This window comes from Cinclus cinclus, chromosome 10 (genome assembly GCF_963662255.1).
Source record: "Cinclus cinclus chromosome 10, bCinCin1.1, whole genome shotgun sequence".
Lineage (NCBI taxonomy): Eukaryota > Metazoa > Chordata > Aves > Passeriformes > Cinclidae > Cinclus > Cinclus cinclus.
Window position 1 is genome coordinate 1265051 of NC_085055.1, and position 118898 is coordinate 1383948.

The 118898-nt window shown below is 49.0% G+C and overlaps 4 protein-coding genes across 6 annotated transcripts; 2 read left to right on the forward strand and 2 right to left on the reverse strand.

Moving 5' to 3' along the window:
- Positions 1 to 2591: 2591 nt before the first annotated feature.
- SSR3 (signal sequence receptor subunit 3) lies at positions 2592 to 5600 on the reverse strand. Its single transcript, XM_062499098.1, has 5 exons — positions 5451 to 5600; positions 4545 to 4671; positions 4013 to 4111; positions 3647 to 3778; positions 2592 to 2993 (listed from the first exon to the last, which is right to left on the reverse strand). Exons 1-5 carry the CDS (start codon positions 5587 to 5589, stop codon positions 2927 to 2929), a joined length of 564 nt encoding a protein of 187 aa, XP_062355082.1. The 5' UTR covers positions 5590 to 5600; the 3' UTR covers positions 2592 to 2926.
- A 12703-nt stretch (positions 5601 to 18303) lies between these two features.
- Positions 18304 to 31570, forward strand: TIPARP (TCDD inducible poly(ADP-ribose) polymerase). Its single transcript, XM_062499350.1, has 5 exons — positions 18304 to 19276; positions 27303 to 27471; positions 28248 to 28429; positions 30666 to 30941; positions 31123 to 31570. The coding sequence occupies exons 1-5, from the start codon at positions 18354 to 18356 to the stop codon at positions 31568 to 31570; spliced, it is 1998 nt and encodes a 665-aa protein (XP_062355334.1). The 5' UTR covers positions 18304 to 18353.
- Positions 31571 to 50255: 18685 nt separating this feature from the next.
- Positions 50256 to 82377, forward strand: LEKR1 (leucine, glutamate and lysine rich 1). The gene is made up of 12 exons (XM_062499384.1): positions 50256 to 50303; positions 58504 to 58718; positions 62646 to 62765; positions 63227 to 63339; positions 64799 to 64984; positions 73282 to 73363; positions 74839 to 74916; positions 75147 to 75350; positions 76427 to 76520; positions 79224 to 79376; positions 80330 to 80629; positions 82048 to 82377. The coding sequence occupies exons 1-12, from the start codon at positions 50256 to 50258 to the stop codon at positions 82375 to 82377; spliced, it is 1923 nt and encodes a 640-aa protein (XP_062355368.1).
- An 8081-nt stretch (positions 82378 to 90458) lies between these two features.
- Positions 90459 to 102436, reverse strand: CCNL1 (cyclin L1). Of its 3 annotated transcripts, none has more exons than XM_062499040.1 (11): positions 102158 to 102436; positions 101879 to 101953; positions 101608 to 101717; positions 95566 to 95686; positions 95102 to 95166; positions 93730 to 93829; positions 93498 to 93602; positions 93109 to 93250; positions 91953 to 92064; positions 91729 to 91821; positions 90459 to 90911 (listed from the first exon to the last, which is right to left on the reverse strand). In XM_062499040.1, the coding sequence occupies exons 1-11, from the start codon at positions 102413 to 102415 to the stop codon at positions 90578 to 90580; spliced, it is 1515 nt and encodes a 504-aa protein (XP_062355024.1). In that variant the 5' UTR covers positions 102416 to 102436; the 3' UTR covers positions 90459 to 90577. The 3 variants fall into 3 exon arrangements, with proteins under 3 accessions (XP_062355024.1, XP_062355023.1, XP_062355025.1); XM_062499039.1 differs by having other exon boundaries at positions 90459 to 90929; positions 91729 to 91827; XM_062499041.1 differs by having other exon boundaries at positions 91729 to 91814; positions 91949 to 92064.
- Positions 102437 to 118898: the final 16462 nt, after the last annotated feature.

Genomic DNA, 118898 nt, shown 5'->3' on the forward strand with positions numbered 1-118898 from the left:
AGATTTTAAACAGATTTTTGTGAGCATTTACAGGAGTTGACAGGAATGATTTACATCTGAATTTGCCCAGCTCAAGCCCCACCTTGTATCTTCCCATGGATTTGCTCTGTACCGTGCTGCTCTGATTTCAGTCTGTATTTCTCCCATCCCTGCTGGGATACAGCTCTGTACAGTCTTTGTAAGATCCCTGTACTCTCCCCCTGCCCCTGCAGTGCTCACCTGGGCCAGGTGAGCAGCTCCCCACACCTGAGTGCTCTCCTCCTGTGTTTGAAGCTGTGGTGTGTGTCAATGACTCCTGCTGTACATGAGAAATGCAGTCTGACTGGAATTCTGCTTGGACACAATAAAAGCATTTTGTGCATCTACCCTGACAGCTGCAGGTCTGTTCCTGACACTGCTCTGGGCCAGCAGGGCTTTCTGCTGAGGAGGGGGGTGTTGTTCCACAGGGACCATTCCAGCTGTGCCATGGGAACCTCTCCAGCTGTACCCAGGAGGGACAGGAGGGAGCTGGGCTGGCCCCCAAGGTGCTACTGGCTGTCAGTCCCCAAGCAGCCCCAGGTAAGGTCTGGCCTGGCCTGAAGCTGAAGAGGGAAGGGATGGATGGGATATTGGGAGGGAATTCCTCCCTGGGAGGGGCTGGGGTGGAATTCCCAGAGCAGCTGGGGCTGCCCCTGGATCCCTGGCAGTGCCCAAGGCCAGGTTGGACACTGGGGCTGGGAGCAGCCTGGGACAGTGGGAGGTGTCCCTGCCATGGCACTGGGTGGGATTTAACCAACCCAAACTGTTCTGTGATTTGGCCTGAAGTGAACCCGGTGCAGCTGTCCCCAGGCTCTCCAAGGTGACCCTGGCCAGCCCCAGCCAGCTGAGGTGGAGATCACCTTCCCCTGCCCTGCCCCAGTGCTGCATCACCACCAACTATTGTTAATTTTTACAAAGGCTTCAACCATCACACAGTTAACTGCTTTATTAATTTAATGTAATTATCCTCCCAGTAGCAGACTGGATAATTCCTTTTCCTCCCTCTGGAGGTGCAATTTAATGTTCTCTCTTCCCCTTCTCATGTACTTGGGAATCCAAGAATGTATTCAAACTAGATCAATTCCCAACTTTAATGGAGGAGAGGGCATTGTCCCTTCCAGGCTCCGAGGGCAATGTGGGGCCAAGCAGGAGCTCGGCTTTAGGGTAACCCTCAGTATTGGAGTAGAGAAATACAATTTCAATGTTATATTGAGTTTTTTATTTATTATTGCAGCTTGTAGTGGGATTTGCCAGGGGAAAACCAAACCAAAGGGAAAAAAACCTGAAAAAGTGAACAAAAATCCAAATGCCAACCAAAAAAAAAAGCCCCAAACTTTTCTGTGAAGGCTCAAGATGAGGTTTTTATTGCAGAACACAACCCATCCCACCCACCCACCTGCTTTTGTTTCAGGCTGTCAGGGCTCAATGCTCTCCAGGAAAATTCTGACACTCGCTAAGCTCCAGGCCTCAGCAACTGTCAATACCAAAAAAGCCCCAGAAGAAGATGAAAACATTATAATTAAAGAGTCAGTGAGCTGACAGTAATGACAGAAGCGCTGCTTCCAAACACTCTCCAGACAGATTTTCTGGAAAATACACCTGCTAAAGGTGTAACTACACCTGAGCCTCCCAGGCCTGCCAGGAGAGTGAGTTTAACATTGTTCAAGGGCTTGAATTCAGAATTGGGGGCTCTGAGAGCAAAAGAGGTAAAACAGCAACACCAAAGAGCTCCCAGAGGAGCCAGCCTGGCTTTGTGCTGGGCTCTGGCTGTGTAGAGAGGTTTGTTAAAAATCTGCTTTTTGTGAGCTAAATACTCAGCCTAAAACCCATCAGTTACATTCCTTAGAAGAAGTGAGGCCAAGGAAAGGGAAATTGTCCAAGGCAGGCAGCACATTCCATTTATGCAATGTGTCCTTCCAGTGCTGAAGAGTCAGGCAGAAGGGATAAAGAAAAATCCATGTATTTTGAGAAAGACCATTAATTAAAGAGTATTAAATAACCAAGAGTACTTGAATTTGTCAGAAATAGAGCCATTAGTGTCTCCTGCTCATCACAGTCTCCATTTTGCTCTCTTTTCCATTTAATCTTATTGAAGCCAAGATCAGCAGAGTAATTGTTACATTAAATCTGATTATAAACTTCCTCCTCTCTTTAGGGTCCTAAGTGTGTAATGGCAGGATCTGTAACTGGAATTCCATTAGTATCAGTAGAGTTTGGTATTTAAGAACAGCTGCTCCAGTGCTAGCCAGAAAAGAAGGCACAGGATTGTCTGATAAACCCATTATTAAAAGCCAGCTAAAGCATTTTCCTTAAGCTGTGCAGGGAGACTGGCAGGTTTATTTATTTATTTACAACTTTGAAGATTAATGAAAAAAAAAAGTACATTCAAACCACTTCAAAAGTGTTTTCCTAGGAGATTTAGGTTTTGTCTTGACTCCAAGCTACTCAAAAATGAAGAGTGCTTCTAAGGAATATGTTAGCTTGTAGAAGTCTCTCTTTTGGAAGCAGAAAGAGTTGACAAACCTAGATACGAAAATCCCCACTTAAAAAAATAAGAATGAAAATACAAGGAATCAAATGGCAAAAAAACTTGTTTTTATTACAACTTTTCAAGTTACAGTGATAAATGGATTGTCCCCAGGATGGAGCTGCAGAAAGGTGATGTCTGCTCACAGCTCACACTCCATTCCCTCTCCTTGCTAAGAAAAAAAAAACAAACCCAAAACTGAGTAACTCCAATATCAAATACCATGTAAAGATACCAAAAGTAAATATAATTCAATCAGTTTATATTCAAACCCTCCCCACATTTTCCTCATGCTAAAAAAAAAAAAAATATTCCTATTCCATCTTTAGGCATTTCCGTGGCAGTTGAAGGCTCTCCCAGAAACTGCTGAGGGTTTTCTGTCTACTTGGATCCTGTGGACAGCAGAGCAATCAGCCCTGAGGAAGCACTGATAGAAAGGATGTAGTTTCTGTAGGGAACAGTTTAAGGAATTGTCAAGATCCTTTTTTAGTACACAACATTTGGTAGGAGTTTTATGAAAAGGATGGAATTGAAATGGTCTTTTTCTCTGTAGTTCTAAAACTGGAACATTGCAACCTGAAACACAGTTCAGAACTCACCTTCAGAATTAAGACAGCTGTAAAGTTAAGTCTGTTCCCTTACAAGTTTTATAAATACAGATCTTGAATTAACTCCCCTGCTGGCAGTACTAATTTATTTATGAATTATTTATTATTATTTGTTATTACTAATATCCTTCAGGAAAGAAACCTTTTACTTGTGAGTTACTGGAGCTATCCTGTCAGGGAATTGCTCCTGGCAACCAACACTGACAAAGTGTTTGTGCAGGAAACTGAGCTGTGCTCTCACTCCAAAATTACAAAGCAGCAAAGCCAGGAGAACTCCTGTACACTGTCCAAGTAATATCCTTAAAACATCTCATGTCACATTTATGTGAGTGGGAGACTTTTTTGGGTAAACTCTGTATTTTTGTTTCAGCATTCTAAGCTGCTGTACTACGACGAGCTGCACTTACTAACAGAGGAATGGCAACAACTACAGCTAGTGGTGACAACTAACAGGAGTGGGGCTGTGGGGTTTTTAGGGTGGGATAAAGGATACACAGTGGGGTTGAAGTTCTTCAGCACAAAAAAGGAAGCAATGATGACCAGGACCAGAAAGAGGGTGTTGTTGTAGAAGATGGAGAAAGTTGTTGCTTCATAGTCTGCAACTTCATTTTTCTTCCACAGAATCCTAGGAGCAAGTGGAGATTAAATTTCAGATATATTTAAATCAGTGGATATCACAGAATCCTGGAATGGTTTGGGCTGGGAGAGGCCTTGAAGCTCATCCCACTCTACCCCCTGCCATGGGCAGAATACAGAAAAAACAGAGCCAAGCACAGTCCCTGCTAGCCCAGGCAGAGCCTTAAAGACATTTGGGGCACTTCCTCAACAAGGGGGAGAAGGAAGAGGGCAGGGGGATCACCTTTCATCCTTCTCCTTGCGGGACATCTTCCTGTTGTCTGCCTCGGACAGCTTGCGAGTCACCTCTTTGGAAACAGCATCTTCTCTTTTCTGGGCTACTCTGTAAGCACCACCACTCATGTCACGACTCAAAAATGAGAAAAACCCCACACCCCACCCTGGGATTGCAGGAAGTTTTATGTACAGTGAAGAATATAACTTAGCCAAGATATCGGATGAGTTTTGTTAAGGTGAAGGGACAAGAAGAAATAAAACCAGCAATTACTAGAAGTAATGTAATTCACACAATAAGTAATATAATTTAAACATAATTTGTGGTGATACCCAGCAAGCATGACGGTGGATTTACTATTTCACCATACTCTTAGCTGACAAGATTTGACTATAATTACAAGAGAACAACAGAACCCAATCAGGAGATACTTCTGTGCAAAATACTTTTGGAGTAACGCTTCAGGCATTCTCATGAATTAAAAACTACAGTAGTAAATGGTGGTTTTGTTAAATTATTAAATGGTAAACTCAAAACTTACTTGTGTTTGAGGACAAACTTGACATTTTTATATGCAAAAGCCACAAGATAGGTACTGATGAGGGTCATGACACTGTACAGGACTGCAGACTGAACAAGATCCATATGCCATATTCTCCAATAAAGCCCTTAAAAAAAAAAAAAAAAAAGGAAGAATGGTATTTGAAGCAGTTTCCCTCCAAGAAAAATGCCCCTTACTGGAGCCCCATACAAGATCTGAGCTCTGTAACTCCACAGCCTCTGCCTGAGCAAAGTCAACTCCTCCAAAATCACTTGGGGGTTTTCCAGCTGCATTAAAAATACTTTGGAAGGGGAAAATGAACTTTGCACGTGGCTGAAAGGGGCTTTGTGAGAGCACGGCAGAGCCGGCGAGTGACACGTCAGTAACGCTGCCCTGCCCATAGGGACAGAACCGGGATCCCATAGGGATAGAACCGGAATCCCATAGGGATAGAACCGGGACCCCATAGGGATAGAATCGGGACCCCATAGGGCTGAAACCGGGATCCCATAGGGATAGAGCCGGTATCCCATAGGGCTGGAGCCGGGATCCCATAGGGCTGGAACGGGGATCCCATAGGGATAGAACCGGGATCCCATAGGGATAGAGCCGGGATCCCATAGGGCTGGAGCCGGGATCCCATAGGGCTGGCTGGAGCCGGGATCCCACAGGCTCAGGACCAGGCCCGCACACGGGATCCGGCGGGCTCGGAGCCGCAGCCCCGGGATCCGCAGCGGGCCAGGGCCGGCGGTGGGGAGCCCTGATCCCTCTCCCCAAGCTCCCGATCCCCTCGGCGCTGCTGATCCCCCTGCTCCAGGACACACTGCTCCCCTCAGGCTCGCTGATCCCCTGTCCCAGGGTCTCCTCTCCCCTCAGACCCCGCCGCTCCCCTCACGGCCCGCTCACAGATGGGGATGGCGGACACGATGAAGGCGTTGCCGAAGAAGAGCGCGGAGGACTTGGCCGAGAGGTTGCGGCTGAAATCCTGCAGCAGCAGATCCTCCTCGGACTGCTGCCGGCCGCCGGGGCCGCCCTTGGGAGCCATGGCGGGACCGGGACAAGGCAGCGTCAGCGCGGCCCGAGCGGCTCCGGGTCAGGAGCCACGGGCGGGCGGGGCGGGCCGGGAGCGCTTCCGGAGCCACGGCGGCCCCGGCCCGGCCCGATCCGATCGCGGCCCGGTTACAGCCCGAAACCGGCCCGGTTACAGCCCGAAACCGGCCCGATCCCTGCCCGATCTCGGTCTCATCACATCCCGATCCCAGCCCGATCTAGGCTTGATCCCATCCCGATCCCACACCTCAGCCCGGCCGATGCCATCCCTCCCCGGGCCCTGTTCCATCCCGATTTTGGTCCCAGTCCTATCCCTCAGCCCAGCCCGATCTATCAGGACCGATTCCATCCCAATCCCACACCGTCCTGGTCCCGATCCCATTCCTCAGTCGGGTCCCATCCCATCCCATTATCCCATCCCATTATCCCATCCCATTATCCCATCCCATTATCCCATCCCATTATCCCTTCCCATCCCATTATCCCATCCCATTATCCCATCCCGATGTAGCCCTGTTCCCTGTGCCTGAGGCAGGTGAGTCCCGGGCAGGCCGGGGTCACTCCAGGTGTCACAGTTCGGCTGGCAAGGAAGGGGCTCTGGCCACTGGCCCTGTTTGCTCTGGTGTTTTCCCCTGCTGTGAAAACCCGCACACTGCAGCTCCCACCACAGAGTGTTTCTGTCTTGTTTTAGGCTTTTAGAAGCATTCCTGCTGTCCCCAGCTCCACCCCAGCTTGGAGAGCAGTGCAGAGTGCCCTCCCTGCCTCTCCCTGTTTTTCACGCTCCCTCTGCACTTGGTGACAGCCCACAGAGATTTTGGGGATGAACATCAGTGTCCTGCACCAGTGGTACATCCTGCTTGCCAGGTGTTGTCCTGATGGCCTGGGCTGGCTGCAGCACTCCTTGTCCCCTGGACTGCCAAGTCTCTTCACATCTTTAACCTTTTGGTGTAAACTTCATTTAGCAAAGGATGCATTTTTCTAAAATTTAATTCAAATAATTACCCCCATTTATTTCCCACCGGCTACTAGCATTTTCTGCTTCCAAGAAAACACTTCAGGTGCATGCCACACGGAAATGCTACATGGAAATGAGATTAAATTTAAATGAGGTTAAATATGATCAAAATGAATTCATTATGATAGAGCTTTATACAACACTTGAGTGCAGTAGGACTCTGCTTTTTGAGCTCATAATAAATTTCCAAGACCAAACATCTGAAAAGATTCAAGGTGTGTTGATGCAGTGTGCTAACGGGATCTGTTGATGTCCTGTTCCCTGCAGGCAGCTATGGGAGTTACACCTCTGCTGGCCAGACCTTCCTGCAGGCTTGGAAATCCCTCTCCTGCAGGGATTCCCAGGCTGGGTTTACAGACCCATCAGCCCATCAGATGGAGCACAGGAGCTCTGGGGAGCAGCAGGAACACCTGTGAGCACCATTGTGGCCATACCTGTGCACAGAGGCCAGGTGTGCAGCTCCCCAGCTGCCACAGCAGGCACCCAGCCCTCCCCTCATCATGGAATCGTGGAATGGGTTGGGCTGGGAGGGGCTTTGAAGCTCAGCTCATTCCAGCCCTGTCCAGCCTGGCCCTGGACATTGCCTGGGATGAACCTCTCCTGAAGTGCTTTCAGCAGTTCCTGGCTGAAATGGAGTTTGCTTCTTAGGTGGTATTCCCAAAAGTGTGCTGAGGATGGTTCTTCAGGAAGAGTGCAGATCAGGGTTGGCTTCTTTGTAAAACAGCTTAAAGCTACCATGTCCCTGCCCGTGGCTGTGGGGTGGAACTGGATGGGCTTTAAGGTCCCTCCCAACCCAAAACACTCTGTGATTCTAGTAGAAAGCATTAGTAATTAATCAATGCTGCCAAGCGTGGGGTTTTTTATTAATGAGCATGCTTAGAGTTGTATAAAGTAGTTGGAAACTGGGGGGAAAATTAAGATGGTTTCAAGATTTAGATTAGTCATTATCTCTGCCCTTGCCCAGATTTCTTCCTCTCATCTGGGTAAACTTGTTTTGTGTTGTGGTGGGATATAATTAAGTCTTTTTGTTCTTGCTTTGGCTTACATGGGAAGGATGCTGTCATTTTAGAATGAAATCTGCCCAGTGACCATCTGTCTCCCCATCAGGATGAAAGAGGACATTGATTTGGGCAGTGGAATGATGAAAGATTTTCTTGAAAAAACAAATGAGCACTTTGCTTTTTTTAAAGCCCCTGCCATTGGTAAACTGTGGCTTCAGGCAGAACTCTGTGCAGTGAGAGCTTCATACCCTGAGTGTGTCATAGATGCTTCCCCAGAAATAAACAGTGCCACCACATCTATTTGACAATAAATAAAACAATTCTAGATTTTGTTTTTACGTGCCTAAATTTGCACCTTGGTTAAATCCTCATTCAGAAGCTGTTGGAAATGTGAGGCATCAAGGTCAGAGCAGCAATGGCTCTGTGACCCAAAAGCAAAGGTTCTCTTGTGATAGGAAAATTAATGCTGTTGTCTTTGTGACTTGGCAGTTAGGTTTCTTACCAAATCTCTTCTGAAGCACAGCAGCAGTGATAAGTATTCTGAAAATACATGGCTTGTCTTTACTGCTCTCACTTTTTTTTCTAAATCTAATAGGTGGACTAAGCTGAAAATTTTAAATGAGGGCAGTGACATTTCCTGGCAGGATTTGCTTTGTTTATTTTATTGTTGCCACTTATGTGTGTACAGACTCAAAACACCTTTGAGTCAGATTACTGCAATTTATCGTGCCAGGAAGGGATTAATGTGCTGAGTTGGGGATCAGATGATGGGGAATTGTTTAAATACAAAGGAAAAGCTCCTTTGGATGAGCATGACACTTGTGAGCTGAGCAGCTTCTTCCTGTGTGAGAGAACTGGGTGAGTGAGAGGCTTTCCAGTTCTCCTGTGTGCTGTGCTTTTCCTGAAACATTCTGTGGTGTCTGAGGTTTAAAACTGGAGCCATAATCTCTGTTATTTTCCAGACAAATGAATCTCTCCATGTGGGTTAGAATCTCAGAAGGATTTGTGTTGGAGGGAACCTTAAAGATCATCTCTTTCCAAACCCTGCCGTGGACAGGGACACTTTCCACTGGAATGTAGTCCCCAAAAGAGATGCCAATCATTTCTAAAAGCTGGGAATTGCTGGATTTCTGTGCCACTTGCTGTCGGTGAAGGCAGCTCAGTGTGTAGCATATGTGACCCATTTCTGATGTCTTGAAATGGTCTCATCTGCTCCAGTTTCCTTCTTTAGCATTTTTAAGGTTCTTGTGCCTGTGGACCACATGAATGAAATCATGTCTAGGAATAGATTCAGCCTTGCTCAGCATTTATTCTGGGAACAGTTTGGAACTGACCATTTTTGAAAAGCAGTATCAGAAGCACTGCTTGGAAAATAACCATAGCATAAAGGCAATGAAGCAGTCGTTTCCATGTGGGACAGCAAGTTTGTGTCTCTGGAGCAGCAGCCCCGAAGTGGCTCTCCCATGGTCCCCACGCAGGGGATGTGTGAGGTGATGTGCAGTGGGATTATCCCAGAGCAGTTCAGCAGGCTGGATCCCAGGAGTGGGAGGGAGCAGGGGATGTGTGAGGTGATGTGCAGTGGGATTATCCCAGAGCAGTTCAGCAGGCTGGATCCCTGGAGTGGGAGGGAGCAGGGGATGTGGGAGGTGATGTGCAGTGGGATTATCCCAGAGCAGTTCAGCAGGCTGGATCCCTGGAGTGGGAGGGAGCAGGGGATGTGGGAGGTGATGTGCAGTGGGATTATCCCAGAGCAGTTCAGCAGGCTGGATCCCTGGAGTGGGAGGGAGCAGGGGATGTGTGAGGTGATGTGCAGTGGGATTATCCCAGAACAGTTCAGCAGGCTGGATCCCAGGAGTGGGAGGGAGCAGGGGATGTGGGAGGTGATGTGCAGTGGGATTATCCCAGAGCAGTTCAGCAGGCTGGATCCCTGGAGTGGGAGGGAGCAGGGGATGTGTGAGGTGATGTGCAGTGGGATTATCCCAGAGCAGTTCAGCAGGCTGGATCCCAGGAGTGGGAAGGAGCAGGGGATGTGGGAGGGAGCAGGGGATGTGGGAGGTGATGTGCAGTGGGATTATCCCAGAGCAGTTCAGCAAACTGGATCCCTGGAGTGGGAGGGAGCAGGGGATGTGTGAGGTGATGTGCAGTGGGATTATCCCAGAACAGTTCAGCAAAATGGATCCCTGGAGTGGGAGGGAGCAGGGGATGTGGGAGGTGATGTGCAGTGGGATTATCCCAGAGCAGTTCAGCAGGCTGGATCCCTGGAGTGGGAGGGAGCAGGGGATGTGGGAGGTGATGTGCAGTGGGATTATCCCAGAGCAGTTCAGCAGGCTGGATCCCAGGAGTGGGAGGGAGCAGGCAGATGGGATTTCTGAGCCTGGCATGTGTCATCCTGGCACCCACCCACTGCTGCTCCTCCATCCCTCAGCAGTGTGGGAGAGGCTCAGTGCCACTTCCCACGTCTGGCTTTGGGGTTCCCCATTCCTGCAGCCTCCAGCTTGGCAAGCACCTGGACCTGAACCACAGGAACATTTTTAGCCTGTAGTGTGCTGTCAGAAGAGTTGACCATCCCTGTGCTCACTGTTCTGGAAATGCTAATACCAAAAGTGAGAAGGATGAACTAAAACTCAAGTGCCACGTGAGGAATGTTTGGCTGAGGGAATAGAAGGGGGTGTTACTGACTGCTTCATCTCCTGGGACATTTGGGGATTGATGGATCCACATAAAACTTTGTGTTATCCAACTGGCTAATCATGGCTCAACCTGAGCCTGGTTAGAAAAAAATTCTACCAAGTTTTTGGGTTTTTTTTCCCTAATTTAAAAAACCTTAGGAAATGTGACAGACAAAGTCATGAACAGAATGAACATAGCAAAGCAGTATCCTGTACCCTTCAGGAATGCTGGATCTAGCAACACACAGATGGATGAATCCCAGGAATAAAGCATTTCTAGTGTGCTCCCACACAGAATTCTTGTAGAAAGAAATGTCCAAATGCAGATTCTCATCTTCAGAGCATAGCATCTCCTACTCACAGCACTTCAGGCTGTTTCCAAGAACAGCTGCTGAGCAGAGCAGACATTTGGCTCTTTCTGCATCATCCTAGGGCTGGTTTTATTTAGGTGTTCTGCAGCCTGAGCCCACCCAGCTGCTCCCTGCGCTTGAAATTTTGGTTCTTCAAAGTTCCTGCATCTTACAAGAAAAATGCGTTGGCATTGACTTTGTCTGTTCAGTAACGTTATTCTCAGTTTAAGATGTTTGCACTCCTGTTTGCTGTTTGAGTTGTGCAGAGCCTGTGAGGAATTAAAATTCACCAGGCCTCTCCCTTTTCTCTTGTAAGGATTGACCTTTTCCAGGGGTATCTACAGAAATCTTCATTCATACCTTCAACTTTTCCAGGAGCAGCTCTTAGCTGTTTTTCAGATGTTAAACAGGCCAGTGCTGTTACCTCCCAGGCATCCTTTTGTTAATTTGGTGGAATTTCTGGTGGCAGAGTGGACTTTATTTGCATGTAGACAGTAAATTACCTGTAGGTAAAACAGAACTAGGTATTAATTGCATTATTCCAATGTAGATAGTGAACTGTCTGTGTGCTAGGTAGACCTAGCAGATGATTTTACAAAATGTTTAGCTTTCAGTTTGCCAGCACTGGATTGTAAAGAAACATTCCCATTTTGTTTAGTTTAAAAAGGAGTTGGTCTAAAGGAGAAAGGACCAAAGCATTGCCATCCACACATTACTGCGCACCTAGTGGCAGGATCCACCCGGGAAGCGTTCCAGAATTATCATCATTAGCCTAAAAAAGCCTCAAAAGTTCAGTGGTGTTTTACAATCAGTTTGTGTTCGTTAAGGATTGCTAAGTGTTGCTTTGGCCTTGAATAAATTTCCGGGGTTTACAAGGATTTAAAAGACTTCCACGAGAGGGTGCAGCGGTTCAACAAAATCCCATCTGAACCAGATGAGCCTGTCCCACTGTGGGCATATTCATATATTTACAAATTCACTCATTTCATGTATTAATTTGTGTATTTCCATCAATTTCCAAACCGGATGAGTGCTTCAGCAAATCCCAGAGTGTCCCTTCAGTCTGGTATTTTTTTGCTGCCAGTGTTACCTGGTCTCAGTCTATACCCGATTCCCTGCAAATGCACGCATTTTAAAAATAAAGTGTAGGGATTTTTAGAAATATTATTGTTTTAGTTTGGCAGCAACATTAATTTCCCCCTCAGACTGGTCCAGCTGCAGAAGGAAATTCCACCTAGAAGGCTGAGTTGTGGAGATACTGCTGACCTCAGAGTGACTGATTGAACAGAAAGAGAAAAAAGTTCTGTGCCAAGTGATTTCTTGTTGCATGGGATTGTCAGGAGTGACCCAGCTCCAGCTGGATGGTGCTGCTGTGCTGACATCCTGAAAGCACAGAGGTGGTGGCTGCTCACACAGGCCAAGGGTCGAGGTCCATTCTTCTGCCTGGGGCACTAAAATACCTCTGCAGAAATGATTAACTCCTGACAAATTTCCAGGAAAAGGGCCCACCTTGGAACCCTGTGTTCCCTGTCCAAATTCATCAATCCTAAATCACTTCCTGAGATAAGATTATTTGATAGTGAAATAACCAGAGGTGTGGTGATACTCATGTATAATGCATGATTTATTTTTTTCCTGATAAATGCTGTTTTCACCAGGCTTGATATTCAGTAGGATAAATAGCAGGCTGTGCTTCCAAAACTTTTAATTATTAGTGCAAGATATTAAAAGAGGGAGAATTTGAGACTAAGGAAATTACTTTAGTTACTGCCAGCTGCCAATGTAAAATTTGGGTCTGGATTAAAAAGGTTTTATTGATTAATTGCAACCACTCTAGTTTTGGGACTTTTGAGGAGTGTAAAATAGAAAAAGATAAGGTTTGCTAAAAAGTCCTCAAGACACAGTGAATATTTAACCAGCAAGAAAATTTTTATTTTAAAGACTAGCACCACCTTCTTCCATTGACGTGCTCTAGATTGTCATGTATTAAGACATAAGGAGATTAATAGAATGAAAGAACAGAATGACATTAATGAATAGAAATTCATTAAGAAATTAATTTAATAAATAGAAAAATTCATCTTGTCATGTTTAGACTGTGACATTTCTGCCTTCCTTGTCTTGAGGACTGAGCACAGCAAGTGGAGCCCAGTAGGTGTCAGTCCAGCCAAGGCTTCCTGAGGGCAGCTGTGAATAAATAAACAAACCTCTGCTGCCCTCCTGCCTCTTCCTTCCCGTCAGTGAAACCTGCCTGGCATCATTTCCCCATCACAGGCACGGCCAGCACATCAGAGATTCCCTTTTCCCTGCTGTTAACTTTTAATAGATGTCTGCACCGTTGACCTTTCCTTTCCTTGGGCGCTCACCTACCCTGGCTGGCTGGCAGAGGGTAGAGCTTGGGGTGGCATTTGCAGGGGATTAGCACTGGGATGGAAAAGCACAAATCCAGGCATTGGGGGCTGCCCTGAGGAGAATTTGGGAGCTCAGCATGACCCAGCCTGGCCCCCAGAACCTCCAGTGCCCAGAGCGGGCAGCAGGGGAGGGGAAATTCTGCCCTGGTCTGGTGAGACCTCAGCTGCAGAGCTGCCTCCAGATCTGGGGCACAGCACAGGAGGGACCTGGAGCTGCTGGAGAGAGCCCAGAGGAGGCCAAGGAGATGGTCCAGGGCTGGAGCCAGGCTGGGAGAGCTGGGGGTGCTCACCTGGAGAGGAGAAGGCTCCAGGGAGAGCTCCGAGCCCCTGGCAGAGCCTGAAGGGGTTCCAGGAGAGCTGGAGAGGGACTGGGGACAAGGCATGGAGGGACAGGACACGGGGAATGGCTTCACATGGACAGAGGGCAGGGCTGGATGGGATATTGGGAATTAGGAATTCCTGGCTGGGCTGGCATTCCCAGAGCAGCTGTGGCTGCCCCTGGATCCCTGGCAGTGCCCAAGGCCAGGCTGGACACTGGGGCTTGGAGCAGCCTGGGACAGTGGGAGGTGTCCCTGGAAATGAGAGATTTAAGGTCTTTGCCACCCAAACCATTCTGTGATCCCTTTGTTAGTTGTGCTGTTTGTTGCCTTGTGTGAAAGACTTAGAAAGAACAATGAACTTTCCTGTGCTGGGATGTGTTTTAGGAAGTGAAGAATGTTCATTGTGCAAGAGTTGAGGTGGAAGAGGAGTTCTGTCATTAGAAAAAAATGTGTTGGAGCCTGAGAGCTTTGTTGTTTTATCACAAACATTTAAGTCAGATGTTTCCCCTCTTTTCATCAGCGAATCCAAGTGTGCATACTGATTATCCAGTATTTGCAAGTCAGAGTTGTAAATTGCTGTATTCAGCTGGGGCCGTTTACCATCTGAAAGAAATAATTAAAGCTTTCTTTCTCTTGCTTAAGATTTAAACATGTATTTAAAGATGAGATCATGCTTTCATGGTGGTCAGAGTTTCTTTCTATATTCGTGTGGGATGGCCTCAGAAATGGGTGTCCGAGGGTCTGGTGTGCTGTGCTTCCTTTAATTATGTATTTGTTTGGGGAAAGATGGTTATTGCAGTCTCTGCCTTTGCCTGGTTCCATCCTCCCAGCCCCAGTGCAGCGGGAGCTGTGCCTACCCCAGTGTGCAGATCAGCCATATGTGCCTCTTATTTATAGCTCATGCGTGAAGGAAGCTATTCCAAACTGGTAATTTCTGTTCTGCTGGTGGCACAAAAATACAGTGTGTGTGAGCAGCTCCTTCTCCCTGAACGAGGATGTGACACATCCCAGTCACCCTGCTCGGGCACACTCCAGTCCAGACAGACTGGGAGGCTCTGTCTGATGCTTCAGACACTCAAGAGCTCAATTAATTTATAGATGATTGTTGGTTTTCAGTTCCTGCAGATACAGAAGCCACCTTTACTCAGCCTCTCTTGAGTCATTCTCTCTCCAACTGCATTGGAAAATGACAGCACAAGGGGGAAGGCTTCAAACTGACAAAGAGTAGGTTTGGATTGGATAAAACTCTCTCCTGTAAGGCTGGGGAGGCCCTGGCACAGAGAAGCTGTGGCTGCCCCTGGATCTCTTAAGTCCAAGGCCAGGCTGGACAGGACTTGGAGCAGCCTGGGCTGATGGAAGGTGGGACTGGATGAGTTTAAGGTCCTTGCTAACCCCAAAAAGTCTGTGATTCTGTGGAGCTCCATTTCTGTAATTTGTTGAGAAAATGGCGTATCCTACGTGCACTATAAATGCAGCTGTGCAAGGTTTTCCAACTGTGCTGTACGGCTTGTGCCACCTCAAAACAAGCTTCCTTCCTTCCAGCTGCCCGTGTTTTCTGTACGTGCAATTTCATGAAGTCACTGAGCACAAGGAATGAAAGGCTGGCTTTAGAAAGAAAACAAGAACACGAGTTGTGGAAGCCCAGAGTGGTTTGGGATGGAAGGACCTTAAAGCTCATCTTGATCCAGCCCCTGCCATGGGCGGGGACACCTTCCAAAGGTCAGGTTGCTCCAAGCCCTGTCCAGCCTGGCCTGGGACATTTCCAGGGATGGGAACCACAGCTTCTCTGAGCAGATAACACAATAGGTGTTCCATCAACACGAATGTTACATTCTGAAGCTACTGACTCCTTTATCAGTTGTCTGGCCATTCTTAGTGCTGTGGGTTGTGCTGGGTGACCCTGTGAGCTGCTGGCTGTGTCCTGCTGGGATTTTCTCCGGGAGCAGGCAGTGATTCAGCAGGGAAGCACGCCAGGCCGGCACGGACACCGCACCGCCCGTGCTCCCTCACACGTACAGCCAGACGGTGACAGCACGGGCACGGCTTGGGGACAAAGGAGGTTAACTGTGCTCTTAGCCAATGCCGCCTATAAAACACTCTGTCAATAAACAATAGCTGCCTGGAGTTACCACAGGCTGCGAAGGGACCTTAAAACGCGTCCCAGCCCACCAGCCCTGCCATGGGCAGGGCCACCTTCCATAGACCAGGTTGCTCTGAGCCCTGTCCAACCCGGCCTTGAGCAGCCCCAGCCTCTCCCGGGTGCCTGTTCCAGCGCACGGTGGTTTTCCCGGAGCGCGTCAGCGGCAGGAGCACAGCCCGGACCGGGCAGAGCCGTGCCAGGGACTGCGTGTGGCTGCACCCAGTGTGACTCAGGGTGACTTTGTTCCGGCATGGGCTCTCCGTTTGTCTCTTACTCATTAATTAACGAGAGCTCGGCGGCGCGGGGAGGGCTCGCAGTGCCGTCCTTGTCTTCTGTGAGGACGGTGTGTTCCTCCCTGCTGCGTGACTGCAGCGGACACGGCTCATTCCCGGCTCATTCCCGGCGTGTTCCCGGCTCGCGTGCGAGCCCCACGCACGCATCACCGTGCTCGGGGACATCCCTCCCTCCTTCCCTCCCTCCCTGAAACCAAACGCTCGGTGCGTGATAAATCAAACGCGAAGGGTCCCCTCGCACTATCGCTCTCGGGAACGGCCTCGGGCGGCGCTTTCGGTTCTGCGCGCTCGGTGCCGACACCGGGGCGGGCACGGGGCGTGCTGCAGCCCGGCCGGCGCCGCGGGGGGACCGGCCCTGGGGCGGGGGGACCGGCCCGACCCGCCCCGCTCCGCCCCGGCCGGCGCTGCCCTCGCGGCTCCCTCGGCAGCGCTATTTAACCGGAGCGAGCGAGGAGGAGCGCGGCCGGGTGCGGGCACGGCGGTGCTGACCCCGCACCGCGTCCCGGCACCGCCCCAGCGCTGCGTTTATTACACATCCCCCTCCCCAGCAGGAAAGCGATTCCTCTCTGCAGTTACCGCGCGTTTGGCTCAGAACGCGGGAGCGGCGCCGAGGGAACCGCACGCCGGTAAGGTCCCAGCTGCGCTGCCCGGCAGCTCCGCCGTGTTCAGCTTCTGTCTCTGGGTCGCTGCTTTTATTGTTCGCTGTTGAAACGTGTCCTAAAGGCCAGCGGAGCGGCTTTGTGGAGCGGAGGAGGTGCGGCTCGCGTGCGATGGCGAGCGCTCGGGGAGGGGAGCGAGCCCCCCGGGCTGACATCGGTGTGCGGGAGCATCGCTGCGGGATCGCTGGGACGGCACGGCCTCACTCGTCCTGAGTGCTGCTTTATTTTTAGAGTCGTTGGGGGATCCGGCTCTGCTCTGCTCTGCTCTCTAAGGCGGTTCTATAAAAATAGCAGTAAAACTTAAATGCTGGCGGAGTGAGGAATATGAATGTTGAAGTAGCAGCAAAGGTATGGCTGGAGGAGATCAGAAGTCACTTGCTCAGCACCTTGGCGCTGCAGGGTCCTGGAGCCCTGGCAGATCTCTCGCTTCTCGCCAGGGCAGTGAGACCTGGGCTGCATGAACGGGAACATCTCATTCTCTTCGGAGTCGAGGATTTTTAAACCTTTGGAGTTACCTGAAGGTGCCTTTGGTGGTTTGGAGGAATTCCCTGGTGTCTGTGGAGGAATGGCAGATACACCGACGACTTTGGGGTTAACAGATGCACCAGTTGCTTTAAATCTAATCTAAAAATGGGAAAGCTGGAGAGGCACAACTTTTTTCTTTTTTTTTTTTTTTTTTTTTTTTCCTGGCAATTCTGACGTGCTGTTTCCCAGGGAAATGGAAAAGCCTTACAAATGCATTTTCCAAAATACGGAAGGCTCAATGAGAAATTTTCCGGAGCAAATCATCAGTGCTAAGAAATCATTGCCAAATTTTCTCGGTTTCTTGGGATTTTGTTTTGAAGTGAGGAGTAACTTTGGTCGGAATGCATTTATCCAGGAAGTAATCCTTAATGTGCTCCACTCTGAGCCTTGAGCCTGCATGTAAGATTGAAGAAGGTTTAATTAAATGTAATCAAATACTACAGGATTCCTGATTAAAAGGCATAGCTTTTGGTGACGTACGAGACACACTGCTTATTTGTGCTTTAAAACAATACAATTCTGCAGCTTGCAAGCAATGTCTCTCTCGGTTCCTGAGTAACCATCACCCTTCTGTTTGCTTCCCTGCCCAGTTTTAATTCCTGTTGCCCGGCGTGGCGAGAGCAGCGCTGTGTGTGTCACCAGCCGGTGCCACAGCGAGGGCGGGGACAGGGACAGGGACGGGCTGTGAGCTCTGGAATTCCTCACAATTCCAGGATGGCGTCGTGGGAAGCCCGTGGGAAGTTTTGCCGTGGGTCTCGGCGCAGGCAGCGGTGCTGCCGGGGGATGTGGGAGGTGACACGAGGGAGGACGCATGAGGATGGAATGGGAATGGGAATGTGTGGGTTTGCTCCTCCGGTGGGAGAGGAAACGGTGCAGGAACGTCTGAAATGTGGGGGGTGGATGCGTCTCATGCTCCTCAGGTCTGCGTGTGAGGGAGGCGCAGAAATGAGCGCTGTCATGTTCGCTTTTGTGGGACAGGATGAACCCGAGCGCTCTTTCTTGTTTGTTGAACATCCTGACAGGGAGGAGGCGTGGGACCATCCCCCTTTCCTGCCCACCCTCGGGGGACCGTGTGTGCGTGCCTGAGTGTCTCCGAGCCCGCGTGTGCGGGGGGATGAGGAGTGTGGGTTTGGGATTAATTAGCCGGAGTTTAGCTGTTCTCATGCTTTACGTGCCTAAGGGCTACCCGCAGTCACAGCGAGGGGAGGAGTTCGCTGCTGCTGGCTCGAAATCCTCTCCAGGGGTGATCTTGTTCGTGTCAGCCATGAGCAATTAGAGAGATTAACTGTCTTGTTTTCCTTTCTGCCCTAGGTTGATTGCTGGGAGGCTCCGGGACATTGGAAAGTGATTTGGAGAGAGCGAAGTCTGTGTGTCCGATGGACACCGACCCCCAGGCAGCGTGCGTGGTGCCCCAGGCTCCCTGCCCAGCAATGAAGTGCTCTCCTTCAGAGGACTTTTCTCCGCAGGTGAGGCTGTCTGAAAAGATCCCGGCGGTGAAGCCTTGCTTCAAGAAGAAGCAGCAAGTGCAGAAGAGACTGGACCCACAAACTCTGCGGGCTCTGCGGCCGATCTTTACCAGCCTGCTGGGAGCTGGGGCCTTGGATAGGGTCTTTGTGCCCCGAGGCCAGCGTGATTTGTGTGAACCTGCTGTGAAAAAGACTCTGGACCTCGGTACCTCTTGTCCCCAGACAGAAAATAATGTGACTGTGCTGATGCCAACAGCTCCAGACGTGCAGGGTCAGCTGGCAGGAGCTCGTCCTTCCCCCGGGCATCCTGAGCAGGATGTTCGGGCAGGAGAGCAGGGTTTCTCCCCAGAAACTCCTGGAACTGCTGCTGATAATGGTAATGAATCATTCCGGGATCATCCTTTGCACCCAAGCGCTGGTGATGGTGCAGCTTGTCCTTTGTTCCCTGACAAGGTTCTGGAAAGCTACACATCTGGCTTACTCCAGGAGAACAGCTGTCCAGTGCAATACAACTTGACCCCAAGCAATAAATTCAGTGCTGGGATATTCCAGGATAAAAGTGAAGAAGCTTCCCTTGACCTGGTGTTTGAGCTCTTGAACCAGCTGCAGTATCACACCCACCAGGAGGACGGGATTGAAATCTGTGTGGATTTTCTCCAGGGCACTTGTATTTATGGCAGTGATTGTCCCAAACATCACACAGTGTTACCCTATCACTGGCAGGTGAGGAGGACAGAAACCCAGAGGTGGCAAAGTGTGGCCAACGATTCCCAGGAGCACCTGGAAAGGCTTTACTGCAACCCTGACAACGACAAGATCAAAGTCAAGTATCGGTAGGTAACTGCCAATTTACTCCCTTGCTGGGAAGGGTGCAGAAACATAATAGGATGTGCCTTTTTTTTTCCTGATACTTGTATCCAAGTGTGTTATAAACCCTGGGATGATGTTTCCTGATTTATATCCAACAGGTTTGACTCGGCAAAAAATTCTTGTACACCTGTAAAACTGTAAAACAGCACTCAATGTGCACTTTGAAACTGGAGGACTTGGAGTGTGTGAAATAAGGAAACTTCAGCTCTGTAGGAATTCAGAGACTGTTGTGGAATGCTGTGCTTGTTCTTGGCGTTCCTAATTAAGTCTTTTCTCTGTGTTGGACAAAGTGGCAGCATGAAAGAGCCTTGGCAGTGCTGGGGACAGGAATGACAGAGCAGTTGCTCTGTGACACTGTGAGCCCAGCCTGGCTGTGCACTCCCAGCACAGTCTGCATCATTCCATCCCAAACAGCTAAACCAGAGCTGGGGAGACCTTGGGAAATGTCACTGTCAGTAAATGGGGGTGTTTCAGCTAATTCCTTGTGAGCATCCTGAGCTACCCTGGCAGAAATGCTGATCATCTCCACTACTAAAGCAGTTACTGGAAGTTATTGTTTTCTCTATAAAGAGCTGTGTTTATTGACACATTTTCCAATATTAGCAACAGCTGTTGGGTTGATGTGGTTGTGTGACCCGTGTGGGCTCCTGCACCCCAAGAGCTAAAACTGCTTCAGCTCTTCCCCTGCAGGTTCCAGTTTGAGGAGCAGTGGGGAAGGGTGCTGTTTGTAGGGTCCAGTTAGTGCAGGGTGCAGCCTGGTTTTTTTTTTGTTGTTGTTGTTTGTTTTTTCTGGAGGAAGTGTGTGGTGTACATTGTGGCAGGGCAGATAAGAGAGGAGAAGTTTGCCAGGCTGGCACAACTCCAGTTCACAGTGACATTTCTGGAGTGAAAACTTCACACTGCCTTTGCCACCCAAATCCGTTGGAGTTCTGCTTGCTGCCTCTTCTTCCTTTCAGTTCCTGAAGGAAGTATACCCCTGCTTTCTCAATACTTTATTTTCATGTATTGAGCTGAGATTTCTCATTTGGCACCAGAGACCACATCTAGCACTTAAAGTCAGCGTTAGTCTCTACTTTCACTTAATTTCACGTTGGATTAGACACCAAATTCAACCTTTTTCATAGACTCAAACTGGTTTGGGCTGGATGGGACATTAGAGATCACCCAGTGCCACCCTGCCATGGCAGGGACAACTCCCACTACGCCAGGTGCTCCAAGTCCTGCTTCAGCCTGGCCTGGGACACTTCCAGGGATCCAGGGGCAGCCAAAGCTGCTCTTGGCACCCTGTGCCAGGGCCTCTTTAGTGATGGCAATATCAGAATATGGGTACTCCACACTGAAAATCAAAATAAAGTAGGATATGTAGTAGGAACAACTATATTTCATAGAGTTGTCTTGAAGAAATATGACAGTCTTTAAAAAAATTGAAAAATCTATGCACATAGCAGATAAAATTTGCTGTATTTTACAACAGAGGGACTTCTATTTCCCAAGTGTTAGAAATGATTTCTGTAAACAAAACAGCACAGCCAGAGACAAGCCCACTCGATGATTTAACCTTGAGCTCTGTGCAAATGAGCAAATGGTTTCCTTTTAGAAGTTGTGTCACTGAATCCATCACTGCACATGAGCTCTGTGTCCTAAAGGATGGACTTGGGAGTGATTAATTAATGGTAAAGGACACAGAGCTTGGTCATGGCTTAGTCACCCCCAGGCTGGGAAGCTGCTGTGCAGTGACATCTCCCTTGCACTGGGTGTGCAGGTCCCAGCCTGCTGGGGTGGTGGCTCTCATTTGGATTCTGATTTGGTGGTGGTTCTGATTTGGTCATGGATTTCTGTCTGCTCCAGCCGGGGTCAGGGCTGGCAGTGTGTGCCAGAGACAGGACATTGCCCGAGTGTGAGGGGAGGGAGAGGAGCAGCCTGGGGTGGGTGGCTTCTGCCAAACTGCAGATTTACATTGGATACTGGGGAGAAATTCGTCCCTGTGAGGATGGGGAGACCCTGGCACAGGGTGCCCAGAGCAGCTGTGGCTGCCCCTGGATCCCCCTGGCAGTGCCCAAGGCCAGGCTGGATGGGGCTTGGAGCAGCCTGGGACAGTGGAGGTTGTCCCAGGGGTGGAATGAGCTGATCTTTAAGATCCCTTCCAGTCTTGGGAAGAGCTTCACTTCTGGATGAGTGTCAGTGAGACCTTTGGAGTGAAGCTCTAAGAACAGAGCTTCTGATTTCAAGCTTTGAGTCTGATCCTCCTTAGAACTTTGACTTGCCAAGGCTTTAAGGCGGGTTTTAAGGTGGGAGGTCAAAGTTCTACTGTGCATCACCACCAGCTTCTTCTTATGCAACATCACCTTGTCTGAGGAGAACCTGCCCAGGTGTGTGTGGGGGGGGGGGGTCCCCAGTTCCCCGCGGTCCCTCCCTCAGGCTGGTGCCCAGTGTCCCTGTGCTGTGTCCCCTGGCAGCTCGGGGAGCTGTGAACGTGCCCAGCCAGCTCTGTGTCCCATGGTTCCAGCATTATTGTTAAAGCCATTAATCTCCCGTGGTCAGACGAGCTTTGCAGGCCTGTCTGCTCCCTGGCAGGCAGAGGAAACGCCTGCTCAGCACTCTGCATGGCCAGCAAGGCTGCTGCTCTCTGTCCCCCACGCTCTGGGGTGTGCTCAGTGGGACTGCTGTAATCTGGGCCCTTCCACAAAGTGTTGGCCATCAGCTCAATTAGGGAATGAGCTCTAAATTAGGGCGTTCTTCAAGGAGCTATTTATATAAACCTTCTTTCCTCTTAATTATTGGGACGAGTAATGATGGCGATAAGTTATTGAGATGAGTCATGTAAAACACTCATTAAGTTGTTGCCTCTCACCTAAGGGAATGTGATCTCAGGAGTGGTAAACCTTGTTTAGTTAGTTTGCAACGCAACTCCTTCAGCTACCTCTTGCAGTTTGGCCTCAAACTGAGTATTTATCATAAATTACTCAGGTTTTTTTGTATTCTTCAGTCTGCCAAGTATGTAAAGCCACATACCAAGCTATCTAAGCAAATGGGGGAACATCAACTTAAACAGGTTAAAGTACTAAGAAATACTCAAAAGTTTCCTTCATAGATGTGAGGAGAGGCCCTGGAGAAGTTCCAGCTTGCAGCAAAGAGAGAGCAGTGCCAAGTGCTGCTTTCCAGCAGGAGATGCCCACGTTGGGATATTTTAAGCTGTTCTTTGCTAAGGGGAAATACTTGGCTGAGGAGCTGAGCAGGTTTCCCCACACACACACACCTGTCCCATCATGCACACATTGCTTTTCAAAACAAGCAGCAGCACTGGAGATTACAGGAGGATTTGCTTAAAACAACTCTGCAGTTCCTGACCCATCAGTCTCCCCTGCTGTGGCTGAAAATTCCACTTTCTCCTGGCAAAAAGGGGCTCCCAACTCTCCTGACACAGCAGCTTCTTGCTGTTGCTTTGATTTCTTTCGTTTGTCTTTCTTTTTCCTGTAATTTCTGTAAGTTTTGTGAAATGGCTCCTAGCTAGAAGAGAGGCCAGAATGGAATGAGTGAGGGACAAGGAGCTGCAGAGGGAGCTGCTCTCTGTGCACACTGCTTGTTCTGGGGTGAAGTCAGTAAAGGGCAACAGCACAAGAGGAAAATCAAGCTGTCCTGAGGAGGCTCAGCTCGGATATCAGCAGGAATTTCTCCATGGAAAGGGTGGTCAGGCACAGGGAGGGTCTGTCCAGGGAGGTTTGGAGCCCCCATCCCTGGAGGTGTCCAAGGAATTATTGTACATGGCACTCAGTGTTGTGGGCAGGGTTGGACTCGGTGTTCTTGGAGATCTTTTCCAACCTAAGTGGTTCCATTACAAATAAATACAGAGTGTTCCACTGGAGTTATCAGGGGGCATGTCAAGGGACGGGGAAGGAAAGGCACGGACACAACAAAATGTACAGGTAACTGGTTTTCCTTCATTCCTCTGTGTGTGGGATGCCTGCTCCTCTGGTGCTGACAGAATGTGCTTGACGTGTTCAAAATCATACACAGCACGGTGGAGGCATTTCAGGCATAGAATCATGGAATCACAGAGTGCTTTGTTTTGGAAAAGCCCATCCAGCCCCACCCCTGCCATGGCAGGGACACCTTCCACTGTCCCAGGCTGCTCCAACCCCAGTGTCCAACCTAGCCTGGGACAATTCCAGGGATCCAGGGGCAGCCACACCCTCTTGGGGGAGCAGCTTTTTGGGGGAGTTCTGCAGGTCCTTGGCCCATCAGATAGTTAAATTTCAGAAGTTTTCTTTGTGATCCACACAGTGCCACAGTGTGTGAGATAAGGCATGTGTTAGTGATAACAGGGAGATGGGAAACCAGCTGAAAGTCCCTCTGCCTGGACTTGGGGGAGGTTCTTGGCTATACCCTCTGAGTGGTTGGGAGCTGCTTTTCATTCCTTTCCAGGAGGAATGCAAGGCAGAGCCTCGAATAAAACTGTGAAGTGATTTTAGAAGTGTTTGCTTTGTGCTGTGTGGGTTCCTTTTTTGCAGCACCATTTCCAGATGAGGTGGAGCTAATTGGTTTCTAGCTGTACAGACCCAGGGAGACCCAGGGTGCTGTGTGGAGCTGTGGGGATCCAGCAATCACTGCCATCCCTGCTCTTGCTTCCTGTCAATAAACAGATTGCAGTTTGGGGAACAGCTGTCACCTGGCTGCAGGTTGAGGTCAGGCTGTTCCTGGCAATAAAGCAGCTCTTCCTGAGACACAGATCAGGGCTTGCTCTGAGGAGCTGCTCCCAGGTAAGGCAGCAGGCACAGTGCTGTGACAGGACTGCCCATCCCAGGGGGACACAAAGGGGCTGGGACAGTGATTTGCTCAGCAGGAGCAGTGATTGTGAAGTTCCTTCCTGCCGGGTACTCGGATTTGTTGAAATCAGGAAGGATTTGACCTGAGTAATAACTGAGAATCTGATTCTTGTAGTCAGGTGTACAAAGGAGTGGTTTGGGGTGGGGTTTTTCTGGGAAGTTGGTTTGGGATGGTGTGACATGGAGCATTCGTTTTTTAGGAAGAGCCTGGAATGACAGGGCAAGAAGGAATGAATTTCCACTGCCAGAAGGCAGAGATTGGTGGGATATTGGGTAGGAATCATTCTCTGTGAGGGTGGCAGGCCCTGGCACAGGGTGCCCAGAGCAGCTGAGGCTGTTCCTGGATCCCTGGAAGTGCCCAAGGAGCAGCCTGGGGCAGTGGAAAGTGTCCCTGCCTGTAGCAGCTCTGCAGCCATTCAGAGCTGTGCTTATGCTGCTCTAAAACATAAATAGTTTAGGTTGGAAAGGACCCTTAAACGTCATGGAGTCCCACGGCCCTGCAGGAGCATCTTCTACAGATTTAACAATTAAACAAAGCTCTCCCAAACACATCCCTGGACAGGGACACCATGTTTGTGCTGCCCTGCAAACACAAAGTGTGCTGGGTTTGAGTTAATGGGGAATAAGGAGTCCATGGGAGAGGGGCATGTGTTCAACATCCTCATTGCTGTGGAGTTTCAGAACTTACCTGTGCCTCACAGCCCAGACCCCCCAACCCATGACCTCGTGTTCAGGAGTGGGTTCTTGGGAAGAACAAACAACTTGTGGTACAGTCTCTTCTCGTCCAGCAGCCCTGCCTCAAGGACTTCCTGATCCAAACCTGGGAGGTTGTTGTTGTTGTTGTTATTATTGTTTTTATTTTCCCTGCCAGGCACTCATCTAAGCTGTGTATATATATATATGTATATATATACACACACGCACACATATATAGGCCAGTGTGTCTGCAGTTGTTTCAGGTTTAAAAGCTGGCCCCCTCGCTGTGAAAATTCCAGAAGATTGCTTTTGCAAGCACCCCAGTCACCAATTGTAAAGGCAGGGAAAAACAGACTTTCCAACCTTTAAAAAACAAACACAGGAAAAGCAGCAAAGTCGCTGCTTTTGGATTCTTTTGTCCCCTGAGGATGGAGCCTTGAAGCTGAGAGGGAAATGTGTCTGAAGCATCTCTCCCCAGTCTGAGGTGTCACCTCCCACGTGGCCCACGGTCACCACAGAGAGAAGCAGCGTGACTTGAGGGGGCAAATTCAGTAAAACCTGAAACTCATGTGCTGCCCTGGCGCTGGTAGCCCTCTCTTGGGTTTGAGTTGAGCAAACACTGATAAGGTGGAGGCTCAGATGGGTTCTTTGTGCTCTCGCCCTGCTGCGGAGGTTCCTGTGTGCCTGGCCCAGCCTTGCAGCCCAGTCCTGCCTGCTGCTGTACTCGTGCTGTTGATGAACATCCCTTGGGAGTGTTCCCCGGGTCTTTTCCTCACGCTTTCCTTTTCATGGGAGCACCTTTGGCTCCGTTGTCTGAGCTCTGCTGTTGCTATCTCAGTACCTGTGCTTCAAAGTTAAACTCTTGGTTGGGTGCCCAGCTCTGGCAGAGGCTGCCTGGTGGAGTCCCCATCCCCGGGGGGGTTTAACAGCCCTGGGCATGTGGCACCTGGGGACATGGGTCAGTGTGGCCTTGGCAGTGCTGAGAGAATGGTTGGACTCCATGGTTTTCCAATTTAACCAAATCTGTGATTTCTGTGACCTTTTGAAGCCCAAATCCCCTAAGTGCCGTTTTGTTTCACACAGAATGAGTTTAAACATTCAGTCTCCCACCCAAAAGTCAGTCTCCCACCCAAAGCTGGGCTCGGCTCTGGGAGAGTCCTTCCCCTGCAGCTTCCACCAAGTGCATAAACAAGATGAAATCTCACTGCTTTGGTGTCTCCAGGAAGTGTCAGTGCTGCAGTCACTGAGCTCAGTGTGGCTCTCCCAACCCCAAAACCTTCTCATGCCTTTGGGGCTCTTTGAAGCCCCTGAGCTCCCCGGGGGGAGCAGAGAGGAACTGGTTTAGTCAGAGAGAGAAGATCACCAGTTTCAGCATGGCAGGGCTTGAGTGTGAGCCGTGCTGTGTGTCACAGCTGTTCTGATGGGAGCTGCTTTCATTTCCTGCTGCTCGCAGCGTTTCTGGTTTTATCTGAACCTGTTTGCGGTAACTCGCGACACGTCCGTGAACTCGGAGAGGAGCTGCAAACCACACGTGTTTTTAGAGTGCTTAAAAACACATTTCCCCGCTCATCTGTTTGTACATAACCTCTAGAGAGGGGTGTCTTGCTGAAGGGAAAGAGTCTGGGGGATTCGTGGGTTAGAGTTCAGAAGGGTGGAAGGATAATACCCTTAATATCCTTATTTTGGCTGCACTCATCTGAAAAAATCTATTGGTGTTAATAACACTATAACACTTGCCAGTCGAGGGACCTGCTCAGTCCAGTGTCCTGGAAAGTTTATACCTTTCTGTTATTTCTTTTAGCACATTTAGGGAACAGAGAAAATGAAACTTACTCGTGGGGTCACGTCCTGCTGTTGAGAACTCGTGGAGTTTTATTTTGAATTGTGCTGTTCTGCAGCACCAAATTTGGGTTGTGTGCCCTGTTCTTCTGAGAGTTCAACGGGCTAATTCTCTCTGTGCAAATAGTTCCAATGAACTGCTTTATTTTATAAATAGAGACCTTTGTTTGGTGAGTCGGTGAGCAGAAATTCTTCAGAAATCTCTGTTCTCACCACCTCATGAAGAGTCTCTGTGGGACCTTTGACAAGGGCACTTAGTGCCAGGAGAGGGGAATGGCTTTAAACTGCCAGAGGGCAGGGATGGATGGGATACTGGGAAGGAATTATTCCCTGGGAGGGTGGGGAGGCCATGGAATAAAATTCCCAGAGAATCTGTGGTGCTGCCCCTGGATCCCTGGAAGTATCCCAGGCCAGGTTGGACATTGGGATTGGAGCAGCCTGGGACAGTGGGAGGTGTCACCATGGCAGGGGTGGCACTGGATGAACTTTAAGGTCCTTCCAACCCAAACCATTCTGGGATTTTACCCCTCAGACAGCTGCTGGGTTTGAAGCTTTGTCCCTCTGTGCTGAAAGCCATGGGTTTAATGGGGTACAAGAGTTGAGAACTGTCTGTTTCTCCCATTCTTCCCAGGGGCCAGGAGTTCTGGGTGGATCTGAACCACATGAAATTATATGAAAGTGCAGAGTTCGACCAAATGCGGCGCCTGTCCACAGCCTCGTGCCCCAGCTCCAGCTCCAGCTGCTACACGGTGTGGAAATACTTCTGCAGGGACCACTTTGGCTGGAGAGAGTACTCTGAGGTATGGCCCCTTCCTTCCCAGCCCTGCGATCCCAAAGTCTCTGTGAGCACTCACCAAACACCTCCACGTTCAGCCTGGTTCCTCTGCACACTTGGGGAAGTGATTTGGAGTTCCTGTGAGGATGAGAGCTAGTGTTGAACAGAGACTAAAAGGACAGCTCAGGGTTGATGCTCTGTGATCCTGTGACTTGAATTACCCTGAAAACATCAGAGCCACGAGGGCTGTGCCAGCTGGTGGCAATGCCAGGGAAAGCCTTCTGGAGCCTGACTTGTTTTCATGACAACGGGACAGTTTCTGCAGCCTTCAGAACAGCACCTCCATTTACCTGGGCAGTTTTTCATTGATTTCCCTGTCCCCAGAGCTCTGCTGAGGCAGGACAGGCACTGCCAGAGCTGTGAGGTGCAGCCCTTGGGCTGGGCACAGCTGATGTTTGGAATGAAACCTCACTGGAAGTCCCAGAAATAATTCCTGAGTGTGAGAACTGGAGGGAGTTGGGCAGAAATAGCACAAATAACACACTGAGGGTGCTTGAGCTGTGAGGAGAACTGCAGAGCCCGGGTTTGTGCAGTGTAGAACAGGAATTTTGGAGTGTGTGGTTTCTCACGTGTGCATTTCCCTTCCCTGTTTCTCCCCCATTTCCCTCCCCCATTTCTCCCCTCATTTCCCCCCCCATTTTCTCCCCTGCTTTCCCCCCATTTCTCCTTCATTTTCTCCCCCCATTCTCCCCCATTTCTCCCTCGTTTTTTCCCCCATTGTCCCCCATTTCCCCTGTCCAGCCCGTGGTGAGGCTCATCGAGGAGGCGAGCTGCCGTGGGCTGCGTGAGGTTCGTTTTGTCACCTGGCACAACCAATACATCCTCAACATCAGGGATGGCTTCCAGCAGAACTCCTGCTTCCGTAGGGAGATCAAGAGGAGGCCCCTGCTGCGCTCCTGCGTGCTGCTCATGCCCTTCCTGCAGTAGGTATCCCAAAACTGGCCAATTCCCACTGCCCTGCATGCACGGGGCACTTGTGTTCCTGTGCTCTTGGGTGGGAAGTGGGAATGAGAATCCAAAATCTGGGTGGTGCTGACAGCTCCCAAAGTCACACTGATCTGAGGAACTCCTTGTTGGAATTTGTAATGTAGCCCGTGGGTGTTGGAACATGAGGTTTGCTAAATTCCTGTCTGTTTTTCAGCATCCTGGCTTTGTGGAAGGTGTCCCTGCCTTGGCAGGAGGAGGCACTGGGTGGGGTTTGAGGTTCTGCCAGCCCAAACCATCCTGTGCTGGTTTATTGGGAGCACTGGGTGTGCTCACAGAGCCCTCACCCCTCTGGGGTTTGGTCACAGCTCAGCACACGTGGGCTGGGAGGTGTTTTTAGATAAGGTTGGACAGGAAGGAAACTCCAGGTTATTAGAGAGAAACTGGAAGATGCCAGTAAAAATACAAGAGTGGACTTGCTGATTGGAGCAGTCCTGGTTCCCATCCTAATGAAAAATGAGGATCTCAGGGCTCCTCCCCGTGTTTTGCTGCCTGGGACTATTTTACCACAATGATCTGTTGAAATGATGCAATTCCCAGTTAATTCCCACTCGTGAGTGATTGACCAGAACTGTGTGTGCCAGCTAGCAAACCTACAAACTAAACTCTGAGGTTCTGTCCTGCACCAAACTTCATTCTGGTTTTAGTCATCCAAACCCCTTGCAAAGCTCACTTAAAAATATGGATTCTTGGCAAGAACAAGAGAATTTTCAGTATTTATGGGATTTATCCTTCAGGAGTCAGTGTTGCCTCCACTTCCCACATGATGCTACCTGAGATTTGTTCTTTCCCTCACCTTCCACCTGCTTAAATCTGTTATAAAATTGGAAAAAGAGTCCTTGAATAGGAATGAAAAATGTTGGCTTTTTAATGGTTTCCCCTGTAGAATAAATAATATACTTTACACTGGTCAGAGGAACTGAACAAAGTACACCAAAGAATTGCAGGATTTTTATTGGATTTGGTGTCTTCCTCATTAATCCGTGATTTACTGGCAATCTCTGCTTGGTCTTCCAGTCCAGTGTGAGTGATGAATGTTTTTTACAGGAATGGTTTTTTTACTCATTTGCTCATCAAAGAGGAAAACTAAGTTAAAAACAAATTTGGTATTTGATTGCTATTTTAATAGTAATTTGTAGAACAAATTTCTGGGTTTCTGCTCAGCTGTCAATAAGCAGTGGGAAGAACTTTGAGTTAAGTCAAATCCATGCAAATGAAGGGAATCCTGGCCTTGGCCTGGAGCAGGAGGGAGCAGCCAGTGAACACTCAGGGAGTGTTTCTGCCCTGGGAAGTGGGAGGGCTGTCACAGCTTTCCATGTGTTGATTTAAAAATAGACCTTTTTTCACTAAACTCCCTCCTCCCAGTGCTTTTCCTTGGGTTTGATTTGATTTCTGGCCATCTGTGGGGTTTGGAGAGCAGCTCCACCCTGGCTCTGGCAGCTGCCAGTGACTCTGCTCCGGGGCACTGCGGGGCTTGGCAGCTTTTCCTGGAGAAATACTTTGGGAAAATCCTCCTTGGTGGACTTTGAAGCTCCCTCCATGAGTTCCTGCAGCTGCAGGAGCTGTGCTGGTGTGACCAGGTGCCACACGGTCCCAGTGTTCCCCTTAGGAGGAGGGAGACTCCAGGGAGCAAGGATTTACTCAGCTGAGTAAGGGCTGCTCACCCAGGTGGGATCAGGGGAGCCGAAACCCCAAAGGTCACTTGTGTCAGCTCAGCAGCTTCCAGAGTGGGAGGATTCCCTGGAGCTGCAGGAGGGTCAGAGCAGGGTCCTGCTGGTCTCCGTGGATGGGTTTTCCAAGGGTTTTTTTTCTGGCATCCATGGGGCTTCTTGACCACAGCTCCCTCCCTCAGCCCTGCCGGTTCTCCAGGCAGCATTCCCAGAGGAGGGGCAGGAAAATAACTAGTTGCAAATGCAAATCCACATCTGGCTGTGTAAATGGCAGTGAGAGTCTTCCTGGGTTGGGAAGGGACCTTAAATGCCACCCAGTGCCACCCTTAAATGCCACCCTGCCACAGGCAGACACTTCCCACTATCCCAGGGTGCTCCAAGCCCTGTCCAACGCGGCCTTGGACACTGCCATGGTAATCAGGGGCTTTTCAGCCAGGCTGGGGATGAGCTGGAGGTGGCTGGAGGCTGCTGAGGGTGTCTGAGCACAGCCTTTGTCCCCTCCCAGGACCCTGGGTGGCAGCTCCGTGGTGCCCTCCCCGTGCTCCGACCCTGCCTCCGCACACGACCTGTCCCCAGCTGCTGTCACCTCTCCCAGCTTGTACCCCGAGACCTGGATTGGAATGGATCCAGCTCAGGACTTCATCCAAGTGCCTGTTCTGAAGGAAGACAAAAGCTACAGAACCATTTACAACCTGTTCCACAAGACTGTGCCGGAGACCAAATACAAGATTTTGAAAATCCTGCGAGTGCAGAACCAGTTCCTTTGGGAAAAGTATAAAAGGTAAGAGAATGCAATTGCAGTTCTTTAATAATGGATATTCCTAGAGGAGGAATTTTGCAAGAGAGATTTGTATCTCCTCTCCCAGCTCAGCTCTTCCAGAGGGTGATAGCCTAATGAAAACAGCTTTTCCCCGGCTGACCTGCAGCAAATGCCCACCCTCACTTTCCATTTTGTGTTCCAGGAAAAAGGAATACATGTCCAAGAAGATGTGTGGGCTGGACAGGATCATGAACGAGAGGCACCTGTTCCATGGCACATCCCAGGACGTGGTGGACGGGATCTGCAAGCACAACTTCGACCCTCGGGTCTGCGGCAAGCACGCCACCATGTTTGGCCAGGGCAGCTACTTTGCCAAGAAGGCCAGCTACTCCCACAACTTCTCCAAACGCTCCCCCAAGGGCGTGCACTTCATGTTCCTGGCCAAGGTGCTCACGGGCAAGTACACGGTGGGCAACCACACCATGAGGAGGCCACCGCCCGTGGAGCCCGGCAGCGTCACCAGCGACCTCTACGACTCCTGCGTGGACAATTACTTCGAGCCCCAGATCTTTGTCATCTTCAACGATGACCAGAGCTACCCCTATTTTATTATCCAGTACGAAGAGGTCAGCAGCACCGTCTCCATCTGATAGTTTGTGTGGGGGGAAATAAAATCTGGACGCTTCCTCGCTGGTGGAATGACTTGGAAGGAAGGAAGTCTGAAGTGACCAACTGTGCACTTGCTGGTTGATTCCCTATGTGGAAATTGTACATATTTTTCCATTGTTTATAGTTGAAAAACTGTGCCTTTTGTTATAAAACACTGTTTATTTATGTTAGTAAATGTTCATGTTTCAGAATGTGGCTGTGGGTGTCGTTTCTGTGGCGTTCTGTGCCTGTCGCGTCCTGATCTCAGCATGGCCGTTTCTAGGGACTCAGAACCACATTTCATCCCAAGAATATTAAATAAGACATTCTCCCAAACACTACTTTTTATGGTCACATTTTAGAGGGACTGGGAGAGAGAGATCACAAAACTACCCCCTGCTCATACTTTGAATTATTAAACAGGACAACACAAGTAGATCATTTTCTAAAATCAAGGAAAATTAAGAAGAGATTAGCTTAGTATGGTTTGTGGGGAGGGCTGGCTGGGACACACAGTCTGTCACTTGGTGTCCCTGCCTGTGCAGGGACTGGGACAGGATGGGCTGTAAGGTCCCTTCCCTCCCAAACCCCTTTGACTCTGTAATATTTTGGATGTACCTGGGGTGCCCTGTCCTCACTGAGACCTTCACAAGGAATTGTTCTCCCTCTCCAGGCTCCTGCAGCAGCCACAGGTGTGGCTGGGGAGCCCTGGCTGCCCTCCAGGGAGCTCCTGTGGGGCTCAGGTGGCTCCCTGGGATGGGGAAGGACCCTCAGGCTCTGTGTCCTGGGGCTCTCCCCAAACTCAGCTGGGCCTGGAGCTGTGTCTGCTCCACATCAGCTTCCTGGGAGAGAATTCCCTACTCCCACCAGCACCCCACTGCTGGTTCCTCTCCTCTGGATGACTCCTGGTTACCTGAGATCAGCTCAGCTTCAGGTGAGCAGAAGGGGAGGGCACAGCCAGCTGGCTCCAGGGACCCCAATGCCTGGGGAGGCTCTTGGCGGCGGTGGGAGAGCTTCCACTGGAGTTGGAGACACTGGCACGGTGGGATGGGAGCTCCCAGCTGGGATGTGCGGGGTGGAGCTGCTCCTGACCACGGCTCACATCCCAGGGAATGGCTCTGGAAAGGTACCAGGGTCAGGGAGGAGGAATGCAGGGTGCCTCAGGGAAGGTCAAGTCACCAAGGGGCTGGAGGTGTCCAGGGTGTGGCATTAGGGGCCAAATTCTGCACAAATGGAGATTTTGGATTGGCTTCGGAGCCAAAGCCATGGAACGAGGGTTGCTGTTCTCTGGGTTTGTGCTGAGTCCTCCCCTCGCTCCAGGTTCTGCCCAGGCTGGGTCTGGCATGAGCAGGATGGGAGTGGGAGGTGGGACAGCTGCTCCGAGCTGGGACTTTGTCTTCCCTCCCACTTTCCAAAGTCACTTGTGTTTTTTAACTTGGATGCTGTAATGGGGTTTTGCTTTTCTGGGTCCTTCTCCACAGCCCCGTGCCCGGGGACACTCCCTGGGAGGGGTCTGCCCCAGCCTTCCCTTCCCACCTTCCCTGGAGCTGTGGGATGAGGAGGGAGCTCTGTGACGATGCACTCAAAATATTTCTGGTGTTTCCTCGCCAACGTGCTGAGTGTCCGAGCCACCTGCGGGGGCTGAGCCCAGGGCAGCTCCTCCTGGGTGACACGGCCCGGTGTCCCCTTCTGTGCCACCATGAGCTGGCCCCATGGCTCATCCTGGGGATCCCGGCTGTGTCCCCTTGTCCCTGTCACCGCCAGTGCCCGGCCAGCTGAGCACTGGTGCCCCTCCCTCCATCATGATCCATCCATCATCCATCCATCCCGGGATCATTCCCCGCTCCCCGGGCAGCGGTGCTGCAGCGGGGCAGAGCCGGCAGGAGCAGAACGAGCCCCCCAATTACGTTAATTAGCCCCTAATTACGTTAATTAGCCCCTAATTACGTTAATTGCCTCCTGCGTGCGCCAGGGCCGTGGCGGCACCGGTTGCTCGAGGGACACCTGGGCAGAGCCCTGAGAACTTCCCTGTCCCCAAATGCTGCTCCCGACAGGGACATGGGACAGAGCCCAGCTCTGCCGAGGACATCCCCACTGCTGGCCCTGTAGACACAGGTGAGGTGACACCTGTGCTGGGATGGTGCAATAGTGCCAGCTCCAGCTCTCTGCCTCTCCCGTGTCCCTGTGCCACACCCGGGCCAGCTCTGGCCGTGTCCCCGAGGGTGCCATGGATAAACCCAGCTGGGATAAATCCTTCCCGTGCCTCTTGCCCTGCTTTTGGTGCTGGCACTGTGGAGAGCTCGAGGATGACACCGGGTGACATGGGAGGGGTTGTGACAAGGATGTGGCTGTGTCACTGTTGGGATGGCCTCGGTGACACCTTTGGGAAAAGCCCATGGGGGACCTGGTGGCCTTGTAGGGGTGTCCTGGCCAAGAGGGACCTGCTGGGCTGGGCCGGGCTGGCCATGAGTGGTGCTTCTGTTCCCCTGGGAAGCCAGGGGGGCTTTGGGGTGTGGGGGTACCCAGGGGGAACTCCTTGGGGACCCTGTTCTTGGGGACTGCCAGGTCAGGGCAGCTCGGGAGGCAGCAGCAGGGCAGTGATGTGGGTGACAGTGAAGGGTGAGGTCACCTCTGCCAGGTCACTGCTGTGCCTGGGATCTGTCACAGCCTGTTCTGGACAGAGGGATAAAGGTGCCCCAGAGGCCAGGAGGAAGGAACAGCTTGAGCAGGAGCTGATTTGGGAGCTGGGCAGAAGGGCAGGAGCTGTTCCTGGAGGAGACTCTCAAGTGTCAGCAGCCCAAAGGTGCTGTGGGAACAGCCAGACCATCCCCCCCTTCCCACAGGGCACAAACACTGCTCCTGAGGTAGCCACCCTGGCCAGCGGCTGGGGAACAGCCACAGGGACTGTGCAGTGATTCTGGGGCTGTCCAGAATAACCCTGGAGTGGGAAATCTTCCTTCCCTGTGCCCTCCTTCCAGGAGCTGGGGGCTGCTGGGCAGAGCTCTGCAGGGCTCTTTGGGGAAGTGGCTTTGAGGAAGGTGCAGGCAGTTGGTGGTGGTGGTGGGAAGGTTCCCTGGGAGGTGTCCTGGCAGTGGGAAAGAGCCTTGGAGGTGTCTGAACCAAGGTCCTGCTCACAGCAGGGTCAGCTCTGAGGTCACACTCAGGGCTGCACTGAGCCTGCACTGGGAAACTGCAGAGATGGAGCCCAGCTCCAACCACAGCAATGTCCCTGAGAGGGGTAAAAACCCCCTTAAATCCAGGATTCTGGATGATCTACCCGCTGCAATCCATGTCTGTGACTTGCAGGGGCTGCAGGAGAGGTGCAGGAGATGAGTGAGACCACGGATGGATGCAGTGAGAGCTTTCTTGGGAGCAAGGTGCCAGGGCTGTGTGGCTCTCCCAGGACTTGCATAGGATTTCTGTGGCTCTCCTGTAGCTCACTAGAGTTTTGCCTGGGGGAAAAAAAAAGAAAACCCTTTGTTTCACCTCTGCTGGGAGAAGCAGAGTGAGACAAGGCCAGGGTGCCCTCGGTGTGGCAGCAGGGTGGGCACAGACTCACCCTGGGTTTCCTTCTGCTGGAGGGGAATTTGGAGCCTTGTGAGGAGCTGAGTCATGGGAGGCAAAGAGCACAAAGCATGAGCCTCGTGATCCCAGCACCAAACCCCTGCCCAGCCTGGGGCTGGGGAGCTTTTTATTTGTAGTTTTGAATGTGGAAATCTGAGGTTCTCACACAGGGGTGAGAACTGGGGGATGGACACAGGGAGCACCTTTGGCTGCCCCTGGGGTTTCTCCATCCCCACCGTGTCATCACCATCCAACCATCGCAGCACATCCTCTGCATTAATATTTATTTTTCTCTTCTGGCTACAAAGTCTGTTTTTGTGAGAATAATTTCCCACAGACCCAACAACAAATGTCAGGTTGACCTAAGGGTTGTTGTTGCCTCAATTTTCTTCGGGCTTCCTCTTGTCCAACCAGCCGGGTACAAGTTGTCTCATGCGTAATTAGGCTGTGATAAATCATCTCCTGCCTTCTCCCCGTGCATGAGGAGCACATTCCCATGTGCTGATCCACGCTGGGCTTTGTTTGTCTGTGCACTCTGTGCACTCCCTGTACCTCTGCGCTCAGCAGGGCCCAGCCTCGCTCTCTGCAGCTGGATGGGGACAGGAATCCACCCCACAGCCACGGACTGCAGCTGCTCTGGGATGGGCTCCTGGCAGGACACGGCTGCAGCTTGCTGGAGGTGATCCAGAGGATCCCTGGAAGTGTCCCAGGCAAGGCTTGGAGAACCCTGGGACAGTGGAAGTGTCCCCAGTGGCAGGGGTGGGATGAGATGGGATTTAAGGTCCCTCCCGACCCACTCCATGGCTCTGTGACCCATGATGTCTGTACAGAGGGTGGGTCTGCTGCCCAGCTCTGAGCCCGGCTCTTGGCCCAGCCTGGAGACTGGACATCTCTTTGAGTCCATCGCTCGTGGTGGGGAAGTTCCTGGCTGTTCCCACCTCTGCTCTCCACCAGAGCAGGCTGCTCCAAGCCCTGCCCAGCCTGGCCTGCTCATGCTGCTGCCCCCAGGATGGGTGTTCATTGAGAGCCATCCCAAACACCCTCGGCTGGGTCACAGGAAGGACAGGAGAGGGAAGTGCTGCAGTAAATACCACTATGGAATCAAATTCCTGTTTGTTTCCCATGAACTCGGTGTTTGCACAGTCAGACCAAAGGGCTTTGGCTTTCACTGGGATGCAGCACCGAGGCCAAGGCACCAACTGATGCCTTTTCCAGATAATCTCAGCTGGGATCTGCTGAGCTCAGAAGTCTCTGCTGACAGAGATGTTCCAGGTGCTTTCTGTCTCATTCCTGTCCATTTTCCAGAGCGTTAGGCATGGGAAGCACATTTTGGAACTGTTTGATAAAACCACACAAGTGTTTATAGTGCCCATGTTTGTACCACGTTCTGGAGGCCATTGTAGTGCACAAAGAGCAATAATTATTGCAAGCGGCAAAGCAGGGAAAGAAGGAATATTGGTTTGTATTCAGGGTACCCCGTGTGTCCTGGGCTGGGGGTGTCAGTCCAAGGAGCTGCTCCAGGGCTAGAGCCAGGCTGGGAGAGCTGGGAATGTTCACCTGGAGAGGAGGAGGCTCCAGGGAGAGCTCAGAGCCTATGGGGCTCCAGGAAAGCTGGAGAGGGACTGGGACAAGGGATGGAGGGACAGAACAAGGAGGAATGGTTTCACATGGAGAGAGGGCAGGGTTGGGTGGGATATTGGGAAGGAATTTTTCCCTGTGAAGGTGGGCAGGCCCTGGCACAGGGTGTCCAGAGCAGCTGTGGCTGCCCCTGGATCCCTGGCAGTGCCCAAGGCCAGGTTGGACTTTGGGGTTGGAGCAGCCTGGGACAGTGGAAGGTGTCCTGGGGGGTCTCTGGATGGTCTCTAAAGTCCCTTCCAGCTCAAAGCATTCCATGAGGATGTATCCAAGGCTCCCACTGCTCCCATTTCCAACATCTCGTGGTTTCCCTTGCACTTGGACAGGCTGGGTCGATGTGCAGCCCCCCTGAAGGAGGCTGTCCCTGGCCAGGTGTGAGGTGTGTGACGTGGCAGTGTGACTGTCCCTGTCCTGTGTGGAACATGGCAGTGTGACTGTCCCTGTCCTGGCTTTGGGGCACCTGCTGGAAGCACCACGGGGACAGTTTGTGTCTGGGCAGGCTGGGGGGAATGGGGAACCAGCAGCAGCTTTAGCCGGGAGCAGAAACACTCAAACATTCCCGAATGCTCTTGTTTGCCTCCCCGGCTGTGAGGAACAGAGGTCGGAGCTCTCTGGCGAGCTGGTGCTAAAAACCCCTCCTGAAGGGAGCCGGGAATTGCTGCACGCAGGCAGAGTTTGCTCTCGGGGAGCTGCTGCTGGCCCTGCTTTAACCCCGGCAGAAGGAAGGAGCCCGCAGAGCTCCGGGAGCATCCCCAGCCGTGCTCTCCTGCTCCTGGGGGCTGTTGCGACACCAGGACGTGGCGTGTGAGCCGTTCCCATCGTTCTGCTCATGCTCAGGTTTTACCCAGGCTGGCTGGGATCCCACGGAGCTGCCCCGCTCCGAGCGCTCCAGGCAGCGCTCCCTGCTCCTCCCGGGCTGTTCCCCGTGTCCTTCTCCTCTCCCGAGGGGCTGCAGCACAGCCGAGCAGCTCTAATGGCTCATTTGTCACTGATAAGGCTGCGATAACACCGCCCAGAGCGGCACTGAATGTACAAACGCTGCCAGGGTTTGTTCTCAGCCGGGTCTCTGCACGGCTCGGGTTGCCCAGGGCTCGGGCTGGCCCCAGGGGCACCCAGCAGGACGCAAACCTTGGGAAAACGGGGAATAAGGTGCCGGGCTGCTCTCCCCGGCAGAGGCTGTCGCTCCATAAAGCTCAGGAACAAAACTCAGCCTGAGCTGCTCCGAGTGTCCCAACCAGGCGCAGGGAATATGGTGTGGCGCCCAGGAGATGTGATACCTCCAAAACCCTCATCATCCCCCACAACAGCATGCAAGCCGGGAAGAGGCAGGATTCATCTCCCTGCCGCGCGGGGATGCAGCACCCAGCACCCCACTCGTGCACCCGGAGCATCCACCATCCCTGGAAGGGGTTGAGGTGTGGCAGAGATGTGGTTCAGTGGGAATGGGGTGTTCCCTTGAAGGTTGGACTTGGCAGCTTCTCCAAGCCTGGCTTGGAAGTGCAGCGTGGGCATCAGCTGCTCCTGTGAGCTCTGTGTTCCTGGGCGTGTTGCAAACATCTGGCAGGCTGTTGTTTGTTTGTTTTTCCATCTCACACGCGTTTTCATCATTTCTGCCCGGGATGCTCCGCAGGAAGCCGGTCTAGCCAGGGCAAATCTGGGCTTGCTTTGGGAGGGAAGTAGGCAAGAATGAATATTTGCCCTGTGGCATCAATTTCCTGTCTAGCATTCTCCAAAATGCAGCTGGAGAAGGCCCAGGAGCACAGATGTGTGTGCCTGGCACCCTCCTAGTAGGGCTGGGAAGGAGCCTTTGCTCTTTCCCTCCTCTTGGCAGAGCCCTTCCTCCCTCCAGCATTCCCAGAATCAGCATTTTGCTGGGGAGCTCCTCTCCTTGGGAAACACCAGTTCATTATTCTGTTTAATTTTCCAATGTGGGAAAATGCAGATGCTGCCTGGGGACACGGAGTGATGCAATGGAGGGGTCTGGAGGTCCCAGAGCCCCCTGGCACCTCCACACTGCTGGAGCTTTAATTGACAATGAACTTTAATGATCTCCTTTAGGAGGCTGAGGAGTGGTAGCTCAGTGCCATGTCCACTGCTGACATCCCGGTGGGATGGGAGGGCACAGGAATTGCTGCTTGTTGCTGTGTAGTCACAATAATAACAAAAAAAATTCCCTCAAAAAACCCTAAACCTGATTTATTTTAAATGTGCCTTATCTGTGATTTAAATTTTGTTGTGGGCTTCATGTAAAAGGCTTTTGATGCCTCGGTGTCAGGTTTTACTGGATCACAGAACATCCTGAGCTGGAAGGGACTCACAAAGATCATCGAGTGCAGCTCCTGGCCCTGCACAGCACAGTCCCAACATCCCAATGTATTCCATCTGATCACATCCTATGATTCCCACAGGGACAAACATCAGCTAAACATCAAAAGCTGGCTTCATGTGTCCCCCAGCAAAACCTCTCATCCACATTTTCACCTTCCTTCTCATGAAATTTATTTGAGAAAGCCTTTCTTTGTCACTCCACGAACTGCTGGCAGTTTTTGATTGTGGTTATGGAAATGCTTTATTTGAATAGTTATGGGAACGAGTTTCAGCTGAGGGCTTGGTTTGGCTGCAGCCCCATCCCAGCAGTGATGGATGGATGGCACTGAGAGGCTCAGGGTCCAGCTGAGGGCAGTGCCCTGGGTGTGAGCAGGGCAGGATTAGCAGGAGAGCACAGCAGATTGCTCAGATTAGCTCTGCCGGGGAGGGGGGGGGGGGGGGGGGGGGGGGGGAATGCCACATCCCCGTGGAGCTCCCTGATGGCTCCTGACACCTTGTTTGGCCAGGACACCTCGGCTGCACGCCAGCCACGGGCACCAACTCCCTGCAGCTTCCTCCGGCCACAGCTGGATTTGTTCTGATCTCATCGGTGCTCCAGGGCTGATCCAAACCAGAAACCCAGCCTGGGGTTGGGAGGGACCTTAAAGACCCACCCTTGCCCTGGGCAGGGACACCTTCCCCAGACCAGGTTTTTCAGAATTTCATTCTTAGTCAATGCAAATCAAATGCATGCTGAAACTCAAGTGCTCCCCTGATACCGTTGTGGGTTTGGATTTTATTGTTCTTTTCCTATTAAATCATGTGCTGTGACAGCATAAATAATGTGACTGAGTGTCTTTGGCAGCCTGGTCATCTGCAACGTGTCTCGAGGCTTTTGGGGGGGGTAAAGCTAGAAGAGCTGTAGCTGTTGGACTGAGCGAGGCTGTGGAAAGGAGGTCATTACCTGGCTGCCTCAAGTTGATTTTTTTTTCCATCTTCCAGGGTCTGTTTTCTTTTTGCTGTGTCTCTGTAAGGCCAATTAACATTAATGAGAGTTGTATAAACAGACCCTGATGGGAGGACCTCATTAGCTCTTTCTTCCTGTGGTTTTCATTCCGAGTTGCTAAATTTTATGGATTAGCAAGAATGCTAAAAAATATGGAAAAGCAATGCTGGCTATTGCCATACTGAAGTGCTTACTGAGTGAATTTAATGAGTCAGGTTTGGGAATGGATTGGCAGGTCCATAAGTAACCAGAGCTCTGGAAAATCCACACCAAGGCAACCTGATTAGCCAGCTGTACAAATATCCCACTGACCTCTTCCTTTTGGACAGCCTAATTCCTGGGAAACTCTTTTTCCAGGGGAAAACCACGAGAAATTCTCACAAACTTTGCTTTCCCAACCTGCCAGAGAGGCTTTTGCGAGGGAGTCACCCGGGGGAAGGCCTGGAGGATCCCCTTGGGTCAGCAGTGCTGCAAGGATTGCTGATTTCCTGGGATAACTGCGAGTCCCAGCCAACTGAGCTGGGATTTTTGTGGGTGTTGTGTATTTAATTCAACTGTGAGAAACCTACAGCCCCTGACATCACTTCCCTGGCCTGGGGGATGTTGGATTTTTCCCACGTTATGGTGGGATAATGAGATGTGTTTTCCTGTGTGGTCTCCCAAGGGGCCCTCAGGCAGGAAAGATTCTTCCCTGTTTCTTCTTTTCCCTGTGAGTCTGAGGGAATGTAACAGCACGAGGGACCTGGGCTGTATCAGGACATGAATTTGCAGGTCAAACAGTGAAATATCTGAATTCCAAGTCTATCCATGTGGATTAATTATCAGGATCACGGGATAAATGAACGTGGTTGAGCAGGAATGACAGAACTGTGATGGAGAACAAGGAGGCTGGGAAATGCCCTCCATTTTAGAGAGGCAACTTTTGGAAATCTTCAATAAATGTAGGATTTAAACAGAGAAATGTCCCTGTGCAGTAGCTATTTTGATATTCCCAGCTCACCTTCCAAGCCCTGTTGTTTTGAAATGAGCTCTCGGGGTTGACTTTAACATTCTTGCTTAAAAAAAACCAAGCACACAAAAGGACAAGGTTTCCTTTCTCGTTTTTACTGCTGTTTCCAGTCCAGCTCTGTAATGCTATTTTTAGAACCCTGTGTTTTAATGCTGTGGCATGAACTGCTGGGATTTCCCCTGGCTGATATAAAATAGAGGATCTGCACTTTGGTATTAGCAGTCAGCCAGGAAATCCGTGCTTGGTGCCAGAAATGGGCCTTCCTTCATAAATCTGTACTTATTTTCATTTCCTTTTGCAGCAGTGACGTGCCAGATCAGCTGTGCTGCTGTCCTGACACGTTCTGGAGTGCCATGCAACAGGGGAGGCTGGACTGGAAACCAGAGACAGGATTTGCCTCTGATTCACTGGGGACACGCAGCTGGGAAGTGCTGGTTTTCAGGGAATCAGGGAATCAGGGACAGGGCCGTGCTCTGATCCCCATAAAGAACTGGCCAAAGGCACTTCCACAGGGATCTTCACACGTTAGCAAACAGAAGTGATCACTCCTGTCCTGCCCTTACCACCTTGACAGAATTACCTTTTATTGATCAAAGATTTATTAAACAGCGGGAAAGCTGTGATCAAGTGGGCTGAAATCAATGGAACAGCCCCTGGAAGTGCCCAAGGCCAGTTGGACAGGGCTTGGAGCAGCTTGGGATAGTGGAAGGCGTCCCTGCCCATGGCAGGGTGGAACAAGATGAACTTTAATGTCTCTCCCAACCCAAACCATTCCATGATTCTAGAATCCAGAGATCTGGATGGTCTTGCAGCTTGGCCTGTCTGAACAAACCTCTATTTGAGTATAAAATGAGGATTATTCTGATAATTTCAGAATATAATCCCTGGAGGTGCCCAAGGAAGGCCTGGCATGGCTCTCAGTGCTCTGGGTGGGGGACAAGATGGGGATTGGTCACAGGTTGGATTCAGTCTTGGAGAGCTTTTCCAGCCTCAGTGGTTCTGTGTTCTATGATTCAATCCATTTACTGTGCAGTCGGTGAAGGAAAAAGGGTCTCTATAAATAAACCTTTAATTATACTTCTTTTTCAATCCAAGTGAAGTCCCAAAACTCCCATGTCCTGTTGCTGCTCTGGCTGGTCCCTTCCCCTCCACTGGGAAGGCTTTACAGGGTAAGGGTTACGTGAAGCACTTTCTATAGTTCTATTTTTGAGAGTTCTGAAAGGTGACACCTGTGTGGAAGTCATTGCCATCCTTAAAATAACCGGGGTGGCAGCTCTGGGCACGGTGACATTGGTGGTGAGCAGGGACACACATGGCACAGGGGGAGTGGGACTGGCTCTTATCGGGGTTTTAGAGCACCAGGTACCATGGAGCTTAATCCTGACAGGCCTCCAGGTGTGAGAGCTCGATAAATATTGAATGTGCTGTACCCCCAGCAGGAAGTGCTGATCCTCCCTTTGTGAGTGCAAGATACCACAGCGAGTATCTCCCACCGTATCAGCCCAGATATGGGAAGTGTACTCAGAGGGATATTGTGCAAAGTGCAAACAGCAGCAGGGAGAGCTTTTGTTCTGCAGGCACCGAGCCCAGGTCAGCAGGTGACACGCTGCACAACTCCCAAAATTGCAGGTTTGGAGTCAGATCTGGCTCGATCTGCAAAGAGAGGTTCTGTCCCCAGAAAGGAAGGCTTAGTGTGGTGCCCTCCCACAGAGGAATGGGGAGAAGGGAGAGTGCAGGGACAGTGGGACACTGTGAGCTGATCCCAGCGCCGGGCACCCCGAATCCTGCTGGGGACGTGGCTCTCACCCCACACACCTTGCAGAACAACCCTTCCTCTCAGCCCTGGCAGAAAGGCCAGCAGGTAAAGGTCAGGGGGTGTGTGGAAAGCTCGGGTTTGTAACTCTGGCTCTGCAGGGAGGACAGCCATGGCCTGCGAGAGGAGGCTGCAGCGTGGGGTGCCAGGCTGGTTGCTGTGTGTGGGTTTCCTGTGACTGATGCCCTGTGACAGCCCGTGCGTGGCTCCTGCTGCTCTGCCAGTGCAGCTGGGGACTCTGTCGCTTCTCACCATCACTACGCGACAGAGAAACTCTTTGGGGATGAAATTTTCTGCCATGAAATGGAGGCTCACGAAAGCACTCACCACAGCTGCTGGGAATACATTCACTTTTAGTTTATTCACTGTGCTATGAAAAAAGGGTGAATTCTGTAGTGCACTGTCCCTGTGTGGTGTGACGTCCTGAGTGGCACCTTTGGCTTTAAGCCGCCAGCTGCTGCACTTTAAGATGGGCCCACAGAGTGTGGCAGCAGCCTGAGTCCCTGCAGGAGCCCAGGTCCAGCCTGAGTTCCTGGCAAGGCTCGGTCTTGCACACAGGGATGAGATCACAGAACCCTGAGGCTGGAAAAGCCAACCTGTGACTGACTGATCCCCACCTTGCCCCCAGCCCAGAGCACTGGTGTCACCTCCTTCCTTGGACACCTCCAGGGATGGGGACTCCAAACCTCCCTGGGTAGCCCCTGACAAAGTTTAACCCTTTCCATTACTAAATTCTTCCTGGTGTCCACCCTGAGCCTCCCCTGGCCCAGCCTGAGGCCGTTCCCTCTCCTCTTGTCCCTGATCCCTGGGAGCAGATCCAAAATCCCCCCTGGCTGTCCCCTCCTGTCAGGGAGTTGTGCAGAGCCAGAAGTTCCCCTTGATCCCCCTTTTCTCCTTTCGCAGCTCCCTCACCCCCCTCACAGGACTGACCCTGGATGCAGGGGAGCAATTCCCTGTGACATATCTGGGCCACCTTTGGTGTGCCCTACCCTGGTGGCCGCAGGCTGGAGCTGGATTTCCTGCACCGCAGCATCCTGCAGCAGGGCCGGGCTCCACACCGGGGACATCCTCAGCAGCCCTCTGGCAAAGTGTTATCGCCATGGCGTGTCAACACTGCTTCCAAATAGTGGCTGCAGGTCACCAGGGATGGGGACAAAGCTGCTGGTGCCATGTTGTGTAAACAGGAAGAAAATCTGCCTGTTCCCTCGGTGACTCCATAGTGACTGGGAAACACTGGCCCGTTTCACAAGCCTCCCCTGCCTCTCGCGAGTCACACGCAGGGTTTGCTTTCCCCAGGAGCCACGGACACCTCTCTGCGTGCCTCTGACAACAGATCACAGCTGCTCGGCCTGGAAGGGACTTTAAAACTCAGGGACCCCCGGCAGGGAGTCCCCATTCTTGCTCCCAGACATCTCAACAGCTCTGGGCCTTCTGCTGGCAGCTCTGCCAAGTTCTTCAATAGCTTTCATTCAGGATAAATCACAAAGAAACCGAAAGATTTTAAAGCAATTTTATCTAAAGTCTCCTTTCTTAAACCATTCAGGATGCTTTGAAATAGCAAACAGCTTATGGAAAGCATCAGTTGCTGACAGATTCACAAGAATGGGAAAATCAAAGTTTGTGGTGCTGAGCAGTGCTAGAGGAGCCCCAGAACAACCACCCCGAGGGGTGTGCAGCTCCCTGTGTAGGGCTTTGCTGCAGAGCCCTCAGAAACCAGCCAGCAGGGCGAGGTGGTGGCTGCCACAGCTCCTGCACCTCCCTGGGCTCCACAAGCTGCCAGCTCAGCTGGCATCAGAGCCATGGGTCACCTCAGGTGGCCACAGGTCACCTCAGGTGGCCTGAGGACAACCATGGCCAAGCTCCTGTTCAGGGCAGTACAGAGGCAGAGTCAAATCCAGCTCCTTTGGCCATCACCTCCCCCAGTATCTCCCTTTAGATACCAGACATAACAATTGTTGCACTGCAGTAAACATTATGTCTGTTTGGATGTTACCTGGGATCTTGCCCCTTTTGAAGCCAGTGGGTTTGACAGATGAGGAAATGGGTTCTAAAGCAAAGCAAGAAAAACCTTATTCCACCTTATTTTCATCCCAGTTCTGCACATATAACTGTAGGGCTGCTTTTTAACAAGTCTGTTGTAGCAACAGCCTGTGATCAACACACACCTGCTGTTATCTCTTCGTGGGAGATAGATTTAAATTGTCGGGCCATGCCATGGAAATGCAACATTTGCATTTTCTTATCAGGATGTGCCAGGACACTGCAGGGCAATCACAAAGCAGGAATTGGGCACCAAAGTGAGGTGGAGGGAGAAGCAGCCTGACCTCCTGCCAGCACTGTCTGCTGCTGTTTAAAAGTGTTTCAGAGGGGATGGAGAGGAGCCCAAGAGAAGCTCCAGAACTGTGTCACCAGTAAATATCATAACACAGTCTTAGGGCTTGCAAAGACTCTCCTCACTAGTTCTTATTTTTATGGGTAATCCCACTCCCGTCGTTGTTGGGTGGGAGACCCAAGGGTTGTTTTTGCCTGCTGGATCTCAGAATGATGCACACACACTGATCTTCCTCCAGGGTTCAACTGAGCCCCACCATCCTCCTTGGGATGCTCCATCCTCCAAACATCCTGCCTTCCTTCAGTTGTTTTTTTCTCTTTATCTTTCCCTAGTTTAGTGACTCCACAGTTCCTTCATCGCTGCCTGGTGTTTCTTCCAGTAGCTCAGCAAGGCTGTAACATCTGTCTTGTTTCATCCATCCTTGTCCCCTTCCAGTGGGGAGGGCTTTGTGTGCAGTTTCTGTTTTGGCAGGATTTTCAGGTTGTGGGGGTTTTTTTTTGTTTGTTTGTGGGTTTTTTTGTTTTTTGTTTTTTTTTGTCTTTTTTTTTTTTTAAGCCAGCAGTAGAAACGTTTAAACATTCTGTGTTTAAATTAGGAAAGAGCAGATCACTGGTGGCTGGGGTGAACAGGGAAGATTGATGGGGTTTCTATTATCCCATGGGAGTTCCCTGGCAAGCTCCTGGGAAACTGCTGAGTCCTGCCCAGATGAACCTCACCCTCACGGTAACAGTTCTGTTTTGCCTGAGGAGCCAGCAGGAGTGCCACCATCATTATCATCCAGGAGAATTAGGAGATCTTTTAGATATGCCCTTGAATGCTGAAAAAATAGAGAACAAAACTTCTAAACTCTCTGCACCATCTCCCAGGGAGTTGGGCTTTTGCTTGGATGTTTTGACAGGAGAAGAGAAAACCGTGCCAGAGGAGGTTCAGGTTAGACATCAGGAGGGATTTCTTCATGGAAAGCGTTTTTCAGCATTCGAAGGGGCTGCCCAGGGAGATGTCTGAGGAATGGCTGGATGTGGCACTCAGGGCTCTGGGCTGGTGGTAATGTGGTATTTGGTTAGTCAAAGGTTGGACTCAATGATTCCCAGAGATCTTTTCCAATGATTCTTTGATTCCCTCCCCAAATCCCACCCTGCTGACTGGTCTGTGCCCTCTGTCCCTCCGTGCCTGTTCCTGACTGCCAGAGCTGTCTCTGTGCTCTGCATTCCCTCCTCAGTCCAGCCCTGTATCCGTGATGCTTTTCCTGGCACCCTTCCCAACTTCTCTTGCTGCCAAGTCAGACTCAGTACAAGCGTCTTGTAGTCCCTTTCAAATCCTTTCCTATCGTGGCAAATAAACCCACTGTCCTCCACACACACACACACACACACACACACACACACACACACACACACTCACTCCTGATATTATCCTTGACAGCTCTTCACTTCTGGCACTCAGCTGCTGCTTAATCATATGGTTTCTTTCTCTGAGTCACCTCATGTGCTCTTGCAGCCAAGAGCTTGACTTTGATTTGGCAATGTCACGGCAGCAGCACATCCCTCGGGATCCCATTGCTGCCCCTCATGTCCCACTGCCACCAGCACATCCTCTGTGCCCTGCTCTGGGCTGGCATCGGTGCCTCTGCAGAGTGGGGCCATTCCCTCCCCTCTGCCCTCCAGCACACACCACCAGCACCCTGCTCCACCCCCTTTCTCCCGATTTTATCATTTCCCTGCTGCTTTGCAGAGTTTCTGTTCTTAGCACAGAGTGACCTGCCTGACCTTGACTCCCAGGTAGCCCTGGCGCTCAGATCCCTTCTCCAAACATCCTTCCCACTGAGGCCCCTCTGCCCCCACGCTCTCGTCCTTGTGACATTTGCAAAGAGGGGGCAAGCGGAGCAAACCAAACAAATCCAGCAAATATCGCTGGGAGAAGGGAACCAAGGCAATGTGCAGGGAGCATTGGAATAATCAGCTGCCTTCCGACCTCTGTCCTTCCCCTGAACCCTCCTGCACTGCGGACCCAGCACGGGACCCCTGCTCCTGCCCAAATCCCCCTTGTACCTACGGGGAGATAACCCAGCTCTGCTCCTCCCTAGGAAAACAACCGGATTTTCCCAGAGGAGCTGTGCACAGACAACGCTGCAAAAACGCTTCCCCGAACCGCTCTTTGTACTGAGCAAACATAAGGGCAGCCTAAAGCCAAAGGGCTGGGATAAAAGTTGGATTTCTCATTGTTCAGAGAATGCTGCAGGTGTGGACACACCTATTCACCCTCCCAGCCCTTCGGCTGGTCCCGCTTTGTGCGAAGAGGGTGTTGGTGTTTATTGCCTTTTTCCCCAGCTGCCCACTGGCGCGGACTTTGCTCCTCTGGGCTGGGATATTTCTAAGCAGCGGGAGGCTTTCCACGTGTGTTTGAGAAGGTACAAAGCCTGCCGGAAAACAATGGAAATAGCTGCCTTATGACTGCTGCGTGTCACGCACTCGGTTCTTGCCCGTTCAATTCGTTCGTCCTTGGAGCTGCTCTCGCCGCCTGGAACCTGATCCCGAGCGGTGCCGGGGCTGGCACGAACACGGCACCGTGCCACGGGCACAGACAAGGCCGGAGCTCGAGGCCTGGGGCAGGGGCTGCCCGACCCCCTGAGCCCACCAGGGATGTGTGGAGAGGGCTCTGGGCTCCGGGAGGAGCGGGGGGTTTGTGGGGGATTCCTGCTGGGAGCAAACAGCTGCTTCAGAGCTGAGCGCTCTGCTTCCCCACAGGGCCCCTGGTGTGGGAGCATCTCGGCTGGCTCAGCACGGCTCTGCCAGGTTCTCCGCACCTCCAGCACAGCATCTCCCCTGATCCCCTCGGAAAGGCTTCCCTCAACCTTCCCAAAGGACAGGCTCCCTCTGTGCAAGGTCCCCTCAGACACCAAGGACAGGATCTCCTTTATTTCCCCTACGCCAGCCTCCCCTCAGCCCCCCCTTCCCCCCAGGACTGGAATCTTCTCATCCGCAGGCTCCCCTTTGTCCAATCTCCCTTCAGATCCCCAAGCACAGGATTGCCTCATTTTCCCCCAGCACTGGATTCCCTCACCTGCTCCTCCAGAACAGGCTCCCCTCAGAACCCTCTGGGACAAGCTCCCCCCGAACACGAGATCCCCAAGCCCGGATCCCTTCACGTCTCTCTGCCCAAGCCGCCTTCAGCCCCTCCTCAGCGGGCACGGCCGGGACGCAGCAGCCTCCGTTCCCCCGTCCCTCCCTCCCTCCGTGCTGCCGCCCGCGGTGATCCGCGCTGAGCTCGCGGCCGCGCCTCACGACACCCTGGCTCGGCACGTCAGCCCCGCCATCGCGTGAGAGCCACCGCCCCCCCGCCCGCCGCCATCACGCACGGCGGGAACAGCTGCCGGCACGGCACGGCACGGCGCGGCCAGACCCCGCTCCCAGCCAAGGCGGGCCTTCGCCAGCTCTTATTAATGCAGATCTTAATTAATGACCCCCGCGGGGGGCGAGCCGCCCTTCACACGCAACGCGCTCCCCCCTTCGCCCGCGCCTGGAGTGGAAGCACGAAGAGGTTAAAACGGAGGCGGGGGCGTGAGGCGGCTGCCAAGGCGGGATTAGCGCGGCTCGGAGCTCGGCACGCAAGGCGGGACGGGGCACGGCGGCCACACGCGAGGGGACACGCGTGGCACCGCCGCGCAGAGCCGGGGGGAGCCGGAGGGCAGCGGGCCCGGGCGGGCGCACCGTGCCCTCAGCCGATCCTCGGGCTTTGCATCCCTCTGTAGACACAGCGCCTACTCACCCATTTTTCCTTCTCCCACCCCCAAACTAATTATTTTTCCCCTTTACTGATGCAATTTTCATTTTTTTCCCCCCCACAATAAAGCTGTTGTTTCTATCCCTTAAAATTCACTGCTTTCTTCAGTCTGACCCCCCTTTTCTCCCCTGTCCAGCTCCCAACCTTACTAATGCTTCACCTCAGAAATTACTCCGTAAATGAAATTATGGTCGCTTCGTTCTTCTTTTTTGTGCCATGGCCTGTCCCTAGTTTTGTGTGTGTGTGTCCCTAAATTGCAGTTTTGGGGGGAGGTCTTGTTTTATATAAGGCTGGAGTGGATGTAGGAATTGCTTTGGGCAGATGGTCCCTGCTGTACGATCAAAACCCAACGGCAACTGGGTTTTGGAGGAAACAACGCTGGAAAGAAGGGCAGAAAGTGGAATTAATCCCGCTGAAACTGCCGGATCCCGCTGCCAATCCTCCCCTGATGTATTTTTTTTCGTGGCTGTGTGCACTCCAGTGGGTCTCACCGGGCCCAGACGGTTCATCCCGAGGTTGAGCTCCTGCCTCGGCTGTGACACGCAGATGACCCGGCTGGCAGGGCCGGATTTGGGGTGCCAGGGACTAATTGGGGGTGTCCGGGGTGGCTTGGGAGTGTCAGAGCTGAATTCGGGCTGGTAGGGCTGAATTAGGGGTGTCAGATGCAGGTTTGAGGTGCACGAAGGAGTTTTGGAGTGTCACGGTTAAATTTGGGCAATCAGGGCTGGCTGGAGGGGGGCAGAGGTGGTTTTGGGGTGTCAGTATAGAATTTGGGAAGTCAGGGACGGCTTTGGGATGTCAGGACCAAATCTGGGACACTGGGGGTGGCTTTGCGAGCATAGGACCAAATTTGGGGTGGCAGGGGCAAATCTGGCACGTCAGCTTTTGGCTTTGGGGTGGCAGGGTTTGACTTCGGGCTCTTGGGGTGGCAGGGCCGAATTTGGGGTGTCAGGACCGGGCTCTGCGGAGACGAGGCTCAGCTTGGGATGTCGGGGGTGGCTTTGGGGTGTCGGGGGGAATTTTGGGAGCGATTAAACGCTTCCCTCGCCGCCCGCCCTCCCACGGCCCCCGTGACGCGCACGCGCCGTTGCCGCGGTTACGGCGGACGCCAGGGCCACAAAATGGCGGCGGCCGCCGCGCACCCCCCGCCCCTCACGGGTCCCCCGTGCCGGGACCCCGGCGGGCCCTGAGCCCCGAACCCCGGCCGCTCCCGGACCCCCGAACCCAGCCTGCGGGAGGCCATGGAGCGGCGCGGCCCCGTCCACGCGCTGCCCGAGGAGATCCGCAAGGTACGAGCTGTGGAAATGCCGAAGCGCAGCGCTCGGAGCTCCCGCAGCACTTCTGGGATGTTGCGCAGGCCTGTGAGCAGCCCTGCGTTATCTGTGCATTTCGGTCCTGGGTTAGGTTGGGTGTCGGGTTTCCTCACTGTTTGTGCGCTGTAATTACAGTCATTCTATAGGAAGCCTGCAGAGGAACGCCCGAGTCTGTGCCGGTGTTGTCACTGCAGGTGAGTCTCAGGTTTCCCCTGTTCTGGCGCGTTTTGCTGCCGGGAGTTGGGAAGGACTGCAGAGCATGACATGTTCCAGAGGAGTATCAACACACACGAGGACGGAACATTCCCCTTCATCTCCCCTCGTATCTTTGTGCGTTCTTTTGTTTGGGAGACAGATTATTGGTGTAACAGTGCTGCTGTTTACATGGCTCCGTTTAGGAGGAGGCTGCACTCAAGTGGAGCAGGAGTCACTTTTTGTAACGCTGTCAGGTTTTCACTCTGGCAATACAACGCCCAGCTATCCTCATTCATCGGTCTGCAGCTCATAATTGGCAAGTCATTTAAAAGCTTTGTGTACTCAGCCTGGAGAAAATCTCCCTGGGTTAGGCCAGGAAACTGTTCAGGCAATTTCTGAAACGATTTCTGAGAAATCAAGGATGGGTAAGATAGACAAAGAAAGAGAAAAGGAATGCTTAGTCTTAAAAAAAAAAAGAGGAAGGGAAGAAGCTGTGGGACACTTTCAGACTCGTGAGCAGCTGTTTTGGTAGCGGGAAGGATCCCACTAAGGTTGTTTATTTAGCAGTTAGTTTTTTTAGCCCCAACGGGGTACAGTGGTGAACAAAAATCAGTGTAAGCTTCTCACAGAAACAGTTATACCAAACTGTTGGATGAGGGAATCCTCCTGGAGCTGGTTACTGCTTAGTATTTCCTTTAATGACTTAAAGCTGCAGTTTGGTGGCACTTGAGCCTGTTTTAAGTTGGGATCAGCTCCTGAGCCAGTTCCCGTTCCATGTGCGAGGCACAAGGAAGGAGCAGCAGCCAGGGCAGGCACAGAAAGGCAGTGCCATTAATTCTGTCATCAGCAGTGTCAGTGGCTGCTGGTTATTATTGAGCCGGGATCTCGGATTATAATAAGGATTACGCTGGTGCCAGTCAGGAAAGGGGTGTGAGCATTCTGGGTACAGCATTAAACTCCATATTCCTAGGGAAAATAAGTAATTTAAAATGAATCCAGTGCATCAATACAAAATGCATAATAACCTCCTTGTCACTTGTCAGACCTAACAGTGAGGGCTGTAATCAGGTATAAGCAGAATAATATGAACAAAGGCATGTTACACAGAAAAAAAGTCTGTTATTATATTAATGGTTTTAATAACTCAATAAGAATCACATGTGAAACTTGTGTCTTCGTTGTCCCTCTGTCCAGGGCCATTGAGGTTTCATTTCTGAGCTGCAGGCTTTAAAAATAGTGACATGACTGATGGGAATTTAGAAAAGAGCAAAAACAGTAAAGAGCTTTAAATCTTGTTTCTAAGAAAGGATAACAGAGCTGGGTTTGCTCATTCTGGAAAATACCTGAGGGCACAGTAAGTACTCACAGGTAGAGGGAGGTGGTGGTTCATTTCCAGCTGCAAATGAGTCTTTTCCTCTCATTTCTGGATGTGTTTTGGTTGAAAGCTTTGGAACTCTGGAGCTGTGGAGTTCTCCCAACTTTTCTCTCGAAGTACAGGATGGGGCAGTCGATCTCTGAAGATCCCTCCAGTGCTGGGTACGCGTTTAACAAAAAATGTGGTGCAGGATTTCCAGATGTGGATAGACTTGTGCTCCTGTCCCATCCTCCTCATGCCACGTGTGAGCTCCAAGGCAGCGACAGCCCGGGATTTGGGATGAGAAAGTGTCGGGGTTTTACACATCCTGTGCTGTTGCTCATCTCCTACTCAGCAGCATGGTTACAAGGCACTACAAGTCATTCTCACAATTTCCTGTCCTTGTATCTCCCATCTTTTCTGCACACGTGTCATGGTTCCCTTCCCACTCTGCTGCTCAGCTTTTACAGCCTCTCCTCTGGAATGTCTCTCAGCTGGCTCCCGACACAGCCGAGCTCACTCCAGCTGTGCTTTGCTCTGCCAGATCCAGAGCACACGTGCTCCCAAGATGGGTTTGCAGGCTGAGGGAGCACGTGGGACTGGAGGGAGCCTGGCTGGCTTGGAGATTGCAGCCCAGAGTGAGGGATATTCCCTTGCTAGGCACTGCTTCAGGATGGATGGATGGATGGATGGATGAGTGCTGGATGTTGGGTTGTGGTGCTCACAAGGGATCCAGGAGCTGCCTCACAGGGCAGGGTGCAGAGCTCTCGTTGTTCCTCTCCTTGATTTTATTTTCTTCTACAAGATTTATATTTATTTTGCAAGTTTTTATTTTACAGGAAGTTTTAGTCTAGAGGGAAGAGGATTTCTCAGCATTGTGTTAAGGGAATGATAGATGTGAAGGGACTTTGGTTCTTCTTGTTCTGATTAATTTTGCCTCAGAGAACTGTGTAAAAACTTTTACATGTCCCTGCTTTCTTCTTTTTCTCTCATTGCTTCTTCTTTCACAACTCTTTCATTGCAGGATGGGTGCTAAATGATAAAAAAAAAATAAAATCAATAGGTGAATAAAACATCCAAATGTCCATTATTAAAGTTTATAGTATTCTTTTGTATTTACAGTTGCATACTTTCTGAAAATTATTTGTCAGTAAATAGGGAAACCACTGGCTTTTAATGCCTGTTTTTAATATATTTATGTATAGTTTTCTGCAGTCAAACTCAGCCTCAGAGGTGTCCCAGAGCCCAGCAGGGTACAGAAGGGAATTAGTGTTTCCTTGACTCCAATGTCATGGATGTGTATTTTTGGGGACTTTTGGTTTTGTTGCTTAGCTAATGTTTTATTTTGGTTTAGTTTTTCCTCAAGGCTTTTATATTTTACCTTGGTAGTTGTTTGTTGCCAGTGGTAGATGAATCTTTTTTTTTTGTGCCTGGGGACTTTAATTACAGTTCTGTGGAAGTGGAGAGAAGTAGAAGGCAAAATGCAGCTTTGCACTTAGGATCTCCCTGAAATAGGAAACAGAACAGCAGCAGAATGCAAAGAAAGTTATATTTAATTTCATATTTTATTCAGAAAAAAATAAAGCTTTGTTACCATAAATAATAAGGTTTTTAGGGCCAAGATACCCTTAGAGATTAAGAGTTCTCTCACCCCAGGAGCTGAAGAGCTCAGGCTGGGCAGGACCTCTGAGGTTGTTCCCCATCAGGACAGAACGTCCTTGGTGTCCCCAGAGTATCGTGTTCACCACAAGTAGCAAATGGGTACTGGGTGCCTCTCCCACGTGTGCTATAGATTGGGACAGTATGGGCTCTGTATGAGCACATCACGTCAGCTTTCCCTTTCCTTGCTCTCTGTGAACCCGGGCTTGGGGTTTTTTTAGAAGAGGTTCTGGAACACAGAGTTCCTGCTGTGGTTGGGAGCCCACGAGCCTGTCCCGTCCACCAGGACAGCACAGCTCTGTGTCTGGGATGTGCTGCATTGGCACCAGCAGGGATTTCAAAGCAGATAAAATTCCAATTTGTGCCCTCCAGATAAGAGGTAGAATGGCAGAGCTCTTTTCAGCATCCTGCTGAATTCTCCTGGAGGGGATGTCCCCAGGCTGCTGCAGTGCCCACGGAGGTTTTCAGCACTTGGCTGTGGAATTTGTGATGTCTGGGTGGTGGTGGGGTGTCAGGCTCCTGCTGTGGAGTGTTCTGGAAATGGGAGAAAATCCTGGAATGGTTTGGGTTGGAAGGGACCCTGAAGACCCATGGGCAGAGACCCCTTCCACTGTCTCAGGTGGCTCCAAGCCCCAGTGTCCAGCCTGGCCATGGGCACTTCCAGGGCTTGAATCCAGAGGCTTCAGCCTGTCCAGTAAGGGACACTCCACACCCTCTCTAGGCACTACAACCAAGCTTTTCTCATCACACCAGGGCTGTATTCTCTATATCCAAGATTTTCTCACAAAAGCAGAGTTGTATTCACTACAGTTAAGCTTTTCCACCCTTTCTGCAGCCAGCGTTCTGCTGCTCGGAGCTGGAGGGACTGGAATCTCCTCACCTCCCACACAGCCAGGGGTTGCAGCCAGGAGAGGCTTCCTGACAGTCCCACCTAGAGATGCAGAGAGTCACTCAGGCAAAGGTCTGCTGAGCAATGGGCTAAACCATCCTTTGCCTGGTGTGTTTTGTCATGAGGTGCTTTGTGGCAGCACTCAGGGTGAGTTCTCAGCTGGAACATGCTGTGACACGTCCCAAGGAAGCTGGGGAGCTCAGGAAGGGCTGCTGGCCCTGTGCTGGTGTTTGCAGGCCCGTGTCAGGCTGCCAGGGTTCATTATTCTGCTTTCCTCCAGGCAAAAATGGCTTCAGCTACCTGAACTCCTGGTGTTATTTCCTGTCGTGACACAGGGATTATCCCAGGGCATGTTTTGAATGAAGCAACCTTCTGGTTTTACTCCCGGCCTGTTTCTCCACTGTTCATGTGTTCAAAGCAAGCACGGGGATTTTTATTTTGCAACTGAGATTTTATGGGCTGGGAGCAAATAATGATGTGAACAGTGTGGCTCAGCAGTACCATCTGTGTTGCTTTGGGGTAGATGCAGACTGAAAACTTGGCTCATAATACACTTTGCTTATTTTAAAAGAAGTGAAGTTTCTACTGAGACTTTTAAAAATCTTTCTTTGACTAAGGCAAATACCAATTTCAATCTGGTACCTCCTCATTTTGCATCTACATCAGAAGACTCCCCTTTCTTCCCCAAAAATCAATGGTGTGGTTTGAGTCATCATTTCTTTTTGTGCAACAGGGATTGACTGGTGTGTCAGAAGAGGGACAGACAGGATGAGAGACATGAAAATAATGTGGGAGAGGACTGAAACAAAAAAGAAAGTAGAATAAATCAACATACAGAAATAATTTAAGACCACCCAGCTGCAGCATAAGGATTTTTATTTTTTCTTGACTTGTATGTATTCAGCTACAAGTTTAATTTGGACAAATACAGAGGTTTTTCATTTTGACCAGTCTTTGCTGAAGCAATCTCAGTCCTGACAGATGCACCAAGGGAGCAAGAGCTGTGGACCAAGGAGCACAGGGTGTTGTGAGGAATTTCTCCATGGAAAGGGCTGTCCAGGCTGGCACAGCTGCCCAGGGCAGTGGTGGGGTCCCCATCCCTGCAGGGATTTAACAGCCCTGGGCATGTGGCAGCTGTAGGCTGGTGGCACTCGATGATCTTGGAGGGCTTTTCCAACCTGAGCAATTTTTGGGTTCTGTGTTGAGTGATCCACGTGCTGGATGCTGGAATATCAAAGCCCTGCCCAAGGAGAGAGGAGCTCGCTCTTCTCCAGGGCTCCAGCTCTCCATCGTGGGCTGTTTGTGGGTGGAATGTGAAATTCCAGAGGAGAGGGGTGGTGGTGCACGAGCTGACACACCCTGGAGTTACTTGGTCAAGTTCAAGTGGTACAAATTCCTGTCTCATTATTCAAAAGGCTAAAAATGGTCCAGACCACCAATCTTTTTTTCCCCCCCTTATAACTTATGCTTTACAGATGAAACTGAGTCAGACAGATGTAATTTCTGTGATTATCCCTCTTGGCTCAGTCTTCCCTTTGCCTTGGTAGCTAAAGAAATCTTTGTAACCAGGGGATAATATTTCCTTCCAAAACCAGCTGCAGAGTGGAAGCTGTTCTCCCAGATGCTTTACAGCATCTGTGCATCACAACTGTAGCTCCAAGTCTTATGGATAAACATCTTCCCAGATCAAGCACTTTGTCCTCAGCAAAACTGGTCTTTTAATTCCTGATTGTTTTTTTTCTGTGTACTGTTTGTTCTCAGGACATGTAAGTCCCCTTTCCACTCAGAGCTCTGATAGTTTCCTTTTCTATTCTTTCCAAACTGTTTTTCCCCTGATTTTTTTCTGCTCTGAATTTGACTGCAGTGTTTTTATCAAATGGAAACAGTGAAAGGTGGAATCTGAAACCATCAGTTTGTATTTAGTACACATCCTTAGTGGTTACTCAGCAGTCTCACTGTTCCAGAAAAGGTAATTTGTAAGCACAAGAACTGATGGCAGTTTGTTTCCCACACATTTTGTGTAATGGTTGGTCAACTTTGGTGTCTAAGAGACAACCAAAAAAAGTCTAGTGGAGCTTTTCTCCTGGAAAGACCATTTATTTATAAGGCTGCCAGGGGGCAGGGATAGATGGGATATTGGAATACTTGGGTCAGATGGGATATTGGGAAGGAATAGAACTGGCAGAGGGTGCCCAGAGCAGCTGTGGCTGCCCCTGGATCCCTGGCAGTGCCCAAGGCCAGGTTGGGGCTGGGACAGTGGAAGGTGTCCCTGCCATAGCAGGAGTGGCACTGGGTGGGATTTAAGGTCTCTCCCAACCCAAACCCTTCTGTGATTCCATGAGAGAGGAACCTTGAATTTAGGATGGGAAATCAGGTCAGTGCCTTCCTTGCTCCACTTTCACTGGGTCCTGTTAATTTTCCAGGTACACTGGACAGATGTGCTGAGTTTAAATTAACTGTGACTGGCATCACTCAGTGTGTGCCAAATCCATTCCTGGTGTCAGGGAACTGCTCCATATATTAAGGTGGATATTTGGAAGCCGTTCAATCTGTACACTTACTGCAGTGCTTGCAGGGTAATTATTAATGTGCAGAGCAAGGTCCTGATTTAGACAGAATTTCTTATTCTGTGATTTTTTTTTTTTTTGACTCTGTAGCAAATACTGTAAAAATCCAACCTAATCAGAAATCCTCCCAGATTTTTGTTTCACCTGAGGAATGGATGGGAAGGAGAGCAGGACTCACTTCCAGCTGAGCCCAGACAGAGAGTATTTATTGTTCTATGACTTCATTTATTTTGAAATTCAGTAACAAAACTGACTTGGAAAGAGAAGTTTCGGTACTTGCACGAACCCTTTCAGTTCAGGCCCCTGGTGATTGTGTGCTGTTTTTGGTGGGAGAAGCAGTGCAAGTTCTCAGCTGTTTGTGTGAGCAGCAGTGGCTGTGCTGCACAGAGCACCCTGTCCTCTCTGTGATAAACCCCCTCCCGTGCTCCCTGCACAGCTCATTTTGGCCTTTTTCAGTGCACTCATTCCAGTGCTTTGGAACTTCGGGGTACTTATCCTGAAGTACAGTTTCAGGTTTCCAAACACGGACTGCAGCTGCCAGGAAAAATAAACTTGCATTTTCAGCTCCCTCAGAGCAGCTGTAAAAGGGTTTAAACTGGGGCAACATTAAGAAATGGGGAAATAAAGCTTGTCCAGGGCATCCTGAAACACTGTTTATGTCAAGCTGTATTTAAACTGCTAAAGGTTGTTGTAGGAGTCTTTAATTTATAATTTTCAAAAGCTCTTTTCTATCCTCTGGGTAGGGTTTCTTTCTCTTTATCCCAGTGTCTCAAAACATCTTTCTTCTTCTGTAAAACAGAGTTTCTTAATTGGACTTAAACTGTTTGAGCAGGTGCTTGTGTGTTCCCTGCTTCAAGGTTAATAACCAGATCAGTTGGCAAAGTCTGTTTGCCAGTGTAATAATTGAATTATTTCCATTGGATGTGTGTTGCACGTTGTGTAATCAGTCCCGAGTCCTTCATCCCTGGCAAAAGGGTTCCAGATTCCAGAGCACCCCAGTGCCATGGACACCGCATCAGCACCAGTCATGAATTATTTTTGTGAAAAATGTGGATTACATCATTTAATTCCCTCTCCCTCATCTTGCTTCCTTCACTTGGATACGAGTTGTTGGAAAAGCACAGAAATAACATTTATCTGGCACAAGCAATTCCCAGATTCATTAATGAAACAGCTTTATAGAACACAGCATTTCATTTTCAATGAATACATCCAACCTGACTCAGAAGTACTTTAGCATTTCAGTGGGAGCTCCCACATATCAAATTCCAGACCTGCTGTACCTTGGGAAGTTGCCCGGAAGGGAAAGTACTGCTCTAGCTGGGGTTCATTTTGCTAATGAGGATTTTTATCTTTATTTGTTAAAGCAATAACATCATCTGATCTTAAATGTTCCGGAGCAGCAAATTATTTAAATAGTTCAGATTTATGATTATTTCTTAGTGTCACTGAGGGTTTTTTTAGCTGAACCTGTTCCTTACAGACAATCTGAAGCATTTTCTCTCTTTGTAGATGCCCCGGGACCAGACAGTGTGCAAATACTGCGGGGTCAGCTACCTGACACTGCATGAGTTTAAGGTGATGGAAGACAAAGTCAGAGCAATGGAGAAGGAGATCAGAGTTTATAAAGGAAGTCTAGAACGGGAGCAGAGGCTTCAGGCAGAGTTGCAGGCTCTTCACCACGACCTCGAGCGCTGCCGGGCTGAGAGCGAATCCAAAACAGAAAGGTCAGAGCTCATCATCTGCTGTGTGTGGTGGGGAATTTCAGCCCAAAGTCGTTTAAAATACAAGTAACATTTGTCTTTCTTTCCTCAGATGGCCCCTGTACACTGCAATGCTTGATTTGAATAATTGTTCATAGTATGCTTTGGAAGCAGGTTCAGAATTCCTGAGCAGTTTATGGAATATGTGGAAGGTGAAGGAAAGGCCAGAAGGCACTCAGAGGATTTCCCCTGCCCTCACTCCCAAAGGGAAATGATGAATATTTCATCTTATCGTCTTGTAATAAATCTCTGATACTCCAAATGAAATTGGAGTCTGAAATTCAGGCCGACTGTCTCACAGTACCCTGGGAATCTCAGGATTCCCTCTCTGCTGGGCTGGTACAGAATGCTGAAGCAGTGAGGAACAGTTTGGGAACTGCCAGGGGCCTTTTGCTTCACAAACAGGAGGTTTCAAATCCTTATAGATATAGGAAAGGCCCCATTAAAGGGGGAGTTTTGTACCTTGAGAACTCCAGTAATTAACGACAGATCTCAGAGCCACATTTAGATTTTCAGGCACAGCTAGGACCTCCAAATATGTTCTTTCAGCTCATACTTACAGGGTTTGTATCCTTTTCCATGCACATATTTTGGAATCAATTGTTATAGTCCATCAGTTGGTTACAGTAGGACTATAAATAATTGATGTTTGTAGCCAATTAATAAAAGATACTTCAAAGAAATGCATTTTGCTCAAGTTTGCTACTGATGGATTGAGGCCATCAGAAACTCCTGGGTAATTTTTTGCTCATCTGACTCCATCAGACAGAAGGTTTTTGTAAGGATGAGGTTCTAATTTTAATTATCAGCTCAGTTTGATTTTTGGAATTCCCAGGAGGGGAATTCCCTTGTGTCACTGCCTCACATCAAGGGATCTAGAGCTGAAGGTGCTCTTGAGATTGGACTGAAATGCTTTGGAAACCTGTTTTTTTTTTTTTGAGAGTCAATCAAAATTGTTAAAAATTTAACTTAATTAATGGATTTAGTTAGGCTTTTGCTTGCTAATATTACTAATAATTCATTTTAGAGCACAAGTTCCCACAAAAGTGAAAAAAATGCATTTATCTTGTAAATGACTTAGAATGTTTATTGCAAGATATTTTTCATTTAAATTTAACATCTTCCACCCCCTCCTCCCCAGCATTTAATGTTTTCTGTGGTTTAATATCTATTTTTAGAGCTTGTTTGCTCCTTGTCCCTTTAACGACCCTGGATGGCAGCTCTGGTGGCAGAATCCAGTGTGTGATCAAATGCACTGCCAGCACATTTTTCTTGTTGGGGATCATTTACCAGAGCTAAACTTTAAATTTTCATCGAGCTGACTTTCTGTACTAAAGCTGGAACAGTTAATAAAATTTTTATCTCTGCACTTTTCCCCCCTAAGGCTCCATTTGATTTAAAAGCTGCTGAAATCAAGTGGAATACTTGCAGTAGGTTTCCATTCCAGCCATAAATCAACCACTGTGCCTTGTTAAGTAACTTGGCTGAATATTCCTTATCTTCTCCTTGCTGTCCTGGGCCTCTCTGACTGCCCTGTGCTGTGGTATCAATATTCAACATCCTGGCTCTGGTCAGGCTGACAAATCACTGCTCCCACAAGCCAAACATGCCTTTTTCTTACTTTTATCTCTGCTAGACGAAGGGATTGAATCTCTCTTATCAGCTGCAGACTGTTTCAGTTTTCTGTTCCCTCTAGGTTTAGGTATTCCTGTTTGTACCTGTGGTTTGCCTTGAAAGCCCCCTGGGAGTTTGCTTGTCCTTAGTTACCTTTCCTTTGGGATCCTGGCAGGAGGAGGGGAATGAGCTGCACTGATCCCACTCAGCTATTCAACCTTATTCTGTGTTAAAATCACTTCAGTCTTGATAATTAATTGAATTATTATTAATTTAATTAGCAGAATCCTTGCCTCATCCAGTGTAGGAAATGTAAAATAGATGTAAATGCTGAAGATGTCCTCAAGTGCTACATCCACACATATCTTGAGCACTTCCAGGGGTGGTGACTTCAGCACTTTCTGAACTGAAAATGAGCTCCTGGCTGTGAAATGAAAGTGAGCAGCTCCTGGCTCTGGGCAGCTCCCAAAGTTTCATGGCAGTGAAAATCCTGCGGCGGAGCTGTTTTGGACAGAGTGTTCCAGGCTCCTGTGTGCATCCTGTCCTTGCTGGCAGTGCCAGTGCTGCTCCATCCCTCTGGGAGTCCCGTGCCATGGAGTGCAGGGATTCTTTCTGTGCTGCGAAGCGCCTTGAATCCCCCGGAACACGGAATCCGGGACAAGGAGGGCGTTTGCAGCTCCTGCTGGGTTTTCTCGTGCTGTTCTTCCCCTGAACGCGTCCTGCCTCAATCCCACTCCGGGCAGGATTCCCCCTGTGCTCCCAGGAACACGAGCACGGGCTGTGAATCCTCACTGTGGGACGGGGGCTGAGATCAGGCTGTTCCCACCATTCTCCAAGTGCCAGCTTTTAATGAGCCGTTGCACTCTCCCTTTGTGCTAAAAAGCCCCAAAATAACGTGTTTATTTTGCTTCCTTCTGATGGTATCGGTGGCGTGTAACTGCCTTGCCTTTTCCAGCGGTTCTTTTGTGTGTGACTGGGCAGGACATGCTGGAAACATCCCTTTAATGTCTGGAATGGAAAGAGGAAGAAAACATATCTCTCCTTGTTTACCAGTTTCTTTTTAATCCAAAAGATCTTCAAATACTACCCATTCTAGAATAAGAACGGAAAATGAGCATCTGGCTCTCCCTGGCTCCCAGAGTTTGGATTTGTTATTAGTCAGTGATTAATCACTGTTTTTTCCCTTCATCTGCAAACGTAGATTTGAATTCCTGTAGCTATTTAGGGAATGGACATTTCCTTGTGAGTGACAGCAGTTCTGCTCCCAGCCAAAATCCAACAGATTTAATCTCTCCCCTCCTGCTCTCCACCTCCTGGAAATTTGCAGGTAGCAGTGGGTAAAATTTCTTAAAAGGGTAATGCCAGGAATGTCTTCAGTTTCTTATTTGTGTGGTTTTTTAAATTATTTTTTTAAATTGTTCCAGGGAACACAATTGTACTCCAGAAACTTGCTTCTTAACCCCCAGATGTTCAGTTCAGATTTTGTTAGAGCTCTGAAAATCCAGGTTTCTTAACCAGGACTAATATTTTTTAAAATGTGCTTTTTGGTGCTGATGTGTGTGATAACAGTAACTAATGCACTGTCATAGTTTGGTTTCTTTTTATATATTTTCAGTATAAATCATTCTCATTCTCTTCTGCTGTTTAAAACTGAAGCCAAGGCTGATGTAGGGTTTCTGCCAGCCTTTGGTTTTATAAAATACTTGTCTATTCAAATATTATTTATTTACTGGTGGCAATGAGTCACCAGCAGACTAATAGATCATCTTCTCTGTGTGAACAGTAAGTGCTGAAAGCTTAAACAGGGGCTGGTTTTTAACAGTTGCTTGTCACTGGAGTTGTATTTTTGGGCTGGAAGGCTGCTTTAGGATGGTTATCTACAGAAAACATCTGGGGCTGATGTGCTGTGTGGGATTGTTCCTCACATGTACCACAGGAAGGAATTTGGATTTAGCTCTTTTATTCCTGTGCAGTTCCATTCCTTTCCTGACAATTATGGGAACAAGTGCTGAATTGTTGGAAGAGCAGTGTTAAAACTGTGCTTGTTTACACTGGGATGGCTGTGCCTGAAAAACATACTGGTGCTGTAAAGGAAAGTTCCCAAGGTAAATGTTAGAGGTGAAGAACACCTTGGGGGGATGGTTCTGGATGGTTCTGGGGGTTTTTGCTGTGCCTGAGGCCAGCACAGAGCTGGGTCCTGCCCTGAGAAAGCTGCAACCAAAGCTGTAGGTTGATTATTGGTGCAAACAATTCTGATTGTTTTATTTACATCCACAGGATAAAAGCTCTGACAGTGGAACTTAAAACCAAGCAGGAGGAGATGAAAACTGTGAAAGCTGATCTGCAGTATTTCCAGGAGGAGAAGGAAGCTGCCTACAAGCAGTCACAGGTGCTCAGGTGAAAACCCAACAAAAAATGCTGATGTTGGAAATGCTCTGTTTCTTACATAAATGTTGTTTATAAAGATTTACCACAAACCTGGGCATACAGTCATTTAAACATGATTACTCTGATTTCTCAATTAAAAATGATTGTACAATTTTCTGTACATGATTTTGTTCATGAAACAAGCCCAGTTTTCTTCATTTATGCATAAAAGCTCTAAAAATTTAGATGGGGAAACTTATTATACATATATTCAGTACCCAGCACATTTCATACACTAAATTATTTTAACCCAATGCAGTATAAATTATCAGATAATGGGAAAGTAGTTGTCAAGCTTAGTCTAATTTCCAAGTTTTATTTATAAAATAATTTCTAAATATACATCTGGTATGTTTTCTTTCTTGCAGAACTACCTTGGAACACCATTGCTCCACTCTGAACAAGGCTGTCTCACTATTCCCTTTCATTAGAAGTGAATTAGACAGTATTAAAGAGGTCATCTCCACCAACCTGGAGAACTTTGCTGCCATGAAGGAAGAAATTTTTCAGCAAATAAAAGCCGTAAGCAAAGAAGCTCTGACAGGTAAAGCATCCTGCCACCATTCTGGGCAAGAGAAAAAAGGATCCTGTAGGGTGATGGTCCAGCATCCTTGTGGGGGCTGCTGGAGCATCCTGCAGTGCTGCCCCCCAAACTGGGCAGGCTGCACCCCTTCCTTGGAGCCAGCCCTCACCCAGCATCAGCAGCTCTGCCCCCTCCCATTTCTGAGTGAGAGCAAGCTCTGCCAAATGCAGCCTGCCTTATCTGAGGGCTCCTTGGGCCTGGCAGGGGGCTGGGGGTGATTCCTATGGCCCCCAGGCTGCTCCCTGCTCCAGCAAGGATGGCCTTCAAGGACAGGGGAGCAAGGCACAGCCCTGGGCTTGTTCAGAAGGGGTCGTGCCCAGCCTCAGGCTGGAACTCACACTGAGCCTTGAGTACCATTTTTGCTGTGCCTCAGCTGAGATTGGTTTCACTGAGAAGAGTGTGCAGTGGTGCAATTACAGGCTGCAACAGCCAGAGCTTCCCAGCTGGCCCTGCGCCCACTTTTACAGCTTTAAAGGCCTTCAGAAATGATGTTCAGTCATATTCCTTTCCTAGCAGTTGTTCAGTGTGGATGAGTGGACAAGGTGCTGTTTCGCTGAATCACAAAATCACAGAATATCCTGAGCTGGGAGGGATCCACAAGGATCAAGTCCAGCTCCTGGCCATGCACAACACAACCCAAAGATCCCTCTTTGGTTGGCCAGGTGAACCCCTGGGGGTCAGTTTGATCAGGGCTTTGAGGGCAGGCTGGGTGATGTGCATGTCCCACCTCCCTCTGTCCCTGTGAGCTCCAGTGAAACCTCCAGTGCCTGGAGCTGTTTGCCACAGCAGCTGCCCCGTGGGCTGTGCTTCCATGAGCAGTGAATTCCTCAGCGATTGCTTTGTTCCCTCTGGGAAGGGCTCGAGCCCAGAGACTGAGCCAGCAGCAGCCGGGAGCTGGGGGCCCCGGGCCACACAGGGCTCCTGCCTGCTGGAGATGTGTGCCCAGAACATCCCTCCCTAATCTTCACTCCTGTAGGAACAGTGAACTGAAGTGCCAGTGTCCACATGACACAGGAATTCCTCTCTTCCTGGGCTCATTCCGTGCCTGCTGCAGGCTGAAGGAAATGGCAGTTTGTGTCCCTGCAGACATCTGCAGCCTCAGAGGGATCCATACATTTCAGGGCTTCTGTATTCCTTGTTCTGGTTGTTGTAGTACTCCAGATATACAGAGGATCTGTGTGGAAGCAGGAGTGGAGCCTTTCTCACACAGGCTCTGTATCCCTCATCCGACATTTCCCACTATAGACTAGTGCCACACCAGGAATGTCACACCCATCTCAAATCCAGCTTTCTACATCAAAACCATTCAGCCCCACTTTTTTTTTTTTGTTGGCCTGTGAATACCATCTAAAAACTTTGATGTTCTTGTTCACGATTAACATAACTTAACAGCCTGAACGGATTTGTTTTGCCTCCTCAGAAATCCCCAAACTGAACCAAAGATTGGCAAAATCCCAGAGGGAGAACGAGTGTCTCCAGGAGAAGATCAGACACCTCACTGGGGTGGCTGACACAGTTGAGCTGAAAACTCAGCAGCTCCAAACTTCCCTTCAGCAGGGAAACGAGCTCCAGAGTCGCTGCCGTGAGCTGCAGAAGGAAACTCTGGGTAAGAGAAGCTTTTATCCTTCCTAGCAAAAATCCAAAGGAAAAAAAAAGCAGTTTTAAAAGCACCAAAGTTGTGGTTGTTACTGTGAAAAGACTCAACAGGCCTGAATAAAAGGTATCCTGCAGTCAGAAGGAGGGAATGTCATTCCAAGGAGTCTGGAGCCCTGCTGGGAGCACCAGGCAGCTGAGTGGGAGGGCAAGTGAAGAAAAAGGGGAAAATAATGAAGGTGGTGGAACACAATCCTGCTGTTAATTGTCCATCTTAAGCAGAACATTGAATTTTACCTCTGATGGTAAAATCCAAAGGATTGGTCTCATTTTGAGTGCAGGACCAGGAAGGACTTGTGGCTCTCAGAACAGGACTGAAAAGCAGGCCAGGCCAGGCCCTTTCTCTGAGTCATTAAACAAGACACTCTAATGATCCACCCTTGATTGTGTCTCAGGAAGCAGAGAATGCTCTTGGAAAGGGTGAGAGCAGTGACAGCTCTTGAAATGAAACCCTGGGAGCTCTGTGTACACAAAAACTCACTGCAAAAGGATTGTTTCTGTTGGTATCCCTTGGATCTCTTTTCTCTTGCATTCACAGCTCTGGCTCAGAGGTATTTGAAGACCTTGGGAGCACATTTGAGGTTGTGCTGTTCCAGGCAGGGTTTGGAGTGCCCAGGCTGGCACTGCAGTGCCCATCTGCCTTGTGCTCTGGGTGGGGACACACTGAAAGGTCACAGCCATGGTCACGGTGGGGGAACTTCTCTGGTCCTCCAGTACCTGTGAAAATACCAGATGTGAGATCCCATCCATGAGTAACCAACCCCTGGTGCTGAGGATAGGCACAATAATATCTTATATATTGCTGTTGAATTGGTTTATTTTTATAACAACACTGCTGAAAAGCTCCAGCAAAGACATCTTGTGTCTTTGTAGAAATAATAAGGGGCAGTGGACATAAAATCTCATCAGATGATCTCTCACGCTCTGAAACACATGAGTTAGCATTGTAACATCAAACAGTTGTATTATTCTATTTATGCTGATAGGAAAAGTGCCCTTAGCTCAGTTCACTTTCCCCCTCTGTTTGCTCCAGAGGTTGCTGCAAACTGTAAATTCAGAATTTCTCCATGAACATGGCAAATAAATACTTTCATTTTCAGCTTTGCCCCCCCTTTAATTCCATGCAGAATTGCTTTGTTGTTACCTTAAAAGAGAGGTTTTTGCAGTCTCTATTTTATTACATTTTTAAAAGGTTGTTCAATGCGGTCTATATTTTTTGGAGGGGGCCTGCATGGCTTCTTGGATCTTCTGAAAACCTGAATTTGCTTCCCTAAATTGGCATGTTGCATCAGCCCATCACAGTTAATTGTCACAGAATCCTGGAATAGTTTGGGTTGGGAAGGACCTTAAAGCTCATCCATTCCCATCCCTGCCATGGACAGGGAAACCTTCCACTGTCCCAGGTTGAAAATATGCAGTGAAATATAAAACAACAGAGATTTTGTAGAGAAAACACAGCTAAAACATCATACATAGAATTCATACAGAATATTAGAACCCTGCAAAATCTTAATGATGAGTAAAAATACCCTCTAAGCTGGTTGATGTTTTATGTGAGACATTTTAAAATGTATTAATAAAAATGTAGCAGTCACTTGCTAATAAATGAGTTATTAAGAAGTAGTAAAACGTTTGATGTGGGTATCCAGAAGGAGGTTTCAAGGCAGGAAGGCTGCTGGCTCAGACATTTGGATTCCCCCCTTCCTGAATGGATCAGTAAAACACAAATCCAGGAGGATTTGAGGGGGTCTGGCTTTAGGGAACACGTTGCTGGGTTGGGGTAATAAACCCAGCTAATGCACTGCTGATAAAAAATGGTTCTCTTTGAAATACCAAAGAGCATTTTTTTAGTGAAACAAACATTAAATATGAAATGGATTTGCCATTGTGTTAAAATAAATGAGTGGGAACAAACAGCATCTTGCTGGAAATCAGTTCCAGGGAGTGGATTTGCCCTGTCCAAAGTCAGGGTGTGGAAATCAGCCACATCCTGAGTGTCCATGCTTTGGGGGGAGCTTGGGCTTTTGCCTTATTTTGCTTTTTTTTTTCCCCTCACACAAACTACTCTTAAAGTCCCTCTTTGGTACTGAAGTAATTTGACAATCCAGAAATAATCAAAAACTGCCAGGATTTGTGATTTCCCTGTTTCTAAAGGATTTTCCTTTCTGCAGCCAATATTTTGAGGATTCTTCTGTTGCATATTTCTCACAGAATTGTAAAGTCACAATTATTTCACACCACAGTAGGTATTTGCAGGAGCAGGAACCAAGCAGTTGTTTCTGCTGCTGTTTTTTTGTTCTCCTGCTTGTCTTGACTTTCTGAGGATTCCCTTTGTAGGGGATTTGTGGGATCAGGTGATTGCTGCCTTCAAGCCATTTTCAGCCTCACAGAGCATCACCCAGTTGGAGGGAGGTGACAGGTCTTGACAAATGCTCAGCACAGGGTAAGGTCTGCTGGATAATTGTGTAATCAATCAGACTCCCCAAATCAAAAATCAATAATGATGATAACGTGTCTGTGTTTTTAGTGCTGGGAGCAGCAGGGCTGCGGTAGCACGGGCTCCTCAAAAATTTCTGCTTTCATTTTATTACCAGCTCAATCCTTTACTTAATCACAGATAAAGAATCATTTTTCTTCCCCAAAGTCCTTGTGGTTTTTCTTTAGCTCATGACAGCTCTTGGCTTGCTCTGGAAGGGTTGAAATTGCTGGCGATGCTCCCAAAATCTGAATTTTCAGTCTTTTGCTGTTGCTGCTCCATAGTCTACTTCAGCTTCAAATATAAACTTGGTGGTGTGCTGCCATAATGAGGCTGATGAGAGATGATGGAAAACTGGAGGAGCTGGGGAGGGGAATGTTAGCACTGCTCATGGGAAGGAGAGGAGAGGGGAATGTTAGCACTGCTCATAGAAAGGAGGTGTTCTACTCTCCCCAAGTGTCTCTAATGGCACTTTAAAGACCACTTTGAAAAGCTTTGAAAATGCAAAGGGGGAATAGTTTCCTGCGGTTTTAGGTAGGCTGCAGTTCAAACAGCCCCTATTCATGCTACAAGTGCTGTTGAGATGTATTTTTTCAGAATTCCAGCTTCGGTGGGAAGGCTGGGGAATGCAGGGCTGCTGTTGGAGCAGAGTGTGAGGAGGCAATGGCTCATTGGAGCTTTCCAGCACAGGAATACATGGAAAACAATCCCAGTTCTCTGCCACGAGGGGCTGGGATCAGGCTGCTGTGGAGTGTGACTGAGAGAAGGGCCACACCTGGCTTCTTGAGGAAAATCAGGAATCCAGGTTCTCCTGTGGAGCCGGGCTGGGAGAAGGGAAGGATGCAGGGGGAGCTGGAGAGGGGCTGGCGACAAGGCATGGAGGGACAGGACACGGGGAATGGCTTCACATGGACAGAGGGCAGGGCTGGATGGGATATTGGGAATTAGGAATTCCTGGCTGGGCTGGCATTCCCAGAGCAGCTGTGGCTGCCCCTGGATCCCTGGCAGTGCCCAAGGCCAGGTTGGACATGGCAGCGGTGGCACTGGGTGGGGTTTAATGTCCCTCCCAACACAAATCATAATTCTGTATTAAAGGATGTGTCTCTCTTGTATTTTGTTTTGTCTTCTTGGCCTAAATACTGAGGGTAAAAATTATCCCCAAGGAAAATTCAGGTCAGAATCTCCATTTTTTATTTCCTTTTCAGCTTTCCCAGCCAATAAGTAAGGACAGTATTTCAAACCAATTTTAATGTGTAGGAGAAGCAGGTCTTTAGGAATTTTAACATATCCCAATTAGCTTGGCTTCAAACAGACAGGAATACAGGCAGAAAATTCAGACTTTAGACCCAGTCCTCTGATGCTGGAGAGTGAACTCTGGCCATGGATGAGCAAATCCAACCCTTCTGAGTGCAGGCATGCTTGTAGTGTGTCACGGGGAGGGGGGGTGGGAGGGGAGCAGGCTTTGCCAAAATGCCATTTTTTCCCTTTTTAAGGATTTTTAAGGTCTTGGAGATTGTCATGTTTTCATGGTTGCAGTTGTTGGTTTATTCTGTTGAGGCTGCCCTTGGTTTGTGCCGCCCACAACTATTTAGAATCTGGTGCCTTTTTCTGCTGTTTTTTTCTGCTGGTTTTCTATGTGAAGGTGAAAGAATGAAGCAGAAAGCCCAGTCTGGCAGTGGTCAGCAGCATCTGCTGGGAGAGATAAGCCCCAGTCACTCCTCTCCTGGCACATCCTCCCAGTTCCTGGCAGCTTTTACTGGTTTGGACACTTCCTGATGGCACTGGTGAGGTCTCCAGAAAGGATCTAAATCTGGAGTCCATCCCTGGGCTCCTTCCAGACTTCTGTGAGTCACAAATTAAAAGAAGGACTTTCTTGTGTAGACAAAAAAAAAAAAAAAAAAAAAGAAATTGTCTTGGAGAACACAGTATATGAACTATTATAAATACAAATAATTCAGTTCTGTGCAGGGACTTTGGGGTGTTACTTCACTTCTTTGGTCTCTTTACAAACACGTGATGAGGCAATGTTTTCCTGCTCTGACACTGTAATTTTTCATGGATGTATTTCATATTTCTCACAGATTGTCTGCTATGGTCTTTAAATAACTGTGCTGAAAACTAGCTGTGTTAAGTGTACATCTGAAATTGCCTGGAATTGGTGTTCTGAGAAAAATTAAATATTTTTGCCCCCTTTGACACAGCTCACTGGCCAAATTCAGGGCCTGTACAAGGAGTAGCTATTAAGGCTATTAAGTAAGTTTTAAATAATTGCTGCAACCTCCTTTTTCCCAGAATACAAGAGAAACTCAGCAAGAGGGGCTGGCTTCCAGTCTGCCTTGGCCAGGGATCTGTGTGCTCTCTATTCCAATTCCTTGACCACCTTCCAGCTTTGAGCTGCCAGTGTGTCCCAGGCTGCTCCCTGATGGCAGGACCCAAAGGTCTGGAGGGGAGAGGAAGGTGAAGGATCCAAACCCTCCTGGCCCATGGCAGATGGCTTTGAGCTTCCAGCTGTGGCTGCTCCATCCCTGGCACTGTCCCAGGCCAGGCTGGGCAGGGCTGGGAGCAGCCTGGGACAATGGGAGCTGTCCCTGCCATGGCAGGGGTGGCACTGGGTGGGATTTAAAGCCCCTCCCAACCCAAATTATCCTGGCATTCCATGATCTAGTTGATCTGTGTTTATGAACCTCCCCATAAGTCTTAAGTACAGGGAAATAATCTTCTTTTTCGTGTGCATGTATGGAACACTGAGCTTTTATTTAGATTACCCCCAAATTGTCAGGAATTATATTGGATTGGATTTGGTAGGTTTTGCAGGAAAAGCAGAAAATTACACAGCTCTACCACGTGTGCCTCTGATCCAGCCTCACTGGGAATCTGTTAGGAATTAGCTGTGGAGTTGATGGCTTCCAGAGTGGCTGCTTACTCAATGTGCTGCTTATTATTTTGATTTTTCACTGAAAACTTTACCAGTTGTCGCTGTTTCCAGGCAGGAGCTGGAGCACTGTGCCCTTGGATGCAAACTGGGTGGTGAAATTCCTGAAAGCCAGCTGTGGGCAGCCTCTGCTGGGTGTTCTACACACACCAGGGGCTCCAGTGATGCAATTCAAGGAAGAGGAAACAGTCCCCAGCTTTGTTCTGTTTCTGTGGTTCAGCAGGTCCTCGTGCACGTTCAGGCTGTGCCCCTCAGCTTCTGTCCTTCTCCCAGCAATCCCAGCATGGGCTCACTGGGAGGTTACTGGAAGGTTTATGGCTGTGGTCAGAGCCATTCTGAGTCACAAAAATCAAGTAAAATTAGACATGAATGAAACTGAGATAATTTGGCCTGCTGAGTGTTTGAGATGTGCTTCTTGCAGTACTAGGCTCAGTGTCAGAATTACAGAGTGTGAGTTCTTTCTGTTGGCTTTGCATGTTTTGCAATAGGCTTTATTTTCATTACCAGAATATTTTCACATAAGTGTTTGAATGTATTTTCCTCTGTTCAGGAAGTTTTCAACACAAGTTTCCATTTGTATTGCCATTCTCCTTATTAGCTGCCTCATTTTTACCACGGCTTTCATTGAAATCTGCCTCCATGGGTGTGGGACTTTCTGCTCACCAGCTCTCATTGACTTTGGTGGGAATTCTCTCTAGAGAAGACTTGCAGAAACCATTTGTATAATTAAATCCATCTCTTCCCTCATGAAAAACTCCTGTGCATGAAAACTTCTGGAGACAAATGGAGTGAAAGAGGAAACAGTGTTTGAAAGAGACCACCCAAAGTACAGAACCAAACCAAGCATCATCCCTCTCCCTTTCCTTTATTCCAGAGCTTGTGTCCATACTCCCACATAGAGGGAGAAGAAAAAAGTACCACACTTACTAATTATTGGCAGAGACCTTTTAAAATAACAGTTTGTAAAAGGTCAGGAAGAGCTGTTTGGCAGAATCTTCTCACAGCAGCCTGTGAAGATGGGCAGATGGTTCTGCTCTTTCTGTGTCCATCCACACTAATCTGGGATTAATCTGTTTTCCCAGAGTCACGTTCCTGCTGGCAGGGCTGGCTGCTTCCCAGGGCTGTGCCTCACATCTGCCTGGCAGCTGCAGCCAAAGCTTCTCCCTTTTCTGTAGGAATTCTGCCAGGCACCTCCAGCAAACGGGAATTGTGTTTTTCAGCTTTGGGAAGGAGCAGGACAATGCATGGCTGAGGAATGCCCAGTGAAGGGAGCAGCAGGGACTGCAGGTGGCCTGGCATGTCCAGAGGGTGCTTGGCCACCCCTGCTGGCTCAGAGACAAGGGAATTGTGACAAGGCCACCAATTGTCACAGCCTGGAGCTCTGCTCACCTCAGTGCAGCTTCCAGCCGTGGCAGTGCCAGCACAGCACCTGAGGCTTGGTGCCACAGGAGCATTACACAAAAATGGGGTTCATTGGTTTGGGCACCCACGAGGTGGTGCAGAAGGTGCTTCTGCAGTTCACTTCCATGATTTTTCCAAGGGTTTAGTCAAGTCCAAGAGATTTCAAACTCTTTATAAATGCTGATAGTTTGGGAATGGATCTGACAGGTCCTGTGTGTTTTATCCAATATATTCTCTCCCTGATTTTTTTTTTGTTGTTGTTGTAGTCTAATGAAAAATTTTCCTTTTCCCTTTACTGAAAAAAAGGGGACTCTTCCAATTGTAGGATTTACCAAGATAAGATGTGGCTGGCAGGAAATCCCACACTGGGATCATCCATCATCATTGCTGGAAATGACTGAAAGAGATGTGGGAAAAGTTACAGAAATTCAGGGAATTGGAGCGAAATGATAAATTTAAGAACAAGAGTGAGAGATCTGGCTTCTGGGAAGATACATCAAAGGATTTTGAAGGACTGTCTTGGGAACTGTTCCCTTCAGAGACAAGGTCACCTCACTTGGTTTGCTGTTGCTTTCTGAGGAATAATCTTGGTTTTTCTTTCACTTCCAGATCTCTCGCAGTGATTTGTTGTTGGATTTTTTTTTTCCCATGTAGTTTGTGGTGCTGTCCTTTTGCTTTCAAATCATTCTTAGGCTTTCTGGAAAGGCAGCTCTTGTTCATGAGCATATCTAGAGATGCCCAAGTTGCTGTGGCTGCCCCATCCCTGAAGTATTCCAGGCCAGGCTGGATGGGGCTTGGAGCAACCTGGGACAGTGGAAGGGAAGAGGGACTGGAGGAGCTTTAAGGTCCCTCCCAACCCAAGCCATTCCATGATTCTGTGTTATGTTCATGGAGATGAAAATCAGATTAAGCCATGTGCTGGTGCTTCAGTTTAAAGGACATCACATCTATAAGTTTATGGCTGTTCTTAGGATTTAAAAGCATACAAAAGGATGATGTTAAAGCACACAAAACCAGAGATAATTTAACTACAAAAATCTAGGGATTGTCCTGGGAAAAAGGCTGATTGGAGGTGAGATGATGTGTTCTGAAAAAGAACATTTAGAGGATAAGACAAGTACACAACATCATTAAGTTACTGCCAGGGTTTCAGATGAAGTAAATTCCAGGTGAGTTTTGGGGCCACCTCCCTGCATGTTTGCTCTCAGCTCCATGTAGAACCCATCTGATTTAAAGCATTTCAGGTTCCACTGCAGTTGAATTTGATGTTTTCTGATGGGATAAAAAAAGCCCAAACAGGCAAACAAACCCCAGCTTTTTGCTGAAAAGACTGCTCTGCCTGAGGTGGGAATGAGGAGCTGCAGGTCTGACCTGGAAACAAACCACTAAAGTGAATTAGTTTAACATTAACAGAGACACAACCTCGTGTTTTTGCTTCCAGATTTAACAAATCAGGTGGAGACAGCTGGCCTGCAGCTGCAGAAGGTGACAGCAGAGCTGGACCACTACAAGAAGCTGTTACTGTAAGATTCCCATTCCTTGGTTGTTCCCCATTGTACATAAAGAACACAAACAACCTTTTTATTTCCAGCAAGTGCTGCTTGTCACAGTGATCTAAGAAGGTTTTGACCAACAGAGGAACTATTTTATCTTCATATGATTATTTCTAAGCACCTCCCTGAGCCAGCCTGGCTGTGGGAGCAGGGCTTCTTTCTCCAGCAGGGATTAATGGAACTGCAGAGGAAGGACAATGATCCAGTACCTCCCTTAACACACGGGTGTAGGATGCATTTTGGGAAATCCAGATAACTTCAGGACTAAAAATGTGTGTGGGAAGGAATATATAGTGATGGAACAAGGGGGAATGGCTTCCCACTGCCAGAGGGCAGGGTGAGGTGGGATACTGGGAAGGAATTATTCCCTGGGGGGATGGCACAGGTTTTCCAGGGAATTTGTGGCTGCCCCTGGATCCCTGGCAGTGTCCAAGGCCAGGCTGGATGGGGCTTGGAAGCACCTGGTCTATGGAAAGTGTGGGTGGAACAAGATGGGCTTTGGGGTCCCTTCCAACCCAAACCATTCCAGGATTTTCTCCCATTTCCAGAGCACTCCCCAGCCTCTCAGAACACTCCACAGCACCACCCAAACATCACAAATTCCACAGTGCTAATTTCAAATTCCAAATTTCAGAGTGCTGAAAAACCTCCGTGGGCACTGGAGCAGCCTGGGGACATCAGCTCCAGAATTCAGAGGTGCTGGAAAAGCACAAACTCTGTTAAAAGTGAGGCTCAGGAGTCAGGAGCTGGCAGTGCCAGGCTCGTGACCTTCCATCATCACTCTTTGTCCACGTTTCCCTGAAATCTGAGCAAAGGATTTGTGCTGCTCTGCTCTGCACTTTCTGCTTTCAGTTCTCTGTTCAGGGGGTCTGAGTAACCGAGTTGCAAATATTTGGGATGCTTAGCAACCAAATGTGATAATGTAAGGATTGAGTGGGAAACAAAGATGTCATGAACACAGTTAAATAAACACTGAGGGCATTCCAAGTGTAAATTAACATTTCAGTGTAATATGGGCACAATTTAATATGACAACATATTCTATATCTGTTTAAATGTAAATATGAACCTTAACCATGGTTATTAATTGGTGCAATGGTGACATAATGACACAAAACCTGCAAAGTTTCCAGCCCTTTCACCTACAAAATTGGGATTTGTTCCATTTTATTAATTTATTGCTCAAAACTGTCATCAGTGTTGCAAGATCTCACTTCTTGTTTGCAATATTTGTGATCCAGGTCAGGCTGAGATGGCACTGGAAGTGTAACTTCCAATTATTGACAACCTTTGCTGGAGCTGACAGATCTTTCTATTTGTGGCCTTTCACTTGAAATGGAAAATGCAAAGTGGAAAATACACCCAGGAGTGATGTCCAGGCTGCTGCAGGAGTAAGGGCTCATTTATTTGGAAAAAACCTCTTTTTTTTTCCAAATTTTTTTTAGGGTGAAGTCAACAGAGCTTGATGTCTGTCAAAATGAACTGAAAAAGATCAAATATGAAAACGGAATTGCTGAGTCCAGGTAAATGCTGAAATGATATTTCATATTTTTGAACAATGACAGCAAAGATTTTATTATTTTAGTGCAATCTTTATGCAATACATTTAAAAAAAAATTCTGTCAAGTCAATAGATTTAACTTCATAAAGAACACATGGAGTTTTGACCAGTATTTTATTTTCCGGGCATTATTATTTCTGCCTATAAATAAGGATACAGTAACTACAATGCTGCTATTTATTTCATCTGTAGGCTTATGAAAGAGCTGAAGGAAAAGGAAGAATCCCTTCTCATTTGCCAACAAATCTGCAAACATTTACAGGAGGAAATGGCTGAGAAAGAAAGGAAAGAAGAAGATCTGAAAAGAAGAACTGGGAGATCAGAGAGTGAGCTGGAAACCCTTAAAGCTCTCCTGAGCCAAACAGAGCAGGAGGTGCTGATGCTGAAACAGGAAAGGTAAAGGGAGCTGAGCTGGACTCAGGTGCTCCTGAGACTTCTGGGGATTTTGGGGGTCATTGGATTGTTTTTTTAAATTCTTACAGGACAGATAAAACTGGGATGCAGAGAAAAAAGGAAAAAGTTCTATTAAAAAATAGGAGTAGAGAAGTTCTGCTTGGGCTGCAGAGCTTCAGTTTGAGTTTAATCAGAGCCCCAAAGCCCCATTTTTGCAGCTGTTCAGCTGCTCTATGTGCAGGGAATATTCCAACCCCTGAAATGCAGAGCAGTTGGTGCCTCCTGGCACTTCTGAATGCTCAAAAGGAGCCTGTGGCTGTCAGGAATAAAACTGGAGATGGAGATTCTCCTGCAGGTAATTAAAAAATATGGATTCAGGTTGGTGAATCCAAAGCAAAGGCACTCAAACTCCATCCCATTCCAGGGAAAACAGCCAAAAAAAAAAAAAAAGGAAAGGAAGAAAGAAAAAAAGCCCAGTTTTTATTTTCCACATCTCCAAAGCAGTCCCAGGGACAAGGACAGCTTTGTTCACAGCTGAGACCCTTCAGAGCCAGGCTGAACTGGTGGAAAGTTGCTCTCACACCTCCCCAAGTACCAGATCCTGTCCAAGACCCTGGCTGAGGGAATACTGAGGCATTTTTTGTGGTGGACAAGTTGTTAACAACACCAATGGCAGGAATTCATCCTCTCCAGGAGTCTTGCCCCACATATCAAAGAGTACCTCGAACAACAGAAAGCACTCAGTGGTTTTCATTCCAAACCCATTACAATTTTTAAATTAATGATCTTCATTTTCCAAGTTCATGAAATACAATTCCAAGTTCATTAAATAATCTGGTTGGAACATTTGAAGTTTCTCTGTGTTCTTTGAAATTTGTCTTTGAGAAATACCAAAGAAGTACTAATTTGAAGTGGAAGATCAAGCCCTGTATTTTCTTTAAAACATGACATTCAGGAGGAGACTGAGGGCGTGGTGGAGATTCCAAGTGGTGATTCCTGGGGAAAGGAGGAGCAGGACTTCACTGCAAGGAAAGGCAACTGCAAGAGGCCAGGTTTATGTGGGATTTGTGTGTTTTTAGGGAGCTGCTGCTGGTGTCCCAGCAGAGCAGGACGGAGCAGCTGCAGGAGGCACTGAGGCAGAAGGTTCGGAGCGAGGACTCCTGGAGGGACAAGGTGACTTTGGGGGCTCTGCTTTGGGGGGTTCCACTTTCAGAGGACACAGGAAAGCAGGGAATGGTCCCTCCAGTGCCACGTGCCATCACACACAGGTTTGGAACCAACTCAGCCAAAAAATTGTCAGGAACGCACAAATCTCGTTTGCCTTGGACCTCTGGGCCTGCTGGGGCTTCAAACCCTTAAATTCCCAGGGAAGGGTTTGTTTTGGGGAGCCTCCTATTTCCAAAAGCACATTTAGTGTTTGCTGAAGTGCACGGAATCCCAGGACCCCAGGCTGGTTTGGGTCGGAGGGACCTTAAATCCCACCCATGCCACCTCTACCATGGGCACAGGGACACCTCCCACTGTCCCAGGCTGCTCCAAACCCTGCCCAGCCTGGCCTTGGGCGCTGCCAGGGATCCAGGGGCACCCACATCTTGTCCAGCTTTGTCCAAGGAGTTCTCCTGCCAGCCTCTTCCTGTGGGATTTGGGAAGCTGATTCCCATAAATAAGTGTCACCATGTCAACCGTGTTTTCATCTGCAGCTTTTTCCCCTGAGCACCAAAAAAACCCTGAACTGAGTAAGAAATAAAAATACATTCATATATTCAAAAGAATAAGAAATGAAAAATATATTTATGTATTGAAAAGAAGAAAAATAGGTATTAAAAAGAATAAGAAATTAAAATAAATGTGTATATCCGTGAAGGAAAATTTAAAAGCGGAGTTGAACAATAACTGTGACTTATCTAAGTCTCCCATAATTGGTGACTGAAATTACTGCATTTTTTGTTTCCGTGTCTGGAAGCTTTATTTAGTCCCAGGAAAACCTGAGGACTGGTTGCAATTAGGATCAGTTACATTTCATTGGAAACCCCTTCACTTCCCTGTCACAGGATATAATTTGTAAAGGGGATCACGCTGGCTCCACAATCACAGAGTCTTTCCAACCTGACATGAGAACAAAATAAAGATTGGTGGGAGGGAGAGGGAGCAGTTTCAGCTTTGGTGTCACAGCCATTAAAATGCAGCCACAGCAAGGCCCCAAAACTCTGCTCAGCAGCCAAAAAAAAATCAACAAAGTGACAACGTTGCTTTTGGTTTGTGCCACTGCACCACGGGGTCAAGTTTTCTGTTTAAAATACATATAAACCTGAAATTATTTTAGTGGAACAACAACAAAAAAATCACTTTTAGGAAGTAATTTAAGACATAAGTCCATTGGAACACAAAATATTGAGGGAATCCTAGGATTATTGAGGTTGGTCATGGAGTCCAACCTTTGAGTGCCCAAACACCAGAGCCCCAAGTGCCACATCCAGGTGTGCTCCAACCCTTCCCTGAACCACCCCTGCCATGGAGGAATTCCTCCTGAAAAGATGGATGCACACATTTATCTTCTGGATTTCTAAAATATTAATTAATGAGGGGTGTGGAAGTGGGTTTAAATCAATTAGTGGCCATTATGCTCTCTTGGAAAATCAACCTCCACTTTATTTCTTGTTCTGGTTCTCAGCTTTATTAATTTCAAATATTAAATGTGAAATGTTTTGTATGAATGAGCTCAGGTTTTTATATTGCCTTTATTTGTTCAGTCTTTAGAGTCAAGGAGCCTCCAACAAGTGATCAGGATCTGTAATAATAGGTAGAGTTAACAAACCTGGAGATTTATGTTCAGAATCCCAACTCCCATCTAAGAATATAGAAATAATAATAATAATAATAATAATAATAATAATAATAATAATAATAATAATAATAATAATAATAGGAAGAAGAATACGAAGAAGAAAATGAATAATAATAATGTCTACTTTGAGCATCTCACAAATACAGCAATTTTTAAGCTATAGCTTAGTGGGGGATTTGCACCTCTTCCACACCCAGAATTTGGTATATTTTGGTTTAAAAAATAATGAAAATATTTCCAGTTTCTCTTTTCCCCCTAAAGACGTCAGGAAGATTTATTATACTTCTGCTCATAATAATGTGTGGAATTAGATAATTGTAATTAAGCTCATTGTGGGCTTTTGTGCTTTTAATCATTTGAAGTAATGAGGTTTGTGCTGTGCATTTAATATGCCTGTTGTGCTTTCACCCTGCTGCAATTAAATCCATCAGAATCACACAGGGAAATAGGGAATAGGAGCATCCTGGGTTAGAAAAAGTATTCTCCTAAATGCAGCCTTTGTGGTTTCCTCCAGAATCCAGAATTTTCTAGTGGGGAAACCATGGCTGAATCTTCAAATTTGAATTTATAATGTGAATTATTGGAGTGCTGTAAGAACTGAGAAATTTCAACCAATATTCCAACCTGGAGAAGAGTCTGGGATGAGCTTCTTGTGACATTCCAGGGCCTGAAGGGGCTCCAGGAGAGCTGGAGAGGAACTGGGGACAAGGAATGGAGGGACAGGACACAGGGAATGGAGAGAGGGCAGGGATGGATGGGATGCTGGGAATTGGGAATTCCTGGCTGGGCTGGAATTCCCAGAGCAGCTGTGGCTGCCCCTGGATCCCTGGCAGTGCCCAAGGCCAGGCTGGAGGAGCCTGGGACAGTGGGAGGTGTCCCTGCCCATGGCAGGGTGGGATGGATGGAATTTGAAGTCCATCCCATCATCCTATCCCATGGATCCCATTCTATGGATCCCATCCCATGCCATTATCCCATCCCATGATCCCATCCCATGGATCCCATCCCCACTGACCCCCTCTTGTCCCCAGCTGGAAATGGACCTGGCCAAAGGGGAGGCTCGGCACAAAGAAGCAATCCTGAAAGTCAGGGAAGAGGCCAGAGTGGAGCTGGACCTGGAGAGACAAAAACAGCAGGAGCTGATCACCAAATATCAGAGAGAGCACGAGGAGCTCCAGCAGAAGGTGCAGTGCTCCAGAGGAAACTTGGGCCAGAAGGTCACAGAGAGCTGTAAAAAATGGGGATGTGGAGGAATAAAACCTCTCTGTGTGTCATCCTCTCTCTGGATAATGCAGTACTTTTCTCTAGTCTTAGAATATTTAATTTTTTTTCATGGAACAGGCTGAAAATAACCATTCCACTTCAAGTTAATTGGTGTGGAAGATCTTTCTCCTCTCATATTTTCACACTAGAATTTCATCTGTGTCCCCAGAGTTGTTAATTATGTTTAATGTGACATCATCATTTTTGAAAAGCTTAGGACAGTTTCAGGCTATGGTGAGGTGCCCCAGTCCCACCCAGGTTTTTTTCCCTTCCTGAGGGAACCCAGCAGTTCCAGGGCGAGTGACCAGTAAAGTCCTGCTGGGCTGGACTGGAGCTGGTACCACAGGGGAGCTCCAGATCCCCCTCAGGTTTTTTAATAGAAATTGAGAAATTGTACCTGTAACCTGAGTTTTCAAAAGGTTTGATACAATTCCTGAGAATATCTGAGAAATCTGGAAAAATAATAAAAAAAGTGATGTGGTTATATTGTTATTTAAAATCTCGGACATTGTGTGGTGATTTAGAGTTGAAAATAAGTTTGGCTTTGTTCACTTGACAAATATTTAACCATGAATTTTAAACCCTGAGGAAACATTGACTTGCAGTAAATTTAGCTTGAAGTTAAATTTTCCCTGTTTTACCTCAATGTCTCTATTTGATCTTGAGCACACTAATTAATCTCTGTGTTCTCAGTGAGTGGTGATTAATTTACAGCTCTCGGGTGTTCTCTGAGGGAATTATGTAAATTCAGAGGGTTTTTTTTTTTTCTCTCTCTCTCTCTGAGGACCTTCAAGTTTGAATTTGTTGGTTTTCTATTAATTCTCCATATTTAGAGGTACTGAGTGGAGATTAATTGCTCTCTGATCTCCCCCAGATCCCAGGTTTAATATCCAGTGCCACCAAGAGCTTGAGGATGGAGACAGAAATTCTGGAGAAGAAGCTCCAAGATGCCCAAATAAAACTGGCAGAGAAGGATGGAGACAAGGAAAAAGAAATCCAGAGCCTTAAAAGGCTCATCAGTGAACTTGAATTCCAGCTGACCATGGAGAAGAGCAACAATGAATCATTCTTGGACAAACTGAGGAAAGAAATTAAGCACAAGTCAGATGAACTGGAAAAACTAACCCAGGAGAAGACACAGCTGATTCACAGTTTGAGTCAAGTTCAAGAGGAGGTAGGAACAGGACCCAGGAAATGCCTGGTTATTTTTGCTTGCAGACATGTGATTTCTAAAATCATTCAAAGGTCTGGGTTTCTAACCAGAAAATCCATTGAAACACAAAGATTTCACAAACAAATCCATTATAATTTCCTAAATATGGTAGATCACAAATGATGTGAAGTTTTAATTCAGCAAATGCTTAAATTGGCATTTTGTAGGAAAATATATGTTTTTCAGGTCCTGCAAGGCCTTTCTTAATCTGTAGCCTCATGTCCCACTGCCCAAACATGAGTAAACAATGAATAATTCCCAGTTTTTAGAGTAGAAGACACGGATATTTCTCATTCCTTGAACTGGTGTCCCAGCTCCCACCAGTACAGACACATTCCCTTACCCAGGAATGCATAAAATTAATTAAATGCAAAGAGAAATTCAACTGATGGCTGTGCTGACCACAAACATTTGCTGAATGCTTGGAATATAATGTGAAGGGAGAAGAGAGCTGCTCCACATGGGAAATGTGGAGTCAGGGACTGCAGATAAGATTAGGCTGGAATGTCCAAAGCAGTTCAGTGGCAGGAAAAAGAATTGGTCAACAGCAAAAATAGAGCTTTTCCAAGTGAATTAGTGCTGGGGTTGGTACTGATATGTTCCTTGGAAATGTGAGTGGGATTCCAGTGAGGCTGTGCCCAATCTGTGCCCAAGGATGGGACGTGGGACAGAGGGGCCTTGGCAGTGCTGGGACAACAGGGGGACACATGAGTGAGTCCATGATTCCATGTGTTCATACCTGCTTCCACACCTGCTTCCATGTCTAATTCCATACCTGCTTCCACACCTGGTTCCATATCTGATTCCATATCTAATTCTATTTGTTCATACCTGGTTCCATACCTGATTCCACGCCTGGTTCCATACCTGGTTCCATTCCTGGTTCCACTCGTGATTCCATTTGTTCATACCTGGTTCCATTCCTGGTTCCACTCGTGATTCCATTTGTTCATACCTGGTTCCATTCCTGGTTCCACTCGTGATTCCATTTGTTCATACCTGGTTCCATTCCTGGTTCCACTCGTGATTCCATTTGTTCATACCTGGTTCCATTCCTGGTTCCACTCGTGAGTCCATTCCTGGTTCCACACCTGCTTCCATGACTCCAAGCAGGTTGTGCTCTCCCACTGCCGAGGCTTACAGGGAAAAGCAGCATTCACCCCTTGCTGTCTGCACCTCTCTCCGTGGTTGCCTTTCCTTCCCAAAAGCAGCATTCCCAGTTCTCCCAGCTGGGCAGGAGAGCAGGAAAACCTTCTGAGCACTTCCCTGGCATTTCCCACTGGCTCCCCAGGGAACAGAAGGACAATGCAGGGCAGGTCCCTGTCCCAGGAGTGTCCAGGTGCGATGGCTGGTGCTATTCCCGGTGTTTCTCTTTGCAGAATTCCCTGCTGCAGGACACGGTGCGCCGGGAGTGCGAGGAGCGCTTCGAGCTGACGGCAGCGCTGGGCCGGGCTCGGGATCAGGTGCTGGAGCTGCGGAGGCTCAGCGGGACCCTCCCGGCCTCGCCTCGCTCGCTGCCCGCCGGGGATCTCCGCCTCTCCGGACACCTGGGAGCGGCCAGGGCCGCCCGGGGCCCCGGCTCGGGCCGGCACGGAGGCGGCAGCACCGGATCCCTGGATGCCATCCCTGCCAAGGGAAGGGCGGCCCCGCCGGGCGAGCCCCGCGGCCGCGTCCCCCCCGGGCTGAGGCTCCGGCCGAGCCAGCTCTGACAGCTCCGCCTGGAAAAGCATTCCAGCCTCCAAAGGAACCCGAACTCATCCGTTCCTACAATATAAAATCCGGTGACATTTTTTTTTTTTTGATGCAATAACTTTTATCTGTCCGTTAATTTATTCATGGTGTAATTAAATGCTGGGTGCGTTTCAAGATGAGAAAAGTAAAATGTCTCTCCGAGAGGAGCACAAAGAGCAGCAAATCTTCAGCGAGTGGGATTGAAATCAGAGAATCCGTGGATCCCAGAAGGTTTGGGTTGGAAGGCACCTTAAAGTTCATCCTGTACCAATGCCGTGGCCCTGGGCAGGGAATAATGGATGGATGGATCCAGGGTTTGGATCCAGGGGCTTGGAGCAGCCTGAGACAGGGCAGGTGGAATTGGATGAGCTTTGAGGTCCCTTCCAGCCCACAGCAGTCTGTGATTTCATGATTCCATCATTTCAAATCTGGGCTCTTGTCCCCCTGTTTGCATCCTGGAGCAGCAGCTGGAGTAAAGGGGGAGTGTGGCCAGGGAGGAACAGCACGTAAAATAACAGGATCATGGTTCTGGCATGAGGGAGTGGCCAGGTCCTGGATCCAAACCAAGTCCAGAACAAATATTTCCCTTTTCCCCTTCCCTCCCTCCCAGAACCCAGAGCTCCTGCTGCTAAGCAATAAACAAAATATGAAAATGTCAGGGACCCTTTTTTACTGGCTTTGAAAACAATTTAGTGAATCTCACCATGTCAAGGAAAGTTTACCAAGTGTTTTCCATGGTGGGATGAAAGGCAGCAGCACCTCATTACAGCCCTGAAATTTTTAGGAAATCAAACTTCCTGCAGGAAGTTCTTGTAGGAGGGGTGTCAGGGACTTTGCACTCCAGGACTTGTGGCACGAGGCAAAGCCAGACAAAGTTCCAGGCTCGGAACAAACCTGTCCCTGTGGATCCTGCCCTGCTGGCTGTGGGCAGCATTCCAGCCCATCCCTTGGAGAGCACATCCCATGGCACTGGGCTGTCTTGTCCTTCCCTGCTGGAAAGGCTTCACTTTGCCCCTGGCAGAGCTGGGGGTGGTCCCAGAGCCCTGAACCTTCCCAGGAAGGATCAATCCCCTGTGCCAGGCAGGGAAATGGGGCTCGTGGGATGGCTCTGATGCTCTGTGTGAGCCCCAGCCACGAACCCACAGTGTGGCCAAACCCCTCCTTACTGACCCTGCCAGGAGGGGGGAGCCAGGGGATCCATCCCTGCTCCCAGTGACAAGGGACAAGAGGAAGCCACGGAATCTCAGTCAGTGCCTCAGTGTGGCTCGTCCTTTTCCCACCTGAAGTTGCCCAAAATGTAACGTTCACCACAGATAGGATGGAGAGTCCAGCCCCTGTGTGGTCCTGCTGCTCCTTCAGCAGCAGATGGGATCAGCACTGGCCATGCACAGCTTACCATGGATATCACTTCATTCCCACTGGGATATCTCAAACCAGAGCTGGGATGATCACTAGACCTTGCTCTGAGGTGTGTGTAGGATCTGGGATCCCGACTGTGCCTTGCAGATGGAGTTTTTCTACAAAAGAAGAAATTGGACTGCAGGAAAAAAGCATCTTAGTTCCTAAGCAGTGTTAAAAATGCATGGAAAATGAAACTGATGCCACAGATCATCAAAATGTATTAATCAGAATAAAAACCTGACTGCCTTGCTTTGTACTGTGCATTTTCAATACCAAAATAATAGCAGGATAATGAAATTGGGAAGATTCCCTTTCTTAGACAACCTCCCACAGATGCATATTTAAGTATTTAAAACAGGTTCTTATTTCCATCATGAAAATTCAGTGTTGGATTTTGTCCTTGGTGGTTACAGGTGGTTGAGAGCATCCTGCTGAAGGAAGAACAAACCCCAAGCAGCTGTGATGGTGTCAAACACTAATCCAGGGGTTTCATCCTCACAGCACAGGACAGAATTCATTTGGGTGGGGTAATAAAAAGGGCACTGCCTGAGATTAACATTGAGGGGATTTTAACACTGTAATAGAATTTGTGTAGAGCATCTGGCATTGCCCGGGGAGCTGTTCCCAGGTTGTGGCCAGCTCCCATGGATTGTTCTCCTTCAGGCTCTGGACCAGGGGGATGGAGACACTTCCACTGAGGGGGGTTTGCCCAGGCTGTCTCTGAGGCCACTTTGCCACTTTTTCAGGCCCCACACTCCCTTCTGAGAGGATCAGAATGTGGCTGAGATCAGCAGGACTCAGGCACTGGCACCAGGCACAGAAGGAGCACAGGGTGGGAAAGGGGGGAATAACCCAGGGGGTCCAGATGGGAGGAGAGGGCTGACGTGTGGGAAAGGAAAGCCTCAGTGTGAGAGAGAGGAAAATGCCAGGGAGGGTCCCTGGGCAGTGGTGGAGCCCCTGTGCTTGAGTCATTCAAAGTGGGTAAAAAAATCCATGGAAAGTGTCAGGAGCAGCCCTGCACTGCAGAGGCAGCTGAACCAAGTGCCCCAAAGGGGATTTTCCACCTCCTGATTTATGGGACGTGGGAAGTGGCTTGGTTTGGCCTGGCACTGCTCCAGGGAGCGATGCCCAGCTGGCAGCACCTGCTTTGTACTCTGGGGAAAGAGTCCTGAAAGAAATCTGGTGGGCACAGAGGAAAGGAGCCTGGAGAGCCACAGAATGCAGCAGGTTCTTCCTGCTGGAGAGCCACACTCTGTCCTGCCCAAATGTCCTTCACCATCACCATCATCATCATCACAGACAGGGTTGAGTTGGAAGGGACCTTAAATCCCATCCAGTCCCACCCTGCCATGGCAGGGACACCTTCCACTATCCCAGGCTGTTCCCAGCCCCAGTGTCCAGCCTGGCCTTGGGCACTGCCAGGGATCCAGGGGCTGCCCCAGCTGCTCTGGGCACCCTGTGCCAGGTCCTGCCACCCTGTCAGGGAACAATTCCTGCCCAAAATCCCATCCGTCTCTGTCCTCTCTCCATGTGAAGCCATTCCCTGCATCCTGCCCTCTCCTGACATCCCTTTCCCACATCCAGAGCAGCTGAACACAATTTCACCAGCAGCAGAAATTGGGGGTGTAGCATCCCCCAGGCTGAATTTTGGGAGTTCCCTCTGCTCTGCCCCATGGCTGGTGCTGGGGGCGGGCACTGGGAATTTGGGAATGACGGGCAGGGCTCTGGAATCGGCTCCTTGGGAGCCCGAGGCTGACCCCGCTCACTGAACATTTCCATGAATCATTGGCTTTTATGGAAATCCCTTCCAGCATCCTCTCCCCAGCTGCTTCCTGTGCACTGTGCTGCCTGCAGGGTTTGTTTTAACTCACCAGGACTGAGCGGTCATTTGAATCGTCAGAAAGTTCTGAACAAAGAACCACATGTGCCTTTGGGGAAAAGTACCCAAAAAAGGATCCTAGGGAACAGCTGGAAGGTGTCAGGGAAGGGCCAGGTGTGGAGCAGGATTTATGGGCACTGTGGGTGTAACCAAGTAGCAGCGTGGCCTCAGTGGCTATTCTGTGTGCTGGAGGCTGCTTTGGGGCTTGGTTTTGTAGATTCCTTCTAAAAATAAACCCAGCACCTCCTTGGGGGGTGATGGAAGAGCAGTAGCTGGAGTTGGATGAGGCACAAATTCACCTGCTCAAGCTGGACACAGGAAGAACTTGGATTTCTGATCTCTGGAAGAAAAGCTGGTTCTGGATTTTCTGTGGATTTTCTAGGATTTTCTGTGTTCATAGAAATCCACAGAAATCCTTTCCTCTGGCTGGCTCTGGGTAAGGATGTTCCAAACCTGCTGAAGATCCATCTGACAGGGAAACATTCCCTTGTCCACAGGGAGAGGATTTGTGTGTGCGCCTGACCTGGGCAGCAACGGAGACCTGGGGAATCCACGGCTGGGCAGGAGGGCTGTGGAACATCCTCAGGATCTGTGGAACATCCTCTTCCCTGGATCTGTAGAACATCCCCAGGATCTCTGGAACATCCTCTCCCCAGCATCACAGCACAACTCGGGGCTCTTATCACAAATATTTAATCCAAAGCCAGAGCCTAAAATAACAGGAGAGCAAAGACCCTGGGCAGGCTCCTGGCACAGAGCAGGATGTGTGCAGGAGAAGCACAGATCCCAGAAGGTGAAAGTCTCCAGGGATCCCTCTTAGCCTGACCCAGGAAAATGATTCTGAGACCTGAAACCTCAGGATCACCAAAACCTAAAGCAGGAGCAGGACACTCAGTGCTCAGGGTGCCCACAGAGCTGTGGCTGTCCCTGCATCCCTGGCAGTGTCCAAGGCCAGGTTGGGCCAGGTTTGGAGCAGCTTGGGACAGTGGGAGGTGTCCCTGCCATGGATGGGGTGGCACTGGAGGAGGTCCTTAAAATCTCTCCCCTGGGGGTTGAAAAGGGTGGGTGAGGACACTTGGCTGCTCTGTGGCCACTGCTGGCTCTGCTGCCTGGCTGAGGAGGGCAGGGGGAGGGTGGCAGTGCCACCTTTGTGTCCCCAGCTCTGGGATCCCTGTGCTGGCTTCGCTGTTGCTGAGGAGTCCTGAAACCAAAAGCAGCCCTGGGCCATCCCGAGCCCATGAAGGAAGGCAGACAGAGCTCCCTGATCAGAGCCAGACGGCAGAGATAACATCTCGGGTTGTTCTTGCGGTTTCCTTGATGGCAGAGCACGACTGTGCTCTCACCCTGCCGGGCCACGGCGTTCTGAGCATCGTGCTGGAGAAAATCATGGAATTCTGGAGGGCTGGTTTGGGACTGGGCTCACCTGGGGCTCCCAGCCCAGAAAAGCACCCGGGGGATGCTGAGGAGGGAGAAAGGAGGATGCTCTCTGCCCTTGAGGATGTGTTTTATTCCCTTGAAGGGACAGGTGACAGCTCCAGCCTCTCCACTCTGTCCTGCTTCAGTCACTGCCACCCCATGTGTGTCCTCAGACCAGGTGTCTCCTCAGCATGGGGGACAAACTTTGAACCATTTCCAGCTGTCAGAAAGATGCTGGAAGTGTTTTCCTTTTTAGATGTATTGAGGCATAGAAAAACCTTCAGGCTTTGAACAGAACCTCAGCTTCTCACAATCTAAATCACATTAAAATGGAACCTCAGGCATTTGAGTCTCAGCTCCTGATTGCTCTGTACAAACCTGGGGTCCCAAGTCACAAGGGAATTTTAGGAAGCTGCTCCAATCCCTGAGCAGGGATAATTAAATCTGTGAGGGCTTTTCAGGAGATTCACTTGGTTTAAGATCAGGGAGGGGGCACGAGCCCTTTGCTCACTCCAGCAAACCCATCCAGAAGGATTCTCCATCCTGGGACAAAAATGGTCACTTTTGCCAAGTTTGTTTCCTTTTCCCAGTTTTTCCAAAGGGGGATGTGTTTGTCATCCTGGCCAAGAGAGTTTGCTTCCTGCCCCAAGGATCTTAGAAGCAACAAGGAGTATGAACAGGAGAGTTAGGGACTCAGCCTGATGTGAAATCCTGGATTTCATGAGCATTTCCTGGCAGGAACAGCAACCAGGGAGTTTTCCTGGAAGAGGGGCCCTTACCACCTCACCTGCTGCACTCACCTGTGGGTTTGGGGGGTGACTGAAGCCTTGAGAGGGACCTGCTGGGCCAATTTCCATTTAAAATATTCTCTGATTGTTCATTTTCTTTCTTCCCAAACCATCCATGCTCATCCTTCCAGTGTCTGTAACAAAACTGAAAGTGAAGGACAGGCAGATCAGTTTGCATGAAATGCCTTGAAACTTTTACATTTTTGTTGGAAATCAGTCCAAAAAAAATTAACATTTTTTCTTTTTCAGAGAAAAAACAACTTTGAGGGTGAGATCCAGCCAGGCAAAGCCCTGTGCCCAAGGACTGGGACATTTCCCTGATGTTCAGAGCTCAGTGGCAGCTCCTGAATTTCAGCAGCGTGGAAGAGGCTACAGCACCACCCAGAGCAGGAATCCTCCAGATTCCCCAGGAAAATTGTCTCAGCTAATGAGATATGAACAGTGTAGCCTCAGGTGACTCCTGGAGGTCAACACAGGTGCTTGAAGTCCATCTGCCCTGATAAATGATTCATTTCTGGGGCTCAGAGCTCCATGAAAACACAGGGAAACTTCAAAATTCAGGGATACTTCCAGAGACAGGAGGAACTGTGGTGCAGGGACATTTCAGCTGTTGTGTCCTGCAGGGAATGGGGCACTCAGGGGTCACAGCCCCTCAGGAATCTCACCTGCCCCTTGTCCCCTGGAGAGACCCCGAGGGCCAGGCTGGATTCCAGCTGGGGTCTGCTGCTCGCCCTCAGAGCTGGCACAGCCCTGCTGGGAATCCCTGCCCGCCGGGACATTTTCCCCATGGAAGAGCAAACACTGAGCTCCCTGCTGGGCTGCTGTCCCACAGCTCCAGCTCAACAGGGAAGGGAAGCTCTGCAAGCACAGAGGGGTGTCAGTGCTCGCACAAAGCCAGGGCTGAGCCCTCCGTGGGTCACTCCAGCACAAATCCCAAATCCAGGCAGGCAGTGGTGCTGCTCCTCCAGACCCAGAGTTTTCTCTCTGCATTTGGATCTGGGGGAAAAAAGCTCCTTCCATTTCCATAGCAAGAAACACAATTTTCCTGAACGAAACACACACAAAGCAGTAGTTACAGACTGAGAAACGGTGGTAACCAAGAAACAGACATTTTCTCTCCTCCTCAAGAACACACTGACTTCCTGCCCTTGCAGAGGAACTGCAGAGGGAGCCCAGCAGCACAGGGGACAGGGATGTTCCAACCACGGAGCTCCTGCTCAGGGCTCCTCTCCTCTCTGAGGTCTGCAGAACCTCTGCCCTACAGAACCTGGCACTGCCCCTGGGACAGGGAGCAGCACCTGGGCTCTGTATGGAACATTCCAGCCTCAGCAGGAACAGGGAGAGGAGTTTAGGGAGAGCCCAGGGGCTGCAGGTGAGCAGCAAAGCCAACACCTCTTACCTGCAGGCTCCAGGCTCTGGTACTACCTTAGCAGCAGCTGAAGGATCAGGTTCCTGCAGGCACAGCTCCAGGGATGTCCCAGCAGCTCCTGTTCTCAGGGGACACCAGCAGCTCATCCCACTCAACTTCAGAGGTCCATGACCATTTATTCAAACTGAGTCCCCAGGAGGACACAAACATCCAAAGCTTTCCCAGTTCTCCCTCCCAACAGCAGCAGCACATCCACACCCCCGGGTCCCACTCAGGCACAAGGGTCAAAGCTGTGGTGTGTAAGAAAAACCAAGTTTAGTTTGCACACATTTGGCATCCAACAGGCAGTTAAAAAAAAAAAAAAAGCTTTATATTTTATTTCTTGTAAAAATCTTTGAACACATGCAGACTAAAACCAGTGTAAGAAAGTCTCCACCATGTTTAAACAAATAACTATACTTAAATATAAGCGTCTGCAATTGACTGGTATAAAAATAAGGTACATTTTGCTTTTTTACAGAAATCCTTTCTCCAGTTCTCAGCTCAATAAACAATACACCACTTTAATACATACAGTGAACCTGATCATTTGCCACCTCTGGGATACTGCCAAGGTATTATGTGCAAAAGTTGGTAACAGTTTCTTTCCCTAAAGAAAAAAACCACGTCTCCTACACCTTTTAGAAAACGAGATGGGGATTGAAGTTGCTGCAGCCCTGGCAGTGCCCTCAAGTCTGTGGGCTCAGTGCCAGGGCCCCACAGTCCGTGGTGGGCTCGGTGTCAGGGGTGGGAGCTGGTCCGGCCCAGCCCGGCCCGGCCCAGCCCTGCAGTCCGTGCTGGGGGCGGGAGCTGGCCCGGCCCTGCCCCGGGGCTCAGCGGCAGTGCCGGGGCGGGAGCTGGCCCGGCCCGGCCCGGCCCCGGGGCTCAGCGGCGGTGCCGGGGCGGGAGCTGGCCCGGCCCGGCCCCGGGGCTCAGCGGCGGTGCCGGGGCGGGAGCTGGCCCGGCCCGGCCCCGGGGCTCAGCGGCGGTGCCGGGGCGGGAGCTGGCCCGGCCCGGCCCTGCCCCGGGGCTCAGCGGCGGTGCCGGGGCGGGAGCTGGCCCGGCCCTGCCCCGGGGCTCAGCGGCGGTGCCGGGGCGGGAGCTGGCCCGGCCCGGCCCGGCCCCGGGGCTCAGCGGCGGTGCCGGGGCGGGAGCTGGCCCGGCCCGGCCCGGCCCCGGGGCTCAGCGGCGGTGCCGGGGCGGGAGCTGGCCCGGCCCGGCCCGGCCCCGGGGCTCAGCGGCGGTGCCGGGGCGGGAGCTGGCCCGGCCCGGCCCGGCCCCGGGGCTCAGCGGCGGTGCCGGCCGTGGCCCGAGCGGCCGCTGCCGTGGTGCTTCCCTCCCTTGTGGGAGCGCTCGAAGGAGCGCGATCGCTCGCGCCGCTCCCGGTGGTGGCCGCGCTCGTGCCGGTGCTTCTTGGCCGCCTCCGAGTGCTCCCGGGATTTGCTCTGCGAGCGGGAACGTGACTTTTTCCTCTTGTGGCCGTGTCTGCTGGCGCCCTTGAGCTCCTCGCGGCCGTGCTTGGCCTTGGCGTGGGGCGAGCCGTGGTTGTGGTGCCGCCGGGGGCTCCCGCTGTGGCTGCGCGAGCGGCTGCGCGAGCGGGAGCTGTAGGTGCCCGACAGGCTCCGCCGGTTGTTGTAGCTGCGGGAGAGGCAACAATTACACCAGGAAAGGTGAACGGAAATCGGCGCTTAGAGCTTTTAAGTTACCGGGAGAAATCGGGCTTTGTCCCTCGGGGGTAAATGAGGGCAGACGGGCAATGTCTGGGAACCTGCCCCATGGGGTCGGCCATGTGCGATTTAAGGTGCTTCCAACCCCACAACCGCTCTTGTGAGCCTTTTAGTTGAGCTCGTTTGAAAATAAACAGCTCAAACTAAAACCAGAACGCAGCACCTTTTGTCCACCTTGTCAAAGGTCTTCTGTGACTTCACTGAGATTGAAGTTGGCAGCCTCCAACTTAGATGTGAAGATTCTTAGAATACCCCACCTAAAGCCAGCAGCTCTCACTGCATCCCTCTCCCTCCCGGCAACACCAGAGGGGCAGAGCCCTGAGGAACCAGGCACCGCACCGGGGAGCGCTGGCACAAGGAGCCTGCACACCTGGGGCACTTCCGTCCCATCCCAAGGGTACTGTGCTCCCAGAAACTGCTCTCAGTTATAGTGGGATCCTTGTGAAGACTAATGCCAGCCCGGCCTTCTCAGGCACACTGCAGTAAGGACAGGCTAATTTTACAACCTCAACTCTTCAGAGCAGCTCCCCACGCAGCAGAGAACCTGACATCAAACCAACCCCTCCCGGTTCTGCCGGCCAGCACTCAGGAGCGCCCGCGGCCCCTGGCGGTGGCAAGGCCTGCTCAAGCGCCCTGTATTCACAGGGCCCAGCCCCGCAGCCCCTCCCCGGTCCCCGATCCCCTCCCCGTGCAGCCCCAGCCCCACTCACTGCCTGCGGGGTGTGTGGGAGCGGGAGCGGGACTTTGTGCGGGAGCGGGAGCGGCTGGCGCTGCGGCTGCTGCGGCTCCTCTTGCTCTCCTTCCTCAGCCTGCAGGGCAGGGAGCAAACACAAACCAAACTGCTCAGGCACTGCCACAACAGCCAGCAGCTCCCTGAGCGCCGGCTGAAAGCCTTTGCGCTCAGGTGTTCTTGTATCAGGAGAGTTTTACCCACCCGTTGTAAGGGCTCTTGGAGGTTTGCTGCCTCTCTTCTGGCTCTTTTTTAATGGTTTTGGTATTCACAGACACTGGAGATTTCTCCTCTGCTTTTACTTCTCTTGGGGAAGCTAAGAATTAAATTTCAATTCAAAATCAGTTCTTTATTCACCTTTATTGTACATCCTTCAGGCACCTTTCCCGGGATTTGCACTAAATGTAGCTATGAACCCTACACCTATTATTTCATCCCATCTCTCCACTTATATTCACTCCTGGAATGGGATATTCGTGGGAAAACCCTCTGCCCGTGAAAGAGAAAAAGCACTGGGACCTTCAGAGCTCACGTGGGGCCAAAAGGTACAAAATAGCAGCTGTCCTCGTGCCCCACAACACAAACCTTGCTACCTTGGCACTTATTTCCAATGCTACAGTAAGGATTAAGCCTGCCCAGCCAAGTTTCAGATTTCATCTTTATAATAATAGCACAAATTTAAATGAGTAACAAATAAAATTACCCAGTCACTCCATCAGTCTGTCTCTACAGAGCTTTTACAGCCCAGAGATGGATTCACCCTTCATGGAAGGGCTGTTAATCCCAGCAGAACTCCTCTGCTTTTAAACTCTTCTAACCTCAGCTCCCTCCTGGCAGAAAACACTTCCCTTGTTCCCTAACAAATTCACATTGCCCAGTCCAAAGACCTCTGAACACTCAGGACTCTTCAGGAGAAACCATGAGAGTTCAGACAGACTGGCCAGTTCAAAATAAATGTTCTATTTAATTTCCTCTGGTGCCAAGGCAGTGCTGGGCCCCTCCCTCCTCCATTTCCTGCCCACCAGCTGTCTGCCCTCCCTGCACCAAACAGTTGCCAAGTACATTAAAAACAACCAGGGGAAGGAATTTTCACAGATACCTGCTGCAAAAGGGGCCGTGAAAGTCATTGCAGCACCCCCAAATTTAATCCTCTCTTCACATCACAGAACACACAGCAATTCCTGCTTCATTATCTCATTCCCTTAAGGGTGCATATTATTAATACATCACTCTTATCTGAGGAAATATGAAATAAAGCATCTATTTTTCTTTCTAATCTGGTTTCAAGGTTGAGAGACTGGTTTTAAAATCTATGCTAAAGAAAACAAAGAAGGTTTTTCGGTTCAGAAAACAGACTTACATGGTTTGGATGCAGGAGAAAAGCCACCCAGTGTTGAGAGTGCTGGAGTTCCATCTGGATTTAAACCTTTTGCCTTCAGTTTTGCCTCCTGTAGTGCCATTTTTCTCTTTTCTACTTCTTTATCCAGAAATTCGTAATTGGGCTGTGGAAGTAACAACCAAGTAAGAAGCTGAACTAATGTAATTCTTATTTCATCTCACATCTAAAAAATACTGAATTGGCTTTTACTGATCTGTCCAGTAATGCAACTTCCAGAATCTGTTCTCTCCCTGGAGAGCCCTTCCCATTAGTACATCTGTATCAGGCATTCCAAAACTTTTCTGGACAACCATAAGTCAGCTCCAGCTGCACTGAGCATCAAACAGCAAAACCCAGCATGTCAAACTCACCTTCTTTCTGGTATAAAGCTTCAGAGTTGTTAAGCAGATCTCCTGAATCTCCTCTTCCGTGGTGCCAAAGAGCAGGAACCAGTGGGGACGGGTAGGCAGCGGGATCTGAAATATCAAACAAGGAGGAGCTTACTGGAGATTTCAGGTCAGGTTTTGCTGATGTACCTCCATCCATTTCCTGGAAAGCAGAGCAGCAGCACTGCCAGGCAGAGCTGGGTGCAGGCAGGCTCACCTGCAGGGCTCTAGCAGCGAGGTAAATGCACGCACACGCGATGGTCTCCGGCTGGAAGCGAACAAACACGTTCGTCCGCAGGCTGTCGTTCATGTAATTCCTAAAAAAACAAAGCAGCACAGGTTGGAACTCCAGTTTGCTGTTATTTAGAGGATAACAATACTGGAGACTCAATTGACTTTATTATTTTTTCTGTTGTTACATTAAACACGTGATTTCTTTCAGGTTGTGCTGCATGTTTATGTGTCACTAACAGCTTGCACCACTGCCGCTGATTTAAACCCCAAGACAATAATGTGTAGCAATAAATCCAGTGAGTGTGGAAGGGCCACTTCCTAGGTTAAGTTACCCTGGGAAGTGCCCACTGAGTTACAATTTAACAAGTACTTTGCATCTGTCCAGCTGATCATCTTAAACACCAATGAGTTTGTATTTAAAAATCAGTGCAGTACTCAAGAGCCATCAGGAGAGCAAGGTGTATTTTCAACCTACCACTATCCAAAGGCTACTGCAGCCTGCAGAGCTCAAAGAACTCTGACTGCATTTAAATGCTGTGTGCTTTGAGTCACTTTAACTTCTCCCAGGGAGATGCAGCCCATTTGCTCCCCGAGTGTTGGAACAGATCTGTGAGGCAGAACTGGGCCCCCGATCTCCTGTTGTTGCACAGGGCTGGCACTGCCTGTAACACACGGCCAGAGATGCAGTGAACAGCAGAGCTCCATGGATTTCCAAATTCCCAATGTGGGAGAGAGAACAGCAGTCAGTCAGTGAGGACTCTACACCCCCGTGCCCAGTCTGGCTGCTAAGTGAACATGCTGCATGCACTGTCCTCTGTTTAACTCATGTTTAAATGTTCCATCAACTCAAGAAATGCTGGCAGAATCATCCCCCAGGTGTCCTTCAACATACAGCAGGTAGGCAACAAAGACATTGAGAAACAGTTGTAACAGTTACTTCTAGAACCAAATATACAAATCCTGGCGCCAGGACAGAACTAGGAGGTGCTGCCCGCTGGCTTTGGGTGACGGCAGTGAACTCGCTGAGGCTTGCACTGGCTTGGCTGGAGAGAAGGGCAGCCAAAGCAGCCATCCCCAGGTCATGGGCTGAGGTGCAGAGGGCAGAGCTCTATGACTTACCAGCAGGGACTACCCTTCAATCAAAGAGTAGAAAAAAGAACAAAGTTAAATTGAGTTCTCCATCGCTACGCTGGAATCAAGCCATGAAAATAGTAAGCAGAAACAAGCACCACGGAATTGTCCAAATGTGTTGGGGAGGTAACTTACATCTCATTGCTTTTGCATAGGGATCAGCAGGCTTGTTATTTCTGCTACTATTTTCCTGGCTAGGAAAAGAATGGAAAATAGCAACTTACCAGGCTGTCTGTACCAGGGTTTGATTACGTTCACATTCTAGGACTTGTAAATACATAACAATGATCTGAGGAACAAGGAGGAGGGGAAAAAAAGGACTCAGTTTCAATACATAAAGCAGGAGGAAGGAAGTAAATATATACGTATGTAAAAACAAAATCAAGCACTATGCCCAAACAATGGGGGCTCTTTCTCTCCAAGCACACACTCTAAGCTCTCATGTCAGCCCATCACGTTCATTCAATTCTTTATTTCACTATTTTTCCACTATTTTCAAACCAGCCACCTTTACCCTTTTCCAGGGACGGCTGTTTGCCCAAGTACTCTGGCAAAAGCATTAATAACTACAGAGGAATAAAGAGAAGAATGCAGGTAATTCTGACACCTGTGTTTCTTGTTCCACAGCTCCCAGTGATGCCACCAAAGCAGAGTAAGAATTACAATTACATTATCATTGAGAACTCACCTTATGAGGATGCTTGACATGAACACAAAATCCCAATTCCTTCAGTACCCTCCTTTCTGCTTTGATTACTTGATTTTTGGTGTTTATGTAGTTCTGATCAAGTATCAGGGGGCTTGGAGTCCTATAGTTTGCAAGAAATAAAATCAAAACTGTTTTGCGTATCCAAAAACAACGGCAACTCTGTTTTCCCTTCCAACCAACTAATGGCAACAGAAACCGGTTTTCAACTCCTGCAAGCAAGTTTAAGCATTAATCTTGTGCTGTCCAAGTTTAGATAAACTAGTTTAGTTGCTGCTTTTGGCTAGCTACAGATTAGATGGCTGAGTTAAAAAAAAAAATAACCTTCTGCTCCTGTGTATGCCAACTGCACTGCTCCAGCTGCTGGAAGGAGTTGGCTCCATGGGGGCACTCCCAAGAACTTTTCCTCTCCGTGGAAGAGGTGGCAGAAGGAGTCCTTTGCCAGGCAGGATTTCAAAGCAGAAGTCAGAATAGAGTTCTTTCTCACTGGTATAAAGCAGAAACTCGTGCTCTAGAAATTACAGTTTCACCCTTCAGAGAAGCAAGCCCTGCCCTGTGATGTGTGAAAAGCTGAGTGAAACACAGAATTAACCTGGGAAATCCATGGATCTGCCTGGGACTCTGGGCCTGCTCCCCTCTCCAGTGGTACCAGGGATGATCCTGCTGCTGTCTGCATTTAAAAACAGCTCATTTCAGAGAGAGATTTCCAACTCCAGCACTGTCAATCCTAATTCCTTCCAAATCCAACCCCTGAACTGCCCAGAGCACATTAAATCACAATAACCTTCTGTACACTTGAAGCACAAGTGTCACACTCCATTGCATGTTCTTTGCTTTGTCTGTGCTTAGACTTGACCTTTCGACATTCCACATGGGATATTTTAATCCACTTCCTCCTGAAGACAGACCAGCTTTTTCCCTGTAATATGCCTCACACATTCCACATGCTTTCCAAAGCAGAATAATGTTTTTGCAGCTCGTTATGCTCTAATAAACCATGGTCTGTGTACACGATACACCCCAAGCACTGGTGACAAATTTATTTTACATTACCTTCAAAAGAAAAAAAAATAATGCAAAGTGGATTCGAAATACAGCTTTTGTTGTATCAGACAAAATATTTCACTGCCAGCTTGCAAATTCCATGAGTGGATCTCACTTCTCTTTCCTGATAGATCACAGAACAAAAAAAAACCACTCAGAAAACCTCCCAAGGTTCTCACCCCAGGAAGAAAGGGGGGATTTAATGACAAGGCTGGAATAATCCAGTTTATGCCACGACCTGGACAGGCACTGATGGCCACAGGCAAAGGACACAACAAACTTCTCTAATAAAAGCATCCTGTTGTATCACCATGCATCTGAAGCATGAGCTGTCCCTGCTCTTCCCAAGGGGCTGAGATGCAGCTCCCAACACTGGAACGAACAACTGCAGCTCCCTGCTGCCAGGATGGGCCTGAATTCAAGCACTGCCTCATTCTATAAAGTTCCAAGTTTGCCACATTTCACCAGAGCAACTTCTCTAGTTTACTCTCACTCACCAGAGCCAGTTGACGAAGTTTTGCATTTCAGCTCCTCTAAATAAACCCAAAATTGGGAAACTTTTTATTTTGCTTATGGTTGGCTGTTTTTCTTTTCTCCCCCATAGATTAACTGAAAAATAAAAGCTTTTTAGGCCTCTTTAGGTGACTACTTGAGTGAGGAGCTGGGCTGGTCTGAACACTTCAGCACTAGAGACAGGCTGCACACAGTGCTCTGGAGTGGGACAGTGGAACAGCCAAGCGAGCTCTCCCCACCAGTGAAGCTGATTCACTTCCAATCCATTCCCATCAATTTTACTGGTGCTGATAACATTTCCTTCAGCACTGCTGTCCACATTTCATCTCGAGATCACTGGCATTAAGAGGATCTGCAGAGCAGCACCCAGTGCCAGTTCAGGTAGCCAGGCTGTTTGGCAGCAGCAAGTTTCACCACAGGTGGGAGATCCTGGGTTAAACACTGAGGACAGCCATGACCTCCAGCCTATTAAAACAACCTCCAGTGGGACTGCTCAGGGTCATCCACCACCTCACCTTCCACGTGTGCCTGCACTCCCTGACAGCCCTAGGAGCAAGTTAAGGTGGCTCCAAGTGCAGGACAGATGGGAGCCTTTAGTGAATTTTAAGTTTTCACTGTCCTTGCACAGGGCTGTGAAAGCCAACATGCCACGTGTGCTTTGCTTTACTCTGCTGTCCCACATTCCTTTGGTCAAAAGTCCTACAGCCCTAAGGAAGCCATGAAAGCCATCAATTTAGCCAGGAAAATACAGCCTTTTATCCACTCATGGAAAAATAAAAATCTGCAGGAGACCCTTAAATGTTTTACTGCACCTTAATACTGGCACAGGTCAGGTTCTCCACTGCATTGATTCACTAATTTAATATACTTTTGCCATAAACTCTGCAATGTTGCTAAACAATTACTTACAAGTTAGAAACTTCTGAGATTCCCCGTTGAAAAACTTTGTTTTCTACTGAGAAAAAAAAAAAAAAAGAGGAACTTTGCCAGTGTATTTGCTGCACTTAATTCTCAGTCCAAGAATTATCTTAGGGCCAAGTAACAAACCAGAGAAAAAGTACTGATAAGCTTATATATGAAATATGAGCTTCAAAGCCTGTATAGCCAAGGAGTGTTGCAAGTTCCTACTTGGAATCTGTTCCTACAGACCAGCACTAGAGCTCCAGGCAAGACTTCATCTTTAAGAACAGAGCTCACAGTGGCCCCTCTGGGAAGTGAATCCAACACTTCAGAATCAAAACTTGATTGGGATCTAGACTGTGTAACAGCCAAGAAGATTAACACACACTGCAATGTGTTTGTAAAAAATACATTACAGTAACTTTTTTAAAAATCACTCTGACAAATAAGACCTAAGTTCTCCACACAGCTGCAGCTTCATTTAGTGTTAATATTAAACTCTGATGTCTTTGGCATGACTAACACTTGGGAGGAACAGTGCCCTGCGTGGAGTTTTGTTCCTAATGAGCAAAGCACTTGTGGCAAGTCCAGCAGAGCACCAGCACCTCATTTCAAGGAGCAGAGATCTGTTATGCTGGTCAGTAAAGGAACACCAGTTCTCTGTTTGTCTCCAGGATCACAACCACAAGCAGCACAGGTTTGCAGGCAGTCTGAAGGCACTAAGGACGTGTGTCATTACTGCAGCCCCACTGCAGGGCCCCTGAGTGAGGAACAGCTGACTGAGCACCTCAAAGCACCATGTGAGATTACAGCACCACACGAGTCACATTTCCAGTCTCGGGACCTTCTGCGGCTTTCAGGCACAGTTAAAAGAAATAAAATCAACTTCAAACTACATTCTACAAGTTAAACAACAGTTGCACTTTGCTCAGAACAGAGATGTTTTGGCACACAGTTATTTAAAAAAAGCAGTTTTTCCATAGTACGAGCTTTTCTCCATGCACACAAACATTTTTACATGCAGTTCTACATCACATATGCTCGTCAAAGATCCCAAAGAAAATACGCTTGTAGGAAACACTTATGTAGCTTTTTCTTACTTCTCAGCATTAGAAATACCACCTCAGTTGACTACATGTCTCATAAAAAGAAAATTCCAATGCAATTCCCAATTCTGCAAACAGGTACATAGAAGGGATTGCTTACATCATAATTGATAAAAACGTACAAATTCAAGACTTCCGTACCCTTGTTTTACTGTCAGTTCAAACTGCAATTATACAGAGCCAGAAAGTGGAACTAAGAACCCAAAACTGGTTAAGAAAGAAAGCAAAGCCTACCCAAACTACCCCAAATTGGTGTGCAGGTTAAGAGCTTCAGTTAACAGAAATGCTAGACTAAAAAAGAAAGTACAGCAGCCTGTTTCAGTTCTGGGTTGTGTGTGAGAGACTAACTACAGCCTAAGTGTTAGCGTCAGTAAAAAATTAAATAATAATAAAAAAAAAGGTCAAGCTAGTATTCTAAAAACCTGGACAGCAAAGAAAAAAGCTTATAACAAGATACAGGAGTTCTTCCAAATGGTTCACCAGCGGCCAACCTGTTAGTCCCCCGGTTCCAGTGACCTATGCTCAGAGCACTGGCTTCTCCTTGGGGATTTTCCATACTTCACTCACTGTTGCCATGACGACAGCTTCATCTTTATGTACCACTCCACATCACCCAGGCTTTGGTAAATGTAGCTGGTCGCTGTATAGTCGGTTGCAAGGGAAAAAAGAGTTGAAGTTAATAACGTGTACAGGTGATGGAATTGTCAGCTTGTAAAAAGTACAGAAAAACGTTTACATCCTGCTTGCTAAAAAAAAAAAAAAAAATAAAAAAAAGGGGGGGAGGGGGAGTGTGCAAGTCTGAGTGTCAGACTGCAGCATTTTTAAGGATAATTTCATGCAGATTCACTCAGAATCGCAGAGCAACAATACCCATTTCTCCCGAAAATAATGGGTAGAAGTGCACGATTTCTCTGGACATGATGCACTTTAGGCACCACGTAACATGCACAAGTTGGGAATTGGAACAGGCTAGCTGGAAAGATTTAAATTCACAGGTTAAGTTCAGTTTCTCTGGTCCTTCACACAGCACAAAGAAAGAACTAATTTGTATTCTCGTTGCAAAGAGAAGTAAAGCATATGATTAATTAACCTTTGCTGCCTGGACAGAGGCCAGAATTTTACTAATCACTGAGCCTGCTCCAGTAATTCCAATAACCAGACTCCCTTAATAACTGTGGAAGACAATCCCACTGAATTCACACCTGGCAAAACTTCACACGGCTCTCTCAGGCCCACAAGGGAGAACAGCTTTAAAGGCTGGACAGAACAAAGCTGAATTCCGAAGTGCAACACCAACTCTTCCTTCTTGGATCCAGAACTAACTAGGACAACACCATCAAGAGGCAGCAAAAGCCAAAGCTCTGGCTTCAACAGAAGCATAACCAGAATAAAAACACCAACAAACAGCTGCCTACCCTGAGGGATTTCTACTCTGTTTCTCAGAAAAGCTTGCACAACTTCAGTTTAAATTCCTGCTGTCACCTGGTGACACAGGGCACGGAAATAAAGTGGGAATTTAACACTGCAGCTCAAAACAAAATCCTTTTGCGACTACAGAGTACCTGAAACTTTAAGCAATCAGGCACCAGAAGCAAAGCTAAAGCCTCCAATCCCAGACTGACACCGCTGCCAGACAGCATTAAGGAAACTTGTGTTTAACAGCAACCTAGAGAACTCCTTCCATTCAGCCACCTGACCTTCTCCTTTCAATGAATCGCTAATTTACTTTACACGTGAAAAACGATGCTTTACACACAAAGAGCAGCATTAAGCACTCAGAACTGGGTCGGCTCTACCCCACCTGCACACTGCCAGGTGAGCCCCCACTCCACCTGTGCAGGCACACGGCACCAGAACAACGCAGCTCTCACCTTCTGCATCTAAAAACGCCACTCAAGACTCGATTACAGGTTCCTCACCACTACAGCTAAAAACACTGCAGGCCAAACCTGACCTTTTGTCAGGTACTTTATAAAATGGCTTTTTCTAGAAAGCAACACAGTCACCACTGAAAGTTCAGCTTCTTCTGAACAGGTACTTTCTCAGCACCACAACAACACTAGGGCAGCCACAGACTAACGGGAAAAATAGCATCAGAAGCTCTGAATATGGTTAAAAATCTGGAGAATACACAGCAACACACTAACTGGCTACTCACACCTAAGATTACAATAACTACAAAACATCAAAAAAACCAACAGATCTGAAACTACGACCATGGTCCTACAATTAGAACCAGTCAGTCATAACTTGTAGCTAAATCAACAACGAAAACGGGTCTACCAAGTGAACAAAAGCAGAAGCAGCCGAGATTGCACTGTACTGCCTACACAGCAGCCAACGGGCACTCCCTTCTCAATTTTAGGTCGTTGAACTTAGCCTGGAAAAATACTGTGAATTGAGAACTGCAGCGTACATTAGTGGTAACAGGCGTTTATGCTCATAACGAAGCTGATCTTACCTTTTAGCTCTTAACTGCCGCAAGTGATGGAACACGTTGATCACGTCCCTTATCCGACGAGGCGCCTCTTCGATTTTGGACGCGAGATTGATGCAGGCCATAGCAACAATCTGGAAAGAATCGCGGTTTCCGTTAAGCAAGCAATTCTGAGGTCACACAAAACGAGAATTACGTAATTAAGAAGCAAATCCGCCAGGCTCGAAGCGATCGGCCGGCGTGGCTCGCGGCCGCCCCAGCCGCCCTCTCCCGGTGGCCCCCGGGCCGCGCTCACCTCGAAGCTGTGCTTGACGAAGGACTTGGAGTAGAAAAACCGATGGAACAGCACCTGCCCCGTCGCCATGGCCACCTGTGAGGGCAGAGCAGGAGGGGGGAGAAGGAGCCGAGTCAGTGCCCGGGCCCAGCCGCCGCCATTTTGTGTGAGGCACCGCCGCCCCCCTCCCCGCGCCGCCTCACGCCCTTCCCGCCGCCACAATGGCGGCGCCCGCCCTTCCCTTCCCTTCTTTTCCTTTCCTTTCCTCCCGTCCCCCTGGAAGACCCGGAAAGGACCCACCTGCGGCAGCCGCAGCAGGATGCCGGCCGCCTGGATGAGCTCGCAGCCCAGGATGCGCAGGTCGGTCTCGCACTGCAGGTCCAGCCCGTCCTGCATGGAGGGGGTGGGCGAGAGCCGCTCCTCGGGGATCAGCGAATGGTCGATGGTCAGCGACACCTCGGAGTAGAGCCGGTCGCCGATGAGGATGCCCGGGGCGGCGGGGGCTACGGGCGCGGCGGGGGCCGCGGGGACGGCGGGGCCCGGGTGCGCGGCGGCCATGGCGGCGGAGCGGGCGCTGGGTCCGGGTCCGCTCCCGGCAGCGGCCGCGCGCCGACTGCGCGGCCCCGCGCGTGACGCACGCGTCAGCGCCGTGCGCGCGCGCGCGGGGGGCGACGGGAAAAAGGAGTCCGCGGGACACGCCCCGGAACCGGGAATGGGGAATTGGGAATGGCGTCAGGAGCGGGATCGGCTGTAAAGCAGCGCAGAGTAACGGAGCGTGCCGGATAAAGCTCGGTTTAACCGCAGGAGTTGGATCTTGCAGGGTCAGTCCAGTGCAACCCCTGCCGTGAGAGGAGACGCGGTACGGAAGAGAAATATAAAATATAGAAATAGCGCGGAAGTGCTTAACCACGGCTCGGGTCTTGGATGCAAGCCCTGTCTTACAATTTTTGGTGCTCGGAATATGTCACATAGGGGAAAAAAAAAAAAACCATCCATGCATTTGAATAAAGATAAGGTGATTGTGGGGTATTAGTTGAAGAAGGTGGGCTGCGCTTTTCCAGGCTGGAAACGTCCAGCGGAAAAGTTACTCCCAACTTCATTTATTAAGGAAACACAAAACGGACCAGCTCCTGCAGTTTTAGCTGTTGTAGGTAGTAAATTCACAATAAATAAACGAGGAAACGTTCCCACATGGCGAGACGCGCGGAAGAGCACAGCGGCCGCGCACACCTCCGAACACCGCGCTCCCGGCCAGCCCCGCATGTCGCGACATGCCCCCCGCTGTCAGCAGTGTCATTGCGCCCCCGGGCAGACCCGCATGTCGCGACATGCCCCCCGCTGTCGCGACCACGCGGGACGCGGTGACCGGGACAGCCCCGGCGGTCGCGTCACTTCTGGGAAGGGCCGCAGCACAGCCGCGCACCGCGCGCCCCAGATCCCTCCGCGGCCGTAGCCGCACGCGCGCGCCGAGTGGGAAAGCCCGCCCCCGTGCGGCAACCGCGGCCTCTGATTGGCTCTCTGGGTTTGAGTGGCAGCGGCGCCTGAGGGGCCGTGCCCGCCATGTTGTGTGGGGAGCAGGCGGCGGCCCCGCCTTAGCCGTGTCCGCGGGGGTCCTCAGGGAACAGTCACAGGATCCCGGAATCACAGAAGTTGGGAAAAACTTTCAGCATCGAGTCCAAGCTGTGACGGATCCCTACGTTGTCATCAGAACAGAGTTGATGACGTCCAGAAATTCTTTGGACGCCTCCATGGATGGGGATGCCAAACCTCCTCGGGCAGTTCCAAGGCCTGAGAACTTTTTCCATGGAGAAATTCCTGCTGCTGTCCAGCCTGAGGCCATTCCCTCTCCTCCTATCCCTGTTCCTGGGAGCAGAGCCCAATCCCAACCTTCTGTCCCCTCCTGTCAGGGAGCTGTGCAGAGCCACAAGGCCCCCCCCCCCCGATCCCCCTTTTCTCCAGGCTGATTCCTTTTCTCAGCTCCCTTAGGAATTCTCCAAACCCTTCCCCGGCTCCCTCAGGATCAGCCGTGAGAAGGCCGAAGTGCTCGTGGTCTGGGGCATTGCCTTATTTTGTTGCACAGTTACAGTCGTTAATAAATCTCCCCGGTTTTACAAACACGTCTTTTAGAAAGCTCCCCACAGTAGTTTTGGGTTTTTACCTCTCTTTTCCTATTATAGTTTGTGGCTTCACAGTCTGTAACTGTCACCAACACAGCATTTTTGTTATGGAAATAAAGCATTTGACTGGGAGCTGTTTCATATGCAGGTTTGTGACTCAGCAGGGGTCCTGGCTATTTGGAAAGGACATTATTTATTTTTCAGTTATTTGGAATAGTTTGCCCTATTTTCCTGGCCCTTTGACAACTCCCCTCCTACAGCCATGTGCTGTACAATCCCTGTGACTTTAAAAATAATTTTACACAGAATAATAAAAAAAAAAAATCACCACCAACCTGGAACAGTACTGGCCTTTTAGAAACCTGCAGTTGTGATAACAGAGCCAAAAAAAGTCCTATGAACCCACAGTGCTGGTGCTAAACACCTCTGCAATGGTAAAAAGCAATTTACAGCCCACGGAAATGCACTGGAGATTAAAAAAATAGTAATAAAGGGAGAGCTGGGAAAAGCTGACTCAGTTCTCTGACCCTCAGAATAGCCTGAAGTGAAAATCTTTTTGCAGCATTTGGTATTTGCAGAAGGCAAACAGCACTTTCCATTTCCCTCCCAGGTACCACCATGTGCCAGAGGGGCCGGAAAGGAGGAAAAACGAAGTCAGAGTCATGGAAGCAGCAGGTGTCATCACAGTGGAATTTGCCCACTCTTTTTTTTTTTTTTTTTCCATGCACACACCCATCATTTATTGCTTGTAATGCGCTCCAGTTCTCCAGGTTACACTTTGATATTTCAAAAAGCTGGAGAGATTTGTACTTGCTCTTGTTACGCAGCGTTCTTAGCAATTCCCAATCCTTGATGTTTTTCTGTGAGTATTTTTGGACACGATGAAGATGAGCAGTGCTTTGTTGCCAGGCCACTGCTGGAAAATAACTTCAATCAATAACTGCTGCTTGAGTCATGATAAGGCATTAATGAGCCTGGTTCTCCTGGAGCCCTTTGGTTTGGAACTCTGCAGGCCATGGGAGCTCCTCTTTAAATCAGCTGTACACAAATATAAACTGATTTTGTTCTTGCAGGTGTCCGATGGCCATGAGAGACACCAAAGCTGAGTGATAAAAAAGGGGGGAAAAGGAAACAGCTCATGGAAAGTGAGTTTTGGATATCCCAAATGCTCTCTTCTGGTGGGCACTGACATCACCTCAGTGCCTAAATCCCATCAGGATTTACAGGCTTGGCAGCAAATGTTTCCCAGAATAAAATACAAAATGTTTCTTAGCAAATTACTACAAATTACAGTGTGCGATTACCTTAACAGAAAAGAAAGGTTATTTTGGGAAAATAAGAATCTGTGATGACAGAAAAATCTGATTTCCTTGAAGAATGATGGTTGTAAGAAAGCAACGTGACAGGAATTTGGGGAACAAAATATTTTGACATGAACTGATATCTAAAAGCTTCTGCTGTCATATCAAATACATGAGACTAAGACAATGCAGAATATGCTTAGATCAACTTATTGATAAATTTATCCATTAAATTCTGAAATCTCCAAATTAAAACATTAGTTGAAAGCTGTTTATTTCTTTATTTTTTTTTCCCTATTGAGTAATTTAGGAGATTGACTTTAGTTCTTCATGCTGAATGTAATAAATTAACAGAGAATCTGGAATTCCCTTCCACCTCAGTGGTAAAAAATCTGCATTATCAGCTGGAACAGGACTTCAGATGGCAAGTACAGCCCCCGTTTGTGTCGAGTACTGGCTTTGCATTGATATCAGAGTTTGGTGCCAAAAGAACTTGGCAGTGGGATTTATTCCGGCTGGATAAACGGTGTTTTGCTCTGCCAAATTATAACTTGAAGAGAACTTCGTTAGATACCTTTATGGAAGATTTGTAGAGACTCCAATTTCGGGTTCTGATTTAACAGCTCAGAGGAGAACAAGGAAGATTATTTGAAATCATTCCCAGAGGGCGAGTTCTTTAAGCTCTTACTCACTGGTTTTGAAAGAGAAACGAGGAACTGAGGAGTGGAGTCACACCCCGCAGTTTGCGCCGTGAATAAGCGGGTGTGAAACCAGGGCACTTGGGATACTCTTGGCTGTAAATGTTTCTCTGTTCCAGGTTAACTGAGCCTTTACCTTCCACTCCCCGCCTCCCTCCCTGCCCTGGTTTCAGCAGAATTCCTCTCACTCACTCCTTATTTACTGCAGTGGGCGCACAGCAGGCTTCAAGTATCAAGAAGCAATTTTAAACATTGTTCATGTATGAAAGCAAGGTTTTTTTGCTGGTTTTTTTAAATTATTCTGTCATCCAGAATGTAAAATTCACTGCAGAACTGGGAAACTGGTGTTCTTCAAACCTCATGACATTTGTTGCCTTTTGATTTCTCAGTAAATCTGTATTTCTGTGAGCGTTGGACAGATTTTTCAGAAGATTTAGTGCCTAAATGAAGCCCATTTCTCTCTGTTCATGAGTTTATGGACTCAAGAGTTCAGGTTTCCCATCACAACACACACAAATTGCTGGAACTTCCATCAAAGGTATTGGGAAAACAAGGAAGTAAAGAATACTCACCATGTAGTAAAACCAGGTTCTTTTTCCCTACAGACTAATGTTCAACAGCTCACCTCTTTGCAATAATACTAATAATCTAAATAACTACACAAATATAGCAGTTTGATGCATTTACAAATTAAACATCAGGCTTGAAGTCTCTGAAGTTCAAACCTGTTTTCCAGCACATTCAGAACTCAACCCTGCTTTTCTCCTTGAGACACACTGGTATTCCAGGAAAAGCACATGGAATTGGATTTATTGGATCAAGTCCCGCTGAGGTGTAGATCAGCCACAATAAGGACTTTTAAGGCTGGATCTCTCTGGAGAGGTTGGGTGTGAGCAGCATTAACTCTTCCACAGGGCGTGTTTGTGCCACGAGCAGCTGGAATTCTGCGTGGGCAGCTCCAGAGGGAGGAAGGAGAGCTTTGCACTGGTAATTGGCCCGAAGTGTGACATCTCTGCGGTGACACCTCTGCTGCCAGGTGGCTCCGAGGACAGGCGGTTTCTGCTGTGCCCCAGGTTTGACTCAGCACTGCCGGTGACACCCGAAACCGTGAAGGTGTGACAGGAACAGACAGGCTGCTTCATGTCCCCACGGTGGCACAGCCAGTCCTGGGGGGGGGGGTGTGACAAACCCTTCTGGCCACCTTTGGGAACGAGGAGAAACGCACAACCAGCCTGGGTGACATCCCCAGCACTGGGTCACTTGAAATCCCATGCTGTGGGTCTGCTGCTATTCCCAGCTGGGTAAGAAAACCGGGCAAACAGCACCTGGGACAGGATGATGAGAGCATGGACCAGGTTCCCAAACCCTCTCTGCTTCAGCAAGAGGCTCTTGCACACTGGATCATCCCGATGGGGAAAAGCCTGAGCGGGGACCACGCTGGGTTTGTCCTTGGGGTCCTTTGTCCTCGTGTGTCCCAGCTGAGCGGGCTGGCAGTGGCGGGGGGAGCAGGGAGGGGCAGGCCAGGGTGCTGGGCTGGAGCAGGGCACAGCAGAGCCAGTGGCACAGGGGGGACAGAGGAGAACAGGCTGTATCCTGCACGGCTCACGTCAGCGACAGATATAGCTCCGGCTTCAGCAGGAGGACATTTGTCACTACCGTGAGAGCCCCAAACTATTTTTAGAGCTTTCCTCATGACTCTGCAGCTTTGAAGGACAGAAAAAGAAAGATGAGGCTGGCTTGGCTGGCCAGGCTTACCCAGCTCTTGTGGGGCAGGAGCTGAGGAGTGTGTGTCAGCAGGGACAAACCACCTCCAGGAGCTGGGGAATGGGGACGTGGACAAACCACCTCCAGGAGCTGGGGACATGGGGACATGGACAAACCACCTCCAGGAGCTGGGGAATGGGGACGTGGACAAACCACCTCCAGGAGCTGGGGACATGGGGACATGGACAAACCACCTCCAGGAGCTGGGGAATGGGGACGTGAACAAACCACCTCCAGGAGCTGGGGACATGGGGATGTGAACAAACCACCTCCAGGAGCTGGGGACATGGGGACATGGACAAACCACCTCCAGGAGCTGGGGACATGGGGACATGGACAAACCACCTCCAGGAGCTGGGGAATGGGGACGTGAACAAACCACCTCCAGGAGCTGGGGACGTGAACAAACCACCTCCAGGAGCTGGGGACATGGGGATGTGAACAAACCACCTCCAGGAGCTGGGGAATGGGGACGTGAACAAACCACCTCCAGGAGCTGGGGACATGGGGACATGGACAAACCACCTCCAGGAGCTGGGGACATGGGGACATGGACAAACCACCTCCAGGAGCTGGGGAACACATGGAAAACCACCAAGAGCAGTGTCTGGTCCTGTCATGACTGTGACACTCAACCTGCAAAGCCCAGCATCACCTGTGCTCACCTGGGCCAGCAAGCTGAGCCCAAGTGAGCATTCCTGAGTAAAATCTGGTTAAGATGGAATAGCTTTACCCTGGAATTGTCTCTCTGCTCAGGCTCAGGCCTGTCCCAGAGGGTCACCCGTGTCCCAGAGCCAGCTTGCTGTGCAGCAGGAGCTCAGGTGCATGTCCCAGCCAGGGACACAACGTGGCTCTGGAGCATTTGTGAGCCCCGAGAGGCCCCGTGTGAGGCCACATCCTGCTGCTGGGGACAGAGCTGTCACCAAAACCCTCTTATCTGATCACGGGGAAGGAAATGTTGAGCTGCAAGCCCGTCGTGCCAGCAGGTGCTTCCCCTGCACACACACAGCTGCTGCAGAGATGCTTCACCTCATGTAAATACTGAGCAAATCTTTCACCACTTCACCATTTGCATATTTGCATTTCCCAAGGTGTGATCAGCAGGGCTGAGGGAGGGCAGGGACAGCAGCACTGTGTGTGCACGCTCAGGGGAGCCAGGGAGGCTCTTGGGCTCTTCAGATCTGCTCTGGAAGACAAAAAAAAAAGCTGCTTTAATATTAAACAAGTTGTTACTTCTATCATCCAAGTGTTAAAATAGCTGGTAAAGCAAGGAGGGCACAGAACAGAGCGAGGGCAGAGCTGGGGGTGATGTCCTGGTCCCTTCTCTCCCTGCAGGAATGAATTCCTGTCATGGTCTGTGAGCCATTTCTTCATGGCTTTGCAAGTTTGTTCTGCTTTTAAAGCATTTTCAAGTGTCTGCTTAACCTCAAGAGATCTTTTATGCTATTTTTTCCTTGTCAGAGAATGATTCACAGCAGAAAGATCAGGGCCATCAGGTCCTTGCCTCTTCATCTACTGCTCTGTCAGGGACTTCACTGAGTGAAATGTCCACTGAACTCTGAGTCAGTGGCAAATACCCCACTGATTGCAATAAAGCACGAAATTCTGACCTTATGGCTGGAGTGGGGCAGTGCAGAAAAGCAGCAGGACCTCGTTGAGGTGTGTGTGACACTGACAGGAGCGAGAGGGTGAGCTCAGACATGGTTTTTTGGGGAAGGAATTCCTCCCTGGGAGGAGTTCAGGGTGCCCAGAGAAGCTCTGGTTGCCCCTGGAGCACCCTGGGAAATGTCCCTTTAAAAATCCTTTCCACCCTATGTAAAGGCTCATATTGTACCTCAGCAGTCAAGAATGTGAAACAGATTTTATTTTTATATCTAATGTTTTGGGTTTTTTTGACTGACTGCTGTAGTCTGGTGTTGGAACCCTGGTCACTGAGAATTTTAGACTTTCTGTGCTCACAGGCACTGACCCCCAGGAGAATACTGCATTTGACCTGAGGTAAAAAAGAAAAAAAAGAAAGTTACTTCCAAAGAAATAAAGAAGAGAAAGAACAGAAGAAGTAAAAAGAAATGCTTGCAAGGAAGTAAAGAAAACTTCCAAAATCAAATAATAGAACTGGGATTATAACTGTGTAGTTTGAATAGAAATGTGTAATATCACATAGTAAAAAAACTTAAAGTTTTAGAACATAGTAATACATATAAAACAAGATGGAAATGTTAAAGCAGAAGCTAGTCCTTCTTCACCTGCTTCTTCATGGGTTGAGTTAATATTGTATAATTAAATAAAAAGGTTGCATTGCAGACCAGAAGTAGTTAGTTGTTAAGTTAAAAATAAGTGTCATTTCTTAATTAAACAATTTATCCTTAAAACACCTTGTAAAAAAGAAAATAAAGCTCCATTTTTAGTTTGCTAGCTCAAAGTACTGTCAAACTGAATTTGTAAAACTGTAATGGAAATAAAAACTAATAAAAATCTGAGTCCAAACAAAAAATACCATATGGCTCCTTTAATCCCAATGCTAAGAAAAAACAAAACAAACAAAAAACCCCAAACAAAACAAAAGACACCCACACAAAAAACCAAAAAACAAGCCACACAAAAACAACAGTCTGGGGTTAACTAAAAGCCAAAACAAAATCTGAGTTTTCACTGGCTTGGTTTAAATAGGCCAGCAATATTTGTGATTTTTTCCAGGGGTTGTTTGCCATCTAGTGGATTATTGGGATTTTGCAGAAAAGCCTCAGGATGGTTTTTTGGTTATTTTTGTGTCACTCCCTCTGAAATGGGATGGGTAAAAGGGACAAGAACAGCAAGAGCCTCCCCAGGAAAAGGGAGGAGAAATCCAAGTGACAAGATTGTCATTAAAATAATATTTTCCTGCTATAACAACACACCCAGATATTGCCCCTGATGAGCCATTTGTAAATGGAATAAATTGGTTTTTTTGAAAGTAATTAGTGACAGGTATCATCAATAAGCTCTCTGTCCCCAGAGCACCAAGAGAAAATCAGATTTAAGCATACAAAAGATGTGCATCGCCAGGGTGTACTGGTGTATAAATTTAGTCTGGGATGTCCATATCTCAGAATATTTTCAGTTCCTGTTAGTTAAGGGAATCAGCACAAAGGAATAAAATTAATTTTTAATAATCATGTTAATAAGTCATTTATGAGGATGTGGGAGGACATTTTGTTCAAGGTTTGAAAAAGGGATTTCTGTGAGCAAAGTTGCCCCACAGTGTACAGTATCATGTATTAGAGTAAGGCTTGTCTTTAATATAAGTCTCCTTTTAGTCAAAATTCTTGAGTAATTCTGTCACTCATTTTTGGAACAGATGAGAGTGTGAACTAGGAGCTCCTTAAAGATGCTTTAAGGTTTCTCTAGTTTCTGGAAAGACTGACAATATAATTTCCTAGTATTCCCCTAAATTTAAAAAAAAAAAAATAGGGTTCGGTAAGTGAACGTAATAATAATGCTCAGCAATGTCTGTAAAGCCTTTTCCAAAGTTCAGGTGAAAGAAATCCTCTGTACTAAATTACTGACTAATTGACAGGGCTCTGCACCCAGCAGGAGGCAGCACTTTACTGCAAAAATAAAAAAAAAAAAATAAAAAAATTCCAAAACTCCCTAACGTTGTGTGTGACCTCAGGTAAAGCTCCATTTGGAGGTGAATTAAACTGGAAAAAAATCAAAATAACACCCGCGGTGTGGAGCCTGTCTCCAGCAGCTTTAACAGAGGCAGAGTTCGGGGATGAATCCTGCAGTTCTGGATTCCCCAAGCAGGGAAGGGAGGCCGGGGGGCTCAGCCCCTCCAGGGAGAGGGTGGGAAGCTCAGAAGGGAAATTCCACACTTCTCCTGCACTAATTGCAAATAGGACTGAACTAATAAAGGATTATGTCCTGTTCAAAATGTGTTAGTTCTGATTTTGTGGCATTTTTGTGCCTGCTGGTGTTGCCAGGAGGGTTGGAAGAAAGAACTTCTGACCTTGGTGTGCAGCAGAGCAAGATTTGTGGTGGTTCTACCCTCAAACGAGAGGGTGCCAGACTTCTGCTCTGTGTCACAGGGGAGCCCCAGAAGGGATCAGCACAATTCAATTGTTCCCTTAAAGCCCATTTGCATACATCATTATCGAGAGAAAAGTCACAATTTACTACAATTACCATTTTTTCCTGCACAAAAGCTGGATGACTCAGCCAGCTGAAAGCACCAGAATCTCAGCCAGGCATGGAGCAGCTCTGGCACTCTCACATTCCCAAAATAACAAAAACACTCCCCACCAAAATAACCGATTTAGGATTTCAGACTGATGGATTTCACAGGCTGGGCTCCCCCAAGTTATTGATCGCCCCTTCCCTCAACGTGTGCAGCAGAGCAAGGCTGTCCCCAAAGCTCTCGGGTCCTTTGGGATAACACCAAAGCCCAGGTGCTGGACACTCACCTGCTTCCCTTGGCAGCCAGAGCAGCACCTGCACGGAGGTGGGACCAGCTGGGACCCCCTGAACCCCAAAACATCTGGATAGGAGCAGGTCTCCTGCTCCTGGGACTCTTCTCAAGCAGTCCAAGACCAGTGAGGCCACACCATGGATTTCTCCAGGTCACCACCCAGCTTCCAGCACATCCAGGAGCCTCATGGATCAGAGCCAAGCCTGTTGTTCTTTCAGGTGGAGTTTTCCTGCTCCGCATTTTTGGCCTGTGAGCCAAAAATCTCCCCAGCCAGCAGTCCTGAGCCACAATCCTCTCCTTCCATCTGGAGCAAATCCTGCTCATCCTCTCCATGCCCACTTTATCCCTCTGCACATTACTGCCTAAATCCCTGCAGCTGAACCTGTCAGCACAGGGAGCCGGGTCCTCTCCTCTCCGTGCCCACCTCTCCAGGAGTTCAGAAAACCTTGTTTGCTCAATGATTAATGGGAATATTCCAGACAGTTCTGGCAAAGTCCAGCTGATCACTCTGCAGGGCTGTTTTTCCCAAGGCACATTTTGGGATGGGAGGGAGTGAGAGCTGTGTAACCTCACACATCAGCCCAAATAAAGGAAAGATGTCTCCATCACAGGCCTGTCAGGGTTTAGGCTGCACAAACAATCTGTGAGTGTTTAACAAGCTGCTGAAAACCACTGGTGGACAAAAGGCATTTCTGGCATTTTTGGATTTCATGTCAAGCTGTTTTCCCTAACCCAAAATGTAATGATCGAAACAAGATGCACCCCTCTGGAGTTCTCCTGCAATGACCAGGCTCGATGGAAACTGTGGCTTCAAAACATCAGCAACAGCCCAAAGGTGTCAGGTGCTTCCATGATTTCCCTGGCGCTGATGTTGTCCTGCTCCCTGCTGGCTGGGCAGTGGGACACAGGGGACCTCATGGAACCATCCCTGGAGGTGTCCAAAGCCAGGCTGGGCAGGGTGTGGGACACCCTGGGACAGTGGAAGGTGTGGAACAGGGTGATCTTGAAGGTTCCCCTCCAACCCAAACCGTTCTGGGTTTGTGTGAGTCTCTGAGCTGAGGCACGGTCATGGACAGCTGGAAAAACAGATTCTGCTGCTGCCTAAACACCACCTGCACTGGAGCAAAGGATCCTCACACTCGTGTCCTTCAAAGCAAAAACAACACCCCTGGCCACAAATGTTTTCCTTTGTGCTGGGGGCCCTGCAGCACAGCCAGGCTGGGCTCTGGGCTGGCATCTCTTCTGTCCCACTGTTCTGTCTCCTCTTGTTTACCCCCAGGGAAAGCCTGGTTCCACCACGGCAGGCCTGGAGCCTTTGATGGGAGAGATCGTGGTGACGTAAAGTTATCCTTTACAAAAATCCCTGCAAACAAAACCCACGGACACATCTTTTCCATGAAGAGCTGCCAGTGAAAACCAGGGTTTTTTGCTCCTAACCTGGAGGCATTGGCGCTGCTGCTGTGATCCTGGATTTTCAGTGACCTTTAGCCACGCTCTGGGTGGTGAAACCACATCCAAGGCAGTGGCTGAGCAGTGCCTGGGGGTGGTCACTGAGCCCAAAGAGCCACCTGCTCTGGCACTGCCATGAAGGCATGGCCTGGCTGGGAAGGAGCCCTCGGATCCCAGTGTCCCCATCCATTCTCTCCAGGACAGACAGCCACCACAGGTCCATGCTGATTTTCCTGCTGAGGAGGAGCTGGAAGGGAAGGGCAGGGGCAGAGATCAGGAGGCAAATCTTGGCTCTCAAACAATAGCTATTGTGTAAATTTATTTTTACTTCTGTCCTAAAAAAAAAAAAAAGCAACAAAAAAAAACCAAGTGATTTTGGTGTGTCCTAAAAGTTGCCGTTACTTAAATGCCAGGATTTTCATGGAATCATAAAAGGGTTTGGGTTGGAAGGGACCCAAAGACCATCTTGTTCCATGGGCAGGGCCATCTCTCACTCTGTGCAAGCCCCATCCAGGCTGGCCTTGAACACTTCCAGGGCTGGGGAGTCGATATCCAGAGAAGATGGACACAACATTAGTATTACAGTGTCCACATCTGGAGAAGCAAATAAATCTAAATCTTGTGATGTCCTGAGACATCAGTGTGAGAGCTGTCAGGGCTGCCTGGGGCTGGGGCATCCTCTGGAGGGGCCGGGACTGGGATCACTGGGGTGGGACAGAGACCCTGGGCTGGGGCACTGGGCTCCCAGGTGGGGCCAGCCAGGGACATCCATGTCCTGGCAAAGCCAACCCCAGCACAAACTGTTTTGAGAGCCCCAGGTCGCTTCACTGAAGCAGTCAAATGAATCAAGTCTAATTTTGCTTCTTCCTTGGCCTAATTAGACAATGGGGAGATATATGGAATAACTGAGCCGACTCAATGTAGCTGTAATTTGACATCTAATTAATCAATGTCCTGCTCCTTCACAGGTGCAGTATAAACCCTTCCTAATTGCTGCAGACATATCTCTATTGTTTCTGTGGAAAAACCCCTCAGTCAAACCCCATTTCTTGTTTGGTCCTGCCGCTGGAGCACGAGGAGCTGCAGGAATTTTGTTGTTGCCCCCAAACTGCAGAAGTGACATTGCAGGGTGGTCACATCCCACAGGTCCCATGGGATGGCCTCAGTGCAGGCACAGCTGGCTCCTGATGCTGCTAAAAGTTTGGGAAGTAGCTTTTCTCAACAAAATAGTCCAAAATCTGCCAAGTAGGTGCCAGAGGTCTGTCAGTAGGGAGGGAAGGGACTGTTTTCCTGCAGCTGGCCAAGCCTGGGGAGTGCAGGAAGCTGTAAAGGTGCCACCAGGACACACAGGGATCCAAGGAAAATTCTGGCCCTATTAGAGTTAATAGGAGTTTTGCATTTGACCTCAGCAAGGTCAAGGATTTTACCCAAGGAATATTTAGTCATCAGCATCAGGATGAATTAGATGACTTGTCAACAAGAAGCAGGCAAGGTTAGTCCCACGGGTGGCTGAGCTTGGAATTGGAAGGGCTGGAAAAATGATGTCCAGCTTATTCCATTTATCCCCGTGCTGCATGCGAGGTCTGTGTGCAATAGCTCAGCATTTCTCGCCTGCTCTGTTCCATTCCTGTCACACACAAAGCTGGGGAATGCTGTGTTTGGGGAGGGGGGGAGAATTGGAGGGTGAAATTTCCTTGGAAAGCTTCCCAGAGCTGGGCTCAGCTCTCACAAACCAGCCCTGGGAAGGCAGTGTTGGTGCACAGCCTGTGGTTCCTATTTCGAGGAAATCCCACCCAGCCTGACTGGCACTGGAGCAGGGATCCAGCCCAGCAGATCCCCTGTGTGATGCCTTGGGTTTTAGCTTTTCTATTTTTCAGATTCTCTGCTGCTTAGTGTGTAACTCTGAAATTATCAGGTGTTAGTGAGTTCTCTTCACAGGGGTGTTGGACAGAACAATTCCTTTCTGGCTGGAGAATCAAGGACAGCTGGCGCCCAAAAAGCAAAAACAACAGTGAGGGAAAGGGGACAAGCCAGGGGGCTGAGACTTCATAACTTGGGGCTGTGGTTAAATAATTGACCCCAAGATGTAGATGAACCAAAACTTATAGAAGTGTAAAACTCATGACCAGGATCCATCTTGGATTTAATTTAAGTGTAGCCCCAGCTGAGCTCTTACACTGCCCAAGATGTATTTTCAATAAATACCTGGTTTATTCCTTTTGCTCTGTCTAGTCTCTGTTCCAAGGCAAGAGTGGAAGGATTGCACCCAGCTGGAAACCAGCTCATCCCAGCACTGCTCTCACCCTGCCAGGGCACAGCTGTTCCCAAAATCCAGCCCCTCTGCAGGAGTGGGAGCTGGCAAAGCCCCGAGGTGTGAGCCAGCCCTTCCCTGCCAGAGCCTCACCAGAGAATCACTCCCAGTTGAGGCCAGTTGTTCTGGGGTGTTCCTGAGGCCACACACTCACCCAGATTTGGGTTCCTGAAGGATACACGGGATGTGGCACTGGAGCCATCAGCTCTTTCAGGAAAACATGGATTATTGTCCTGGTAGAAACCCGCTCCTGGAAGTGGGAGCCAATATTTTGAAGGATTTGTTTGCTAGAGAAGCAATGCTGATCTGTGAAACTTGGAGGGTTTGGAAATTGTTCACATTCAGGAATGATCAGGGCCGGGTTTTGTTCTTGTTTAGGTTAAACCCTAAAGCTGAGTCTGTGCCCCCAGTATGTGGAAAGCACTGGGGGTGCTGGTTTGGACTGGGAGCTCTCTTCCACGCAGAGTCCTGGAGCTGTGGGCTCTGAGGAGGATGTTTGCATCCAGCCCTTTCTCCAGGATGTGCCCAAGGACCCTTGGTGAGCTCCCAGTGCTGTCACTGCAAAGGACCAGCGTGGTTCCTGCAAGGATGAGCAAACACTGCCCAGCCAGAGCTGCCAACGTGCTCCCAGAGGGTATTTAAATCCAAACGTTCTGGATATTGGAATCCAAATGTTCTGGATATTGGAATCCAAAGTGGTTCCGATATTTACATCCGAAACATTTTGGATATTGAAACCCAAACTGTTCCTATACATGTTGTTTAAAAAAAGAACCAACAAAAACTATTTATACATTTGCTTGAGAAGTCCCCTGCTCTCATTCTACACCAGATTGATGATCTCTGTGTTTCTCCTTCTTGGAGGTGACTGAAAGAAATTGCCAGCTGAATTTTTGTTTTATTTTCCTCCAAGCTTTAATTGAAGTCAGGAGAAGTGTGTCTGGGCTCCATATTTTAGGGAATTATTTCCTGGCATGGCACCCAGGGTGTCTCTAACTCCAGAGCAATGCATTCCATGTTGTTCCCATCAGGCTGAGGTTGGAGGGAAGGGTGTGAGTGCCCAAGGCTGGTGACAAGCCAGAGGACAGCAGGTGACACAGAGCTGTGTTTGTCCCAGCAGCACACTGGTGACATCATGAAATCAGTGGCACCATTCAGAGGTGGCAGACTGAGCCTTGGCTCCAAGGGAAGGAAACATGGAATATTTGGTCTGTAAAAGTTGTTTGTCATGTCACCATTATCAGTGAACTCACCCCGGGGTGGCTGAACTCAGGATGGGATTCTGGAACTCAAGGTGATAAATTCCAAATTCTCACTTATAAATTGACTTTATTCCCCACAGACTCAGTGGTTTGTCCTGAGGGCAAGGTGCAGGTTTGTTAGTCCAGGTATTGAAAATTAAAAGGACAAAATCTCCTTTCCTCATCTCCCAGACCTCCTGTGGAAATCTCCCATCGTGTGTCTGTCCTCACCCTGCTGTTCCATGGTGGGCTCCCATATCTTCTGAGACTAAATTTAACTTGAACAAGGTTCTTCTGATCACTTTGCCACATCCCAGGATCTGATACTCCTCTCCATGTTTTAGTTGATGGGAGGATTTTCAGGAATTTGAACATCTCACGTCTCTCCCAAGAGCATTGGGAAGTCTGGAGCCAGTTTTGAGTGTTTTGGTTTTACTCCCCAGCCTGCACTCCCTGTGCTGAGCCCACCTGTGGCCTCACCACCTTCCTGCAAGCCCCCTGGGGACACCACCACAGTGGGAAATGATGGAAAATTATGGGATAAGAAGGCAAGCAGGAGAACACAGTGATCCCCAGGAGTGCAGGCAGCCTGAAAAGGAGACTCAGAGCAAGCAAACCTTTACAGTTCAGCCTGATTTCCCTTTGTCCGTGGCAATTCCTTGCCCTGGCACGGGCTCCAGGAGGTTTGAGGGTGTTTGGATGGCTCAGGCTGAGACCCCCCCCTTGTGCCCTGTGAGCAGGCAGCCCTGGGCTCTGAGCTGGCAGCAGAGCTCAGGCACTCCTGTGCTGCCAGAAATTTTTTTTTTTTTTCTCATTTTAATTTGGGTGAATGCTCATTCTCAAAGATTGGCATCTCACCTGTCAGGATAACAAATGCCAGAGTGCTGGCAGCCAGGGAAACAAACACCAGGAACACTCAGTGCTGGTGAGGATTGGACTCCAAGGACAAATATTTGCATTTCATGGGACAAGATTCCCAGCTTTGAGCCAGAAACCTGTGGAGCAGCCACACCAAAGGAGCAGGAACCAAAGCAGCCTGGCAGATCCCTCAGATCCCACTCCCTCTGCTGAGGTAAGGCCAGGAACATCCCTGCTCCAGCCCCACTGCATCCACTGAGTGAAAGCTACAAGAAAAAGCATTTTTTTTCCTCATTTTCCCGCAATTTTGGCAACATTTTTTGCCAAAAATACATTCTGTTAGGTTGAAAAATTTCAAATTTTATTTCTACTCAGTCTTGAATGATCTCTGAGCTCATTTCTTCTCATTCTTTGTTTTTGCTCCCCTCTTTTCCTTTCAGTCTCTTCTACAGCACTTCCTCCACTTTTGAATAATTTGAAAGTAGCAAAGAAAATCAATCAAATAGAGAATTTTCCAGATTTTCAGAAATTTTGAAAAGCTACAGAATGAAGAAGAAATTGAAAAAAAAAAATTACATTCAGTTACGAGGCAGAGCAAAAGCAGGAAAAAGAGGGAAAATCAACCAGTTAAATATTTAAAATTATTTTCCAGCCATAAAAAAAAAAAATCCAATTTCCCAATTTAAACCTGAAAGCAGTAGCATGGACACATATTAACAATAAAAGGATAAACTCCACCTGGATTCAATAAAGAAAATTAACTTTTACATGAAGTTGATTGAGGAGAGCAGGAAGTCCTCACTCCTGGAATTCTCCTGGCAGTGTCACGGACCTGGTGTACCTCGGGGTTGGGTT

Excerpts from the sequence above, each read along its gene's own strand:
- CCNL1 (XM_062499039.1), bottom strand. The coding sequence starts at position 102,415 with ATGGCCGCCGCGCACCCGGGCCCCGCCGTCCCCGCGGCCCCCGCCGCG. Across the intron at positions 95,687-101,607 it reads CGGCAGTTAAGAGCTAAAAG|GACTCCAAGCCCCCTGATAC; the intron begins GTAAGATCAGCT and ends TGCAAACTATAG. Across the intron at positions 91,828-91,952 it reads TCCAAGAGCCCTTACAACGG|GCTGAGGAAGGAGAGCAAGA; the intron begins GTGGGTAAAACT and ends CCTGCCCTGCAG.
- TIPARP (XM_062499350.1), top strand. The coding sequence starts at position 18,354 with ATGGACACCGACCCCCAGGCAGCGTGCGTGGTGCCCCAGGCTCCCTGC. Across the intron at positions 28,430-30,665 it reads CTGCTCATGCCCTTCCTGCA|GACCCTGGGTGGCAGCTCCG; the intron begins GTAGGTATCCCA and ends GTCCCCTCCCAG. Across the intron at positions 30,942-31,122 it reads CTTTGGGAAAAGTATAAAAG|GAAAAAGGAATACATGTCCA; the intron begins GTAAGAGAATGC and ends TTTGTGTTCCAG.
- SSR3 (XM_062499098.1), bottom strand. The coding sequence starts at position 5,589 with ATGGCTCCCAAGGGCGGCCCCGGCGGCCGGCAGCAGTCCGAGGAGGAT. Across the intron at positions 4,672-5,450 it reads CGTGTCCGCCATCCCCATCT|GGCTTTATTGGAGAATATGG; the intron begins GTGAGCGGGCCG and ends TTTTTTTTTAAG. Across the intron at positions 4,112-4,544 it reads AAGTTTGTCCTCAAACACAA|AGTAGCCCAGAAAAGAGAAG; the intron begins GTAAGTTTTGAG and ends TGGTGCTTACAG.
- LEKR1 (XM_062499384.1), top strand. The coding sequence starts at position 50,256 with ATGGAGCGGCGCGGCCCCGTCCACGCGCTGCCCGAGGAGATCCGCAAG. Across the intron at positions 62,766-63,226 it reads AAGCAGTCACAGGTGCTCAG|AAGTGAATTAGACAGTATTA; the intron begins GTGAAAACCCAA and ends CCCTTTCATTAG. Across the intron at positions 73,364-74,838 it reads CACTACAAGAAGCTGTTACT|GGTGAAGTCAACAGAGCTTG; the intron begins GTAAGATTCCCA and ends AATTTTTTTTAG.